This window comes from Eurosta solidaginis, chromosome 3, assembly GCF_040869045.1.
Source record: "Eurosta solidaginis isolate ZX-2024a chromosome 3, ASM4086904v1, whole genome shotgun sequence".
Taxonomy (NCBI): domain Eukaryota; kingdom Metazoa; phylum Arthropoda; class Insecta; order Diptera; family Tephritidae; genus Eurosta; species Eurosta solidaginis.
Window position 1 is genome coordinate 16,138,186 of NC_090321.1, and position 144,179 is coordinate 16,282,364.

Sequence of the window (144,179 nt, forward strand, 5' to 3'; positions counted from 1 at the left end):
AATATCAAAAATTAAATTGGAAAAAGTTGATGTTTCTATAAGCATACATGCAAAATGGTCAATGGCAACAGTGCTTATCTGTAAACAATACACACACAAATATGTTATGTACATGTACACAGACGCATACATTGATTCCTACGGGCTTGAGAGTTCGGTCAAACGTGCTTCGTACGACAAACGTCCTTACGTACGGCACACGTTGGTGGGTAACTGCCGCATATAGCATTGCCAGTGCAATTCAAACACAAAGTATCACGTTTTTGTTAACGTTTTTAACGTTAACGAAAGCTGTTCGTTTCGGTTAAAAACGAGTTACAATTTATCTTAATAATTTCCTTATCGATAATATTTCGAAGTGTTTCAACGGAACCGGTGGAAATTTTTTGATAAACGATTAGCTTAACGTTAAGGTGCATCCCTGCTTAAACCTTTAAAAATACGCAACGGATTTTGATGCGTTTTTTTTAATAGATAAATAGTGATTGAAGAGGAAGTAACGGATGAACATATTTGGCTGAAAATTGGTGGAGGGGTAGCTTAGAACCAGGAGACAGACATATGCTAATTTTTATCCCATTCTGGATAGGGTCTTGAGATCAAAACGTGGTCCTGGGTAATCCTGGGATATGTTTGTACAATATGGGTATCGAATGTAAGCTGTTTATGAGTACTTTGATGCAGGGTATTTTTCGTACCCGCGTGTAACTAGGGTCTCGAGATATAAGCGAAAACGTGGACGCGGGTACCCCTAGAATGTGTTTATAGAATATGGATAAGGAATGAAAGCTGTTGATGAGTGCTTTAGTACAGGGTAGTTTTCATACCTATTGGTGACTAGGGTCTCGAGATTGAGGCCAAAACGTGGACCCGGGTACCCCGAGAAAGCGTTTATACAATATGGATAACAAATGAAAGCTGTTGATGAGTGCTTTAGTACAGGGTAGTTTTCATACTTATTTGTCAAGGGTCTCGAGAAATAGGCCAAAACGTGCATCAGGGTAACACTAGGATGTGTTTTTACATTATGGGTATCAAATTGAAGCTGTTGATCAGTGCTTTAGTACAAAGTAATTTTTATACCGCTGGGTGACTAGGGTCTCAAGATATGTGCAAAACCTGGACCCGGATACCCCTAGAATGTGTGTGTAATATGGATATCAAATGAAAGTTGTTGCTGAGAGCTTTAAAGTAATTTTCATTGTGATATTCGATTTAGTTGCATTAACCTGGCAAAACTGATAAATGTGCATGCGAAGCCGAAATAAAGACATGAATTAATAATACCCACATAACTATTTACAGACGTCCTATTCGATTGGCCTGGTAATTAGGGATGAAGAAAAATGGGAAAAACTTTAGAGAAGAGAAAAGAGGGAAGGAGAAGGAGACTGAGAAAGAGATAGGGTGAGACGAAAATAGAGATAGATGAAGCGAAAAGACGGAGGGAGGAGTGAATAAAAGGATTAAGAAAAAGTGTGAAGGGGGGGGGGGGGGGGCGGGGCAGAGTTAGACGGAAAAAGTTTATTAAAATGTATGGAGATAGACCAAATTTAGGGCAGAATAACGTCTGACGGGTCTGCTAGTATAAATTAAAAAAGAGATACAACAATTTAAATTTTCGTCATATTTTGTAAGATTTCCCTAACATCCCCAAGAATAAATTAAAAGTTTATACACTGCTGAAAGCACAAAATGCCCTCTTTCTGACAACATATAAGTTTTGTTCGTTGGTTTAACAGAAATAAAGTTATAGTCCAATATAGTGATGGTCGATACAGCGATTTTGAACTATCAGTGAAAATAGTGATGTCGATTTTTAAATCGCGGCTGTTTTTTACAGCTATAGCGATCGCTTTAATTTATTTTTAACAAGCGACTATATACAGAATATTGTTAGCTTAATGTGAAAATGTGTTAAGTCACTTTTTTTGAAAAACTGTATTTTAAGCAGTTTTAAACTGAACACAAAAAATTTTTTTAATTTTTCATTTTTACGTGCTGTTTGCAATGATGTGTAAATGTGCTAAGTCGTCAGCTGTTAAAAAAATGTGCGAAGTCAACCAGTCAGTAATATCAATCTGAATTACTAGTAATTTCTTTGTGCGCGCATTTTATTTACTTGTTTAAATCATTCAGTCTAAAGGTACATGCTTTGTTGTTGTTGCATTAACGATGAAGACACTCCCCGAAGGCTTTGATGGCCCTTTCCCGGATATAAATCCGGTACGTTCCGGTAACAAAGCACTATTAAGGTACTACTCTGACCAGGTCGGGAACGATTTATATGACCACATTAAACCTTCTAGGTCATTCCGTCCTCCCCACCCCCTAGCTCCATGAGGAACTTGGGGTCGCCAGAGCCTCGGCTGTCAATGGAACAGGATTCGCCACGGGTAGGTGAGGTTGACAATTGGGTTGGAGAAGCTATATATTGCGCTGGGAACCCCTTGAGAGGGTTGCCTACACAACTCGTTGAAATTGGATTCACCCAATTCACATGCCTTTTGTGTTTGATAAATTCTTTGCGGTGGCCATAATCTACTTCAATTCTTACATGGCGATGACTACATGCTTTGTTACAGACTAGTTAAAAATAGAAAACAATTCAAGCTTAAACTTATATAAGCTGTTATTAAAATTAAGAAAACTACTGAATCGATTTGCAAGTTGTATTGTCCTAGTTATAGGTTCATTCATAGCATAATTCGTTTTATGAGTTATTTCGATAAATAATTTATTATGCCGAAGATCACGCAGTGGAATATATGGAATGAACAAATTAGATAAATCAGAGCAATTCGTGCCAAAGTTTATTACATTATAGGCAAGCATGAGTGAGATAAAAGTTCTTCTGCATGCAAAGCCTGAAGACCAAGAAATTTGTGCCTGCTGGCATATGATGGGAAGCCGTCTGGCCAGTGAAGCATACGTAAAGCAATTTTTTTTTAAATTATTGAACTTTCTCAATTTTATAGGAGTTAGATTCATAGAAAGGATTCCATATTATTGAGCAATATTCAAGACCACTTCTGACCAAGGATGTATAAAGTGCCTTCAACGTCATAGGGTCCTTAAAGTCACTGGTGTTACGTCTACTGAACCCAACCATTGCAACAAATTTTGAAACAACGAAGTCAATGGTACTAGAAAAAGAGAGTTTGGAGTTAGAAATTACACCCAAGTCCTTACTCTCCTTACAACGATTAAGAGATTTAGTATTTAGTTTATAGATAAAGTATGTGGCAGTTGTCTTTTTGGAATAAGATACAATACAGCATTTGTTTGAATTTAAATATAAATTATTGTCTGCGCACCATCCGACAAAAGAGTCCAGTTCAGAACCGTTAGAAATAGTTTGACAAATAAATAGTATTTTTTTGTGAAATATATAGTTTTAGTGTTTTATTTCAATCATTAAATGTGAGGAGTGATGGGAAAACATATTGAGTAAAAAGTGCTAAGTCAGGAGAAAAAATTTGTTTTGAGTGCGGAAATTGTGCAAGTCATAAAATAGCTGCTGGGTTGGCATACATGATATTTATTTATCTTTTTCAAAGCTTCTACACTCAAAAGCATTGCAATTAAGGTATCCTCATTCACAGTTTTGAAAAAAGAAGGGTATTTCAAAAATTATTCGGTTTTTTTCGTCTCCTGTAAAATTCGTAAAAGTTAACTTAGCACATTTTCACATTAAGCTAACGATATATGAACTAAAATTGCAAAAAAAAGAAAAAAATGTAAATTTTGGGTTACATCTGTTTACAATAAAGCGTGAAATATATGTATATATTTCTATAATTCTTTTATTTTTCCGTCAAAAACATAAATTTTATAAAACTGTAACTTAGGAATTACACCGGCGACCAATCTTAAACCAAGTCTAAAGACCATGGTTTATTTGGTGTCACATAATTGCCGTCTTTCAGTGAGTTTTACAGCTCCGGCTCACGCTCAATTCTCACGGGAATGCTCTGGATCATTGAGAGACTTGAGAAGCAGATGTGAAATTTTCGCACACGTGAAATGTGATAGGCAGATGTCGCCGCTGTTTTTCATTTAAAGCCGGAGTCATTGGTGCCGTATGTCGTATCGCTGTATCCGTATCCCTAACGTTATCAGCTGTTTATCGTTACGACGGTAAACCAAAACCCAATTGGTTGGCTATGATACGGTTACGACCTTAGCGGCACCAATAATCGATTGCGTTGATTCTCATAAGGTTGGTCGAATCAGCTGTTATAAGATTACCGATACGGTTACCGATAAAGCACCAATGTCTCCAGCTTAACTCATACGGCGAAAGGCTAAGCAGCGACAACTATTTTGAAAAGTAGGTATATTAAAGGCCGCGTTGCCAACCTAAAAAGAAGTAATTAAAAAATTATCTGGCTCACAAATTGAACCAGACTTCTATCTGGCTCAAATCGTTGTTGTTGCATTTACATGCAAAATTATTTATCTGGCTCGGGATTTTGCCACCGGATGATAGCTAATGTAATTAAAAACAAAAAAATTCAGTCATTTAATCTCTTTTATACACTTCGTGAAATATTTATATTATTATTTATATTATGAAATATTTATATGGACTTTTACAATTATCACCGGGCTTTGCGTGCGTTTCATTTAAAAAAAAATAAAAAATAAAAAAAGGGCTTATAAAATTGCCACATTCACTTCTTTGTTTAATATAATTTGCTGTAATCTTTCACTCGGTATTAAAACGGATTTTTAATAAATTAATACAACCCAATTCAATCACTGATATATTTGGATAGCAATAGCTAACTATTAGCGATTTTTCATTCGCGGCGATGCAATCACCTATAGTGAAATATCGTTCATCACTAGTAAAATATATGGATGAACTAATGGAAGAGAGGTAATGGACTTGACAAATTTTAGACACCAATAAAAGTCTAGACAAAATTTTATTAAAGGCAAAAAATAAAGTAGTATAAAGTATGAATGTTGGAGATTTCGAGTTTAATACTCAGCTCCCAAGAACCTACCTGATGAAGAAGTAAAATTCAGAAACATGTCCTAGTAACCATCGCCGTTTGTAAACTTTGAAATTTTTCTCTAATATCAATAACAAAGGCAAAAATATAGATCTGCGTAACAATAAAAAGAAAGGACGTTATAATTAGTTAGTAAAACATCCAAATTTGCAAAACCGATGAAGCCTTTTTTGAAATCATGTTTCTCAGTCCAGGATGAGGGGAAAGAATAAACTTTTTAATTTCCACATCATACACATATTTGACCAATAATCCCAAATGATGGAAATAAAGTCTGACCATTTTTGATTTTCGGTTCGTGATGGACTTTTTTTGGGACTTTCCCACATATAAATAAACAAACAATTGCAAAGAAAATTTGTTTTGAAAAAGTATAGCAAAATGCGTCATTTCATTTCGCTAATAGATTAATAATAAATATGTTTGATTTGTTATATTGATAGAGCAAAATCTGTTTGTTTAGCTAATTTAAAAAAAAAACAAAAAACAAGTAACGGTGTCTAAGTTTGGGTGTAAAATATTATATACTCAGCGTGAGTTCATTTCATATAAATTACTTTTTCGAATTTTGTTGCGAGGGATTTGTTTTTTGTTTTTTGTTTTTTTTTATAATGCTCGATCGGAATATGGGCGTGGCACCGCGCATTAAAAAAATTTCGCCTAATTTCCTCTTACAATAAAACTTTATAAGTGAAATATCATTGCTACAAAACTATTTTTCGCTAAGTTATAGCTTATTATTCTAGTCTACGACCCTTTTAAAAATCATTTTAACCAATCCATTCCGATGTAAGATGAGCGCCAAGGAACCCATATACCAAATTTCAATATTTTATTCTCAATATTTACTCAAGTTATCGTGTGCACCGACAGATGGACGAGCGGATTGACGGACATGGCTAAATCAATACCTTCTGTCATCCTCAGCATTTTTATATATGGACGTCTATATTTATCTCGATTCGTTTATGCCCGTTATGTTACCAAAGTGAATATACTCTGTGTGCAAAGCACGTGACGTTGAGCAACACCATCAGCTCAGTCAGAATTGGGAAGGACCTCTCCGAGCCGTTGGAAACTAAACGAGGTTTCAGACAGTGTGACCCCTATCGTGCGGTTTCTTTAATTTGATGCTGGAGAAAATTATACTAGCTGCAGAACTTAACCGCACTGGAACAATATACTATAAAAGCGTGCAATTACTGGCATATGCTGATGACATTGATATCATCGGCCTAAACACCCGCGCTGTTAGTTCTGCTTACTCCAAACTGGAAAAAGAAGCGGTAAAGATGGGTACGATGGTGAATGAGTCAAAACGAAGTACCTGCAGTCATCGAGCAAAGAGTCAGCGCATACGCGCCTTGGCAACCACGCTACTGTTGGCAGCCATAATTTCGAAATAGTAAAAGACACCGTTTATTTGGGAACCAGCATCAACACTAGCAACAACATCAGCACTGAAATCCAGCGAAGAATCAATCTTGCCAATAAATGCTACTTTGGACTAGGTAGGCAATTGAAAATTAAAGTCCTCTCTCGGCAAACGAAAATCATACTCTACCAGTCACTTATCGTAACCGTCCTGCTATATGGGGCAGAAGCATGGACCATGACAACAGTAGATGAAGCGGCTTTGGGAGTGTTCGAGAGAAAAGTTCTTCGAAAGATTTATGGACCTCTACGCGTTGGCGATGGCGAGTACCGAAAAAGATTTAATGATGATCTGTACGAGCTATACGCAGACATCAACATAGTCCAGCGAATTAAAACGCAGCGGCTGCGCTGGCTAGACCATGTTATGCGAATGAAAGATGATGCTCCGGCCAACAAAGTGTTTCTATCGGAACCCGCCTATGGAAGCAGAGGTAGAGAGCGGCCCCCACTCCGTTGGAAGGACCAGGTGGAAAACGATTTAAACTCCCTTGGTGTGACCCATTGGCGCCGGTTGGCGGAGCGAAGGAGCGACTGGTGCGCCTTGTTGGACGGCCATAACCCTTTAGACGGTTAAGCGCCAATTAAGTAAGTAACTAATTGTTCTTTTCATTAACAATAAATTCATTGTACTACTGTCAACTTAATAACACACTTTGCAAATACGAATGGGCAATTCCTTGGTAACGGAAACGACATTCGAACGCATTTCAACGTGCATAAAAGAGAACATGAGTAGCGGACTGAGGGGATATTACAATATTTGAAGCAACAATTGTGGGTACCTCAAAAATATAAGTACATATATATGACCATATACAGGGCCGACGAGAGGGGACGGGGGAATGGGGGATCCCCCACCCCCGGACCCGGGGTTTCTGGATGGGCCCGCGGTTTAGAGGTACTAAGAAATTTTTTCAATTCAGGAGAGTCTTTAGTTGTTCCATGTGCAATTTTTAAGCCGAATTTCAAAAGCAACAATATCTGCATTTCGTTTTAATATTATAGTGAAGTGAGAAAAACATTTTGAAAAGTCCTTTTCCTTAAAATTTAAGAATAAATATTTCATTTGGCAGCTGGCTCAGAACGCTGTTTATAAATTTGTTCAAAAAACGGGAAAGAAAGCCAAGTAGTTTGCTATTATCGGTGATCCTATGCCTGATGCTAGTCACGTTGAACAGACTACGTTCATTTTGCGCTACCTCCATTTCAATTCGAAAGCAACAAATTTTTAAAATTCAAGAACGGTTTTTGGCTTTCGTGGATTGTAACTAGAGCTTCACAAGCGAGATTTTCGAGACCCGAGAAATCGAGAACTCGACTTCTCGCGAGATTCTCATGTCTCTAAGTACTCGTAAATTTCGCGAGTTCCTCGACATAAACTTAATCGCTGTATGGACAGTATTTATACACTTGATTTTTTTTACTTGTGATTTCTTACTTGCTTTTATTGCTTTCCCAATGACACTTAACTCAAAACATATTTATTATACATATAATCATGGTATAAAAAAGAAGGTAGTTCCACTCAAATTTGGGGATTTTTGAAGTTTCATAATCTTCATAATGTAATGATAGGTGGCGGAAGATTTGACAGCTGTCATATTGACCGCACTTAGCTCCAGGTTGTATTGTGGAAGTAAAAGAGAATGGAGGCATAAAAGAAGGCCCCTTTTTGAAATAGTACTTGCTGACAATTATTGTATTCGTGCTAATGTCGATTTTGGTCCTCTTGAGTTTGTTAGTGTCGATGATTGTGATGTCGTTCAATCCATTCTTTCTGTAAAGTCTAATGCTATGGGGTTTGATGGTAAATGTCCGAAATTTTTTAAAATAATTCTTCCTAAAATCCTTCCTCACTTAACCTACTTGGTTAACTCTGTGCTGACGTTCTGTGTATTTGCCAAATGTTGAAAAGCTGCTAAGGTAATCCCAATTCCCAAGAAAAACAAGGAGTATAGACCTATAGCTATTCTGCCTTTCCTCTCCAAGGTCGTCGAACGAATTTTGCACTGCCAGATAAATACTTATGTGCAGGATAATAAACTGCTCACAGATTCACAGTCTGGATTCAGGTCAAATCGTAGCTGTAAAACGGCACTCCTATCGGCGATAGAGGATATTCGAGAACAAGTTGACAAAAATTTTACTGCTTTCCTAACTCTTCTCGATCATTCAAAAGCGTTTGACTCGGTCGACCACACCGTCCTCTGCAAGAAGCTGGACAACCTATTTAAATTATCCAACTGTGCAACAGCCCTCATCAGATCGTATTGTAACGAATTTGCTGCAAATCCTCTTATTTGCAATCCTCTGCTAAGTTCGAATCACTAAACTGTTGAATAAATAACTCCAATACTGAATGATAGAAAAATGGCCTTTATTAAAGTACTTCACAATAACACTTATACTTTGCTACTCGCTGGCTTAATAACCAAACTGATTAATAACTCAAATGAAACTCTACTATTGGCCGCCAGATCGCGTGCTTAAGCAAACTGATTGATAGCTCAACTCAAACTGAATTCCTTGTTACTCGCTTGCCCCGCTTTTATAGTTTACGCTGCATACTTCTAGGCTCTTCGATTTCCAGAACTTACTAGTTGTTTCGGCTACAAAATCGCCAGCCACAACTACGTGCACAAATTATTGCCCTCTCTTGTGACCACTGAGATAAGATATATGCATGTGTTTGTGCATTGCCGCTCCGCTGCTCGTATACGTACATATGTGTAGACGCAATTATTTATTCGTTTATGTAGATACATAAAGATTGAATTATTGATGTGAATGTTTGTAGTTTACAGTCTCTCGCGCGCACATAGCCGTATAAGTAAATGCATCTGTGTGTGACATCTCTCTGGGCTGCCTTATATATGTGTATACTTGATTTGATTATTAACGTAAATACTGCTTGGCATGGCCTTAGCATCGCCTTAGTGATGGGATAACTTAGTGATGGTAATATCCGTGACAGTATTTGGCAGGCAGGCAGTAAGTGTTGGTAGCAGAAAGTCTGACTTCGTCAGTGTTTTAAGAGGCGTCCCACAAGGCTCAATCCCTGGTCCCCTGCTATTTGTTTTGTACATAAACGATTTGCCTGGTGTTCTCAAGCATTGTAATATTCACATTTATGCTGACGACGTACAATTGTATATGTGCTGTCCTAGTGATCGTACCAGTTCGTGTATTAATAACTTAAATTACGATTTGTGTCAAATTGGTACGTGGGCTTCTATGAACGGCTTATGTCTTAACCCTAAGAAGTCGAAATGTATAGTAGAAAGTCACTAGATAAAAGTGGAATGTAAAATTTAATTTTAGACAACACTATTATAGAATACGTTGACACGGCTAAAAATCTAGGTGTAGTTTTTAACAAAACCTTGACATGGAAAGATCACATTTTCCGCACAGTGGGAAAAGTGTATGGGATGCTTCGTACACTCTGGCTTACAAAATATTTTACTCCGTTACATATTCGTCTACTAATAGCAAAAGCGTACTTAATACCTGCGCTCCTTTATGGTTGTGAGATTTACTCTAATTGTGACTATGAATGCAATATGAAACTTAATGTTTTTTATAACAACATTGCTAGATACGTCTATGGGTTGAAAAGACTTGACCACGTCTCTCATCATGCTGACAGGTTGCTAAACATTTCTTTCGATAACCTTATTAAACTTAAAACGCTCACTACGCTACATAAATTAATATATATGAAGGAACCTGACTATCTGTACCGGAGGCTAAATTTTCTCCAGTCGTCTAGATCTGTTCTCCTTACCCACTTCAGACATCGTATGCTAATACCTGATCGCCAGTTCTTCATTACTTCCATACGTCTTTGACACTCACTCCCTTCTAGACTTAGGCTTATAAGCAATGCTCTGCTCTTCTATAAAGAATTAACAAGTTTCTATAATAACCTAGCCATTCAAAACACTGATTTCTGACTAAGTAAATGTACTCTATCATTCGTTTATTTATTTATTTATTATTTATTAAATAGATTATTTATTGTAACCTTTTCTTAGTCATAGTCATTAGCTTTAAGTTTCAAGTTTAAATTGTTCCTATTTTGTGCCTTTTACCGACTAGCACTATAAAATAATTTTTGCCAAATTGTTGTGCTAGGATGAATTCCTAATAAATACAAATACTTAAATTAATACTTTTTAAATAATGATATAATATATATGTAGCTTGATTTTAATGCAATTTTATGATAAAAACTATGAAATTAATTTTGCTTTATTCATTTTTGAAACGTTTTCAGCTTATAACTTTTGCTGGTAATATTCTAGGACAGAGGTCGACTGCTAATATGCTGGCAAGAATGTCAAAAAAAGGTTTCAAAAGACGTGTTTTGATATCAATAACCTCAAAGTAAAGACTTTACTAATGTCAAAAGATGTTTGCAAAAAAAAGCTATTTAAATTTATGCTGAAAGGGGTTCTGCGACAAAAGACTACGGATCGTACTCCTGGTATTTAAATACCGACCCCAAAACGTGTCTTTCGAACACGCTCCTGACAGTTTTCAACGGGTATTAGCAGTCTATCCCTGACCTGTAGTATAACTTACTTAATTGACGCTTAACCGTTTAAATGGTTATGGCCGTCCAACAAGGTGCGCCAGCCTCTTATCCGCTCTACCAACTGGCGCCAAATGGTAACACCAAGGGAGTTTAAATCGTTTTCCACCTGATCCTTCCAGCGGAGTGGTGGAAGAATTTAACAACATACAATATTAGGTGTATAAATTACGTTGGATAAAAGTGGATGTTCTGAATTTGAATCTTTATCACGTAAACCTGAGAAGTTTCCGCTGTGAGAAGATTCATTGTTGGTCACCCACCATTACAATTCGACGCTCATATCAACTGTAGGCAGGGGTTCGGAGCCAAAGGCATAATGTTATAAAAGAAGGTGGAGCAAGATTTGAAAGCTGGCATATCGACCGCCCTTAGCTCCAGGTTGTAATTTGGAAGTACAAGAGAACGAGGGCACAAAAGAGGGCCCCTTTGTAAAATAGTACATAGTTTCATACTTTTTCAAAACGTGGTATAAGTGCAATTTTATGGTGTAAATAATTAACTTACTTATCCTTAAGTAACTCTTTTAATTTTTGCAGCAAATCAATTTCTTTTGGAAGCATTCATTTACCTTTCTAGTCTAAAATTAATATAATAACGTCCCCCAAAAAGTTATATCCGTTCCGAATTATACAACCTAATTGGGTATATATTGTTGTTGACTAAAATACCAACTAATATTGCATGTTAGTTGACGTTGCAAATCGAGGGTTGCTCTATGCTTAATGCCTCAAAGCAATCTGAAATAAGTTCTTAAATAATTAAATATTTTTGAAAAAAAATTAAACAACACAACAACAGGCTATTAACTCAGGCCATAGTTTGAAGTATTAATCCAGTAAACTTGTAGGAAAATCGATCTTTGGCCCACATTCCTAGAAATTCGACACTGAAGGCTACTTTATAGGATCGTCACACGGTGATAAATTGGCTACAAGTCCACATTTTTTATTTATTGTATAATTCAAGCGTAGCGCTTGAGGAGGGAATTGCACTTCAAAACACTTGGAAGGTCATTAATGAACAACAGGAACAAAACTGGACCAAAACTGTGGAACACCAGAAGTTACGTTTATGAACCGAGACCAGCAATTATTAAATATAACTGTTTGTTTTCTTTCCTTCAAATAAGAGGAAAACCCAAGATCGGAACAATGGAGGAAATCCTAACCGATTAAGTTTGATTAAAAGTATGGAATGAGAAACTTTATCAAATACTTTACTAAAATCCTAAATAAATAACATCAACTTCACAATTAGTCTTAAAACTGTTGGATACAAAGGTTGTTAAACTCAAGCAAGTTCGACCAAAGAGGATAGATATATATCTATCCTCTTTGACTGTAGCTAGTGCAAAACCTTCCTTCAGCGTAATTGCAAGAATCAAAAACTTTTAGAGATCGTGTTCATCTCAAAAACGAGTTTCAGGACTTGCCACGCTTTGTGTTGAATCCGTTTTGGCAAGACAGTTAAATTTTGATATTATTATAAAAAAATTTTGCAGCAAAAAAAGCAAGAAAAGCCGCTCTTTGATATCCGAACCTTCTATATTGAATAATTAAAATTTATAATCATCATTATATTTATCAGAAATGTACTAAAATGTTACCAAATAACTAGAAAAGATTATTTAAAACAATACGTGGCTGTTAAAAGAGAATTTTATTTCTACGTTACAATAAATCAGTATAAATAGTAAATATTCTGTGTTAATTTTATTTTCAGCTCATAGTCCAAAAATCATTGATCTTCCAATTTTTTTTTTTAATGTAATTCATCAATAATGATTCATGAATGAGACGTCATTAATTCAAATTAATCAAATGTATTAGTGGATTTTTTATAGGTTGCCCGTAAATTGTTTAGTCCCGGGCCCGGATTTTCTCTCTACGGCCCTGACCATATATGATAAGTTTTTTAATGCTTGTGAAAGTATACAAAACATAACGAATCGAAGGGAAGAACAGAAGGTGAAATAGAGACCCAATGCCCATATATTTTCGAAATCTGCAATATCTTTTTAAAACGATTAAGCAAGGTTACGGACGCATCGGACCACAAATACGATTTTTTGAAATATATCGATCCATGCGCCACCTATCGGAGTTTTTTTCCTTATTATTACATTGTATCGAGTTCTGAACTATACTCCAAGTTTCAAGCTTTTAGCTTTTCGGGAAGTTAATTAAATTTTAATTACAAAATTTGTTCACAACGGCCAGCCGCTACATAGAGTCAAGCTAAACAAAAACTTTAAACTCGTTTTGCTCGAAAATTTGTTTTCGCACAATAGAGTCGTTTCATGATTCCAGGTCGCATATATATATGTATATTCTAGCCAGGCGCGTATTCAGGGGGGGTGTGGTTTGGAGGAAAATTTTAAGGAAAATTTAATAACTCACAGGCTTTTTGCAATAAATCTATAAAATTTAGTTTGAGAGTAGGCAAATGTTTTGTCTACAAAAAGAATATACAGGCGAGTTATTAACTTTTCACTAAAATGTTCCATTAACAAAAAAATGTTTTCTTGCAAACGAAGAGGAGTCTCGAAAAGTGTAATTTTGTATCGACATGACCTATACATTTTTGCTTCGTTGTTGAAATTCTAGAGATCAATTAAAAAAACATGTGCGGTTTTGACGCGGCTTTACCCACCTCTCAATAAAAATGCAATGAAAGAAATCTCTCATCAGTAAATCAAATGAAAATATGATCAAGAATATTTTTTTGTATTACACCATAATAAAAAACATAGCAAAACTTTTTCAGGCATTGTTTGACAATCCCAAAGGAGGAGCGACCAAGACCCATGCGGGTTAGGGGATCAGAATATACCCGCAGTAGGTATGCTTGTCGTAAGAGGCGACTAAAATACCAGATTCAAGGAGCTGTGTAGGGCAACCCTTCAGGTTGCCAGCGCAATATATAGCTTCTCCAAACCCAATTGTCAACCTCACCTATCCGCGGCGTATCCTGTTTCACTAACAGACGAGGCTTTGGCGACCCCAAGCTCCTCATGGAATTGGGAGTGGGGAGGGAGGGAATGGCCTGAAGGTTTAATGTGGCTATGTAAATCGTTCCCGAGATGGTCGGGCTAACACCTTAATGGTATTGTAGTACCGGAGCGTACCGGATCTATATCCGGCAAAGGACCATCACATCTATAAATCGCCCCAAATACTTCGGAGAGCAACCTTATCGCTACAACAACAACAACAACAGGAGCGGCCAAGCACGTTCATTGATGTATTAAATAATTGTTCCGTGTATTTTTTCCCTACGGTACATCGATATATAAAAATTGCTGCAACGCTTCCAGTTTCCATTGCTCCTAGCGAACGCTCTTTCTCTTCCCTTCGAAGGTAAAAAACTCATCTAAGAAATGTAATGGGCCAGGAGGGCATGAATGGACTAGCGTAATAAAGATTCATTAGAACTTTTGATAGAGAAATTCCCAGTAATCGTTGAAAGTTTGCTTCATGAGGAAGATGAAGTCAGCCGCACAGTATTGCATTTAGTAGCTTGGCGGAATAAAGATTCCTTAGAACTCTTGATAGAAAGATTTCCTGAAATCATTGAAAGTTTGATTAAAGTGAAATTTTTAGTGTACTGCAGAGCTTGAAAACTGTGAATTAAAAGGCCCATTTTTACTTTAAAATTGCAAATCATATGTTAGGGTCTGCTGCTACGGTCTACGGTTACGGTCCACTTGGGAGGGTATTCGCGCGAACACACCTAGTGATGGGGCGAAAGTTGCGATAAAAAGTATCGAAAAACAAGGAAAAAAACAGACCGGCCATCACTAGCGAAAAAAGCCATGAGTTTCCGGCAAGAAAAAAAGGAGGAAGGTTGGTAAATTGCTTGAGCAAAATTTTTGGCGGCCCTGCAATTATATATAAGGGGTCATATAACACTTAGGGACACAACTTCAACAGCAAAGGCGTCAAACTCAGTTAATATACTGCTTCAGTAACTTTATTGCTCACTTCTACTGCGCCTCCCCAACGATACTCAACTAATCACAAAACACCCTCGCCGGCTGTGCGCGTAAACAGGTAAATGCCCAGAAACTAGGAAGGAGTCGATAGCGCAAAGTACCGAAACCGTTCATTCCGACAAACCTCGCTTCTACGCGTCTAACTTTGGGTGGTAATAAACCTTACACCGGTTGTGTTGTGTTGACCCAAGATCCAGTTGAAGTAGGTCGGCGTTCACAGTCACACCTAGTGAGATAAACCCCTTCCTCTACGTTTACGAAGAACACTACCACCTGCGGAAAAGCGTCCGACACCACCTCCGCCTCCAGGGCCAGCAGTACGCTGCCGCGTAATACAACTAACGTCAAATTGGCCAAGTCATCCGGCTCGTAAAGGCCAGCACGAAGCCTTATCGCCACCCGGGTCATTCGGTTACCTCGGACCAAAGCGCCAACCACCACCAACGGCGCCTACTATTACCACGGGCATCACCATCGGTAGTACCTCTCCCAACCCCTTCATTAGCGCCAGCCACGGGCGCAACAACCACCAGACGTACCGCCACCACCAGTTGCAACGCACGTAGCGGGGCCGCGACCATAGGCCTGCGGCCACTAATGTTAACACCAACAGCAGGCGGTACCACCGACAACAATACTAGCCGCAACCTTATCAGCTACGACCATACCGGCTACAACAATACTAGCCGCAACATTATCAGCTACGACCATACCGGCTACAACAATACTAGCCGCAACCTTATCAGCTTCGACCATACCGGCTACAACAATACTAGCCGCAACCTTATCAGCCACGACCATTCAGGCTACAACGATACCAGTGTAACAATACCAGCTACAACAACAACTGCAGGGCAGCGAACCTAGGCCTGCGGCCATCCCGATTACGACAACGAATATCAGCGGTTAAAGCGGTGAGTTCGTTCCGATACTGACTAAATATACGTATTTGTAGCCTCAACCTTGTTCTTTCATTTTTTTTATGACTCAGCAACAACATATAGTATTAATATACAAACATATTCAAATTTAAAGCTATAACCCTAGTATAGAATCTTAACATGTAATACATACATACATGCATATACCTAAGTTAAAGAGAGCAAGCAGCATCCACTTGTAGTAAAGTTAAAAAAGTAGACGTAACGTAATGTTAAGTTAAAGAGGTTTAATTAACTTAGAAGCAAGAAAAAAAAAAAAAACAATACCAGCACTGACTGGTAAATGCAAAAACAGTTTACGTTTTACTTGAACATGTAAAACGATTTCGTTAATTTTACTATAAATTTAAAAGTTCACGTTTTACTCGAATATGTAAAACGATTTCGTTGACGAGTATGATTTACTATGAATTTAAAGGTTTACGTTTTACTTGAATATGTGAAACGATTTCTTCGAGGAGTATGATTTACCCCAAATTTAATCTTAATTGCTTTTATAACAAATTTTCTTAGTACATATTACATATTAGTGTCATTATACTATGCGTTATACCAATTTGATATTTTGTTAAACTCAAAATAAGTTCTACTACAACGATATAATAATTTTGTAAGGGGCCCCAATTATCGGAATTTGTATCCAAACTTTATAGCCCTAAAATATGTTTTGTGAATAACAAGAAAAAAAGGGCATTAAACCAAATTTTTACTTTGTGTGTAGTATATTTACTATCCATAAGCACATTTAATTACATTTTTTTTTCCTCACACCAAGCGTTTATAACCCTTATCAAAAAAAAAAGGGGGTGACATAAATATAGGTATAGCTTGAAATATTACGAGCAAAAGTAAGAGAAAAGAAAGGAACCCCCAACAGGACAAACTTAGCCAGACTTAAATATTCATATTAGATTTCGTTTTCAATTTCGGCCCAATAAAGTGGGAAACTGTTGGATCATTTTTTTTTCTCTCCCTTTATATGCTACACGCACTTACATACATTTTCATAGCGTAAATAGCTGCTCGTAGTTCAACATTTTTTTTTTTTTGTTCTGAATTTGTCTTGGGACGATGCTATAAGCAGCCTTGTTTTGGCTTTGGAGCCTAGGCGGTAGCCCTGGTTAAGAAACCTGTACTACCGTAAAATTTTTGTGTTGTAGCATGCATACGTTAATAATAATGAAATTTGAATAAACTTTGTAATTAAATGGGAATGCTGGTGTTCTGGCTCATTTAGAAGGCACGTAGGGTTACCAGGTAAGGGGCCACCGAAAGATTAGGTGCGTCGGTGGCCATGGATTTTGAGGGTGGGTATATGCACCGGGCGTCGCAACAACACCCGCGGCGCCCCCAAGTTATATTCGGCCATTTTTGTTTATATCCTTTTGTATTTATTTTCAGAGTTTAGTAACCGGTCGTTTCCGGTTCGGTTAGTTTCGGTAAATTTTTTTTTTTTGCGTCAGATTTCTTTTTGGAGTTTTTTTGAATTTGAATTTTTTGAATGTTAACGGTCTGTCCGGTTTGGCCGGATGTTGTTTTATTTTGAATTATAAGCGTTTTGAGTCGTCTCTGCGCTTTTGACAGCTAGTTTTGATAGGCATTTTTTTCTGTTTATGGCGCAGGAACAGTAAGGTTGGCAAGGACCCGCCCCAGCCGACAATGACTAGCCACTGTGCACCACCACATCATGCCGACCGCCTTCCTTACTGCTTCCATCGTAGATGCGATTCCATAACACATATGTCAAGTCTATCTTACCATCAACTTCCTTTGCTATATTATAAATGCGAGCTACAATTAAACACAACAATATGACATAAATCGATTTTATGATTTGTTTATTGTTTATAAGAAAAAATTTAACAATCTTAATAAGTCTTTATATGCTAAGTACGTCAGAAATTGTGTGGTAAACATCGAGAGCAATCCGAAGAACTTTTGGAATTACATTAACTCCATGAAGAGCGTACCTAGCATACCGAAATCAGTAAGCTACAATAATATTACTGCCAACTCTGTTAATGAGGCTGCTAATCTCTTTGCTGACTTCTTCTCGGCGAACTTTATCACAGATAATGATTTAACTGTGGAAGATACAGATAACATACACAAGTTAATTAAGTCTCCCTCCGCTAATAATTTTGGGTCACTTACTCTCACTGAGGCAGACATAGTTGAGGGGATTAAAAAACTTAAAAATTCCTCCAGAACTGATGTTGACAATCTTTCAGTTATTCTATTGAAAAATTGTCCTTCGCTAGTACGACCGTAAATGATTATATTCAATAAATCATTGGCATCGGGTATTTTTATTGATGACTGGAAACAAGCATCCGTCACTCCCATTTTTAAGTCTGGCAACAAAAGTAACTGTTCTAATTACAGGCCTATTTCCAAATTGTCTACAACTTCGAAGCTTTTCGAATGTGTTGTCAATGACAAGCTTTACTTTAGTATTAAACACCTGATTTGCGCCAATCAACATGGTTTTGTCCCGGCCAGATACACATTAACGAACCTCGCTGTGTTTTCTGAGGATTGCTACGCGGCATTTAGGCGGGGTTTTCAGGTTGATACAATATACCTAGACTTCTCCAAGGCATTCGATAAAATTTCTCATAAAATTTTTATTGCGAAATTAGCTTGTTATGGGTTCCACTCTACGTTCCTACAGTGGATTAAATCTTACCTGCACAACAGAAGTAATGTTGTAAATATTGACGGCGTTTATTCGAAACCATTTTGGGCCACCTCTGGAGTGCCCCAGGGCAGTATTCTGGGGCCTTTATTATTTATCTTGTTCATTAATGACATTAGCTCTTGCTTCTCATCTACCAAATTTCTGCTTTATGCTGATGATCTCAAGATCTATTCTGAGATCAGTTGTTATAATGATGTCGTTGTTCTTCAATCTGAGATTAATAAGCTTTATATCTGGTGTGTTAAGAACCGTCTTTTCCTTAATACAAGTAAGTGCCACACTGTGACGTACGGTAAACTGCTGAGGCCACTTCATACCTCCTATCATATTGCAGAAACCTTTCTTAGTACGACTCTTGAAGTTAAAGACTTGGGGGTTTACTTCGACTCAAAGTTTAATTTCAACACCCACGTCAGCTTCACAATTTCTAAGGCGCTTTCAATGCTTGCTTTTGTCAGACGCCATTCCGCAAACTTCTCTGACCCCTACACACTCACAGTTTTATATACGTCCTTTGTGCGGTCCAAACTTGAGTATGCGGTTTTCATTTGGCGGCCCTACCACGCAGTTCACATCAACCGCCTGGAGCGGATTCAAAAAATCTTTATGCGCTTCGCGCTTATTTCATTACGTTTCTCTGAACCGATCCCGTCTTATGAGTCTCGATGCCAACTAATATCCTTACTATCCCTAAACAGCCGCAGAATTCTTTTGGCCTCGTTGTTCATTTTCGATCTCTTCACGGGCAAAATTGACTGCGCGCTGCTTCTTGAAAGATTATGCTTAAATACTCCCTGTAGAAACCTCCGCCACTTTGAAATCTTTTTCATAGGGCTGAGTAGAACTGTTTATAACTCAAAAGCGCCTATTAACAGAGCCCTATCAGAAGTTAATTGCTTCTCAAGTGTTTTGGATATTGATTTCTCCGACTCAAAATACGCTTTTCAACTTAAACTAAAAAATTACTTAATATGTAATAATTTTAATTCGTTTTGCTAGTGTTCTCCATAGCTTATTATAAGCTGGTCTCTGCAATTTAGTCATAAGTGTCTGTAATAAACATTTGTTACTAGACTAAATAAATAAATAAATAAATGCGCATAGAGTGAAATACGAGGCACGCACTTTTAATCTAGACAGGCTCTGCTCAACATCTACTCTACTATTGAAGTAATTCATGAAGAAATGCTAAACAAAATGGCAAAACAAACAAGAAAAATAAATATTGTTTTGTAGAAAGAAAGAAAAATTTCAAATAAATAAAAGTATAAATATGTAATATGTAAAAATATAAATATGTGTATATTTACAGGTAATTATTATTTACTGACACTTTGGCCAAGCCCCTCCCCCCCGAAATTTTTTTCTGGCTACGCGCCTGATTCTAGCAGATAAGATTCACAAGAAAAATTCAAGCTAGTTTGTACTGTTTTCTGTTGTGTCTTCATATGAAATTGTTTGATACGCCAATAAAACCTACATTAATCTTTAAAATTCATATCTTGTTGAAATCAGAATTGATTTTAGATTTACCTTAGATAATCCTTTGTATATATAAATTAAAAAAGAGATACAACAATTTAAATGTTCGTCATATTTTGTAAGATTTCTCTAACATCTCCAAGAGTCAATTAACAGTTTATACACTGCTGGAAGCGCAAAATGCCCTCTGAAATGCTCTCTGAAAGATTTTTTAAATTCAAGTCGACGTTTGCTTACTAGGAAAATACTAAGGATAAGGGCAGGATCAATTTACAAAACCTCCGTTTTCCAAAGATTTTTAATGCTAAATTAAAGTCTACACAAAATTTTATTAAAAACAAAAAAATACAGTAGCATAAAGTATGAATGTTGGATATTTCGATAGCTGATCAAAAAGTGAAATCTAGAAACATATCCTAGTAACCGTCGCCGTTTGTAAACTTTGAAATATTTCTCTTATATCAATAACTAAAGCAAAAATATATGTAGATCTGGGTTTAACAGCGCAACAATATAAATAAAGGACGTTATATTTGGTTAGTAAAACATCCAAATTTGCAAAACCGATGAAGCCTTTCTTAGAAATCATGTTTCTGAGTCCAGGATGAGGGGAAGAATAAACTATTTAATTTCCACATCATACACGTATTTGATCATTAATCCCAAATGATGGAAATAAAGTCTGGCCACTTTTGATTTTCAGTTCGCGATGGACCTTATTTGGGATTCGTCCACGTATAAATAAACAAACAATTGCAAAGAAATTTTGTTTTGAAATATAGCAAAATGCGTCAATTTATTTCGCTAGAATACATGCGATTCGCCCACGTATAAATAAATAAACAATTGCAAAGAAATTTTGTTGGGTATAACCGAATATTATATACTCAGCGTGAGTTTGAATTGTACAGTGCATTTCAGATAAATTACTTTTTCGAATTTTGTTATGCGGGATTTATTTTTTGTTGGTTTTGTAATGCTTGAGCGGAATAGGGGCGTGGCACCGCCTATTAAAAAAATGTCGCCTGATTTCCTCTTACAATAAAACTTGATAAGTGAAATATCATTGATACAAAACAATTTTTTGCTAAGTTATAGCTTATTATTCTAGTCTACAACCCTTTTACACATCTTTTATATAAAAGTAGGCGTGGTTTTTAACTGATCCCGTCCATTTTTTCCAGAAATATTTCCTGCTATAAGGAAAATATGTGTACTCAATCTTATTACGATCCTTTATTTTTTTCGAGTTATGGCTCCCGAAACATAGAAAGTTCTTTGGTCATGCCACGCCCATTTTCAAAAATTAAAATTTTTTCATTTTTCTTGTTATAAATTCACTAGGAAAATGATACACCATTTATGTATATAAAGCTCTTTTTTGCAAAGATATAGCTGATTTTATTCGTTCACGACCCTTTTAAAAGTCTTTTATATAAAAATAGGCGTCGTCCTTCACCGATTTCGTTAATTTTTCTTCGAAGCATTCTTCATAGTAAAGACAACCTCTCTGTCGAATTTTGTTATGATAGATTTAACGGTTTTTGATTTATGATTAATAATATGTATAAAATTGATTTTATCATAAGTGGGCGGTGCCACGCCCATTTTTAAAATAATCAAAAGTTTTAATATCAGTTCACACATCAAATAATAATATTCTATTTACTAAATAATCAGGTTTCATGTGTTTTCCAAAATGTTATACATATATGTAAAAAGTGGGCGTGGTTATCATCCGATTTCCCTCATTTTTAATAGCCATGGGAGATGAGCGCCAAGGAACCCATATACCAAATTGTAATATTTTACTCTCAATATTTACTCAAGTTATCGTATGCACCGGCAGATGGACGGACGGATCGACGGACTTGGCTAAATCAATTCCTTTTTTCATCCTCAGCATTTTTATATATGGACGTCTATATTTATCTCGATTCGTTTATGCCCGTTATGTTACCAAAGTAATACACTCTGTGGACAAAGCACGCTGAGTATAACAAAATTGGCCTTGTGTAGCTTTAACTTAAATTGAGATGTTTGTTTTTAAATTCCGGAAATCTTATTTTTATTTACACAGCTTAATTAGGTATAAATAGCGCCCACAAAATTAATATAATTTCATACTTAAAAAACTGGTAGAAGTATTAAATAAAAATGTATCTACGAAATAATTTAGCGCTGGTGTTCGTCCTGGTTATGTGCCATTCAAGCTTTACGAATGCGGACTTTCGCATTCTAGGTGGCGAAGAAATAGATATAACACAAAGCCCACATACCGTGGCAATATTTGAGGTTAGCAGATATAAATGTGTTGGTTCCATAGTCAGCGCTAAATCGGTGGTTACATTGGCGGTTTGCGTTTTTCTAGTGCCTCGTCTTGATTTGTCCGTTAAAGCTAGTGTAACCCGTCTAAACGAGGAAGGGGATACACGTCCGGTGACGAAAGTACATGTTCATCCTCAATATTATTCTCAGATAGATTATATGAATATTGCTGTAGTTGAAGTGACTGGATGCTATGAAGAGAGTCCTGTAGTGCATATAATAAAACTTTGCAATGATGAATTAAGCATGCTCAAAACTTTGGAAGTTAGTGGATGGGGTGCCACAGAAATTGGATCAACGTCTCCTTCTCCTACTCTCAAACGTACGACCGTGAAAATAGCGCAGTGTAGAAATTCTCGTTTTGATATTTTACCAATATTATCAGTATTACGGGAAACAACCTTGTATGCTGGAAGATATCAAAGAGATTTGATGGCTTTGGATTTCGGAGCCCCGGGTGTTCACAATGAAAGACTTTGCGCGGTGGCAATGGGCCCTATTAAACTCCGTGGTGTTCCATATCAATATATAGATGTATCAAGTCCAGAAATTCAAGAATTTATAACATCAAAGATGGCGAATTGAGTCATTTTTAAATAAAACAAATAAAAATAAAAAATTATTCAGCATTTTTATTTTTCTGATTGATGAATAACAAGTTAACGTTATTCACATATATGGTTATTCAAAATATTTTGAGTGATGATAATCGGTCATTCTTATTTTGGTAAGTTTTAAGAAAAATGTTGACTTATTATTCATTATTTAACAAATATGGAACAACATTAAAATTTCAAGTTTTATTCAGTTATTCAAAAATAAAAAAATAAACCCTCGAAATGCCCTGAAAATATACCCATATGCGTAACCAGTTCGCGTGCAGTTCAGAAGCTTCTTATGGTAATATTGAGATGATTTTGGGAGTATTCGCGGGGTTTTTTGGGGGAATTTCTGGGACACCCTGGAGATTCTCCAGTGGTCTTTTGAGGTGAATTTTTGGGGCATTTCGAGGACTCCCTCGGGCTCCTCCCGGAGTCCTTTGGGGATAATTTCCGGAGGGTTTTGTGGACTCCCCTGTGGTAATTTGGGGGTAATTCCGGGATTATTTTGGGGACCCTCTCGAGGTTATTTGGGCGTAATTTCGGGATGGTTTTGGGACTCCCTCGGGGTCCGCCCGGGTCATTTGGGTCGTGCCGGAATGTTTTTGGGCACTCCCTCTGGATCATTTGAAGATCGTTCCGGAATGTTTTTGGGCAATCCCTCGGGGTCATTTGGGGTCGTTCTTTAGGGGTAATTTCGGTATGGCTCTTCATCCTGATCATTTCGGTATACTTATTGGTGGGGCTATCTATTTTCCTTTAAGGACTTACATTTTGAGATTCGTGACAAAATTAATATACCATTTCATTTTCATGAAAGGATAACATGGAAATTAGATACTTTCATTTCAAAGTTTTTCAAGTGTGGATCACAAAAAAGAAAAAAAAAAACTTCTTGAGCGTTTTCTTATGATCTGGATACTAGAGGTTCACGCCGATCGCCTTGTCGGCGCGCCGGTATATAATAGAGCCTAAGCCGACGCCTGAATGGCTGAATTTCAGAACTACTAATGAATATGGAAACATACTGGCGACGTAAATGGTATGTTTGACGACCTAGAACAATATCGTAAAGTTGCGGATGACTCTCTGGGAGGCTTGTAATACGAAAATTAAAAAAAATATTTGTAAGGAATTCGCCGTTTCGGCCATTTTGGAAAGATCAGGGGGGTTTGCCTCAAAATCTCGCGGATCGTTCACAAAATTTCAGGAGTAGCTCCTTGCGGAGGGAGTAATACTGAAAATGGTCACACTTTTGTAGCGTAATTTTACCGAAGGAGATTTTCTGGGCTAACTCAAATACTCGTTGTTGGCACGATTTCTTTAAAGCAATTGAGGCTCCATGCTGGTCACGCACAAAGGCGAATAACGGTTGCTATCAATTATCTACTAATAGTCATGACTCTGGTGGAATAGTTTTAACGATTAGCATCAATTATGGCTTATTGCTGATCGCGCCAAAGGGCGCCTTCAGTTTTTTCGACTGTTTCTAAGACCTAAAATTCCCGACGTTGGAACAGTAGCAATTCCGACCACCAGTCGGCACCACGCCTCCTGGCTCTCAAACCATATGCCAGCACAGAAGCTATAGGACTGCGACTTCGAACTCATATCTTTGTCGACGTCACATTCCTAGAAGCTCTAGGTGTGTAGCTCCGCAGACTTTCTGACGGATGCTTTTGTCGCGCTGTGCTTCCGAGGTACATCAAAAAAACACCTTGAAACGTTAGGGAGTAACTATTCGGACAAGGATGCCGCTCTCGAAATCATAAGCAGTCTAAGTGGATATCATTGCGTAACCCATGGGTGAAAATCGTATAATCCTTGGCGCATCTACATAATTTAAACTTTACAAGGACCGTGGAAAAAAATTTTAAAATGTAGACCAAAATTTGTAGACGTTTGTGTTCGACACATTGACTTCAATAGTCTTCGTTTCCGGCATTATGATATAACAGCTCATTATGGATGACCGCCTTCAGTTTTCAGACTAATTCGACTATCCCTTACGTTAGGCTAGTAGAACACCCGGTCATTTGTTCGACTGTCTTGAGAAAGCTTTTGCTTCACCACTTTCGAGTGTTCTTGCGAAGGACAAAGCCTAACTTCGTTAAAAAATGTGCCTACCAATTCACAGATGTACCAGGAGACGTATCGTGAAGGTGATATTTAAACTTGGTTGATAGGCTATATCCAATGTGATTCACTCCAAGGGACTAGTTAGGGACAGGGCCGCCATCTTTAGGAAATGCCGAACTGGGAGACTTGGGTGTTGAATGATGAAGTGTGAAAATCAAAATTAAGATTTCAGACGCTATTTTATGGTTAAGCAAATAAAGTGATTTTTCAAACTCTTCTCATACGTGTTGAAGATATATACCACTGGAGCCTACTAAAGGATTTTGCATCACTGATTTCGCTTATCTTTTGACTTGACATTTTTCTGCATGGCGAATTGGTTGAATTCGCTTTACCACCCCCTGGTATGTATTCGCCTTGACTCGTATTTAAATTTTTTTTTTTTTTTGAAATTTTAAGAACGCCGTGTTTATATCAAGGCGAATTCATTACAGGTGGTGTTATCCCATCAGCTGATTGCTTCGTCTTGATAATTTTCCATACAAAGCCTTGTACAACAAAATGTCAGTTAATCGAAATCTATGAAATTTTTCTTTTGACTTGACATTCATCTGCACGTCGAATTGATTGAATTCGCTTTGACACCACCTGGTATAGATTCGCCTTGGCTTATATGATAACATTCAGCCAGGTAACGTGGTGAGTTACCTATCGCCAGCCTGACACCCTTCGTTTGCTGTTCGTTAGTTATTCTCTATAGATTTACGCCTCCTTTACACACGCGTTGCCTGTCCAAAACACGGTGGTAAACAGATGACGGTAGACAATCCTTATTTCGTACTACCCAAAACCTTCGGGAAGTGTCTTTACCGTAAATACAACAACAACAACACAAATTATTTTATTTCTAATCCCTCTTTGAAATTTAGATTTAGCTTATTTCGTGCTCCTCCATATCATCTAGTTTAGTTATATAACACTGATATGTAAAACAAATTTTTGAATAGCTAATTTTTAAACAAACATTTATTTTAAAAACTGCTTTATTTAAATACATACATACAAAGATGACATATTATTTAAACAAATTGTAGACTAAAGTAAAATATGTTAAAATTATTGTTAATAAAAAAATAAAAACGTTAGTATTTATAATACTTCTAAACACTGTAATGGATTCGATTAAGCACAATGTTTAGATTTTACAAAAATACAGTTTAATTTACCTTTTTCCAGACTTCAATTTTAATAATTATATACATACAATTCTTTTACTTTCTATTCACCCCAATTAGTAATCTAAAAATTTATATAATTTTAAACGCATTCCAAAACATTGGTCATAAGTTACTGAGTTTTATGCTTCCAGTACGAAATAGACTACTAATAAATGCAGCCGATATTTTCTATTATTACTTATGCTAATACATATGGGAAATATCAGAAATGTTTACGTAGCTAAGTTATAAAGCTTGTTAAGCTCATTTTCTTTTTTCAGTTCAGTTCAATTTTATGCACTTAACAAGTGCTTTACTCAAAGTTTAATCTGTCATAAACACTCTGCATTTGAGCTTTTTTCATTTGCAACATTTTCTTATTCATAGCATACAATTAACGACAATTTTAGTTCATATGTATTATTTGTGATTTTTTTTATTACTACTTCAGCCATTGCACAATTAACCTGTATGACGTTTTGTTATTTATTTTAAGTAAAAAAAAGATTAAAATTGGCAGTGATGTGATATTTAAACTATACTGCAAAGATTTAAGAAAATTCAAGTAAAAAAATTATATATAAAGGAGTTCAAAGTGCTGGAAAGTTATTTCAGTGAAATAATTTATTGGCCAATATGCATAAAACAAACAATACTTCCGTTTTTCCAACATACAACTTAAAATGCTAAATTTCAAATAAGCTAGTTAATGTTATCATTCATAGTAATCATCTAAACGGGTTGCCCTGCCCCTTAATTGGCATATTTTCAGTTTTCTTTGAATCAACTTATACACGCATTTGAAAATTAATTTAACTATAAAACAGTCTAAACCAGTTATAATATTAATCGTAAAGAATTTAAGCATATTCTAACACTAATTTAACTCACATTTTACACAGTTTACATATGCCCAAAGTTTATGTACATAAGCCAAGATCAAGGCAACATTCAAATAAAAATAGCTTTAGAAAAAACATGTATGTATGTACATAGATATCGACTGTTAAATGGAAGATCACAATATGTCTCAAAAACGTCATATATCAGAATTGATTTCAAAAACCCCTATCTGTGCAGAAAATATGTATCGTCGCTGCGCTAATGTTATACGTTTTTTCAGTAAAGCACTCATATACCTTTTTAGCGAACGTGAGTATTTTAGTTTGTTTCATATCTTTGAAATTATTCCGGTTTTTATACTTGTTCATAATCAAATTATGGGGAAATAATATATCTTTCGAGGTTGTATATTCTAAAGCAATGTAAAACAATGAATATAAATTTTGCAAGCTATCACTGCAATCTGTGTGTAAGCAATTGACAGCGGCGCATGAACGTGCAAAGATATTCAGACAGAATACTTTCCTTTTGCGTAAATATCAGAATTTCACAAAGAGGTGTGTGGAGAGATTACTTAACTGTTCAAGAAAACAAAAAAATTACTTTTTTCAGATCGTTTAGGGTATGTACTTTGAGCACACAATAAACTTTGATTACTTCTAAATATAAGTGGATAAAAAACGAAAATAAAATAACATAAATGTAATATGCAAACAAAAAAATTACAAAATTTACCAACATTAACTATATTTGGTTGCGCAGAGACGTTATTTTGCATAATTATTAAGATAAAACATTGTTAAACAAGGCGCCTTATTCTGTAACTCGATTCGCATGGAAATGCTATTCGAAAGCTATAAAATTGCATACATTTTTTTCGAATCCGTAAGAAATGTCTTTTGAATCGAGTTACATAATAGCGCTCAAGGTCTGAGAAAGGCCATTTTTCAACCAAATTCTGAGATAGCGCGTATTCGAACGGGTAGTTGTTCTGCCACCCAACATAGTCAAAGTAATGTCACATTAATCTGAGATGGGTTGAGTAATTTGATCATCATCTTTCAATGTTGCTGGTGTAGATAATGGAGGTTGTGGCGTTGTTGTAACTGACAATGTTGAATTTTGATTTGATACTACATTAGCATCACCCCATTCAATCAAATATTGCGTCTGAGCATTGGCCAACTGCCGCTTGGCTCGAATGCAAAAGTGTTCGCCAGATTCGATACGATTTAATACTCCCCCAAAATATTCTTTTACAGATTGCTTTAGATTTTGTATACTGGTACCATCTGTATTTATATTGTTTTGACTTGGATTGTTGTTTTTATGTAATGCTTGCTGTTGTTGCAATGTAGCTAATGTTATATTGCTAGATGAATTGTTGGATGATGCTGTGCTAGCACTTGATATTGAACTTCGGCGGCTATTTGCGACAGAATTCTTTTGTGGGCGCTGCCTTAAACGTCGCCCATGTGACGGTTTGATAATTGGTACAACCTCGGCATGCAAATTAACGCTCGATGCTACTGATCGAGGTGGTGATGATGACGCCGATGATGCTGACAGCGATGAGAGGCATGTTGATGCAGTTGGGTGATTTTGCAATGTTGATTGTTTTAGTTTTTGTTGTTTACTAGATGAAGGCAAAATTCTGTTTGATGCATTTAACTGAGTATGTTTGTACAAATCTTTGGCATGTATGGGAAAAAAATTAGTTGGAATGGGATTGAATGTTGTTGTACTAATAACCTGTAATTATAAAACAAGGATGTGGCTTTACACCTATTTATGTATTATACGGAATGTTTACCTCCACGTTTGAGGAGAGACGACGAGTTCGACGTCTGCGCACTTCTTGATTTGGGCCGATTGTTATATCTTTGGCACTCAGTCTTCGCTTCACCGTACGTACTGTTCTGGGCTGCCCAGCAGCTTTTACTAAATTACTTGTACTTAGGTTTGGAAATATTCCAGCGCTTTTCAACGCTGCTAATTTGGAACTAAAGTCCAAAGCAGTTGTATTAAAAATGCTATTCTTAATCATTGTACCACTGCGGCTAAAACTAAATAAGCTCTGAACGCAACCGCCAGATATTCCAGGAGGTGTACTCTTTTTCGGTGTTACCATTCGAAAGGGATTATTAAGGCCTAGGAAATTCTTTGGCGCCGGTATGATTACATCCAAAGATGTACCACGGCTACTTGAAGAGTTTTCGTCAGATGAAGAGTCGCAAATTCGGCTACTGTCATATTGCTTCGAAGCTGCTTCAGCAGCTACTTTCTTATATGTATTTGATAGAGTAAATGCTTTACGTTTACGACTTGTGCGCTCTGTGGATATAGACGGTGCTTTGTCTATGTAAACAGATTCAGTTATATTCGACTCAACAGTGCTAATAGCTACAATAGGAGGTTGATGATCAGACCCACTTTCATCATCTTCTATGTTTGTTGGACATTGCGACACCACTGACGACGGAACATTCGGCAAAATATCTTGTAGTTTTACATTTTCTTTCTTAGGCATCTGAATAACTTTATTCGCGCTCTTTGCATCATTTGCATTCTCGTCATCTAAATCCAACATTTTGTCAGACATCATTCGTTCAGAGCTGATCTGTTTTTTAGTTGATTTCAGCCTCACACTATTACTAGTATTCATTTCTGCCAAGTCACGAACTTTTCGCGCCTTTTCTATAATGTGTTTAATCGGGATTTCATCATCTGATGTAAATATTTCGTTATCAGTATGGAATTCGTAAACATCCAAAGAAGTTTTAGGTTTAGATGATAGGGGTGAGCTCTTCACAATATCTCCATAGCTCTTGTAACTGCTATGAGTAAATTCAATTTATTACTTGTGCAATATATACATATATCTATAGGATTTATACTTACTTGTTGCAAGACGTAAATAGTTTACCGATTATTTGACTGTCCGTGTTAGGTGTTGGAGTTTTCATAGGTTTATTACATCTAAATGTTTAATATTTTTTTTAAATAAATACAATAAATTTTAAAGGATTAGATATGTACTACATATGGAAGCTTACCTTATACACCACCATACGCCACTACCTGGTAACGTTTCCCTAGTACAGCTGCGGTGATATCCACGACGACAGTCTTCACATATTTCAACCACGTCCTCTAATTGAGTGCGCTTACAAGCTACACACATGTGTGAATTTCCATTGCCACTACCTCTTCCCAATCGTCTCATTTGATCAACACCACACCATAACTCTGAATTATCATCAAAACGTATCAAATACTGTAATTTATTTATGCCATTTCTTTCGGTACCAGCGCTACTACCGATTACTGTACCAAGGTACTGACGGTCATCGTCTTTGCGTATAAAAACATCTTCACCCATAGAAAAAGTAAACTCAGCCGCTGCCGTGCTTTCGGTTGTAGCTTTATTTGTTGAACATTCTTGGGTTTCCTCTACTGGGGATGTTGTTGGTGTTAGTAAAGTAACTGATGAGGCTGTTTCATTTGAACACATTTGCACTATTTTTGTGATGTTGGGGGATTTTGGAGAATGGGTCGTAAATATAGAACCATTGTCATCGCGTGATTCGAGCATCCCAGGATGGCCTTGCTTATCTTTTACTGTATTTTGAGTGTCCAATTCACATGACTTAGTATCATTTTTCGTGCGCACTGTCGCTGGCGTCAAAATCTCCACGTCATCATCTTCTATTTCCATGACGCTATCATCATTTGCGTCATTTGGGGTAATTGCTGTAGGAGCGCCTTTATCATTACCATAGTCGCACTCCTCGTCATCATCAAGCAGGTCAATACTTTGGGTTATCGCTGTAAGTGCATGACCAGCTGTACTGGTTTCGGTTTGGTAGGCCTCTTGGTTTCCCAACGTTTTAATTGAATGTATACTAATTGCTTGTGGTGTTACATAGAATTCTTTATCATTTGTTACTTTATCTTCCGTTATTATTTGTGCTATCATTGCTTGTGGCGTTGCTATAGTTCTAGTAGTGGTCAAATTTGTTTGACATGGTGGTGGTGAACTATTTTCTGGAGTAGTAGGTGGTGTGTGCGGAGTCGCTGTTGTCGAATCTGGTTCATCGACTACCAAAGTGGCACCGTTACTGATGTAAGAATCGGCTTGAATTACACTACTGGCAGCTGGATCCAGTACTAATTTATGATGAATAGCGGGTATTATTGGTGAAGGCTGCTGTGGCGCATGAGTAGCTGATGAAAACGCATGAGCAGCAGAGGGAATTGCAGGGTTTGCAATTATAGCATTTGAATCTAAAGCTGTTGGTGGCAAGCTATTGTTCGTTGCTAAGGAATCACTATAATGATTATTTATACAGATATTTATGCGATCTAATACGAGAGTAGAGTTTGATGTTGTTGTCGGAGCTGGTGAGGAAACCATTGTTGATGTAGTAGTTATTGCATCAGTAACAGCTGCACCCTCATTAACAGTATTAGACAATATTTTCGCTGCACTACTAACAGGGTCATTTGCCATTGGCATGAAAAATTGATGTTGTGATTGTACATCATCATGAGTTATCTGAATTTGGCCTGTTGCTCCTGATGAAGCAGCAAAATGTTGTGTGAAATGAGTCGGTAATATTGTTGATAACTGCTGTGTATAGGAAGAGGTTTGATGTGGTGCATGGTAAAATTGAGGAAGTTGTATAATATCATCTTGATTAGTAGGATCAACCTCCTTTGTAAGATTATATAAGTGTTGCTGTGGATTTTGATGATGGTGTATCGTATCTGGGATTGCTGTAACTATTCGAATATTATTGGATGCAGCATTATTGTATCCACTGGTAGCTGTTGTTACTGTTGGTGAACCGCTACTTACAACGTTTGTTGATGTACCTGGTTGAATTTGTGCAGACGCAATTGATGCATGATTTGCTGGTGCTCCATACTGATGTGCAGCAAAATTATTTGTTATTAATATGGTGTTAGCTTGTTGATGATTGTGATGATGTTGGTGTGGAACTTGTTGAACTGGCGTTGTTGACATTGAAGGAGGGACATTCGCTCCAACGGTGCTGTAATATCTCGGTGTAGATGATTGTAAACCAGCAATGGCTGTACTGTAAAAAGTTTTTTCCAAAGCGCTAGTCAATTGCACTTCTTTTGGATCGTAAAACGCTGAAACTCCGGACGCGGAGATTGGGGAAGGATTCGTATCACCATCTGTGCCACTGTTTCCACATGTTCTGATCGTCTGAAGTTGAAGTTGCGCAGGTTGCTGATGCGCAGACAACGGGACTGTTGAAGTATGTGGATTGAAGAAACTACTTATAGTTGGGGTCATTGTAGTATTATGTGATGGATTTCCTGAGTGTCTAGGTTGTGCATGGTTTTGAACAGACGTATTGTCTGTATGGACATTCACCCCGTAAGGAGAGTTGTTATTCATTTCTTTAATAAGGCTATTGTTCCCCAACTTTATCTGAAAGTCACAAAAAGTTAAAATTAAACATACCTAAATATGTTGAAAACACAATAGATAGATAGAGATAATTAATTGAGGGTCGCACTGCGACCATTGGTATATTGTGCCCTCAGCTGCTTCACAACACCTCATCCAAGCCATCTCTGATGAACCCTAGCAGATCACCTGGCTTAAGGGATTTGATGTGTGAATGCTCTGGCCATGGTGAGACCATAAACTTAGCCCTACGTCTTGGGATTGCATCAGACTCCAGAAGGATATGGTCCGCCGTCTCCGCTGATCGATCACAAAATCGGCATGTGTTGTTCGATATTATACCCAGCTTTTGCATGTGGCTGTTCAGTCTACAGTGGCCTGTAAGAATAGCTCTTAGGATTCTTAGGTTATCTTTCGAGGGGCCTATTAATGCGCTGTATCGAGTTGTGCAGTAACCCGCTAACAGTAGCTTAGATGATCTCAGGCATGGCATATTACGACTGTGTTCTTCCCTCTTTTCCCTTTCTTCTACTAATAGATGCCCCGCTAAATTCCTGCGGGCCTACTGGCAGGAATGGCGCAGGACCAATAGTTCGTATCGTTGCTGCCTCTCTTCCCAAGCTGTCCGCCTGCTCATTATCCTCAACTCCCCTGTGGCCAGGAACCCAGGCCAACAGTAGTTCGTTGTGTGCTGCTAGTTGATTGAGCTTTTCCACGCACTCAAGGACCAGTGCTGATTTCATTTCAAATGCCGAGAACGCATTGAGGGCGGCCTGACTCTCACTGAGTATGGCATTGTTCCATTGGAGTATTTTCGCTGAGGGTTCAGCTCCGCGGACTGAAATAGTCTAGTTGAGGGGTCGACTGCTAATACACGTCAAAAAGTATCGAGAAGTGTCAAAAGACGCGTATTATTCTCGAGAGCAATAATCCGAAGGCGGAAAAGAAAAATGTTGTCTCTGTCCGGAGATATTTGCAGTTAAGTTGACGAATTTCATGTGGTTGTTGTTGTGTTAGTACCCCCAAAAAAATTTGTGCATCACCGTGGCGGTAGCCACGGTTATACCACACACCCGGACTTGGCATGGCGTAGCCCAGGGTTTTTTTTTATAAGCGCGGCCGAAGGCCGCCAACGCTGAAAGGAGTTCTGCGCAAAAATACTATGGATCCCCGGTTTCGGAGGTACCCGCGGGTCTTTTTTCGGTTTTTCGTTAATATCTTTTGAACGAGTTAAAACTTTTATTTACCGCCTGCGGATTATTAATACTGATGTCAAGACGCGTCGTTTGACACCTCTTTGGTAGCGTATTAGCAGTCGACCCCTCAACTAGACTATTACCGAAATTTGCTAAATTTGCAAACTTTACCAACAAATAACTTTTAAATTATAAGTTTGCGCACTTTAAAATATATATATTTGTGATCGGGACAACTCCCCCTTTCATTTAATACCAAGTTTTAGCCGGAACTCGGGGGTGCTATTCTAAAATTTTCCCCTTCAAATTATAGCACAAGGATGTTTTTGTTTAAAGTTCCCGTCACAAAATTTTATACAGAGCTGGCAATTCTCATATCCATTGCCGGCAAGTGGCTACACGAAGAGACAAATCAATGTAAATTTTTTGTTCCCATGACTGGAAGTTCCTCATAGCACATGAATATACACATTAAATTGTACAAATTTGAGTCACATATATAATTATTTCAAATATAAATTATAATTCTATCGTTGTGTTGACTGTTAACGCCTATTAAATAATGAAAATATGTGTTAAAAACGTTTATATATCGTCCACCAACCAGACGTTTTGTCACATTAGATGGTCATCCATTTTTATACGAACTTGCATATACAACAAAACGAAACTCACCAGTTAATGAACATTCACTTAAAATTTCATTAAAAATTAAAGAGCTAAGCACGTTTGACGACCCAACTATAATTTGTTATTTTATATTAATAATTATTCGATTAAACTTAAATATTTGCACCCGAAATTGTAGTTAAATCCGTCAGACATTTTCCACAACACGAATTGATTTTTTGCATTTCCTCAAATTTTCTTATTCGTTTTTAGCGCTTCTTCAATTTCCAGTCTAGAAGTGATTTTTGACATCCCACAGGGTTGCATTGTATTCAGCACATATTAAGCGCGTTTCCTACACGCCACTTTTGAGATACCAACCTAATAAAAACTCAGGCCCCTATTATGAGCATTATTCGATCTTCGCTCTTCGCTGGCTATCGAACATCGAAAATCGAATATGAAATTGATATTTTAACACCTCATCTCTGTCGAAATTTTCGTTTTGTATCTAATTTTCAAGCGAATAGAAATTTGTTGTCGACGCTGTATTGAATAGAAAAATAATTATTTAAAATATAAGTTTTTTGTATTTATATTCTACTTTCTTACTACCTAGTGGTAAGTTTACACTATTTGAATTAATTTTATATAGGTCCAAGGTCGTGAGTACAAAACAACAGCTTGAAAGACTAGTTTCAATTACGGAACAAAATCCCCATATAGCAAAAAGAACTTGCACCTTATAGAAATGCAACTCTGCAGATTTACATGGAGCGATATGTTGCTTGTTGACGTTTGTGATATGTAAAGTGGGCTAAAAAATTTTATGACAAAAGTAGAGAAAGAGCACACGGTTATCTTTTCAGTGGATACGAATTTAATTTTTATCCCACACCATTGGTGAACCGGCTAAGGTAATTCATTATAAGCGCGGCCTAAAGCCGCCAAAGGTGTTCTACCCAAAAGTATTATGAACCTCACGGCTACGGAGGGTTTTTCGTTAATATTTTTTAGCCGACTCAAAAATTTTTATGGTAGTTCTATATGACAGCATGACACTCTGAATACGAGTCCAAATATATCGAGAGGGATGTAAAAAGACGCAATAAGTCTGTTGTACTCAGGAAAGAATTGCGTTCTGCGGTATTTTGCGTCGATTTTATTTATTATTTATTTTATTTATTACCAGGAGTTGACCGGATAGGATTGTTTTTATAAGCGTATTCAAAAGCTGCCAATGCAGAAAGGTGTTCTGTGCAAAAGTACTATGGGTCCCACCCCAATTTTAAATTTTAATGCAATTCTTGTGTATATTGTTTTGCTGAATGGGCGCTGAATGTAAAAGTCTTATGTCAGCGAGAAAATATTCATCAAACGCCATGACAAAAAAAATGTCATTCTGCAACACTGGCTGCCAAGAAAACTCACGAAGTTTTTAACAGTAATTTTTTTTGTTCACAGTTTTGCTTTACAGAATCAGAATTTCACAGCTTACACAATTTCTTGTGTACACTTTAAAAATCACAGTTAGCGAATGGAGCCCCTGTTTTTTAAAAGTATCTTGTGACAGGAAAAAATATCAATTTCCGTTTTCGGATTCACGATCCTGGGGCCCAGTTCAGTAACTGTGAGTTTTAAAATGTACACTTTTTCTTCATATAAATTGTATGAAAGGAAAATCTACATTTTAAAACTCATAGTTACTGAATAGGGCCCCTGGGTCCAAAACGCCCCGTTTGACATCCTTCACGACATTTTTGGAGGCATATTAGCAGTTGACTGCTGCTGCAAATTACATTTATATTATGTGTAACGCAACGAGTAATATTTTCTCGTCTGACCGAGAATTCGTATGATATAAGAGTATTCATTAATCACAGTGAGTGACAGTGAAATGACTGTAACACAAAGTTTCACGGCGTATACATAATCTGGCCCTAAATAACAAAATATCAATGTGTCGATATGTTGTGTACATTAGTGATGGACGATATGACTATTCTGAGCTAACGGTGAAAATAGATATGGCTATTTTTGAATCACGGCTATTTTTTATAGCTATAACGATCGCTTTATCTTAACAAGCGATTCTATACAGAAGATATGATGGGCGATTCAGCGATTTTGAGCTATCAGTGAATAATATGGCTATTTTTTACAACTATGGCAATCGCTTTCATTTATCTTTGATAAGCGAATCTGCAATTATTTGTATACTTGGATATAAAAATTGAATGTTTAAGTTTGTTTACCGGAGTAGATTGAATGTTCTACATTAATTGAATTTAGTATACAGAATATATGAACCCAAATTTTGTAAATAAAATATATGAACCAAAATTGGAATAAAAAGACGAAAATATATACCTTTTATCGTAAACTGCTGTAATGTGAAATTCTAATATGTTCAGTCTCGTATTACACTCAATGAAATGAAACTAGCTGAAATAGATGTCAATGCATCTTTGTTTTATAAATTTTGCTAATTGAAAATGCTTTGATTTTTAAATGTAAGATAAATCAACCCGAAATAAATCTGTATATGTAACACCATGAAAACATGATTTATTTACTATATTATACTACACCGATGTATTCAGAAATACTCCGTATGAATTTATTCTGAAAGTTGTATTTGGCTGCATAATATTTGTATAGTAAAGTGAATCAATTTTTAATGAAGAATACAGAGGAAAAATATAGCAAATTCTTCAAACTATTATAAAAATATTCTTTAGCAGAAAAATAGCCACCCACTTCAGTGCCCTAGAAATTAGCCGTAGAATTCAACCATATACAAACCATATGACGAAGCTTGAATTGCATTCTCCCAAAAAACTTAAATTTTGAGTTAATTTGATTACAATAAGACGAGTGATATATGTTTCTATAATTCTTTTATTTTTCCATCAAAAACACAAATTTTATAAAACTGTTAACGGCTACAGCCTAGAAGTATTGACTTATGAATAACACATACATTAGTTTCATGTCCGAATCAGTTTTAGCAAGCGTAAAATATGCTATTGTTTCTTTGTTTAGGCCAACGTCCCATCCTAATTCTATACCCTCCTGTGTTTGCGATTCTTTTAAATTTTTATCGTATTCTGTTTCTAGGCGCACAAGTGGACCAAAAACTTTCTCGTATTGATAACCATATTCATAACGCAATGGCACTTGTGATGGTTCAGTGTCTATACCTGGCTTCTCTAAATCCTGAAATGTTGCATCGATATTTTCCTTCCATAATTCCTCTAATTTGTTTATTTGTGCTGCTGATATTTGTCGTGCACGCCACTGCTCTTGCTCGGTAAGCACCGTAACCAACCACGGCAAAAACGAACGATCAGTTATAAGTGGCTTCCATTGTTCTTGACCCCAATTCATATACATTATGTACGCCACACGAGTAACATTTTAGTACTGTTTCTCGAAGTGGACCTTCAGAATGTAGGGTGACTTCCCTATGTTTAGCCCTCACCAAAAGATTAACAATTTGGGATCCAGATGTGCTTCCACGCCCATTGCAAAACCATTTTTTGCAATTATTGCACATCACTTCGTCGTCGAAATTGTTGTTGCACAAGTTTGCCTTGTTCCGTTCGCCATTTCCACAATTTCTCTGCACAAAAAGCACACTTTTTTCGCCCTTATTTACCACTATCTGTTGACGAGAAATTTTTTTCGTTGTGCAGTTCTTAAGACAACTATCCCCATTTTTCGATAATAGCTGGAAAACTTTTGTAAAAGTATATTTTTTCCAATTTTCGAGAAAATTATTCCTTTTTGTAGCCAATAAACTTTTTTAAGCTGTAGTCATTGGTGCAGTTTGTAGTATCGCTGTAGTCGTATCCCTAACGTAATCAGCTGTTTATCGTTACGACGGTAAAGCTGCAGACATTGGTGCTTTATCGGTAATATCGGTAACCTTATAACAGCTGATTCGACCAACCTTATGAGAATCAATGCAATCGATTATTGGTGCCGCTAAAGCGCCAAATACACGACACGAACATTTCCGCGAACATTCCACAATCTTGTTCGCAGCTTTGGCCATACACCATACGAACTTTTGGCCGAACATTAGTTCTCTTTCAGACAGCGATGAATACGGACAACAATTGTGCTGCAGCAATATTGCTCGCAATACAATAATCTTTGCTTTTTACTTGCCACAATGATGGCAAAGAATTATACATTTCAATAAATTCACTCAGAAATTTTTTATTGTCCATTTTACTTTTCCGCGCACGTCTGTTCCGTTCAGAAATTACTACGATTATGAGCTATTTCGCCATACACGCACGAAAATTAAAATATTTTGATTTTTGGCGACCATTTGCGCGAACTTGCAAAAACCACCATACACGGCAGAAAAGGTCGCAGAAACATGACATAACGGGAATGTTCGCGGAAATGTTCGTGTCGTGTATTTGGCGCTTAAGGTCGTAACCATATCGTAGCCAACCAATTGGGTTTTGGTAAACCGTCGTAACGATAATCAGCTGATTACGTTAGGGATACGGATACAGCGATACGACATACGGCACCAATGACTCCAGCTTTACTCAGTCGGAAAGTAAAGCACACAGATGAGTAGTGATGAACGATATTTCACTACCGATGATTGCATCCCCGCTATCACTATTAGGCAAGGTGCACACGAGGCTACGCGTCATAGACGCTGCAGGCGAAATTTGTACACTTTCCTCGTGTTCCAATGACACATGAACCAGATACGGATAGAGATTTAACATGCAAATGCAACACATGTACTTGAATGGAGAGCTGCATACGAGGCGTCAGCTGAATGAAAGCGGCAAAGCATGAAATTTTCGTGTAGCTAAGCGTACAGCAATGTTGTTTGGTTTCGGGGACGGATATAGCTGAAGAAATTGAATTTTTTATTTTTTTCAATAATTGTTTGCTTTTTGTAGCGACGCTCGAAAGTAGCTTCATGTGCAGATCTTGAGGCGTAGAGAAATTGTAGCTATATGAAATATCTTGTACGCGTCTATGACGCGTAGCCTCGTGTGCACCTTGCCTTAGTATTAGAATTTCATGCTGAAGGAAAATCGCCAATCGCTATTGGCGATATTCTGCCAGAGGTGATTGTCATTCAAAAGAATCGAATGAAGGAAAATCGCCAATCACTGTTATATTTGGATTGCAATAGCTATAGCTTTTAGCGATTTGTCCGTGGCGGAACGATACAAGGTGGCAGCATGGGACAGCTGATTATAAACTTTTTTTATTGGATTTGATACATCAACTTCCGGCGCAGTACGATTTTGACTTTTGTCCATCGAATTTACAAAAACAAAGTACATAGAATTTTTATATATGTTTGTAGGTATGTAACCATGCTGCCACCTTGTATCGTTGCACCCTGGATTTGTCAATAACGGCGATGCAATCACCAATAGCGAAATATCGTTCCATCTCTAGTGTACATCCGCAATTTCATTACATATAAAAGTGCGTGATTGAACCGAACATATTTCAGTACTGCTGAGTTGAGTTTCTTCAAAAAAGAAGTGAAAAAATTGAAAATTGTAATTTAAAACAATAAAAACTGTTAAGCAATTGTGTTCATGAGTACATATTACGTTTTTGCTTGAAAAATCTAAGAATTTCCTTATCAATTATTAAGTACAATCTTGAAAATTTTCCCTTGCCTAATTTACTTCGTGGTTTATATTCGTGTTGGTTGCTCTTCGTGCCATTCCTCAGCTTTATTGCCGTTTACGTTTTGCTACTTTGTTTTTCTCTTTGATCTTTATTGCATTATCTCCATATTTTTTCATGTCAATTACCTTCTGTGTTTTTTTTTTTTTTAACTTAAGTTTCGTCCAATTTACCCAGCAACAAAAATTTAAGAAAGTGAACAAAGCGAAAGAAGGAATATCCAAAAAGAACACAAACAAAACTTGAAAGTAGTGTAAAGGCTGATAATAATTTTATTCCATCAAAATTTAAATACAGAGGAATTAGCCCTCTATATGGCAAATACGCGTAGTAATTTTGACGGAAAAGTGAAGCATCGGCAAATTAAAAACCTATTTTATGACGTCGAACAGGTGTGGTGAAATTCATTTTGCTCCAGATATATGTCTCACATATATATATATATATTTATGTGGCCATGTGCCTACATACCTATGGTCACGAAAAACAATCGCGCAAGTCCTATAAATGGGTAGACTATACATTATGGAACCTTGGGTAGGGGGTTGGGGGCGGTGACTCCCCTTGCTAAAAACACAACCCCCACCAGCCGGAGGCATATAGTTTGATTACAATTTAATATTAAAGTTACCAAAAAAATGCAAGAAAACGCAGTGAATTGAGGAAAAATGGTGCTATCAGACTTTATATTATGTATTAAGAGAAAACTACTCAATTTATTAAAAAAAAAAAAGCGCCGCAGGCGAAAATTTGGAATAAAAAATTGTTAAATTTGCGTAGTCTTTGCCGTCATCCAGTAAGTTTCAAAGCTCCGGCTCACGCTCAATTCTCACGGTAATGCTCTGGAGCATAGAGAGACACGAGAAGCAGATGTCGTGATATTTTCGCACACGTGAAATGCGATAGGCAGATGTCGCCGCTGTTTTTCATTTAACTCATACGAAGAAAGGCTAAGCAGCGAAATCTATTTTTGAAAAAGTAGGTTTATTAAAGGCAGCGTTGCCAAACGAAAGACAAGTAATTAACAAATTATCTGGCTCACAAATTGAACCAGACTTCCATCTGGATTTATCTGGCACAAATCGTTGTTGTTGCACTTACATGAAATTATTTATCTGGCTCAGGATCTTGCCACCGGATAATGGCTATTGTAAAATTTTAATATTTTATTTAATTTATTTGCGAACACAAGCATACAGCCATTTTATCTAATTCACTGCTTGGTGGGTGCTAAAATGATGCTATAAATTATACCGACGATTGAAAAGTGTTCTTAATAGTTCAACTCCATTTATTTTAAGAAAAATAAAAAAATAGAAATTTTCGCCTGCGACGCTTTTTATTTTTTTAATTATTTTACGTATATTTTATAAAAATTGAAAATTTGCAATAAAAGTAAAAAAAAGCTTGGAGTAAAATTCTAGTTGAGGGGTGACTGCTAATACGCGTCAAAAAATATCGAGAGAGGTATCAAAAGACGCGTATTAATCTCGAGAACAATAATCCGAAGCCGGAAAAGAAAAAATTGTATCTCTGTCCGGAGATATTTGCAGTTGAAGTTGGCGATTTTCATGTGGTTGCTGTAATGTTTTGTCGCACCCACAAAAAAAAATTGTGAACATACACATATAAACAAAAGTGTTCGTCATTCAACGTATGTGCATTTTAATAATATGCCACGCCCATAAATTATTGAAATATTTTAAATTCAAATCTTATTAGTTATTACAATGTATTAGCTTTATCATAGTACTGAAAAGCTTTTAATGAGCGCTGCAATATTTTAAATAAATACGATTAAGTAAAATAGGTACTAAATTATGTGGACAAAAGTATTCGTCACCTTGAATTAATTAATAAAAATAATGAAATATACTAGTTTCTGATATTTGGTTTGTCTTCCTTTGGACTTTAAAGCTTCTTGAAGCCGATTAGGCATTGAGTGTACCAATTTTTTTGTAACATCAGGACCAATTTTTCCAAATTCTTCCTTTATAAACCCTTTAGTAAGCTTTTGATGTTGACAAGCTAATACATTGTAATAATTAAAAAGATTTGAATTAAAAATATTTCAATAAATTTATGGGCGTGGCATATTATTAACGTGCACATACGTTAAATCACGAACACTTTTGTCTATATGTGTTTTGCGCGGATATAGTTTTGGTCTCCAAACCGGTGTTGGACCCACCCAGGGTAATTTTTTATAAGCGCGGCCGAAGGCCGCCAACACAGAATGGTATTCTGCGCAAAAATTCTATGGATACCACACCGGTTTCGGAGGTACCCGCGGGCCTTTTTTCAGTTGTTCGTTAATATCTTTTGAACGAGTTATTTTTCGTTTTCCGCCTTCGGATTATTAATACTGATGTCAAGACGCGTCGTTTGATATCTCTCTCGAAATTTTTGGTAACGTATTAGCAGTCGACTCCTCAACTAGGCTTTTACCATTTTCGCCTGCGTCGCTTTTTATTTTTTAAATAATTTATGTATGTTTTATTAAAAATTGAAAATTTGGAATAGTAATAGTCTAGTTGAGGGGTCGACTGCTAATACTCTACCAAAAAATCGAGAGAGGTGTCAAACGACGCGTCTTGACATCAGTATTAATAATCCGAAGGCGGAAAATAAAAATATTAAATCATTCAAAAGATCTGTGGCAACAAATCATAACAACTTAAGTCGAGTTAAGAAATTATACCAGTTGAAATTTCCTCCAGCGATTTTTTAAAAGTAAACTGCTTCATAACTTAGCCAAACGTAATAGATTTAATGGTCTAGAAACCAAATAATATAAAACCGATAAAAGTTCTACAAAACTAAGCTTTTTTGTTACTAAAAACCGGCAGAAGAAATTCTGATTGGTCTAATTTCTTAACTCGATTTAAGTTGTTATTATTTGTTGCCACAGAGATATTAACGAAAAACCGAAAAAAGACACGCGGGTACTGCCGAAACCGGGGATGGGATCCATAGTATTTTTGCGCAGAACACCTTTCAGCGTTGGCGGCCTTCGCCGCGCTTATAAAAAATAACCCGGGGCTACGCCATGCCAAGTCCGGGTGTGTGGTATAAACGTGGCTACCGCCACGGTGATGCACAATTTTTTTTGTGCGTACAACACAACAACAACCACATGAAAATCGCCAACTTCAACTGCAAATATACGCGTCGTTTGATACCTCTCTCGAAATTTTTAGTAGCATATTAGCAGTCGACCCCTCAACTGGACTATTACCGTGGTTTTATAAACATTATAAAGTGTACTTATGTATAAGGTTCTTGTGAAAGTGTTCTTATGTTGATAAAAAGTGATAGTTTTACCATGGTAACTTTAACAACTAAATACTAGTAAATTGTTGATAACTATTAAAAATTACTCACTGACTCTCGTTGGGGAACTCCCTGAGAACCTATGTGCCAAATTTCAAAGTTCATTCCCTTTTGGTTTACGAATGAAACCAATTGGTCCCTTAGTGTATAGCCGACCCCCATAATTTTATATGGGCCTTAGGCGATTATTGCTTATGACCACAGAAAATACCCAATATCGAGCTATAATATCCACAATATATAGGTAGAGATGGGAAAGGGGTAAATACCCAAATGGTAAATACCCGGTAAATTGGTTATATATAATGTAAAAATGGGTAAATACCCAACTATTTACCCAAAAGAAGGGTAAAAATAATCTTTTGGAAAATATGGGAACAAACACACAAATTCAATCCAAAATGTACCCAATTTGTCCTATATTGGTGGGTAGTTATCCATTACTCTATCGGTTGAATAGTTTTAATCTGTAATTCAACGTTTTTCAAAAATATTTAGTCAATAATGCATGCCGTTGCAAAGAATTAAGTTTGCCCAGTAAACATTTTAAGTCAAAAAAGAGTCGAAAAAATATCTAAATTGGAGCGTTTACAGTCGGTATGTGCTCATTTAGGAGGCCGAAACCAATGTATTTCCTTCTTGCAATGGTCGCCCTATATGAGCCTGTTAACGTATATCATTTGAGCCTAATTAAGAGTCCGACATAAGTGTTAAAAGGCGTTTAAATAGCTCATATTATACTCTACTGTAACTTTCTGGCGTCATTTTTAACTCTAATAAACTGATTATCTGACACATATATGGCCTATTTATTAGGCATCGTCAGCGCTTATTGGGGTCATATATAGTTCGACACACCTGGACAGAGCGTGGCAGCTTTGCGGTCACATTCAAAATGTCGAGAAGCGTTCATGAGCGGAAAAACGTCGATGGTTATACAAAAAAAGAATAGCAAGTGTAATAATAATGTACAAATGTAATTCATTTTGTATTAAAATGAAAAATTGTAACAAATTTTCAAAATTTGTTCCAAACTCGCTGTGACGAACATAAATAGTTGATAAATGATAATTTTTAAATAAATAAAAGGCAAAAATTAAAATTTCTTTTACCCTCCTACGCGTTTTGACGCTTTTTTGATTCCTACATTGGCCACTTATTTTGGACGCGTTTCGGATTCTTAAATTATGAGCGATGTGAGCATGTTTGAGGTGTAAATACATACATACATACATACATATGGGTCCGAAAAATATCAGCTTCAAAAATGCTATCACCTTAGGGCCTTTTATGACTCCAATTTGATGAAATTATGAACAAAGGAAAAATATTAAAATCAGTAAACTAGGCAGCTCCGGAATAAAAACTCATAAAATTTTCTGCCACAATTCGTTCTAAATAAATAATTAATTCAACCAATACTTATTTCATTTCTATCTTAACCTCATGGGAGTTTTATCACAACAATTTTCTCCCCTATGTTTTCCGCTTCGGATATATGGCAAAAATTCTTCCTAAAAGCCCTGAAGTAGTGTCATTAAAAGACTCAAAATTAGCAGTATATGACGCCAATAAGGCTCATGTATGATATCGGAAGGAGGCCTGTATTAGACTTATGTTAGAGGCAAAATATGAGCATATGAAATTCGCTTCAGGCTCCTAAATGACTTCATAACGAGTGTAAACGATCCAAATTTTGGACTCCTTTCAGACTAATTGTTGACTCCGAGTGTTTGCTGGGTTGTTTGTTTAAAATCAAAACGAAATTTTTTTAATTTTAAATGACGTATAAATTTAATTTCTGAATTGTAATTCCAAGCAGCCTCGATTCAAATGATTTTTAAATACCCAAAAAAATGTATTTTCCTGGTATTTACCCATAAAAATGGTAAATACCCGGTAGAATCCCAACTCTATATATAGGCTATTCTTTACATTAGTTCAGAAGTACTAAAATGCGTTTCAAAAGACGCGCTTTGGGAAACTGAAAATTTTATTTTTGTCCAGAAATATTTACAAAAAAACATTAAAAATTTGCATGTGGTTGTTATAATTTTGATGATTTTGTTGTAGCGGCTTTGAGCTAAAATAAAGACTAACCGGAATACATATTGTAACGAATTTACTTGCAAATCCTCTTATTTGCCCTTTTGCTCTGTTCCAATCACTAAACTGTTGATTAGATAACTCCAATATTGAATAATGGAAAAATGGCCTTTATTACAGTACTTCACAATAACACTTATACTTTGCATCTAGCTGGCTTAATAACCAAACTGACTGATAGCTTAAATGAAAACTCTTTCAGAATAATACTGCTATTGCTCGCTAGATAGCGTCTTAATCGAAATTGACCATAGCGCCTCTACCGCTGATGCTTTTATACTCTGTGATTTCCTCGTGGCATCTTCTTGGCGCTTCCAGAATTTTACTTAGTTAGAGCCTTCCGCGATTTACAACCAGATTGACTGAATTTTGTGTGTGTTAGTGCAGTCGGGTGGCTTCGTGACACGTATTTGTTGTCGGCTACACGTTGATGAAAATCAAAAATTTTTGATTTTTTCATTTGACGCTAGCTTATTTGATAGTCGCGGGGTGTGATTGACAAAACGCAGTGTTGTATTTAGTTTGTGTCGACATTCAAAATGAACAAGTGCGCGGAAGAACAGCAAATCATATTAAAATTTATTGAAAATTATCAATGTTTAGCAGCTTTATGGAATGTAAAGCTTTTATTATTATTTAATAAAATGTTTATTAATTTTTTTATTATTTAATAAAACTGCTGTATTTGCAAGTAAAAAAAAGTCATCATCCGATGACGGCATATTCACGTCCGAACGCTACGGTTTCTCAATGCAAGTGTTGATTGATGACTTTTTATTTCATAGTCGCGGGGCAAGCGTCAAATACCCGACACGCACACATACAAAAATTCAGTCAATCTGGTTGTAAATCGCAGAAGGCTTTTAGTTATAAATTTCTCAGCTACAACTACAGATGTATAATTTCTCATTTGAGTAATATTTGCACAAATTATTGTCCTCTCTTGTGGCAACTCAGATAAGATATATACATGTGTTTGTGCATTGTTTCTCCGCTGCTCGTATACGTACATATGTGTAGACGCAATTATTGATTCGTTTATGTAGTAGATACATAATGATTGATCTATGGATGTGCATGATATCACTGTTTAGCATCGGCATAGAGTTGGCAGAGTTTGCTAATATTCGTAACAATATGTAAATTAGCTATATGCGTTGATATTTTTATGTATGTAAATTGCAAAAGGATTTCTTTTTATATATGCCTTAGTAACAGCAAAACATAATTTGAACCATTTGAAGTGTGTTTTAAATACTAAAGAATACTGAATAATCAACATCTATAGGAAGGCAAAACTTCAGAACCGACAACATCATCCAAAGTTAGGATACGTTTTAATAAAAGAAACGAAATTGCTGACCTATTAGAAACCCATCAAATTAAACAAGAACCAACAACAAAAGAGCCAATGCATACATTCAGTGAAACTGGTGCCGGTGTACCAGCCTTCCTAGCTAAGCTTTGGCGATTGGTGGATGATCCCGATACAAATTCTCTAATATGTTGGAGCAAGGTAAGTCTTATACACGATTCTCTTGTTTTCACAACCACAATTCAACACAAATCGCATGCAAAACAACCAAAACAGAAATTTGGCAACAACGCTATTTACCTATTTCACAACTTGCAAGTAAACAAGTAAAGAAGGCTAAGTTCGGGTGTAACCGAGCATTACATACTCATCTGAGAGCTTTGGAGACAAAATAAGGGAAAATCACCACTTAGGAAAATGAACCTCGGATAACCCTGGAATGTGTTTGTATGGCATGGGTATCAAATGGAAGGTAAAAGGGAGTGGGCCATAGTTCTATAGGTGGACGCCTTTTCGAGATTTATTTATTTATTTATTAGTCTACAAATTTAACAATTAATCAGACTAAAAAAAGTATAGTATAAAAAACAAACAAAAGGCTTGGCAACTTAAATATATGATAATTAGAAAAACATACTATATACTTATGTATTAAATCATTCAAATGCAAAGAACACAGAGGTATAGGGGGTTACACCTTACATATTTAAGGTAGTAAGTAGGTACTTTTTAATCCTGAAAATCGGATCGGATGTACCATAAAGGTGGACCAGGGGTCTAGAATGTGTTTGTACGATATGGGAATCAAATGAAAGGTGGTAATGAGTATTTTAAAAGGGAGTGGGCCTTAGTTCTATAGGTGGACGCCTTTTTGAGATATCGCCATAAAGGTGGACCAGGGGTCTAGAATGTGTTTGTACGATATGGGAAACAAATGAAAAGTGTTAATGAGGGTTTTAAAAGGCTGTGGCCCTTAGTTGTATATGTGAAGGCGTTTTCGAGATATCGACCAAAATGTGGACCAGGGTGACCCAGAACATTATCTGTCGGGTACCGCTAATTTATTTATATATGTAATACCACGAACAGTATTGCTGCCATAATTCTAAGGGCTTTTGATTTGGCCCTGCAGAACTTTTTCATTTTATTCTACTTAATATGGAAGGTGTCACAACCATTTTACAAAGTTTTTTTAAAGTTATATTTTGCGTCAATAAACCAATCCAATTACAAAATCCCTTTTTTCATATTTGGTATAGAATTAAGGCATTTTTTTTTTCATTTTTCGTAATTTTCTATATCGAAAAAGTGGGTGTGGTCATAGTCGGATTTCGGCCATTTTTTATACCAAGTAAAGTGAGTTCAGATAAGTACGTGAACTAATTTCAGTAAAGATATATCGATTTTTGCTTAAGTTATCGTGTTAAAGGCCGAGCGGAAGGACAGACGGTCGACTGTGTATAAAAACTGGGCGTGGCTTCAACCGATTTCGCCCATTTTCACAGAAAACAGTTATTGTCATAGAATCTATGCCCCTACCAATTTCACAAGGATTGGTTAATTTTTGTTCGACTTATGGCATTAAAAGTATTCTAGAAAAATTAAATTAAAAAGGGCGAAGCCACGCCCATTCAGAAATTTTCTTTTATTTATGTACTAGCAGGGTACCCGACGTTGTTCGGGATGCGTATTTATATTAAAGTGGCCCTTATTTTTTTTTTATATCGATATCTTGGGTCTTTAACTTAACAAATTTTAAAACATTTCTGCTAACCTAAATCACGAAACCAGTTGCAGGCTCCGTTTATATAAAACAATATTTATTTTCCCACATTATCCCTCCTCCCCTTTTATTGCTTGGTCCATCCCACTTACTTTACTGTGTGCTTTTTTCTGGCGATCCCATTCTTCTTATCTCGCGCTCAACCTCTTTTCGGTATTTACTTCACTCTTCCCCCACATTTCTATTACCATATCTTATTTTCAGTTCTTTTGTCTAAGCTTACCCATAAAGCATGCAATAAAATCAGTAGATATTGCTTCAATCGGTTAAAAGTTATAAGCCGTAACTTACATACATATATGGATATACATACACATTCAAAATATAAAACAGAAAATACTTACAGATCCTGTTGATATACCAGAGAATAAAAGAAAGTTTTTTTTATATATGGGTACATACATGTTTATTTCGCTTGCAAAATCGTTGAGTTTGACAAAAAAAACTACGTACACATTTTTAAAATTGTTAGTTTTTACAAATTAGGTTGGAAAAAATAATACTTTTTTGTTGAGTGAATAATTTTAAAAGAATTCATTTTGATAGCTTTTTACGACTTTCTAATTTTTAATTGTTGCATACATTAAGGCGAATTATATAAATTTGTTATAGAATAACTTATGCGCATACATAGACATATATAGCATTATGATTGTTATAAAAGTGAATGCTTACATACTTAGCACACATAAAACAAAATTATTCCTAGCTTTTCAGTGTGAATGTATGTGTATGTGTGGAAAGTTAACTTGTAATACAAAATTTAACATTTTTAATGCTTATTTAAAAAAAATAATTGTTTTATAATGTTTCCTTATCCTGATGTGGAAGAGTTAGGAACATAGACGATTAATTTGTCTGCTGCACTAACACGTGAGAGCGCCACGTAAAGCTGGCCATGAGAAAAGCAACTCACAGTCAGATCAGCGCCCACAACACTCATCGTCTGGCCTTGTGCTTTGTTGATTGTCATAGCATAGCAAAGGCTCACCGGGAATTGAACACGTTTAAATCTAAAAGGAAAGTTGTTTGGTATAAGGGGGATACGTGGTATAAAGACTCTCTATCCTCTGCCACTGCCTGTCAAAATTTCTGCTTCAATTATATTTTGTTTTAGAGAAACAACTTTGAGCCTCGTTCCATTGCACAATTTTGGTGGGCTTAGGTTACGCAACAGAATAATTGGTGCGCCGATTTTCAAAATAATTTTATGGGATGAAAGTCCAGGTGCACTAAGGCTATTTAAAAACTCCACAGGGAAATTTGTTGAGTCATCTTGCTCCAAAACTCTGTTGATAGAAAAGTATTCGACCTCCTCTCCCTGAATATCGTTGAGTATATACGAATTGATTTTCAAAACCTGGTCATTTCGTGGCGTCAAGATAGCCCTCTCGCAAAGCCAAAAGTTATCATGACATACTCCTAGATCATTATAAACAGTAGAAATTAGTTCTTGCAAAGAATGTACGGTACGGCACAAATTATCGGGCAGTGTAATTTTGCCCTCTTCTTCGGGGTTCTGCGCATTTACGTTGCCTCCGATTCGAGCACTATAAATATGAGCTCTTCAAACACGCTCGTATTTCATCCGCTCTTGTACCGCGTGGTATGATCGGTAGTATCTGCCGAAAATCTCCACAAAAGAGAAAAGTAACACCACCCATAACTTGGTCATTTTGACGGATATAGCATCATCCCATCGTCAAGCAAGTGGCGTTCTCGGCAAGCATCGCGGAAAGTGGGATATTCAACTCCCAAAAAAGTGCGCGGGTCCGAAAAGGAAGTAGGTCCTCGTACTATAATGAACAACCTCAAGTAAAAACACTCGGCATTGTTAGGATGAACCATATATACACGTCCAATGACATGTTCCTTAAAAATGCCGGTCTCCCCATCTACAGATCTGCCCCGTTTCCTGCGGTTAAAAACACCTCTTTGCTTATCATACGTGTAATAAGAGGGAACCTCCTCATACATTAATGTCCTCGCAAACCTGTCTCTTTCGCAAAGCCGAAAGTATGCCAGTAAAGTGGTTTGCCTCGGTTTTTCTACTCGATCTGTCACGTTTTCGCAATTGAAGTATATCCTTTGCCCTCCTTCTAAATGAACCTCCAAATGCACTACGGGGGGATATCGCTCATGAATGGGAAAGCTTAATATTCTCCAAACGGCCTCTGAAGAGCTTATATAACGCCCTGATTGAAATCTAGTTATTTCGTCATTCTCATTCCTTAACGCAAATGTTGCCTGGTCACTGCCCTTACTTATATACCTGCATATATATTTAATGGATGATACACTACTGCACACATCCTCGTTGATGTGGGCCTGAAACGTTTTGGAGAGTACAGGTGAATATGGTACGACCCATCTATTGTCCAAAATTATATCTTCACCACGTAATCTTAAAGTGGCAGTAAACCCACCTTTTTCTGGGGACCGTCGCCGATAAGAGGGATATCCATCCTCTCCCGTTATGGTGTGTTCTATAAGTGCCCGTGGATAATCTTTCGAGCATCGGCCGCCCTGCATGCATGGAGAGGTGCTATTTAATATCCCGCAAGGACCATGGACCATGTGTGTTCTTACTATGTCAAATAGTGTGGCATCTGTGTTGCTGTCTGGAAATTCGGCACTTATCACATTATCAATATCGTTAGGGCGTATTTTGTCTTCAAACCAGAGAAGTGCATGTGCATGTGGTAGACCTCGTTTTTGCCACTCAACGCTGTACATAAAGCACAAAGCTGACCCAAACAGATTCTCCTTTGTACTTAGGCGTATTAGAGCTTTATGTGTTCTACACACTCTATTATGTCGTGCCGATCGTATGCATTTTGAAGAGGCAAAAGTTGCTGTGTAATTTCAGCCCACTTCGGATTTTTTGTCATCGTTATAAAGAGATCAGGCTTTCCATATTTTCTAACGTAGCAAAAAGTATCCTGTGTACGTTCGTGCATGTATCGTGGACCTCCCAAAAAACTGGACGGAAGTATTACTAATCTGCCCAAATTTTCTGTACCTCCATCTTGTTGCATAGCATCACGTAAGTGCACATACTCCTCAGCACGCAACCGTCTTTGATTAGTCCGTATGTAAACCAAACGCTCGGTTTCAATTTTAGCATACATATCGACGATAAACTGATTAAATAGTCCACGAAATCTTTGCAAGTATACAAAACTGTTTGCTCTTATCTGTAGCATGTATGCATAAAATTGTTGTGACGACAACTTTTTATGTGGGTTTGGCAATCTAGTAGTAGGGTTAATTTGATGTAATTCAAAGTTATATCCATCTTCCCCGTGACAAAAAATTAATGGGTATTGAAGCGCATCGTATGATCGATGTGTCTCGTATATACGATGAAGACGATCGTCATGAGTGCGCAAAACAATATCGCGCCTTTCACACTCTTGGTCAACTAAAACAACTGCAATTTCATTTGTAGTAGGAGGATTGTACCTTCTTGTATGTTCTGTTGCGGGCCTTTTATCAGCACATATTACAAATTTATAATTATTATTTTGCTCTTTGGGAACGAAATCAATGGCATTTTTAAAATCGCGAACGTATGGATTTACATCATGTAGCATATTTTGCAGAATAGATATCAGACTTCGCTTAAGTTGTGGAAAGTTTTCGTTTCTAATAGCCGCCTGATCTTCTAAGGTGATAAACCTGCCCTTGGACTTTGAAGGTATGCATAAAAGGTCCTTGTGTCACTTGTTTTGCTCCAAAAGATGTCATTTGAAATGCACTGTTATACGCACGAATGTTTTCTAAAAAAGTGCTTTGACTGCGAGTGGTCACCGTTGAGCAGAGCTTTCAAAACTTCAGGTGGTTTTAGGAAAATTTCGTAACTGACCTTTCCATTGGAACAACACATTCCAACCGTTTCTTTTTGGAATTTAAGGGCTTCACAAAATCTGCATTTCAAATTCATTTCACCAATTAATGAGTATTTAGCATAATCTACTAAAGTGTTATATGCAAAGGCACTTTTTGTCTTAGTAATCCAGGAGAGTAAGCCGTTACCTACATCAATATTTGGGGGAAGCTCTTCAGAGTCATTTTGTTCCCTATTTAGCGTATGTCGCACGCGGTCAACATGCAGGCGAATTTGGCGATTTTCCTCTGCCTCCAACTGCCGTATTCCGCGTATTCTTTCCCTCTCGTTGGTCCTGTATGTTTCTTGATCTTCACGTAGGCGTTCGTAATTTTCTGCAGTCATAACTATACTGCTGCGTTGTTGGTTGCTACTTTCCAGCATTCTAGTAATGTTATGGCGATGTCGATCATTTATCAAACGTTCCCCACGATGCTAAAACGTTTCGGATGTCCTATGCTCACAATCGGCGTTCAACATATCGACCCTTTCATTACTTGTTTGGCATAACCTTGGACATGCTGAGCGGATGCGCTGCTCATTTAACCCGGACTCCCTTTCGACAACAGGTTCAGAACCTCGAGACAATATGTGGCGCTCTCGGTCATTGCTGAGTCGTATATGTTGTTCTTCTTCATTTTCAAAAAATCGATTTAAATTTGTCCTAATTTGCTGCGTACTTAAACGAATTTCTCTCTCAGGGGAGGTTTCTAATTCGCGCGACAGCGCGTGACATTCACGATCAGCCAATTGCCTTTTGGCCCTTTGGTCACTTGTTTCCTGTGACCTTAAGTTTGCTGAGCGGATACACTGATCATTTAGCCGGGACTCTCGACAACAGGTTCAGAACTTCGAGACAATACATGGTGATCTCGGTCAGTGCTGAGTCGTGTATGTCGACCTTCACTGCTTTCAAAAAATTGATTTAAATTAGTCCTAACTTGCTGCAAACTAAGACGAATTTCTCTTTCGTGCGGTGCTTCCAATTCGCGCGACAGAGCATGGCGTTCCCTATCAATATGTCGGCGCGCATCACCTTCGGAAGGAGTTTCCATAGACCTGATAAATGCTATACGTTCCCTATTTGCCGACAGCCTAGTTTCATAATTTTCACTCGATTCTTGTGATCGCATTAGTCTTAACCTCTTAGCAGCTTTAGTGCGTTTAGATAAATTTGAACGCTTTTTGGGCATAGTGTTTCTAAAAATAACGCAATGAAAATTAAATGGGCACATAACAAATAACCTTTCCGACATTTGGCATTACAGCATTTACGAAAATTTTATTTAGTGTATGTGTACGACAACCAATCGCACACCTACCAAGGCATCGCAGTACACACGAAAACTTTGCGCCACCTGTCAGCGAATAGATAAATCGAATTGCACCAAAAGGTAATTGCCTGGTTGTTTTGTTTAAAAGATATAAGCAAAATACAGGTTGCAATTTTTGCTAACAGATGTTCACACATCAAACCTCATGAGTACTTGCTACTCACGTCTGTTTTTTCAGTTTGTTGAGCTCTCACTAAAACAAAGGAAAAAAAATAATAATAGCTGGCAAAACCTAAAAGAAAATTTGGGCAATTTTTTACGACAGAACGTAACTGGAAATACCCGTTCAGATATATCGGGAGAATTATCAAAAGACGCGTTTAGACCTAGGTATCAGATCTTAAAAAAGGAAGCGAATTTATCTATCGCTACCTTAATTCACCATGGCCCTATCTGCAATGCAATTCCTATGTAGAGAGGGCCTTGTGAATTAAGTTTCTCTTTAGTAAACACTCAAATTTAATTTTATGAAAAACAATTTTTCGATTTTACTGTAATGCTGTTATGTCGGAAAGCATTGGCAAACTCGCCCGAATACCAGCTGGTAATGTCAATACCTTAGAGCCCAATTACATACAACTTTGAGAACTTTGACAGAAGTTGCGCTCCCATTGCTATCACACGGTCCTTACAAAAAAAGTTTGTGGAACGTAAGGTTGAGAAAAATTTTGAGCCATGAGCAAAAAACGAAGCGCTCATCTGTCAAAGTTGCACAAAGTTATATGTATTTCGGCCACAACACGTAAAACTTCGAAGGATCCACTTTTATACAAAGTTGCTTTACGTTCCACGAACTTTGTATCAAAATGACAACTCCAAAGTTTTATGTAATTGAGCCATTAGTTACTGGTAAAATTGCTTGGGGTTCAAAAATACGTTTCTTCAGGTGAGGCTACCAAAATTGAACTACATCATCCGAATGCACCTCCCAAATAGCAATAGGTTGAGTTTACCAATATGTAATTAAAAATATTCAGGGTATTCGTTTAAAGTCGTGTATGCCTCGAAAAGCTCGTATAATAGTGTAAACCTCGCATTTATTTCTGTGGCAACAAATCATAACAACTTAAGTCGAGTTAAGAAATTATACCAGTTGAAATTTCCTCCAGCGATTTTTTAAAAGTAAACTGCTTCATAACTTAGCCAAACGTAATAGATTTAATGGTCTAGAAACCAAATAATATAAAACCGATAAAAGTTCTACAAAGCTAAGCTTTTTTGTTACTAAAAACCGGCAGAAGAAATTCTGATTGGTCTAATTTCTTAACTCGATTTAAGTTGTTATGATTTGTTGCCACAGATTTATTTATTTAAACGAATACATTAATTGATTAACAATAAAAATTAAAGGAAAAACACATTGTATTCACCAGTTTAAAATTCACTTACAACAATATAAGTGCACAACACAAAATACAACTGCACAACTGAACTTCTTCAAACAACTAAAATTTATGTCCAGCTAAAATTTATAAAACCTCAAAAAATCAAAGAAGAAAATCACAGCTACTTTGATGAAATTTTTTTCATGAAAACTGGTAATAACGCTTGTCAACAGAACTTTGCGCCACCTGTCAGCGAATAGATAAATCGAATTGCACCAAAAGGTTTAAGTCCCTGGTTAAGGCGCGTAAAAGGTTTAAAATCTTAGCTAAAAGTATTTCATATTGTAGGTAAATTTATAGATTTTGGAGCAAATACATTTTGACCGACAACTCAGTTATCGATTAATTTATCGAAATATCACCAAATTCAAATGAAACCTGTGACCTATTGTTTGATGCCCATATTGTACGCATATTTAGAGGTTTTAGGTAACCTCATTTTAACCGATTATCGTAATATGGCAGCGTGAAATAATTTTTTTTTGTACACCACTGTATCTATTCATGAATTTGATTTTTAATTTATATGAAATTGAAAAAAATTTTGCAAAGGCATTCTTTGATATTTGTTTGGAAACTCTGTGCATTTTCCTTCGTGTTTCAAAAAAAAAAATCCTTAAAAGTAGCTTAATTATAGCTTAAATAACTATATCTTTTTTGTTTCTCACGCGATTTTAATGAAATAAGCTCTAGATTCCCTTCTAGATTACAGGCTATCCATCTGTGAAAGTCTCATAAAAATCCATTCGTTAGTTTCCGAGATTATCGATATCATACAGACAAACAGACAAACAGAAAAAATTGGTGCCGATGGATTCTACGACACTCCAAACGTCAAGTACACTCATTTTTTTTTTAGAAATCTTGGATGTACAGACACGATTTTCTAGAGATTTATTATAGTATAGATTTTATTGCACCATATCATTACTGGAGTTGAATGTTAACATAATTTACTTATATGTATACTGTAAAAATATTCAATTTTTTAATCGGGGATTGCCCGTATTGCTTTTTTAAATGTATGAAAACATTTATTTGAGGCAATTTTTAATTTTATAATTTATTTAATAATTTGGGATAAATTGTCCGTCCTGATGTCACGTTGTTTAAATTTTTCCCAAATTATTAAATTAAATTTTTTGTTATAATTTGACTTAAAAAAAATTTTTTTTTAAAAAGTGGGCGTGTTCGTCATCCGATTTTGCTAATTTTTATTTAGCACACATATAGGAATAGGAGTAACGCTCTTGCCAAATTTCATCATGATATCTTCAACGACTGCCAAATTAGGGCTTGCAAATCTTTCAAATTACCTTCTTTCAAAAGTGGGCGGTGCCACGCCCATTGTACAAAATTTTACTAATTTTCTATTCTACGTCATAAGGTCAACCCACCTACCAAGTTTCATAGCTTTATCCGTCTTTGGCAATGAATTATCGCACTTTTTGGGTTTTTCGAAATTTTCGATATCGAAAAAGTGAGCGTGGTTATAGTCCGATTTCGTTCATTTTAAATAGCAATTTGAGATGAGTGCCCAGGAACCTGCATACCTAATTTCATCAAGATACCTCAAAATTTACTCAAGTTATCGTGTTCTCGGACGGACGTACAGACGGACATGGCTCAGAAAAAATGTTTTTTCGATACTGATGATTTTGATATATGGAAGTCTATATCTATCTCGATTCCTTTGTACCTGTACAACCAACCGTTATCCAATCAAAGTTAATATACTCTGTGTGCAAAGCACGCTGAGTATAAAAAAGGTATTCCTACAAATGGAGGTGTGTCGTGTCAATTTATTAAGCAGCAATCATATATTTCACTGCGTTCACACTCCAGGCTAGGCAGTTTCTGCAAAAAAGCAGCACAGCAGGTGCAATTTCATCAATTAAATAATTAGGTATCTCTAAACCAACTTTCTACTTTGCCAATTTCGTAGAAAAGCACAGCGCCCATGTAAGTAACAATTGTGTGTCGTTGTATATACCTTTCGGTCTGGAACATCATAATTCGTTCGCTTGATGTGGGCTAATCTGCTTTAACTCTCAACACTATATTCATAAATGCATAAGAAAGAACTATAAATATATGGGGATGGTTCCTAAGATATTTGTACATAGGCACATACTCTATGCCTGGTATTTTTTTCTTGCAAATACAATAACATTGAAAATTGAGCGTCAAAGTGGCAATCACATATTATTTCACAAATTAGTTGGGGTTACACTGAAATGAAAGTCCACAGATCGATGAGCTTTGCAACAGAATAAACGGCTACCTCCCTGATCTCTCCAGTTTTTGGCCTGGCGAAACCTGGCATTATCACCGACTAAATCCTCCGCGACCTTATTTACAACATGGACGTCCCAAATGTCGACCATTTTGAACATCCAGGTCGATGACACTACGCTGCCGACTGTCCTACACCCCAAAATCTTGGGTATGACGTTTGATCAGGATCTACATTTTGGTGAGCATGCAGCCGCAATTGTACCGAAAATCCAGAGCCGTAACAAAATCCTCAAATCACTTGCTGGCAGTAATTGGGGAAAAGACAAAGAAAGGCTCATTACCACTTACAAAGCAATTGGCCAGCCGATTACAAGCTACGCGTCCCCTATATGGTCGCCACACTTAAAGACTACTCACTGTTCCGCCCAGGGGCTTAAGGAGTCATCTCCGTAAGCATTATGAGGAAATACGGCACCTGAGAACTCAGCCGTATGAAGCAAAAAAACACAAGCAGGTCCTCAGTGAACTCCACAAGTAGGCGTCGGACCTTTATGTCAGGAATTGCTCGGTGAATCCAGTACTCAAAGAACAGTACCCAAAACTTGCGGAAGAGGAACGCATACTCCCCAGGGAAACGCGAGTCACTCTAGCTCAACTTCGATCTGGATACAGTAACAGGTTAAACTCTTACCATCCAGAATCAGCCCCGACATACAAAATGTATGCCCCGATTGCGATGTGTCCCCACATGACACCAACCATCTCTTCAATTGTAATGTGGAACCAACGCCTCTAACACCCCTCTCATTATGGTTCACCCCTGTTGAAACAGCAAGTTTCCTTGGACTCCCTTTAGAGGATATTGATGACAATTTGTGATCGGTCCAACCTATTGGATGGGGCGAAGCACTGCTACAACAACAACAACAACAACATTATTTCACATACCTTATAACTTAATACTACTGCAATCGGGACTAAGTAAGAAGTAGATGTGAAAGAGTTATTGGAAATTAAACGCAAAAGGTCAGGGAGGTATAAGATTATGGACTGGGAATGAGATAGGAATAAAATGAGAAGAGGGATATAGTGAATGAGAATGTAGCAAGGGGAAGAAAGAGAGGCCAACATTTTTCATTCCGTGAAACGAAAGTTTTTTGGCAGAACAAAGTTTGCCGCATCCGCTTTTATTTATATCAGTTGCTGGAGTAAATAAATTCTTTTTATTTTATTTTAGGATGGTCGCAGTTTCATAATACAAAACCAGGCACAATTCGCTCGAGAGCTGTTGCCTCTTAACTATAAACACAACAATATGGCAAGTTTTATACGACAGTTGAATATGTGTAAGTGCTATAAATATAGAAACATACATGCAAATGCCCTCACATAGTCCACTTTTTTTGTAATTGAACATTAGATGGTTTCCATAAGATAACTTCCATTGACAATGGTGGTTTGAAATTCGATAAAGATGAAATGGAATTTTCACATCCTTGTTTTAAACGGAACTGTCCCTTTTTGTTGGAGCATATTAAGAGAAAAATTGCCAATACAAAAAGTTTAGATGATAAATCTGGTTTGAAACCGGAAGCTGTCACAAAAGTACTACAAGATGTTAAGGCAATGCGTGGGCGACAGGATTCGCTTGATTCGCGTTTTTCGGTTATGAAACAGGAAAATGAAGCCTTGTGGCGAGAAATAGCTACATTACGTCAAAAACATGCAAAACAACAGCAAATTGTAAATAAGGTGCGTTAAAATTAACTAATTCCGCTTTAATTTTATTGTTACTAATTTTGACTCGGCTTTTAGCTCATACAATTTTTAATTACAATTGTACAACCATCACGTAACATGACCAGTGTAAAGCGACATATGCAGCTGATGATACATGACACACCGGAGAATGCAAAGCTTCATAAAAAGAGTGAATCGCAATCTGAAAGTGGTCCAGTTATTCATGAACTCGGTGAAGAGTTGTTAGACGAGGTCAACGATTCTGATATCGATTTTATGTAATGAAGTCACTCCTTTTTTTTACATATGTATGTTTGAAGGTTCATTTATCTAATTTTGTCTTTTTGCACATTGTAGTGAGGCAGCAAGTCCATACGGAAAATTGACCCCTTGTCATGATGCAGAAAGTATTGACTCTCCCTTAAATATTGAACGTCCTCATTCAAGCATCAGTCAAGTATCTCAACATTATGACTATTCGAATCAGAGTGCAGAAGATACAGTGAACGCAGTGATGGCATCGTCTTTCGGTAATGATGGTGGTATAAATTTAACTGGAAGTGATGCCGCTAACTTTATGGGTGCACAGAAACTTATTTCAAGTTCTGATTCATCAGTTATCAAGTCAGTAAATCCGGACGGATCACACATCTTTTATCACGTTACTGAGGTGCCCGATGTAATGGAAGCGCATCAAAATGAAATTGTTCAGGTCACTTCACCAATTTACACCGATGAAAACGTATTAACAACACCTATGGTACGTGAGCAAATGGCACGTTCACAAAAACTTAAACAAAGGAATAAGAGGCGACGCAAGCAAAATGATGACGAGGAAGCAAGTGAAGTTAATTCTTCAACATTAGTTGGTGAAAATCGGCAAACTCCACCCATGATTAAATCCGAAAAAAAACCTATGATTGATCCAATGTCGTTTTTAAACATTTTACCACAGGATCATATAATACAATCCGAGACTGAAAGTAATTCACCAAATCTCAAAGATGCATCTCTTTCATCAAATTCAAATGGCTCTGGTTTATTAACCGCCATAAATACGATTAATCCTTCAGTATCTCCTGTTAGTGCAGCTAGTGGCGATACATTACTTGCAATTGGATCACAATCGACAAACTTCTTTGATTCAAATGAATTTGTAACCCCCGATATGCCTACAGATATATTTGATGTAAGTTTATTCGTACCACAGTTTTGTTACATTTTAAAAATAAATATCATCAATATTATAAATTGTGCAATTAAAGGACTCGGCAATATCTGCAGAAGCAGGTAATTTTAAGGAACAGCACCAACAGCAAATTCAATATGGAATTTCAACTGCAAACAATGGCAAATTCTCTTCTTTTGTAGCTCGAAATAATAACAATGGTAATGACACACCAACCACTTCTACCGCTGCTGCAGCAGCATCTGCCAATAAGTTTTCCAATGGTAACAAGCCGGGTAATAACTGCAATGTTATAGTTTCCTCAACACAGGAGAAAAATACTCAAAACGAAAACAACATGTCTTTAACTAAATACAAAAGTGTAATTCCTGGCAATGGAAACATTATGCGGTTGAGTACTGCGTTAGTAACTGAGATGAATCATCTTAGTTACAAAAAAGAATGCATGAAAATAATTTATATTTTTTGTTTTACTTCAACAGCGACGAAGTCAGTAATCATTTGGATAATGTACAAGATGAACTGGAGTCACTCAAAGATTTGTTACGCAGTGATAGTTATTCATTAGATGTCAATGCACTTTTGGGAGTAAGTAAGAACATATTTAAAACATCATCATTATGATCAGACCAATTTGAAATTATTCTAAATTTCTAGCTCTCATTTTGCATGAAATAAATTCCATTGGGTAATTACACCTTTTCCAGTTTGAGTTCAGAAATTTACAACTCAAGTTCAGAAAATTGCAATACAAATTCAGAAAATTACAATTCAAGTTCAGAATTTCCAATTTAAATACTTAAAATTACAATTCAAGTTCATAAATTTGCAATTCAAGTTCAGAAATTTCAATTTAAGTTCAGAAAATTTCAATTCAAGTTCAGAAATTCTAATTTAAATTCAGAAAATTATAATTCAAGTTCAGAATTTTCATTTCAAGTTCAGAAAATTACGATTCAAGTTCAGAAAATTGCATTTCAAGTTCAGAAAATTACAATTCAAATACAGAAAATTATAAGTAGGGTCTTATTTTTCAATACTACGTTATATGTTATTTGCGGAATTGTTGATCATTTGTTGACAACGGTGGCTTGGATATACTGTACCCAAAGTTTTCTACAACGCGGGTACATCCCGAGCTAAGGAATGAAACGGAGGATAACTCTTTGCAACAAGTGCATGAGGACGCTCCGGCCATGAAAGTACTTCAGTCGACACCGCACTTTGGAAGGAATGGAAGGGGAGACCTCCACAGAGTTGCCAGAGGCAGGTGGAGGAAGATTGTTCTATGCACACAGTGCTTATACGTGTCTTGCGGGATTGTGAACGCTCCGTTGATTTCGTCATCACTGCTGTCATACTCAATGCAAATCAATGCTTGTGACCTTTAGAATATAGCTGGATGTCCTTGTAACTGACCTCTTATGAGAGAAGGAGAGAGAAGAGAGGCAACGTCCAAGTGAGTTAAGAAGTCCAATGCTTCCTTGACCGATAGTAGGCCTTCATATCCTTGTATCAAATTATTAGCGCTAACATTTACCATCTTACATACATACTTTTATTTCCGTCGCCTGAACGAAAAAATTCTTGACAATCTTTCTGAACTTGAATTGTAATTTTCTGAACTTGAATTTTAATTTTCTGAACTTGAATTGTAATTTTCTGAACTTGAAATGAAATTTCCGAACTTGAATTGTAATTTTCTGAACTTGAGTTGGAAATTCCGAACTTTAATTGTACATTTCTGAACTTGAATTGTAAATTTCTGAATTTAAAATGGAAATTCTGAACTTGAATTGGAAAAGGTGTAATAATTAACCAGTTATCTGTTTCCTAGGATAAAAAAAAAATATGGAACTACAACGTTTTTCAAAAGGTTGAAATTATTTTCTAAATTATGAGGTGCTCGACAGTGAAGTTTAAAACTTAGTTTCATCATTTGGTTTTACCATATATATGTATATGTTTTTATTTTTACCAAAGAGGTTTGCTACGAGTGGCGCGTAACTCGCTGGAAATCAAAAAATGTATGCCGAATGTGTTCTGTGAGAGAGTTTTTTGGATTGCCTCCCATTTATCCATGCGTTGTAGGCACCTTGTGAAATTGTGATTTTTGGAAAGAGAATTAATTAATTATTTTAATACAATCGTTAAAATAAACACAAATACCCCACGAAAATGTGTAGAAACCATTTTATGCACATCTCGCCAAAAAAAAAAAACAGCGACTACCTCATAGAAAACATCGAGCAATTGGCTACGAGTAGCAGGCTGACGTCTCTTGTTTAGGGTTGGGACTATCCGCATATTCGAATATCCGGATATTCGTTGACACGGATAAAATCCGGACGGCATGGATATCCGGTTAATATTCGTTTGTGAAACTATCCGGATATCCGGATTTATGAAGATCCGACTAATAACCGTATTTTTGGATATCCAGTTAAAGCAACAAATTGTTGTACCATATATGTTTATTTAACATTAATAACAATAAATTCGTGGGCATTTAAATCAATAAACAGCGTTTTTTCACAATATAAACAAATGGCGCTGTTCTTATTTTCACTTGTTTGTAAAATTGAAGCTTTTTAATTTTTGACGTTAATTTAATAATCTACAAACATATCTTGTGAATAAATTTTAGATGTTTGCTTCGTTCAGTTCTGATATGCAGATATTCATAATCCGGACATACGGATATCCGGATTTTCCGTTTACGTATCCGGATAGCCGAACAGCGGATATCCGGATTTCCCATATGTGAATCCGGATATCCGGATAGCCGGATTTTTTGCTTAGCTATCCGGTTATTCGAATTTCCGGTTTATCCGGATAGTTGAAAAATCCGGATACCGTTCACAGCCCTACTCTTGTTTTAATTTATCCTCTTTGTTTTTACTTGTTCCCTTGGGATAATAACTTATATACAACTGTGTTCGACATAATAGCAGTTGCCTATGCAAATTTTAGTCATATTTGTTTTACACTATTACAATAAGTTAATGATAACAGTTGTCATTCATGAAGTCCCGATACCTTTTGTGCTACGCAGTTGCTTTTTACTTCGATTAAAACCAGCAGTGCAATCGAAGTAGTCCTTCTTTTTGAAGTGATTGGAATGAAGCGTGAAATTTTTAATTAATTTCAGGGGACTATAATTTTTAAGAACTGGCTGTGCTAAACACTGTTCTAAAGAAAAGTGAGAACTCATCAAAAAGTTATTTATTTATTTATTTACTATATTAAAGTCAACACAGACACAAAGAGGTCGACTACTGCATACAAGATACAGTACAAAGAATAAGAAAAAACATAAGTGCAAAAACAAAATTTAAAATAAAAAACAAAATTATAAACAATAAAATTAATTAAGTTAAATTTTAATTTTAATAAATCTAAATATCGAAATCTAAAAATCTTAATCAAAATTAATATTGAAATAAAAATTGACATCTTATTAAAAATCTTTGAAAAATATCATGCCAGACGTGAGAGTATTTCATTTCATTATAGCGCGAGCACCAATTGCGAAGAGGGCCAAATTTGGCAAAATTTCGCCGGAGAATGGGGTAAATGGGTAAATGAAAGAGAGCATAGTGTCTCGAAGTTCTCGCAGGAACAAAAAAATTTAGTCTGCTCACAAGGTCAATGGTTCTATTCTCAAGTTGGCAAACTAATGAGAAGAAGTATATTTCTATAAGGCGGGAGATGAGAATTTGATTCCCAATTAAGACCATGTAATACGAAGATTAGAAATGGCTTCTGTACCGATTCAATTCGATCTATATGATTTTTATATCCCGGAGACCAAATACAGGAGCAATACTCTAGTATTGGGCGTACCAATGATGTGGTCTTGGTTAGATAAGGATCGTCAAATTCTTTAGCCCATCTTTTAATAAGTCCAAGTACACCCGATGCTGTGTTTATGATTGATGAAATAGGCATGTTAAAGCTCAGTTTCGCATCAAAAAGAACACCTAGGTCACATACTACAGATATACGTTCCAAGGGAGCACCATCTAGCATATAGGACTTTAAAACTGGGTGGACTCTATGAAATGTCATTCTTTTACATTTGCAACAGTTCAAAACTAGTAGATTTACTGTACACCATAGCAGAGTACAGTTTATCGATGGACACCAAATTTCGAAAATGGAGAGCAAACGGAAGCTCTTTCGCGGGAAAAGTTGAGAAAAGTTGTGGCTTTAGCCCGTGATATGCCTTTTTATACCTAAAAAAAAAATTAAGGATGACTTAAATCGTAATGTTAACTCGTCCACAATCAGAAGAGAAGTTGATCGCAGCTAAACTTTTTGGCAGACTCTCAAGATGGGTGCCTCCACTTCAAACCCGGCATGTGCAAGCAGAATGAAATTTGCCGAAAGGCACCTGTACTGGTCAGTCGAAAAATATCGCTACATTCTATGGTCCGATGAAACTAAAATCATGGAGGTGGCAAAATCAATTTGCGGGTATGCTTCTCTTACTATGGCACAGGGCCGCTATTTTGGGTTAAAGTAGAATATGGATGCCAAATTGTACGTAGAAATAATGGATTCGAATATGCCACCACACGCAGAATAGAATTGCCGCTGAAATGGGTTTATCAACAAGACAACGACCCTAAGCATACCAGAAAGTTGGCAAAAAATTGGTTCGTTTCAAATGCAGTTGACGTCCTGGACTGGTTGGTTACCTTAACCCCACTGAGAATCTTTGAGCAGAGGTCAAGGAAGGAGAATTCTCCAAATAAGAAACAGCTCTGGAGTGTTGTGAAGAAGACGGGGAAAGTAATTCCTCGCGAAAAATGCAAGCGTTTGGTTCCGAGGAAATGCACAGCTGTATTGTCCAACAATGGTCATACGACAAAGTATTAAAAATTTCAGCAATTTATTGTAACATTATGATAAATTAATTGGGAGTGCCCCTAAATCCCAAAAAAAAAAAAAAATCCCCAAACAGAATCCCCAGGTAAAAAAAAATCCCAAATACATAATCCCCAAATTTAAAATCCCATAACCAATATCCCCAACACAAAATCCTCGCACTTTTTTGGGGCTAAATCCCCAAACCGTTTTTGAGGAAATATCAAAAAACCTCGAACACAAAATCACAAAAATTTTAATTAAATCATAAGGTAAAGTTCTGACGCGTATAAACATAATTACGCATTTATATATATGTAAGTATGACTATAAGCACAAAGTAAAATGATGGGGAATAACCTAACGGTACACGTTCTATTTGCATTGTTTTTTTCATACCTTCTTTCTGTTCTAACCATATCAATGTTATATTGGGAATTTGACAACAACTTCTTTTGTACATCAGTGGCACAGAGGCTTAGGTCTTCAACTACCGTGCAAAAGTCGTCGGTTCAATGCCAGATCACGGATTTAAATTTCATTTTCTATTTATTTAATTTTGGTTTATTTAATTTTATTTAATATTAATTTATTAATTAATTTATTATTAAAAATACTGTGAAAAAATATTAAAAAATTTAAATGAAAAACCTAGATCTGGTAGTGAACCGACGATGAGAAAATATCGGAAAATTAGCATATTATCATTAATATAGCTATTGAATAGAAGGAAACTACGAAAGCAAACTGCAAAAGTTCTCAAAACAATTGAAAAAAGTAAAATTCAAAACGTTACAGATCTCCATCGCCTAAATATCTTCTTGGAGAAAAAATTCCGCTAAAGTATAAGTTTTGTTTGCCGCATGAATTTATATCGCCTTATTAACTGCAAAATGTATCGAATTAGTTACTTTTTGGCGATAGACGATAAAATTACCAGAAAACTGCTGGCAGGGTTTTGTAACGTAATTTATACATAAAAATATATGTATGTACATATGTATTTATAATTTGTAAAAACAAAAAAATGTTTCGGTGTTTATCTGCAATGCAATGAATTTTGAATTTTTTTGTTATGTAAATACTGTATTAATTGTATTTATAAGTTATTGCGTTGCACTGTATTTTCTTTAATGTGCCCATTAAATATTTGTGAAATCATCAATATTGAAGTGTTAATTTGGAAATAGAATAAAAATAACTATCCTTTTTCTGTGTGAAAAACATTCAAATTAGGCTTAAAATCGCCGCTATTTTAAACCTAATTTGAATGTTTTTCACACAGAAAATGGGGATTTCGTGTTGGGGATTTTGATTATGGGATTTTGATTTTGGTGATTTTGATTCGGGGATTTAGATTTTGGGGATAAAGGGGGTAACCCGAATTAATTAACCAACGTTGTAATAGTCAGTTTACAGTATAAAAAAATATTTACTCACTGCCTTGAACTTGTAACTGTTTCAAAATTAACATGTTAAACTAAGTCTGTTACCAGCTCCAGTTACTTTGGGCGGGTGGCTTGAAATCGCGCCCTTTACAACCTCCCACACATCGCAGCCCTATTCATTGTGTGTTAAATATACATCAGCTGGTCAAAATCACGTCCATTCCGACAGCACTAATAATCAATTCCGTTGTTAGGCATCACAGTCCATTCCGAAAACTGATTTAATAATATACGGTTACTCACAAAAGTAAGTACACACGTGGCTAATGCTGAAAAAAACTCAAATGCAGTGGCTCACAGCTTAATTGATAATTTTCATCTAAAATATCGCAAATTCCCTAACAGAAACCGCATTCAAAAAAATGTCAAAGGTTATTCAAAGGTAAGGAAAATTAATTAAAATTTCAAAAATAACCATCAAAATTTTCAAATTTGTTTTCAGAATTTCTAGAAAATTTTTGAGTATGCAGTTGTAGCCCAACACATTTTAGTATTTTCAGAATTTTTTTCGGCGAGGGTGCTGAGCAATTTCGCATATACAAAATGCATTTTTGTCCATACGATGTATGTGGGAAATTGCTCAACACCCTCGGCGAAAAAAATCTGAAAATTCAAGAAAAATTTTGAGCTATTTCTAACTTGCACATTATTATACTAAAATTTATTGGGCTACAAAACTGCATACTCAAAAATTTTCTAGAAATTCTGAAAAAAAAATTTGAAAATTTTGATGGTCATTTTTGAAATTTTAATTAATTCTCCTTACCTTTGGATAACCTTTGACATTTTTTTGAATGTGGTTTCTGTTAGGGAATTTGCGATATTTTACACGAAAATTATCAATTGAGCTGTGAGCTACTGCATTTGAGTTTTTTCAGCATTAGCCACGTGTGTACTTACTTTTGTGAATAACTGTATATATGTACATATTTTATAATATAATTTTACTCGCTATGTATGCTTCTGTAATTTATTCTGTAATCCGTAATTATATTTAGTCTGATTAATTGTAAAATTTGTAGACTAATAAATAAATACTACTATTTATAATCACAACATAAACTCTTAAGCCCGGTTTTTCAGTGCGAGTTTAAACTACAGTAAGAATTGACTAGAGTTCAAGCCTATCACTCTGGACGCTTAAGCTGAGGTGAGCAGCAAAATTGTATGTTATCGAACAAAGTGGCAAGGAAAAACTCTAGTCAACTTTAACTGGAGTTTAAACTCGCACTGAAAAACCGGATATTAATTTGACAAATTTTTATTAATCTAAAAAACCTTAATTTTATTTATAAATTTAACCAAACTCCTTGGAAGCTTGAAAAATGAGTAAATTAAACTAAATAAAGAATAAAACCAAAGAGAGTAGATTAATAAGTGGGAGCATTGTAGAGTCGTTCATTCGCCACAAAGTGGGACGGCTGCGACAGGAATTCACCATACTGTAACGAATTTACTTCAATTCGGCTTATTTCAAATCTACTAAGGTTCGAATCATTACACTATTGAATAAATAACACCACTATTCAATAATGCAAAATGGCCTTTATTAAAGTACTTCACAATAACACTTTCCCGACAGATTGAGTGCTTAATCAAAACTGATTGATAGCTTCAATGAAACTAAAACTCTCGCGCCTCTACTGTCGCCTTTTTATACTGTCTGATTTCCTCGTTGCATACTTCTAAGCTTTTCCTTTCCAGAACTTACTAGTCAGTTATCAGCTACAAAATCACCAGCCACAACTATGTTTATTGCTTCTCATATGCGCATGAGTAATACTTGCACAAATTATTGCCCTCTCTTGTGAGCACTTCAGATAAGATAAAGGCATGTGTTTGTGCGTTGCTTCTCCCTGCGTGTACGCACATATATGTAGACATAATTTGTTGATTCGTTTGTGTAGATACATAATGATTGATTTATGGATGTGCATGCAAGTCACTTTTTAGCATCGGCTTAGAGATGGCAGTACCCCTTAGTGTTGCTAATATTCGTAACACTGGCCTCCACCTAAGTCTGATCGTCCCGATCAGAAAAATCTCTCGATCTAAACGCTGCTAGCATCTCCAAATGAACCACCCTTCTACTTCGTTGTTTGTATGCGGTAGATGACATCACTGATCCTCTTCACAACTCTGTACGGGCCTTCCCATCTGCACCGAACTTTGGATAGAACACCTTTCCGCGGTGAGGGTCGTATAACAGTACCAAATCTCCCGCCATGAAACCTTCCGAATTATTATTCTCATCGTACCTGTGTTTCATCGTACTACTCATTACCCTGGTTCGTTCCCTCACACTCTGTTGTTTGGCCAATGAACTACTTCGTAGAGCTTGCGCTTGACGGATTTGCTTTGCATAATCAGTATCTTTCCGACGCTTCACAACAGTAGTGTGCTCTGGCTTGAAACCACCCTTGCATTCTTTCTGCGAAATGCTTTCCTTCTTTTTAGTACTTCCGTTAGGGCTTTTCAATGCCAGTGTTTCTCTCACAGGTACCTTCGGTTTTGATTTGTTTGGCCCATTTGTTCCATCAACCTTTGTTCGATCTACTTTCCTTGACTTTCGTGGTCTCTGTCTAATTTTCTCCACCAGCACTCGCTTACTGCTGAACCCTTTTTCCATACTAAAGTTAAGTGGTATATCCTGGTTCTCATAACGCATCACCCTTCTCTGCATGTCGATCTTGATGTCATGGTCAACCAAGAAGTCCACTCCCAATATGACTTCATCAACGATCTCGGCCACAACGAATTTGTGTAGAACCATGACCTTTCCAATTAATACCTCACATACCACTTCTCCTTGGACTTGGTTACACTCGCCAGTGACCGTACGCAACCTTGCTCCAGGTAACGGTTTTACTCTCCTGTTGGCCAAGTCAGATCGGATTAAGGAATGAGATGCGCCCGTATCTACAGTCAGTACACGCTCCTTGCCATCCAGCTTTCCTTCGACGGCAAGACTGCTCGATTTTCTTCCAATTTGCGACACAGATATCACAGGACATTCAATAGCTGGGGCAAGTTTTCGTTCTTTACATCTGACACGTTCTTGCTCATCTCCTCCAGCTTTGCGGAACTATTAGGACCAATATCGCAATGACGTGCAATGTGACAGGGCTTCTCGCATTTGAAGCATTTGATAACTCTTCCACTCCGCTTTCGCGATCCTTTCAGCACCTTCAATATTGCGTCTACCCACTCTGGCTTTGCCATTTGTAAAACTCTGGATTTTTACCCTCTCGGTGTACTCCACGGGTGGTCCGCATTTGCGAGATGAGCCAATCTTTCAACATCCGAAGCAAACTCCGGCAAAGTCTCATTCGCTCTTTGGTGACGGTTTTGCAATTCAATTTGGAATATCTGTTTTTTATGCTCGCTTCCGTTCCGTCGTTCTACAGCAGCCATCAATGCGTCATAACTGTTCCGTTCGTACTCTGGAATAGTCTGTAAGATTTCGGCAGCTGGTCCATTCAATGCTACGTGCAGCAACTTAATCTTCAGCATTCCAGTTGTTCACTGCTGCGGTCTTCTCAAACTGTAGCTTAAAGACCTGGAAAGGAACAGAACCGTCAAAGGATGGTGTTTTTACCTTTAGATTGCTTGCTGAAACAGCTGGGCGATTTAATTGCAACTCCTGTATACGACCTCTCAAAGCATCCACCTCTGCATCGAATTTTTCTTCAAACTGCATTTTTTTTTTCGTCCATGCGCGCTTCGAGTTTTGATGATACACGCGCCTCTTGTGCTTCTAGTTGTACTGTTATGCGTGTCTCTTGTTCTTTCAGTTGGGTTGCCATATATGTCTTTTGTTCTTCCAGCTGTGATGACATATTTGTGGATATTTGTGATGACATTTCGGTTATACGTGCCTCCTGTAGTTCCAATTGTGATGCCATATATGTCTTCTGTTCTTCCAGTTGAGATGATATTTGCGACGACATTGATGTTACTGTCGATGTTTGTGCAGATATTGCAACCAATATCATGTTCAAGTCTGTGCTGGTAACTGTCTGCGATGTTTCGTTTTTCTCTTCAATGTTTGTTGTCTCCTCACCATCAAGAGGAAAGACATACTCTTCCACGTTAATTCCCTCTAATTCCATTGCCTCTCGTAGTCGTGCTTGAAGTTCGAGTTTATTGCCGGTTGTATTCAATCCACGGCTGTCCAACTCCTTCAGTTGCAGGATCTTCAATTCACTGAACTTTGCCATGTCCTTGCTGTCCTCTGGAATTTATCCAACAATTCCTCTTCTGACGCCAATTGTAACGAATTTACTGCAAATCCGCTTATTTCAAATCTTCTACTAAGGTTCGAATCACTAAACTGTTGAATAAATAACACAACTATTCAATAATGTAAAATGGCCTTTATTAAAGTACTTCACAATAAATAACTACTATTGCCCGACAGATTGAGTGCTTAATCAAAACTGATTGATAGCTTCAATGAAACTAAAACTCTCGCGCCTCTACTGTCGCCTTTTTAAGATTTCCTCATTGCATACGTTTAGGCTTTTCCTTTCCAGAACTTACTAGTTAGTTATCAGCTACAAAATCACCAGCCACAACTATGTTTATTGCTTCTCATATGCGCATGAGTAATATTTGCACAAATTATTGCTATCTCTTGTGAGCACTTCAGATAAGATAAATGCATGTGTTTGTGCGTTGCTTCTCCCTGCGTGTACGTACATACATATGTGTAGACATAATTTATTGATTCGTTTGTGTAGATACATAATGATTGGTTTATGGATGTGCATGCAAGTCACTGTTTAGCATCGGCTTAGAGATGGCAGTCCCCTTAGTGTTGCTAATATTCGTAACAATACGTTTTTCCCCTACTTCGTTTTCACCTTCTGGATTAAAAAAGTCATAAGCCTGGGCATTCGCGCAATTTTAGTTATGTAGATTGCATAGCGCCAGCGCCAATGCCGGTGCCAGCTCAATGGTAGCTCATTGACGCAATGATTCCAAGCGAATTTTTGACGCTACTCAGTAGTGAGTGCGTAGTACATTTCACTTGCGCTATTGAGTGAAACGATTTTTGTGTGTCAGGCACGAGTTTGGTGTTATTGGCGCTACTGGCAATGATGACACTGAGCTGATGATGGTAGCGCTGGTAGTTCCCGTTTGAATCAGAGAAAGAATTGATGCCCCATGTAAATTATTATGGCTTTGGCTATTATTGGCTGTGACTTTGAACCAAATAAATGCTGCGGACATAACAACCGGAGTAATTTTTTAGTTTTATATTTTAGATTTAATGCACAATTAATATGGGTGTGTTTGAGCAGTCAAAGTGCTCCTTAGTTGATGGAATGTCGCTAATTTCCTAGCGATGATCAATAGATTGTCAACATTTCGTTCAACGAACGCGCGAAATTGCCACATCTGCTCAAATTTTTCTGAAGAACGTGGCAAAATAAATTACAGAGTTATACAGCCTTAAAAAATCAGGCGGACAGCATAGCAAAAGGTATGGTGAATTCCTCTTACAGCCGTCCTACAATTTCTTATATTTAAAGAGTCTTTGATAAAACTGAAAATGAACTACAACGCCTTTTTTCTTCGTTTGAAATCCCGCTTACTTGCCACTGCTAATATTTCGAACACAGTTGTATATCACTATATCTAACTACTTTCAGTAAATATTTTTCTCTCTTTCTAACATCAAATACACTGAAATCACAAAAATTAAAAAAAACTGCAAAATATTTTGTCTAAAATAAAATGCATCCCACTTTCAAACAACATCTACACGTATAAATATCTGATGGATTTCTACAATCATGATCAAATCTAGAATGCAGATGCTACAACTAATCGTATTTCTCTCTCACCCCAGTTCGATGGAGAGTTTCTCACGAAGGTCAGCCAATAATTCGCCTTTTAATATTGTTTTTTCCAACTCTGAGCAATTAACGACTGCAAATTATGATAAATGATGTTTTGTTTTATGAAAACATCAACTGATAGTCTTATAAATGTAACGCAAAATATTATAAAAAGCAAGAAAACAAAAACTGAATAATCTAAAAAATAAATCCCCTTATTTATAAAGAGTACAAATGGTTCAATCATTAGAGGTTTGCTCGGTGGACACAATATTTGACTATTGCTGCCAAAACGAAATCACTCATAACTACTAACTGTGTTGTTTCTTGGCAATTTTATGAATAATAATAGTTGTAGAAATAAGAGGTAAACAATTTCCAATTACCGGCTAAGTACGGAATTTATGCCGTAGTATTATTTTTCTAATTATACCTTTCATGAAATTAAATGGTATATTAACTTTGGCACGAATCTCAAAATTGTAAGTCCTTAAAGGAAAATAGATAGACCCACCACGAAATAATCAGGATGAAGAGCTGAGTTGATTTAGCCATGTCCGTCTGTCCGTCTATCTTTGTGTATGCAAACTAGTCCCTCAATATTTGAGATATCTTGATAAAATTTGGTGAGCGGGTAAACTTAGGTGTCCGATTAGACATTTGTCGGAACCGGCGGGATCGGACCTTTATAGTATAATACCCCCATCCAACCGATTTTTCAGAAAAGAGGATTTTTCTCATATCTTCCTCAATTTATCAGATTGAAGCTTCAAACATCACCATACGCTTTCGTATATTGCACATATTGTTGTCTGAAAAAATGGATGAGATCGGTCTATATATAGTATATATCCCCCACAACCGATTGTTCAGATAAGAAACTTTTCGTAATTGCTGCCCCATTTTAAGAGCTAGAGGCTTCAAATTTCAACGAATGTTTACGTATATAGCATATATTGTTGTCTGAAAAAATCATAGAGATCGGTGGTATATATAGTATATATATTGTATTGTATTGTATTGTATTTATTTCAATATATATCAGTACAATAAGATTCTTAAATCTTTTATAGCACAACAGCATTCATAAACAAATTCACATTAAAATAAAGCTTGCGATTTATAAAAATCAAAAAGTAAGAGTTAGAGTTAAAATAATGAATAGTAATAAAATAAAATTTTAAACTACAAGTGACGGTTTCAACAAAAAGAGATAGCTGGCCATTCTTCTATGTTCCTGGAGTAAGGCTACTGAAATATGCATAAAGCGTTTGTTTAAAGTTGCTTTTGTTTAACTTATTCCTTACACTTGACGGAATGGAGTTCCAAAGACGAATAGTGTTGACGAAAAAAAGTCTTGCTGATGTTACCGAGTTAAATTGTGGTACAATTAAGTCACTTAGACGAGCTGACCTAGTAAAAACTAATTTTGTATGCAAATAGTTCGGCACGGCCGGCATCATGAGTTTAAATAAAGATATGCAATTCCTTGCCTTCAAATAATTTAAGATGCCACAACCAAGGCGACGGCGTCTCCAGGGGGAAAATATGATCGAACCTGGGCACATCAAATACATAACGCGTGATGTTATTAAACAGGACTTCAACCTAATGCGCGGAGTGGGAATCCAGCTTACTATATATCAGCTCAGAAGACGTTATTATAGGCAAAAGGAGTTGCAAAGCAAGTTGACGCCTTGTGCTAGTAGGGGTATATAGACTAGAATGCCGCAGATTGCGGAGGGTTAGATACACCTTGCTGACAACCGAATTTATATGGTCTTTGCACGAAAGCTTAGAATTTATTATAAATCCTAGGTTCTTGATTTTATCAACAACTTGGAGGTTCACATTATTTATATGTACTCGTATGTCAAGTGACCCAAGATTTTTGCTGATAGGTAGCACAAAGGACTTATCACAGTTTAGTAACAAACCATTTTCAGTCGCCCATTTGTCAACTTGCTTTAACGAGTCAGATAAATAGAGCTGGATATCATCCGCATACGCATGAAGTCTCTCATATTGACACACTCCAAAAATATCATCAGCCACACAATACATCAGCCAAATATCATTAAGAAAGAAGCTGAAAATTAGAGGGCCAAGAATGGATCCCTGGGGTACTCCCATAGTCAGCTCTTTCAGTTGTAACATCTCAAAACCAATTCGAACGCGCTGGTATCTGATGTTAAGTAGATATTCATTAAGCTCAGAGCATGATTACTAAATCCAAAGTAAAATTTCAGCTTGCTGGATAAGAGCGTATGATTGACCGAATCAAATGCCTTGGAGAAATCAAGCAGACATAACAACGTTAAATGATTATCGTCAAAAGGAGTTCTCAGATCATCCAAGATCTTAAGCATTGCAGTTGGACAGCTATGATTTTTTCTAAAGCCTGACTGGAAGGGGGAAAGTAGATTATGCTCATTAATATGTCTAGAAATCTGACCATGCATTATTGTTTCAAAAACCTTCGAAAGGGCTGGCAGGACACTAATCGGACGAAAATTAGACGGAGAGCTAGCACCACTTTTTTTTTTAGCTATAGGTAAAACAGTTGCCACTTTCCACAGACTAGGAAATCAAGAGGTGGTAATGGCATGATTTATGATGTGGGTAAGGGTTCCAACAATATATGGTAAAACCAGTTTAATGAACCTGATCGGCAGCCCATCCTCGCCTACGGCATTGGAGTGTATTTTGAATACACACCCTCCCACATCATATTCAGAGACTGTGGAAAATTCAAACTGCGGTCCTTGGAAACAACTAGCTTCACTGGGTACAAGCGGAGGAATTGCAACACATGACGTGCTACTTGAAAGGAACGTATTGTTTACCACATCAGGGGAGTAAGCACACCACCTTTTCCTTGATATAAACTTGTAACTTTTTAATATTGCGCCACAGGACGCTAGTAGGGAGTGCTGTATTCAGCTTGAAACCATAATACTTTCGTTTCTCTAGCCTTGTTATATATGTAGCCCTATTTCTAGAAAATTTGAAGACGCCAATTTTCCTGCGTAGGTCTTCTTCTCCACGTAGAATGCAACCTATTTCTCGCTTTGATAGCAATTTGAACATTCTTCGTAAACCAGGGGCAAGACGAGCACTTAACAGAGACTTCACGTACAGGCAAATATTTGTCAAAAACAGATTTAAGGACACTTACAAGAAAATCAAGTTTTTCGTCAATAGTTTCAAGAATCCAGCATAAGCTCCAGTCAATAATACTAAGATCAGAAAAAAGGGCAGTTTCGTTTACGTTGCGGAAGCCACGATAGGTAAAGGACCAGCTTAGATGACTACGATCTCTGTTTATATCTAAGCAGCAAAAAATTAGATCATGGTCAGTTATAAAGGATATCAAACTTGATAACACTGGACAAATCACAAACAATATATATACTATATATATATACTTTTTTGCAATTTTAGCCTCATTTTAACAGCTAGAAGCTTCAAATTTCACCAAATGCTTACGTGTATAGCATATATTGTCTGAAAAAATCGTAGAGATCGGTGGTATATATATTATATACCCCATATAAACTGTAATTTTTGCCCCTTTTTTACGGATGGAAGCTTCAAATTTCATCAAATACTTACGTCTACGTCATATATTGTTGAAATACGTGACTCGTAGTCATAGTTTTTACATGCAGACCACAAAAAACGTGAAACTTTGCATCCTCACACAAAGTACCTACCTATTTTTTATTTTATATATATCTTAAAAATCGTTTAGGTATGTACATCTGTTCACTATATATTTCTTATCTTATACAGCCGATTATTTGGAGATCACGTATGGGATTAAATTATAGTTCAGCCCCATTCATGAAAGGTATGAAGTCTTCGGCACAGCCGAAGACAGTCCCGTCCTTACTTGTTTTATTTATAATTTTTCAAATTCATAACATATACCAGGATCTACTGGTCTTCTAGAGTGCTTGCAAAAGGAAATTTTGTGAAGACTGCGGACCAAGGAATCGTGCACTCTCTACTGACAAATTAGTGCAGACCAAAGCTGAATTGTTTTTACGTTGTTGTTATTGTTGTAGCGATTTGGGGGAGTGTGATCGGTGCTGATGGTCCTTTCCCTGCTAAATATGTGTTTGATACATTCATTTCTAACAGGTTAACAATTTGTTTGCGGATGCGGTGAAGCGCTTAAAGTGTGAATTACGGTTATCAACCCCTTGAATCGCATTGTGTTAACGCCATAGAATTTTACGTATACCTACGAAACCTAAACCAAAATTATTAAGCAACCGTTGGTTTAACTCCTAAAATTGGACCAGAAAATGGACTCATGAAAAAAAACATTAGAAATAGTAGTGATCCTATAAGAAAATGTGGTAATTGTTGTTGTAGCAGTGCTTCGCCCCATCCAATAGGTGCGACCGATCACTAATTGTCATCAATATCCTCTAACGGGAGTCCAAGAAAACTTGCTGTTTCAACAGGGGTAATCTGGTAATTCTTGAGCGTGTTTACCTTTTCATTCGCGACATACTTTTCCTGTTGTTGTTTTTGTTGTTGTAGGTATAAGGCCACTCCCCGAAGGTTGTGGGGAGTGTTATCGATGTTGGTAGTCCTTTGCCGGATATAGATCCAATACGTTCTGGTAACAAGCACCATTAAGGTACTAGCCCGACCATCTCGGGAATGATTTAGTATGATCACGTGGAACCCTCTAGGATTTGTCACGGGTAGGTGATGTTGACAATTGGGTTGGAGAAGCTATAAATTGTGCTGGCAACCCCTTGAAATTGTTGTGCTAAACAACCACAATGAATCGGCGTTTGGCAAAATATTCACTTTCACAACTTATTGTATCAGTTTTAAAGAAAAGATGACCTTTTTGCACTGTTTAGCGTTCAAAAAAAATTCTTTGTAACAAGGCTACACTTAGCTGTATATTGAATTCTTCTGCTCAAGTGAAAGTCTCCATTTAAAGCTCGCAGTAAATTTGCCGTTTCTCTTTTGCAAAAGACAAAAACAATATAACTCATTATCGTTTCACGAAATATTAAGTAAAAAATTAAAAATTTTACCGAACACCAACTGGGACTACAAATATGCTATTAAATGTGCAACCATACTTCGCGAAAGCAATCCGTCTTGATTTTTTATCTCGGGATTGTCGTAGCTCTGCTGTCGTTAGAGAACAAACCTCTAGTAATTGAATCATGCAAATGACGTAAAAAACTTTATTATAAAATGACAAAATTTATTGTTTCAAAATTTGTAAAGATTTGCACAAAAAAAAACATATTTAACATACACGTCGTCGGAAAAAGTTTGGAAACTCATGTACTGTGTAGATTTAGATAATTAAACACAAATTGTTGCTTGTTTTTTAGCTTTTCAATGATTCCGATGTCTTGGGACCCTACGGCTTGAGTTTGGAAGGTGATAAAAAGGGTAAGTATATATATTGATTTTAAATCTCAACAAGTTCTGTTGCTATTTACTTATGTATAATACTTATATTTTTTCAAAGAGTGATATTCAAGTGCTTGGACATCCTCAGAAAATATAAAAAAAAAATTCTTTAGCAGAGGGGGCCAAGAGAGTTGAGTTTTTTTCCAAAATATATATAAATAGCAGACCCGTCAGACGTTGTTCTGCCCTAAATTTGGCATACAATTTAATAAGCTTTTTCCGTCTACCTCTGCTCTCCGCCCTGTTCACTTTTTCTTAATCTTTTTATTCACTCCTCCCTCCGTCTTTTCCGCTTCATCTATCTCTATCGTCGTCTCTATCTCTTTCTCAGTCTCCTTCCCTCTTTTCTCTTCTCTCAAGTTTTTCCCCTTCTTCTTCATCCCTTTTTGCCAGTCCCAGAGTGTGGTATGTATTTTGTTCCAGTCTCATTCCGACTCCCACTCCGAGTCTCAGTCCTAGTCCTAATCCCAGTCCCAGTCCGTCTCTGGTCTACTTCCCGGTTCGTAATACTAATATAGGCAAATTTATATACTAAATTTCTGGGAAATCGAATGGGACGTATGTAAATAGGTACATATGTGGGTATTATTAATTCATGTTTATTTCGGCTTCGCATGCATATTTATCAGTTCTGCCAGGTTGATTAGACTAAATCGAATATCACAATGAAAATTACTTTAAAGCTCTCAGCAACAGCTTTCATTTGATATCCATATTACACACACATTCTAGGGGTATCCGGGTCCACGTTTTGGCCTATATATCGAGACCCCAGTCACCCAGCGGTATAAATTACTCTGTACTGAAACACACATCAACAGCTTCAATTTGATACCCATAATGTAAAAACACATCCTTGTGTTACCCTGATCCACGTTTTGGCCTATATCTCGAGACCCTAGTTACAAATAGATATGAAAACTACCTTGTACTAAAGCACTCATCAACAGCTTTCAATTGTTATCCATATTGTATAAACACTTTCTAGGGGTACCTGGGTCCACGTTTTGGCCTCAATCTCGAGACCCTACTCACCAAAAGGTATGAAAACTACCCTTTACTAAAGCACTCATCAACAGCTTTCATTTGTTATCTATATTCTATAAACACATTCTGGTCTGGTGGGTTGGTATGTGGTCCCGCGTCCACGTTTTCGTCTATATCTCGAGACTCTAGTCACCCGCGGGTACGAAAAATACCCCGTATCAAAGTACATAAACAGCTTCTATTTGATATCCATATTGTACAAACATATGCCAGGATTACCCAGGTCCACGTTTTGATCTCAAGACCCTGGCCAGAACGGGATAAAAATTATCCTATGTCTGTCTCCTGGTTCATATGTTCATCCGTTCCTTCCTCTTCAATCACTCTTTATCTATTAAAAAAAAGCGCATGAAAATTTGTTGCGTAATTTTAAAGGTTTAAGCATTCAAAGGGACATAGTGACAGAAAAGGCGACTTTGTTTTATACTATGTAGTGATGTACATTAGGGTGGGTCGATTTAAAAATCGCTCATTGCTCTGTGAAAATCGTATTCTAGGGATCCAAATAAGAAACTTTGCCGAAGGAACCATATCTCTAAAACGAATTCTGATGTCCCCCAATTTGGGTCGAACTTTTGGGTAGGGGCAAATTTTTGAAAAATCCCACGTTGACCCATTTAAAGTGCTCCAATCGAGTCCAAATGTATGACCCCCACTAACTTTGAAGGCCCGACCCACCGATGCCAGTGGCACACCCCTGAAACCCCCCTGGGGGTTCACCATACAAACATTTAAAAAAATCGCCGGTTTTGCACTTTACATGAAAAAATCAGCGAAATGCCTATGTTTTTTCTTTTTGGAGTTTATTTTTCTCTTTAGAAATTTATTTAGTCAGAACATATGTAAATGAAAAAATGAATTTAACTTAGTAATAGAAAAGAAATTAAAAAAAATTATTAGAAATTAGCGTTTTTACAACCCTTTTAAAACCAAGGCAACACTGTGATGCATTTGCATGTCGTAAACATAGTTGTGTGGGTTTTTTATTCAACCGTTTTAAAAAATGAAGGTATCACTGTGACACAATTTCAGATCGTAAAATTGCTTGTGCTGTTTTTTTTAAGCCACCACAAGACACAGCAGGTAGAATTGAAATTACCATTTCATTCTTATTACCTCGTCTCGTAGACCATATATAACGCAACAGTTTTTGTGTATGCATTAAGTCGTTGTGAAGAAATCAAAGTGTGAAGTGCTAATTTCAGACAAAAAAATATTTAAAAAATAATAATAAGTGAAGTGACCATTCCAAATCAAAAAGTTTACAATGAATCCACCATCCTCTACACCGCAAGATGAAGCAACTACATAAACAACTATCGGAACCCAATGAGTCATATACCCAAGCATGATGTTACTGTTTTGGGTGTGTCTACTGATTTAACTGATCTTAATTTACCAACCCATCTGGATATCTTGAGATATTATTTTTACTGAAGCGAAGGTGCTAAAACAGAACAAAAAAAGTTTTCCCATAAATCATTCACTATTCAAGTACAAGATAAGTTGATTGGAATTTGGGAAAAACTTTGTATGGAAATAATACAGAAAAAAAGTGTATTTAATAAATTGAATAAATTGCTTGACAAGTATCAAGAGCAAATCAAGAGAAGAAACAACACCCAACAATTTACAGAGTATGTAAAATCTCTGGAAACAATTTTTTACATTGGAACATGTAAATACGATTTGAAGGCAGCTTCATGTGCATGCGGCTGGGTTCACGAACGCCTCAAAGAGTTCATGCACGATCAACATAATCAGAGAAGACTAACAATGGATGCATTTATGATGGAAACTGAAGCGCAAGGAGCAACGTCTATGTCATTAATGCCAACATACCAAGATCCCGATGATTCAACATACGCACCGCCACCGGTTCAAGAAGATATGGATAGAAGCACAAGTTCACAATACACAGAGAGATACGATTGTTTTAACTTTGCCTTGGTATTTGACAGATTTGGTGTGCCTGACAGAGTAGCATCAGCATTGGGAACCGCTCTTTTGCAAGATTTTAAAATTAAAGATAAGCATGGGAAACCTCTCATCATGGATAAATCGAAAGTTCGCAGAGAAAAAGCGAAATGCAGACAAGAAGTGCTCCGCAAACGGTTAGATGATACCAATTTGTTAGCGTTTTCATTCGATGACAGAAAAGATGATATTTTAACGATAGATAAAATTGATGAGAAGTATCATACTAGGATGGCAAAAGAACCATCTTGTTATTTTGAGGGAGCCCAATTCTGAATTGATTGGTTACGTAAGACTGGAACATGAAACCGCTGAATACAAAACAACCAAATTAAATGGTTTTTTCAACGATAAAAATATATCACTGGATGCATTAATTGGAATATGCACTGACGGTGAGCCAACAAACACTGGCCCACACGGTGGAATTATACGACGATTCGAATTGCTGTTAAAAAGACCATTGCATTGGTTCGTTTGCCTTCTACACTTCAACGAACTTCCGTTTCGGCATTTGTTTGAAGCAATTTTACGATCTGCAATTGTGTCACAGTGATACATTAATTTTTTAAAACGGTTGAATAAAAAACCCACACAACTATGTTTACGACATGCAAATGCATCACAGTGATGCCTTGGTTAGTGGGGGTCGGTCATACATTTGGACTCGATTGGAGCACTCTAAATGGGTCAAAGTGGGATTTTTCAAAATTTGCCCCTACCCAAAAGTTCGACCCAAATTGGGGGACATCAGAATTCGTTTTAGAGGTATGGTTCTTTCGGCAAAGATTCTTATTTTGATCCCTAGAATATGATTTTCACAGAGCAATGGGCGATTTTTTTGCCTCCCCACAAATCGACCCGGCCTAATGTACATTCATCCATACATACCTATAAACCTACGCCCGAAGTTAAATAACGCAGCGAATACTATATGTGTACGTATGTCTCATCATGCCTCACTCAAAAGCAATTTGCGCGCACAGTTGACACCGAACAACCACACACACGCATTTTTTTGGTAAAAATGTTACTTTTGTTTAAACAATTTGGCTGATATAAGAAAGGAATGAAGTATTTTTTTTTTGATGCAGAACGAAGGTAAATATTTCAAAGTTTTACTGAAAAGTTGAATTTTTTAAATCCATCCATCCGTTTATTAGTTATAGCCGCGTAAACAAAAATTTTATGATTTTTTACTACATTTTGGCAATTTGCCCTATAATACACACCTTCAAATTTCAAATGCAAAAACCCGTTTTAAAATCGGAGCATTCTGTGTGAACTTATGTGCGTACATGGCATTTAGCGACTTTATTGTATAAGATTTATAGATATAGATATAGATGATACATTTACTTTTTTATCTTTCTCTCTTACTTTTTCAAATACATATGTATGTTTATTATTTGCAAATTCCTCTTTTTCTTTATTATTTTCAATTCCACATTACGTAGCGCTAAGTGCGTTAATCCTAACGATCAGTGAAAATGAGTATCTGAGTACTGACAACGAATGTCTCAAGACCATTTTAAGCCTTGTCAGCAACAGTCATACAGGTTTGCAGCTTTGCCACATAAATGCACGTAGTCTTAATTTACAGAAACTTGATTACATGAACCAAATTTTGCAAAATACAAAAATTGACATACTTTGTGCGACTGATACTTGGTTTAGAGAGGATATTGAGGATGAATTTTATAAACTACACGATTACACATTGGCGCGGAATGATAGGAAAACCGGGGCAAGAGGTGGAGGTGTTGCCATATATTGTAAAACATCGCTGAGGCATCAGGTTATCTTCAAACAAGTAAAGGTGTCTAAGTTCGGTGTAACCGAACATTATATACTCAGCGTGAGCTTCAATTGCACATTTCATTTCAGATAAATTATTACATAACACGGGGCACCGCCCGTTTAAAAAAAATTTCTCCCAATTTCCTCTTACAATAAAACTTGATAAGTGAAATATCATTGATTCAAAACTATTTTTTGCTTAATTATAGCTTATAATTCTAGTCTACGACCCCTTTAAACTTGTTTTATATCTAAGTTGCCGTGGTCTTTAACCGATCCCGTCCATTTTTAATAGAAATATTTTCTGCTATAAGGAAAATATGTGTACACAATTTCATTACGATATGTTAATTTTTCTTCGAGTTATGGCTCCCGAAACATAGAAAATTGCTTAGTCATAAAAGGGGCGGTGCCACATCCATTTTCAAAAATTTTAGTGTTTTCCAATTTAGTGTTATAATTCAATTTAGAAAGTAAAATTTTATTGATACAAAGCTCTTTTTCGTCTACGCCCCTTTTAAAAATCTTTTATATAAAAGTGGGCGTGGTCTTTAAGCGATCTCGTAAATTTTTACTAGAAATATTTTCTGCTATAAGGAAAATTTGTGTACCCAATTTTATTACGATCCGTTAATTTTTCTTCGAGTTATGGCTCCCGAAACATAGAAAATTGCTTAGCCATAAAAGGGGCGGTGCCACGCCCATTTCTTAAAATTTGAAGTTTTTCCTATTTATTGTTATAAATCCACTTGGGAAATGAAATACCATTGATATACAGCTCTTTTTTGCAGGGACGGAAAATAATATTTTTTTTTTTTTCGGAGTCGAAAAAGTCCTGGTCGAAAAATTTTCCTAGGTGAAAATGTTTGAGTTCGCAGGTATTCCTATAGCAATATCATGTCGAATCATGCATCCTTTTTATTTTTCGAACTTTTTCCATAAAAGTCCACATATAAAAGTAAAATCTGTATTTTTATTTTTTAAGTCCGATAGAACTAGGTAAACTCGGACTTTTAAAAATAAAAGTCCCGAAAAAAGGACTTATATTTTTTAAGGCCGAAATAAAAGTCCCGCTTGATAACAAAGAAACGGCTTATCCGAATTAAAAAAATTTGGTACCAATCGATTCTCCTGGATTCCTAAAATTTAAAACCTTATGGACTTTTTAAAATTTCTGTTAATAATACTAGAAATTTATCATAAACAAACTAGATCGAAAATCTCGTAGTATAAATGGTGAACTTGCAGTGGATTTTTGCAATAAATTTCGTTCCAATACAACTATTAGAGTGAAAATTGGTAAACCGCAGTCTGCTATGATAGGAAAGCTTTCCAAAAAAAGAAATGGTCGTAATCGGTCAGTAGCCACGCCTCTTTCTGTATATAGAAATTTCCGCACACAACATGCAATATTTGAATATCTAAAGAAGCCACGTTATTTAAATTTGGCACGTAAATTACTGACATTGCATGTAGTTGATCCACATAATTTTTTTGGACAATGGGCGTGGCACCAACTACTTTCGAAATAAAATTTTTTGGACTTTCAAGTGCGATAACTCGTACATACTTTGAGCAATATTTTTGCAAATTGGTAAGCGAACTTCATATTTGTATTTGTACATGCCGACGGAAAAAGTTTTAAAATCGAATTAAAGTCACACCCACTTGTATATAAAAATATCAAAACTGGCAACTTGAATTCATTGCTAAGTACGTGAATATGTCGGAGTTATTTCGGGACTATTGCGGGATCATTTGGGGATCCTTCCGGTATCATTCCTGGATGACTTTCGGGATCCCGTCAGGGTCATTTCGGATTATGGAGGGAACACTTCTCTGCTCTCCTAAATGGAGGCAGCAATTCACCGCGCAGAGATGAAGAACCCGATCCCGCAATCGATGATGATGGAATATATGTCCCCCCGCCCGATTATGACGAAGTTAGAATAGCAATAACCAGATTGAAAAACAACAAGGCCGTGGGCGCTGATGGATTGCCTGCGGAGCTATTCAAGTTCGGCGGCGAGGAGTTGGTAAGGCGCATGCAGCAGCTTCTTAGCAAAATATGGGCGGACGAAAGCATGCCCGACGGTTGGAATCTAAGTGTTCTTTGCCCAGTCCACAAGAAGGGGGATACTGCAAAATGCACCAACTATCGTGGAATCAGCCTTCTTAATATCGCATATAAGGTCCTTTCAAGTGTATTGTGCGAAAGATTGAAGCCCACCGTGAACCGGCTGATTGGACCTTATCAGTGCGGCTTCAGACCTGGTAAATCTACCATCGACCAGATTTTCACAATGCGCCAAATCTTGGAAAAAACCCGTGAAAAGAGAATCGACACACATCACCTCTTCGTCGACTTTAAAGCCGCCTTCGACAGCACGAAAAGGAGCTGCCTATATGCCGCTATGTCTGAATTTGGTTTCCCCGCAAAACTTATACGGCTGTGCAAAATGACGTTGAGCAACACCATCAGCTCAGTCAGAATTGGGAAGGACCTCTCCGAGCCGTTCGAAACTAAACGAGGTTTCAGACAGGGTGACCCCCTATCGTGCGATTTCTTTAATTTGATGCTGGAGAAAATTATACTAGCTGCAGAACTTAACCGCACTGGAACAATATACTATAAAAGCGTGCAATTACTGGCATATGCTGATGACATTGATATCATCGGCCTAAACACCCGCGCTGTTAGTTCTGCTTACTCCAAGCTGGAAAAAGAAGCGGTAAAGATGGGTTTGATGGTGAATGAGGACAAAACGAAGTACCTGCTGTCATCGAGCAAAGAGTCAGCGCATATGCGCCTTGGCAACCACGCTACTGTTGGCAGCCATAATTTCGAAATAGTAAAAGACTTCGTTTATTTGGGAACCAGCATCAACACTAGCAACAACATCAGCACTGAAATCCAGCGAAGAATCAATCTTGCCAATAAATGCTACTTTGGACTAGGTAGGCAATTGAAAAGTAAAGTCCTCTCTCGGCGAACGAAAATCGTACTCTACAAGTCACTTATCGTACCCGTCCTGCTATATGGGGCAGAAGCATGGACCATGACAACAGCAGAGGAAGCGGCTTTGGGAGTGTTCGAGAGAAAAGTTCTTCGAAAGATTTATGGACCTCTACGCGTTGGCGATGGCGAGTACCGAAGAAGATTTAATGATGAGCTGTACGAGCTATACGCAGACATCAACATAGTCCAGCGAATTAAAGCGCAGCGGCTGCGCTGGCTAGGCCATGTTATGCGAATGAAAGATGATGCTCCGGCCAAGAAAGTGTTTCTATCGGAACCCGCCTATGGAAGCAGAGGTAGAGGGCGGCCCCCACTCCGTTGGAAGGACCAGGTGGAAAACGATTTAAACTCCCTTGGTGTGACCAATTGGCGCCGGTTGGCGGTGCGAAGGAGCGACTGGCGCGCTTTGTTGGACGGCCATAACCGTTTAGACGGTTAAGCGCCAATTAAGTAAGTAAGTAAGTAAGATAGAGTGATGAAACTTGGTAGGTGGGTTGACCTTATGACGCAGAATAGAAAATTAGAAAAATTTTGGCGTGGCTCGGCCCTTTTTCATTTAATTTGTCTAGATTACTTTTAATACCATAAGTTGAACAAAAATTTACCAATCCATGTGAAATTTGGTAAGGGCATTGCTTCTATGGTGATAACTGTTTTCTGTGAAAACGACCGAAATCGGTTGAAGCCACGCCCAGTTTTTATACACAGTCGACCGCCTGTCCTTCCGCTCGGCCGTTAACACGATAACTTGAACAAAAATCGATATATCTTTACTAAACTTAGTTCACGTACTTATCTCAACTTATCTCGGTATTAAAAATGGGCGAACTCCGACTATGACCACGCCCACTTTTTCGATATCGAAAATTTCGAAAAAGAAAAAAAAAAAATGCCATAATTCTATACCAAATACGAAAGGAGGGATGAAACATGGTGATTGGATTGATTTTTTTGCGCAAAGTATATATAACATTAGAAAAAACTTTGTAAAATGGGTGTGACACCTACCATATTAAGTAAAAGAAAATGAAAATGTTCTGCAGGGCGAAATCAAAAGCCCTTGGAATCATGGCAGGAATACTGTTCGTGCTATTGCATTTATAAATAAATTAGCGGCACCCGACAGATGATGTTCTGGGTCACCCTGTCCCACATTTTGGTCGATATCTCGAAAACGTCTTCACATATACGACTAGGGGTCACTCCCTTTTAAAACCCCCATTAATACCTTGAATTTGATACCCATATCGTACACGCCAGTGAGCTGCAATTATTCATGCTTTAAGGTTATTAGTGGACTAACCAAAAAATTAGTACTAGTGCGTACACAAACAAAGAATATCAAGCACTTATATCCACTAAAATACATTTATATAGTCATGCTTCGTAAAATGATTAAGCGCTCATAAGCCACGAAGCAGTTCAGTACTCAATTGTCTTATTGAGCAAGAAAGTCAACTGTGTTATACGAAAGCACTAATTTGAATCAGTATGACTAACAGTACAATAAGATGAATATAGTCATATCAGTCTTCTGACTTTATTTCTCTTCTGTTGAAATGACTAAACTAATTTCTTCGCTTAACAAAGAACTCGGTCGAATAAACCATAATTCGATCAATTTCACTGAATCTCCGTTAAGTCAAGAACAACAGAACCGATTTGTTGATTATACTAGCACCATTTCTTTCAGTGTATACATAACTCCTACATAATATTAAAAAAAATGTGTTCTTCTTTCTCTCATTCTTTTAAGGATCAGAAATGATGTCTTATCAACCAATGTATGACCTATCAGATATCATAGATATTAATGATAAAAACGAATCAGAAGGTAATTTTTTCTTTAATTTCTCTGCCGAATAAAAATAATTTAATTTTCTTAAGCTGTTGATCAGACAAGTAGGACTGTAATTTCGCGTCAATTGCCATTGCTACAACAGCAACAAAAGGATCCGTCAAGTGCTCTCAATACACCATACAATGATTATTTTGCTAATACGTCAGAACCGTCTATTACGCAAAGGAGGAATGAGCTAGCAGCATACAAAAGACCATAACTAAAAATATACAGTTATCGGACCGACAATATTTAAGCTCATAATCAACCATAGTTTTATATTGCTAATTATTTTTTTCCGATAGCTAGAATACACTATTCAGAAATAGAATCAGTGCTCTTGTTTTGTTTTAACCTATATATGTGACCCGGCCTATGCAAAGGTGGCTTATGACTAAAAAAAACAACAGCGGTTTCTCGCAATTTCTTTTTTTGAGTCATAAGCCACCTTTTCATAGGCCGGGTCACATATCATGACAAACCACTAACCTAGTTTGGTTGTCAAGTAAACATGTTTCTTTTCATAATTTACATTTTCCCCCAAGTATCTTGAATATGTTATTGTATATCGAAAAATGTCGACGAATATGATTGAATAAGCAGTATATCAATGTATGTATATATCTTTTTATTGGCTTTTTTACAATGCACGTTTATTATTGTTATACTATTGAATTGATCATTTGATATTCTTTACATAATTTTTATTTAAATCTTAAATATTGAACGTAATTTTTTTTTTGGAAATTAAACAAATAACAATCCGCTTTACGCTGTATTTTCGAATTATTAGTTTAGGTGTGCAATTGTGAGCTAATTAATGCCCAAAGGGTTTGTTTGTATTTCATTGCTCTTTTTCATATTGGTCGAGAACGCAGAGCAAACATTGGGTAGTTTCAAAGGCGCGCTAGGGATTGTAAAATTATAAGCAAGAAATCCCTTAGTAGGTTTTTTTTTTTTAAACTGAACTCTTAGTAGTGATCTACACCTTTTCCAGTTCAAGTTCAGAAAATTTCAATTCAAGTTCAGAATTTCCAATTTAAATTCAGAAATTTACAATTTAAGTTCAGAAATTTACAATTAAAGTTCAGAATTTTCAATTCAGGTTCAGTAAATTACAATTCCAGTTCAGAAATTCCAATTTAAATTCAGAAATTTCCAATTGAAGTTCAGAAATTTCTAATTCAAGTTCAGAAAATTACAATTTAAATTCAGAAGATTGCAATTCAAGTTCAGAAAATTACAATTCAAGTTCAGAATTTCCAATTTAAATTCAGAAATTTACAATTTAAGTTCAGAAATTTACAATTCAAGTTCAGAATTTTCAATTCAGGTTCAGTAAATTACAATTCCAATTTAAATTCAGAAATTTCCAATTGAAGTTCAGAAATTTCCAATTCAAGTTCAGAAAATTACAATTTAAATTCAGAAGATTGCAATTCAAGTTCAGAAAATTACAATTCAAGTTCAGAATTTTCAATTCAAGTTCAGAAAATTTGTCGGGTATTTTTTTTTTCATCCAATGGAAATAAATGTATGTAAGATGGTATCTATGTGTTAAGGAGGCATTGGACATCTTAACTCGTTTAAATCAATTTTTCGAAATAGCGAAGAAAAAACTCTCGCTCATCATCATTCATCATGAATTGGCACTTAATCGCGATTTTGGAAATTTCGTAACAAATCATGCCAGCTTTCCCTGTTTCGCGGTAACTGACGGCGATTGGGAGCACCATGAGAGGTCAAGTCTTCCTCCACCTTCGCAAGTGTGTGGAGGTCTCTCCATTCCATTGCTTCCAAACTGCTGTTTCGACTGAAGTAATTTCTTGGCCGTACCGTCATCATGCACTTGTTGCAAAGAATTATCCTCCATTTGATTTCAAGGTTCCGGATGTACACACCTTGAAGAAAACTTGGGGTACACTATACCCAAGCCACAATTGTGGCATCATAATCAACGAAGCATCAACATTTCCGCAAGTAACATATAAGTACAAAATTAATTAATTAAAATAACTTTTGAAAATTAACACCCTACTTATAAATTTCTCAATTCGAACTGTAATTTTCTGAACTTGAAATGTAATTTTCTGAACTTGAATTGTAATTTTCTGAACTTGAATAGTAATTTTCTGAACTTGAATTGTAGTTTTCGGTATTTTTAATTGGAATTTCTGAACTTGAATTGCAAATTTCTGAATTTAAATTGGAAATTCTGAACTTGAATTGTAATTTTCTTTACTTGAGTTGCAATTTTCTGAATTTCAAATGTAAATTTCTGAACTTAAACTGGAAAAGGTGTAGAAGAATACAAAAAATTAAACTACGCAATTTTTCTTTTGATTTGTGTCATCTTGTATAGACTCAAAATTATATTTACTTTTCTTTACAGTTAGAATATAAATTGTAAACCAGTAAAAAGATATGGTACATATTATGTGTTTTGCTGTAGTTCCTTAAGATTTTAATTGCCCTTTGGTTTGGGTAGACAGTAATTTGGAATTAATTTTTTATAATTTTTCGTTTATTATTTAAAACAGCCGTAAAACGGTTGTGTTGCGCAGATCGTTTGCAGTATAAGTTACATTGAACAATTTGCACGTTTAATATCATATACATACATACATACAGATTAAGAAATCAATTTTTTTTTTTTTTTTATTTTATGATATACTTATGGTATACTTAAACAACCGATTGACGAGATTATGCAATGGAATACTCAAATTGATGCTCTCATTTTTTGGAATCGGTTGGGGTTTGTTTATACTGCTCAGGCATTATCAAAAAATTTGCACATCTTTTAGTAGCAATACACTTAACAACTAGGAACCGGTTTCTTTTCTTTGATGCGACTTCGTTACGAATTTGTCGAAACGAAATCGTTAGTTAAAAAAATAAAATAAAAATAAATGGTTTCTTCTGATTTCAAAGCTGCGCGTACACACCCACACTGTATGGTACAACGCAGTACAAAAAAGCTGTATTCATGCGTAATGTAGGTCCTGCATGTGGTGTGCCTTCATATGAAACAAACCATTTGTTTAACGGCAATGTGCAACCCACAGCAGCAACTTCTTTACTGTACAGCGCGACTATAACTGCTAGTTGGTTTGAACTTGCGTTAGAGAACTTTGAGTACAATCTCTGAAGTGTTAACCCATTAATAACAAATCATACGCAAAGAGAGTTTTTTTTTTTTTAAATTCGCCGAAAAACGAAAAATCTTTTTGTATTTGCTGTATGCTGAGATAAATAAAGGTTGATTTGTTGTTGTCGGTGCAAAGCATGGTTACATCTACGCGCAAGATTCGAAATTTACTTCAACGCCGGCTTCTTTGCGGACTTTTTCAAATCAAATTACTCTATTGAGATATCGTGTTATTCAATCAGAGCTCCATTTATATCTTCAGAAGATGTATAATCTTATTTAAAAACTTTAAAAAGTATCATACACTGAAACAAAAAGACTGGTAAAATCAACCGAAATACTGGTCAATTCAACCGAAATTTTTGTCAATTTTTATCGATTAAAGCTTATCAATCTTCCAACTCTTGCTAGTCGAAGGGAAATGCTTGGTGTAATATTTATGACAAAACTTTTAAATGGATCAATTTCGAGCCCATTCCTTCTGAACGAAGTGAACTTCTGCGTTCCCTCTCGGGCATCCAGACACTTCAAACCTCTTCTACTGAAACAATGTAGAACGAATTACGAACAAAATGCACCTTTTCGGCGTTTATGCCAAGATTATAACTGTCACTCAAACACCTCTGGTCTCACCACTCTTAATAATTAATGTATAATACGTTTGCTTCTGTTCTCTTTAAGTATTACGCTTGGCTGATGAAATCTCTTCTGCAGCTGAGCAGTCTCAGATCGCGACGCTTGACAAACCGCTACCCATCAAAGACTCGGCAAAAACAAAAAAACAAAAAAAAAAAAGTATATATATATATGGGAAATTCTTTGTCAAATCAGCCACCCCTGCCCATATCAATTTTGGGAAACATTTTTTTTGAGCACACGAAAAAATTCGTCAAGAAGTGTAGTTTTTTATGCCGTTAGGTGTTTTTTAACCTGAAAAAAAAAAACTCAAGTAGGCATCTCGCAAAAAGAATGCCATTCTTTAGTCAAAAATGATCGAAAAAATTATAATTCCTCAATAATAATGACCAAATTACTTATTAGAAGTATTGTGGGGGTCGCTAAACAAGAATCCGATGTCAAATTTCAAATTCAAGATGGCGGATCCAAGATGGCGGACAGTGTTTTTCTTATGTTGACCCATTTCTAGTAAATTCTGTATGTTGGGCGCCATCTTGAATTTGAAATTCGACATCGGATTCTTATTTAGCGACCCCCACAATATTTCTAGAAAGTAATTTGGCCATTATTATTAAGGAATTATGGCTGATTTGACAAAGAATTCGCCATATATATAAATCGATCGCGTGAACAGGATTAGCCTGGTTTCATTGAGCCACTTGGGGGCAGCGCGCTGCCACAACATCCATTAAAAAAATCCTATACGAATTTGACTGTGTAATTGGTCGATTGGTTCTTCAGTTTTCGTTTCGTACTAAAACTTGTATATCGGTCAGGTAAACTTTTTAGTTAAAAAAAAAGTATATTTGCTTTTATACCCGCTAACATTTGAAGTTAATATATTTTAAGAGATTGAGTCATAAGTAATTTTAGCCACCAAAACATATATCTTCTTTCGAAGTTCCAAATCGGAACCTTCTTTCGTTATTTGTGGTATACATATTTTTCTTTTCCAGTTTTTTTTTGTAAACTTAAGTTAAAAAAAGTTATGATATATTTTGGAAGTTATTTTCGAAAAACGGTGCAATTACTTTTTTTTTACTTATGACTCCATCTCTTCAAAAATAAGTTGGAGCAATATCCAGAAAAAATAAATATTGTCGTAAAGCGTTATAAATTCATTTGATTGTTTTTAATAATGCTTTGCATTTATTTTATATTATTTTAATACCATTGATATATTGACTTTAAGGGTTAAAAAGTGAGAAGATAATTTCTTGAGTGGTGTAATTTTTCATAATGTATGTATGTAAATGCCTTTAATTAATTTTAGAAAATATTGCCTCTTTGTATATGTATTAAGTGTAACTCTGCTCAACAGCATAAATCGCATTTTTTATATTTATTTTTTGATGAAATGTTACAAATATTTTAAAAATATTAACAAACATACGCTAGATACAAAATATTCACACTAGAGCGTATGGAAATTGAAAATGTGCGCCATGGGATTGAACTCTAACCTTGGGACAGAGTTTTTAAGGAATGCATTCCATTTGGAATAATTATTCCTCTGATTGCAGCCCCAGAAGATTTTTCGAAATTCCGGAATAATTACTAAAAAAATGTTGGGTCATTATTCCTTTTTGTTATTCCGAACTAAATATTTTCTATTCCCTTCTTTTTATTCGCTGGATTGCAATGGTGAGAAATGCATTCCGTAATCCTATGCATGACTGCATTGATCTGTGTCTTGTTCAATACTAAAATGACATTTAATTCGAAAAATTACTTAACAACGGTTATTTATGTTTCTTCATTCTAATGGATAGTTTTTTTGAAAGTACTGTCAACTAATATGCAAGACCGTTATAACGATTGTTTACTATATAGTTTGGCAGCTTATTTTGAGGTTATGTTGCGAATAGAGTGGAAGGAAGTGGACTAAGCAGTCGAATGACATATAATGAAGGAATGGTGTTCGGAGTTTTTTCATAGTTAAAAAAAAATGATAAAAGCTTTAATAAAAATAAAAATATTGTTTTAATAACAACAAAAACGCCTTATATATTCTATATACATAAATTCGTAAGGAGTATCTCACTTTAAAATTTGAGCTAAATAATCTAAAGTTTTTTTGAAACTGAGTCGAGAACTGTGCGCGTGAATGTGCGAATTTTCACCGATCAGCTGTTAGTTGCGCTACTTGGTAAAATTTACAATGGTTATAATTTTATGCAACTTAAAGCCCAGTCACATAAGCAGTTTTTCATATAGATGCGTTTTACTCAATCTTATGCAGTATGAGTAGATAGAACGTATTTTTATGGGGAACGGTAGATTGAGCGACGCTGGCACCATCTGACATGAAAAAGTAGCCAACTTGCAAACTTTTGTTGCAAGCAAAGCATAAGAAGAAGAATTTTACATTGTTTTGGATAAGGGTGCTGGCGCAATTTGCAAGTGAAATTATTTTTCCCACTCGTTGGTAACTTTTCTAACATTTTTCGCAATTTAAAACTACAATATAACAAATGAAGAATTTGACATTGTTTTGGATAAGGGTGCTGGCACACTTTGCAAGTGAAATTATTTTTCCCAATCGTTGGTATCTTTTCTAACATTTTTCGCAATTAAAAACTGCAATATAACAAATGAATACGATACAAAATATGTTAGCAAGTATTTTTGTTGTATGGGGAGAATGTTTATACCAGTGCTTCGCGAAATTTTGAATTTGAATGGGCAAAACGAAATAAACTTTAATTGCCAAGTCTGAAGTTCCTTCATATTTATAAATGCTGTGATTGGCTTTCCATAATTCGATAGTCGACGCTCGTTAGCTCGATACTTTAATTCGATATCGAACGCTCAACGACACAGTTTTGGTTTACGTATTTCAATTTGAGTACATTTTTCCCGTGTATCAAAAAGTGTTTCGAAAGTATATTGGAATCATCAAAATAATTTCAATAGGGAAAAGCGTTTGTTTGCTGACTCCTTAGCTTAAAATTATTCCTTAAATAATCGCAAAAGCATTAAAAACTCTAGCTTACGAAAAGCAATTCGACACCTAATTTGGTATCGAACAGTTTGTATCGAACGTTCAATACGACGCGACGAGATATTGTGTTACGGAACGCAAAAACGATTATTTGATACTCGTTTTTGTTCGATATCGAATTACGGAAAGCCACCCCAGTATCTTCGTTGATTGTGGCGATGTTACTGGAATGCATAAGCTTGTGTTAAACACATCTATGTGAAAAATTTGATTTCATTTCTTTTTCTTATGATTTGCTTGCAACAAAATTTGGGAGTTGGATACTTTTCAATATCAGATGGCGCCAGTGTCGGAGCTATTACCAGCAAAGGGGCGGAGAAAAGCTAAGATAAATTATGTCTGTGGCTTAAACTAACACTGATAAACTGCACCTTTTAGTGTAATCATTTACCCTTTTGTTTGCAAAGGTTAAAGGGCTAATTAATGGTGACTTATAACCATAAAACCATAACCAGATCGAACCTACCTTATGGAAATCAATGTAATCGATTAATGGTGCCATACCATAACGCTAACGCCATAACCATACCATAGCCAACCAATTGGTTTTTCGCCATATCCATAATCTAAAAATATTTGAGTTGGTGAATTTTTTAACTTTTTGTGTATTTTATTTATTGTTTTGAGTAGACTTATTTTTTGTGGAATATGTTTGTAATTTTTTGCGTTTCCTTCATTTTTATGAAATTTTCGCTATTTTTAGGTTAAGGCACCATTAATCGATCACATTGGAGATGGTTATGGATATGGGTATGGTTACGACTATGGCGTTAGGGCTAAAGTGTGAATTAAACTTCCTTAACTCTAACGCCATAGTCGTAACCATGCCCATATCCATAACCATCTCCAATGTGATCGATTAATGGTGCCTTAACCTAAAAGTCGTGAAAATTTCTTAAAAATTACGAAAACGCAAAAAATTAAAAACATATTCCACAAAAAATAAGTCTCTTAGTCATAACGTATCCAAAACGATAAATAAAATCTACAAAAAGTTATTAAATTCACCAACTCAAATATTTTTAGGTTATGGATATGGCGAGAAACCAAAAACCAATTGGTTGGATATGGTATGGTTATGACGTTAGCGTTATGGTATGGCACCATTAATCGATTACATTCATTTCCCTAAGGTAGGTTCGATCAGCTGTTTTATCTGGTTATGGCTTTATGGTTATAAGTCACCATTAATTTGCCCTTAAGGAAGTTTAATTTGGCCTTAAAGTATGGCCATTCAACATGAAACAATGTGAAATAACCGATTTTAAGGAAATTGTTCACTAGAGAAATACTTTTAAATTTTGTTATTTCAAAAGAGGAATGCTTTTCAAATTGGTTCATACCACTTGAGGGATGCATAAAGGAATACCTAAGTATTTTGGAATAGCAAAAAGGAATAATGACTAAAAAAATTTATTCATTACTTCAAAAAAACAAAAAAAAAAGAGAAAGGCTGCAATCCAAAAATGTTATTCCATGAATGGGAATGCATGGATTGTATTCCTTAAAAACTCTGCCTTGGAAAAACATCAAGGAAGTGGGGAAAACATTTTTTCGCATTGAAACTAGTTCTCTATTTGATCTTCTCGATCTTCTTCTTCTTTAGCTAGCAGCCAAATGAACATTTTGTATAAATGTACATCTATCTTTTTGATAATATCTTAAGTGCATAATTTTTCATGGGCTCATAATTATAATATCGTCAAATTTCAATTCAGGGTATGTTTTCAGGAAAATACACGCAAGTAAGTTTGGCGTTTTAAGTTAAGTTGCTAGCAACGAAATGTGCCTTAGGTTAATACCCTCACAAATATATAACTAACGCCCAGCAAAGTCGTGCGTGAAATAAAGAAATTTTGGCAAAAATCAGTATCACTATTCACACAAGTAAATTGTTCAATTCATCGCGGAACATTTTTAAATTTTTGTATAATACGCTCTAATGCACACCCCATAGACAAAATAGGGCTGATCACATTCACGACGGCGGTGTAGCCGCCACATCTGTCTTATTATTTTTACACATGTTCTTATGAGTGTCGTTATTTTCGGCGCAACAGAGCGGCACGACAATCAATCACGAAAGTCGTTGTATCCAGATTAAACCTAATTCTATTTCTGGGAAGCGACAGTGAGTGGTGTCCTTTTTTTTGTCAATAAAAACTAAAATAGAAGTAAATAACAGACAATAAAAGCTAAAATCATTCTTTTGGGCGTTTTTTTAAACATAATTAATATTTTTTTCTAAATTTTTCGCTACTGGTGGCTGTAATTTATATTGATGGCTGCCGCTTTTAAAGTAATTACGAAGCCAATGCTTTGCTACGGTTTTCGTCAAGCTTCGCTTTATGTTGGTTGTGGTCTGTAGACGCCGTGTTGAATGTAATCATCCCTAATATCATATAATATACGGGGTCTGGTACGAAATGTCGAAAAAAAATAAAAATAATAAAAATGTCGAAATAAAATTCATACAAATACATTATTTCGATATTTGTTTTCAATTGTTATATACATATATTATCGTAGACGCATTTTGATTCCGTTATCAATAATACGAAGACGGAAGATTAATATTTTTCTTCTGTCGAAAGATGTTCACAAGAAACCAAAAAATTACCTCCAGCTGACCTAAAATCTGAGCCGAGCAATAGTTTTGTCCACAAAACCTCTATGCGTAGGTGGCCTTCAACCCCGCTCTAAACAATAGCCCGTCTAAGTCCAGCGCCTTTTTTGCATAATTGTGTTTGCTTACAACCAATTCATGGAAAATACAAGAACACATGGAAATGTGCAACCTTGCTTTGCAAGCAAAAAAAATATACCAGATATCTGCCGCCATCAGGTGGCAAAATCCTGAGCCAGCTAAATAATTTTATATATAAATGCAACAACAGCCAGATAAATCCAGATAGAAATCTGGTTCAATTTGTGAGCCAGATAATTTGTTAATTACTTTTTAGTCTGGCAACGCTGCCTTTAATAAACCTACTTTTTCAAAAATAGATGTCTCTGCTTGGCCTTTCGCCGTATGAGTTAAATGAAAAACAGCGGCGACATCTGCCTATCACATTTCACGTGTGCGAATTTTTCTCAATGATCCAGACCATTCCCGTGAGAATTGAGCGTCAGCCGGAGCTGTAAAACTCACTGGATGACGGCAATCATCATGATACAAAAAAGAAGGTAGTTCCACTCAAATTTTTTTGATGTATTTGGCGATTTTTGAAATTTCATAATGTTTGTTGTTTTGCCAGAAGCGTTGCCATACCGTTACTGTTTAAGGCGAAATTGTGGTTTTTCGAGATGGAAATTTCCTTTAGGATGAAAACGCAATGGTCATTTGAGACAATAATAATATGCTTTAGCACGATTTATGTGCATATATATCGATTGAGAATACAGTACAACATGCAATTTTATTGAAAAATACTGGATAATGACTCGTACATTGGTTAATAACTCATATCTTTATGGCAGCTTGACCCCTAGACAGAAAAAAAATACACGAAAAATCCTGTTGTTCTAGCATGGCCCTATTATTATAAGGACCTCCTTTAAGCAAGCAATTGACAAACGTGTATGTTTTGTCAAAATGTTCTGCTGAGCAAGCGTACGAACACTTAAGAAGGCTGTATTCCCTTGCTTTGCATAAGTACTTCGATCCAGTTTCTTCCACCAAAAACAAAAAAACTTTGTTTTCTAGGCTGATATTTCGTACTATCATATTTTTTCCTTTTTTATTTAAAATAACTATGAAAGTAATTTAGTCGTATTCGTTAATATGAAATCCATGAAAATTAGAAAAATTCGTAACACTTTTCAATCTGATAGTTTTTTTTTTTTGTGAAATTGTCATTGTCCCCGCAAAAGTCGAGTGGCTAATGTCACACGAAATGGAACTACCTCCATTTTTTGTATCATGGACATCATGATGAAATAATAAAGGTGATGTCAACAACATAACCTCACTTTTTGCCAGTATTTACTTGTACTACAAAAGTACTAATTTTTATTGCTAAATTATTCCTACAAATATCCTCAAAAAATTAAGTTTTCTGCGAAATTGTGTCTATAATATCTATAAAATTCTGGTAGCGGCTTACATAGTTATTATATTTCTAAACGTATAGTAAAATCTACTCCGATCGTAGTAGAGTTCAAAGGCAGTAATGTATGATAGACAACCCTCTAAATTATGCATGCCGGACTTGTCAGAATAAGGAAAAACGGGATGAAAACACCTGAATATTCATTTCATCATGATGTCGATATTTTGAAAATTTTTAAATTCGTCATCTCTGTTTCAAACATTTTTATTTTCGTCTTTCCAACGGATCCCCGTAACATTTTTAAGTTTTTGTATAATACGCTGTAATGCACACACATCTATAGGCAAAACTAACTAACAGAGCGATTTTTTTTCACCAATATTTTTCAGCTAAAAATAGTTCATGATTTATTATTCACTATATCGACTTCTGAGTGAAATGTCAACCTATCTCGGCTGCTTCTTTTTTTGTTGTTCATAAACGCCCCAATTAATGTCAAAATGTATTGAATTTGAGCTCAGGGCGTTCTTCAATGGAATTCTGAGAGCGGGCGTTTTTGAAAGAAATTCCGAAATAGGGCGTTATTTAAAAGATTTCTCAGATAAGGCGTTTTCGAAACGGCAGCCGAGATTTCACTCAGCAATCGATATAAAACATACATATATATAGCAATAAATAATACAACATACATATGTATATGTATATAAGCATATTTATTATAACTTCAATTGGATTATACATCTGTAAAAATAAAACTCCATTTTGAAGATGTTCAAATAAATCCAAAAATAAAAGTATTGTCTTTATTTATTTTTTAGGGGTTAAATCCTGAAACACGTTGTTATGAGCTGCTCCTTTGTAAAATTTTATTGGCAGCTCTGATGAAGATTGGTTTACTAGATTTTCAAGCCAAAACGCAATAATTGACTTATAACAAGTTTTTAGATAAATGAGAAAAAGCGCCCAGTCTTAAATGGAGGCACATTTTCAAATTACACTTATGATATTATTGCAGTTATGAAAAAATCACATTTATGGGACAGAAAGTAGATTTGAAGTTAAGCCATATAGTTGTTTGTGATAATTGCGTTTTGGTCTGAAAAATTGTATTATTGCGTTTTGGTTCGAAATCTTTTCGATTACAAGCACTTGGTGTGAATATTATTTTTTATTTATAGGATACTAGCTTATGCCCGTGGGTTTTACCCCACGTTTCTATAAATATATGCGGGCTACGCGTAACTGGCCATGGGTAAAACATGAGTGTATGATATATTCATATTTGTAACAGGATTCCCATCGCGTAGGTGAGGTTGACAATTGAGTTGCAGAAGCTATGAAGCTATAAAGGTTTGTATTGCGCTCATCAATCCCTTCGCAGCTAAGGATTGTAACGAACTTCTCCCGAATGCTGCCGTTTTACTACTGAAAAAGGGTCAGGCGCATGCTTCCGAGACGGGTCTGCATACCTTGCTATGCTACGGTCTGGTTCAGGGAAATGGGAGTGGGCTTGTCTCGGTCACATACAGCGAAATTCGTACGAAACAAAAATCTGTATGCAGGGTATTTAACACTATTTACCTCATGAACGGAGATAAAAATACAACACAAAAAAAAAAAAAAAACCAGCGAAACTCAAGCAGCGAAACAAAAAAAATTTATAACAAAAGCGGAATGGAAAGATGAAATTTTCCCTCCTCGTCTTTACCCACCCAACCTGTTAATGTACCTTGACTTTATGTACATTAACCCAAGAAAAATACTTAAACCTGGTATACTAACCTTTCCCTACATTTCGTCATCCAAATGAAAGAATTAGAAATCCATTTCTCTTTTATACTACAATGATTTCATACATTTATTGAAAAATAGGTAATAACTAACTCTATTTGATCAGCTAGATTGTATTTAAGAATATAACAAAAAAATAAATCCATCGGATTCTCAGTTTTTAGAAATTTTTTTTTTTTGTTTACAGTTTATTCAAAAGCCCATTTAATACTACCACTAAAAGATATCTAATTAATCCATATAAGTATTTATTATTCTGATATACGAGTTCTCTATGGTTTGGTCCGTTTATTGTAGTAGCTTTATACTTAATTATATAAATATTAATTTCGAACATTCGTAAGCTTACTTGGGAAATCCCATTATTCGCAAATCCCCTCAATATATGGGCTTTGTTTTGAGTTATCAACTCAGGAAAAATATGCAAACGAAATGACTAAAGCCACGAACTTGTTCTCGGTAATGAAACAGGTTGTGAGTGTGTTAGCTATTATGTTCAAACGCAATCAAACTTAGATTTCAAATCGCGGTTCAAAATGTAAAGACAAAAGGAATATTTTTCACCTAATAATTACCAATAAAATGAAAAATATTTTCCAAATCTAACACGTCGACAAATGTTTCTACTGAAAAAATACAATATGTACGCAATTGAAGTATATTTTTTTGTTTTCTACTTACTTGATCTCCATCGATGCGACGGTGAGCTCAGCGACGATGACGGCAATGTTGCAAGTTCGATGTATTATGTCTAGCGACCTTGTCTGCCAGTGCTACAATTATTTTTGAAAATACACTGGCAACATGTTAGAATGCATAATTGGACATCACTAGTAAATCGAATGGTGTTAATTATACAAAAAAAGGTATTAACGAGCTTAAGAGGGCGAGCTCATTTTCGGTATTACTTACGAGATCAACTCTTAAAATTTTATACCGAAAATGCGAGTTTTTGAACTTTGTCGGAATTCTAAACCATATAATTAAACCAAAATTACGGGAAGCTTAAATCGTCGATATTATTACCTTAACTCCCTGTTTTATGGTACACAAATTTTCTTTTTAAATTATCATAATTACAATATGAAACTATCACTGAGTGATCGTAAGAAAGACCAAGAAACTAGTTACATTTGTTTATTTATGCAACCAATCTAACTAGCTTATTTTCCTAAGAAAATTTGGAAACAAAAAAAATCTATAACTTATTTAACTATAGAGATCAATTTCCGGGAATCCGCTAAGTCGACAGCGTCGACGTTTGTTGGGAAATTTCGGCGCCTGAGTATGGACCAAGGCAGGCATGCTTAACGAACGAAACGATATCATTTCGTTACGATAATCAACGTTAATAAACGACACGAAGTCACTTCGTTTCGTTTATTAACGTTAAGATCGTCAAATTAACGTTAATTTCGCGTTCTTAACGTTAATAAACGAAACGAAATGACTTCGTTTCGTTTATTAACGTTGATTATCGTAACGAAATGATATTGTTTCGTTCGTTAAGCATGCCTGGACCAAGGTTACAGCTACTCCTTCACTTGCGTGATGATTTTTCTTTTCTTATTTTTCGTTGACATTTCTGAAGTTAGTTGGGCACATTGGCCTCTTTAAACATTTTCATTTGTTGAATCACGGTTTTAGTGGCCGTAATTTCCATTACTCCTACTAACTTTTCACCGTTCTTCTCGGGTCAAGCAAGTAGATTTTATTTTCTTATTGCGTTTAGAACTTCAAAATGGCCACAATAGTTAGATTTGTTCATCTGGCTTACAACTGGCTCAGAGTTGGTTGTAGTTTTTAATATTTATTAATAGGCTTAGGTAATTTCTTTGTGGTTTAGTTCTACTTCGAGATCACTGCAATTTGCCTGCTACTTCTAACATCGTTGTGGGATCGTAAAGTCCAGCTCCCGTCATAACAGTACAATTCTTATGGCGCCATACGTGATATGCTATCAAGGGTATGTTCATGCACAATGAAAACCATTCGCCACATAATAGAACAATAAGTTAAGAAAAAATATGTAGAGGGTCAAATTTATTAAAATTTTTGTTAGCAATTGCCGAATTTTCGGATTGTAGGAGAGTTTCAGTTTGATAGACAGTTCTGTATTTCATCTATTGAAAATTATTCTGTTGGGAAACTCGCTCTGAAAGCTTTTCGCTACTTTAATAGTTATTCCACTTTATTGCACAATGCACTTTACAGCGTTTTATTAGCTACTACTCGATTTCACTTTATCAGATATTTTGTAAACTTTGAGGTTAGCCAACGCAATTCTCATTTTTAAGGCTATGTATATAAATTTTCTCTTGATTAATTTTGTCAGTCATTATCTTAACGCTCTGTAAAAGCTTGTTTGGATCATTATTTATTAGACATTTATTCATATTCCCAATTTAACCGTCCACGAAACAAAATGTACTTGATTCTACGCCATGTTTTCAGCAACTTTAGGCAATTAACTTTAGAAATTGTTTAGAACAGCCGGGGATTTTTGTCCCAAGGCACGCGGGTTTGGGTCCGACGATTTTAATTTTTGCCCGGACATTCCGATGTCTCCTCATAAACTCTTGGTAAATTGAAATAAACTCCAAAAATCGTTTGGATTTCACCTTTATATTTTTAACGCACTTATAATTACCAGCTATTCGGAAATTTAATGATTTTTTTTTTCTTTTTTATTAGTATGGAGTATTCAATGTAACACTTTGTGCGCACACGGGTGTTCGGGTGGTTCTCGCCCACCGTGGAGGTCTTGCCGGTGTCTTCATCAAAACTGATTTTATTAATCTTTGGCCTACGCCTTCAAAGCCTTTGCTTCTACCGGGAGTTTTCCATATCTTCTCTCCTTAGGTATAAGTCAAACGGCATCATCGTCTGATCTTCCCGTTAGACAGTGTTCTTATTTTCTTTTCATCTTATTAAACTTTTGTACAGTCAGATCAGACAATGACTTCCTTACTCGTATCGAGAGATGAGAAATAACGTTATAGATCACGCCATCCAAATTTGCTGGACAAAAAAAAAACAGGAATGTACCAGCATAAATTCGTACTGGTTCAAAAAAAAAAAAATGATTGAAATTGCGTAAACCCTAAATAACTCATCTACGTAACTGTCGATCGTTGAATAGCAAACAACCAAAGCTAAAATTTTATATTTCCCCATATTCTCCTCTTAGGGTTCGAACTTGGTACTTTTCCCTATTGGGTACTTCGCCATCTTGCTCTGGCGCAGCTAGGCTATTTCACCTTATATAAGGACAGAGATGGTTCTTGGTAATCCGATCCGGTTTGTGACTGTTTTTATATGATCGAAATCTACTATACCTCGAATACAGCAAAAAAAATCTACCAGTTTCTTGTAAAAAAAAACAACAAAAAAAGGGTAGATGAAGACTAGTTTGGCATAGCATTCATACTGGTTGTGCGATAGCTTGCATCAGTGGATTTTCTGCATGGTATGTATGTATGATTTGTGCCTTACCCTGCAAAAATCGCGAGTACTCCATGCATGCATGTATGGAGTACTCGCTATGGACCAAGCGAGCGCTCCAAAATTAACCACAATTCATACAAAAAATATGGTCCAATTAACATTGCGATGTCCTAGGACGTGACCATATACTCCAGCTCCGCATTACATCAGAGTAATCCATGGAGTACCCACAGTCCAATAAACATCGTGTAGTGATTACAATCGTTAAAAACGAGCAATGATCGGCTTACAACATGTTCGTGTAGAAACGTGAGTTGGTCCATCGCTGCATTACAGTGGAGTAGAATGGTAAGTACTCCAGTGGACCATATGGTCCAACGATTTTTGCAGGGTAACATCATCTAGTAGTTCTCTGTTCCACTAGTTGAGCGCCATCTTCGTTATGCGCATGTGCGGGTTTTCCAAGTATTAGTGCATGCTCACTAATTCCAATCTACATATATATACCTATATGTGTACCTACAATTGTACAATATCAAGTGGGTGTGTTGGTGATTGCCTTACCTGGGCTTTTAAGTTACGCTCGCCCGCTCACAAGCATATCACTCTGTTGGTTCGTCAGAGCACATCGACGCTAAGTATATTTTTATGTTGTTGCACTGGGCATTGGTCGTGTCGAACTGTTCGAACCAGTGTTCGGTACAATACAACAAATATGTTGATCTGCAATACTCAATTATTATGGATGTTGTGATAATGATATCGCCCTGTGATGGTCGCATATTACGTCAAGAGGCAAATATCATTGTGATGCTCGTGATAAATTCCCCCCAACCAGACAGAAGCTAACCGATGCTAGTCGGTACCTAGCGGCTGCAACTTTCATCATTTTGTTATTGTTGATCTCTTTGCCACTCGGTTAATTATTCGTAATAATTATGAAAGAAAATCAGTTAATTGTTGCTGATGTTGTGACTTTTCATTACCAGATGTCCTTAGTGTGGTATGTTCCTTTATGATTGTTCCCTATGTCTTCTAACAAGTAATACGCGTTTCCAACCTTTTTTATCACTTTGACTTTAACACCTTGTGGGGCAAGTTTAGCATTGAAATGTTTTCCTAAATTACTTTGCACAAAATTTCTACGTATCACGATTTGTCCTGGGGTAAACTCCCGCATTCGCGCGCATAGGTTGTATGTGCGTGTGTTTTTCTCATACGCAAGTTTCATTTTGGAGTTACCTGATTCGTGAATGATGGCGAATTGATCCTCCCTACTAAGTCGAGCACTACGCTCCGACATCAATCCTAGAGTATTCAAGAGTCCGTCACCGTAGTCTTTCCCTTGTGTTACCATGTTTTGTCCGAAAACAACGAAATATGGCGACTGACTTATTGTGCTGTGTACACCATTTCGTAAAGAACAGTTAATACTAATTACGTAAGCATCGCAGTTCCGATGATCCTTGCGTACAAAGGATCTCAAAGCCTCATTAATTGAGCGATTTACGCGTTCCGAGGCGTTGGGTTGAGGTGAATATACCGCTGTCCGAACATGGCTAATTCCATATTTGTCAATAAAATTATGGAACTCCTTGCTGACAAATTGGCTTCCATTATCGGATACTATTGTCGGAGGAACACCAAAGCAATCAAAAATTGCAGTTTTAAGAAAATCTATAATTAAGTTGGTTGTGAACTTTCTTAGTGGTTGCAAAAAAGTGAATTTCGAAATCTCGTCGAGGACAATAAATATACCTATGTTTCCTCTTTTTGATCTCGGAAAAGGTCCAATGAGATCGATATACAATCGTTGGAAAGGTCGCTCTGACTCGGCTTGCTGTCGCATCGGAGGGCGAAGCGAGTACGACGGCGTCTTCGAGGTTTTGCAAAGGTCACAGGATAGCACATAATTTTTTATGTCGTTTGCCATACCGGGCCAATATAAATGCCTTTTTGCCAGCTCAATTGTTTTGGCTATACCACCGTATGCTGAACTAGGCGAATTATGAGCCGAGTAAATAACGCTTTGCCTTAATTCAGTCGGCACAAACAGTTTCCATACGTCTTCTTCAAGGGGCGTGTTGGTCTTAAAATTATTCCTATAGTAAATGAATTGTCTATTACTTTGTAGTCTGGCATATCACTGTTGGAAAATTTTCCCGTAGTTCTCGGTATTCATCGGATTCGAAGTGCGACGATTCTAAATCTATTTCTGGCAAAATCTAACTCCATCTCCTCCACATTTCCGGTTTCGTCAAAAGCGCGAGACAACGCGTCAGCGACTTTATTATCGCTTCCTTTTCTGTGCTCGATAGAAAAGTTATAATCTTGTAGTTTTAGAGGGCCCACCGCGCTAGCCTTCCGCTTAAGTCTTTTTGGTGCATTAGCCATTTCAGACTCACGTGGTCGGTTACGACTTTAAAGTCGTGCCCTTCGATATATGGCCTGAACTTCTTTATTGCCATAACCACTGCGAGACATTCCAGTTCAGTGACGGTATAATTTCTCTGCGCTCTGTTCAGTTTGTGGGACATAAAGGCAATAGGCCTTTCGTCGCCATTTTCATCAGCTTGAGCTAACAGACCACCAACACCGTACTGGCATGCATCACATTGGACAATGAACTGTTTCGAATAATCAGGGTGAATCAATAAGGGGGCCGTTGTAAGTTTTTTTTAAGCTGCTGAAAGGCATCTTCAGCTGCTGTATTCCAAGCAAACTTGGTTTGGGACGAGTCTCCTTAGACAAACTTATTTGCCAGAAGGCATCCTTCAGGTCAATTTTCGATATGCAATATACAGGCGGTAGTCGGGCTATCAGTCCATCTATATTCGGAACAGGATACGCGTCTTTCACAGTTACTTCATTAGGCTTTCTCGAGTCTAAACAAAATCTCACCTTTCCAGGTTTTACTATAAGCACTCCTGGAGAGGACCATGCGGAGCTCTCAGCCTTTTCTATTACTCCTAACTCAATCATACGATGTATCTCTTCACACAATAGCTTTTCCATTGCAGGCGAGATTGGATAATAACGCTGCTTTATTGAGGTAGCCGTGCCAGTGTCTATGACGTGCTCAACTAACTTCGTGGTTCCAAGGCCTTCTTTCTCGTAAGCAGGGAATGCAGAAATAGCTATCTCAAGTTGGTGTTTCTGTAATGAGGTCAGCGGAATCACATCGGGGTCTTCTCCTTCGTCCGTAAGTTGATCTATGCATGGTTCAGCTTGCACTTGCAGACCAAATTTCTGCCAAAAGTCCATTCCGCATATAACGTTGCTGGCAACAGACGGTACTAAAAGAAACTCAATCGTTTCTCTACGATTGTTGAAATCTATCGTAAGCTCTATGACTCCAGCCACGCTCTGCTTTTTCCCATCTGCTGTTTTTACAGAACCTAAAAGATTCTGTTAATCTCTCTCGGGACTTTCAATAATTAGATTTGCTAATTCAGATCCTATGCAGCTCTTATTTGCTCCACTATCTAATAAAAATAAATATGGTTTATCTAATATCTTTATATTTGCGTATGGTCGAATGTCAGAATTATTGTAAACTATGGAGGAAATAACAGAATTAAGCAATGCTTTCTTACGCTTCTAATAGACTGATATGCGCTTACTGGAACGGGTTGGAGTACGGTTGTTCTCTATGTCCGAGAATATTCTTTTCCTCGCACTATTGTACTCCGTCAAACGAACGTGATAGGGTTTTCTAGATAACGTCTCACTCAAATCTGTAGAAAATTTTACAGTTGTATTGTTCATCGGGTTATTATTAGTTTTTGTACTATCTGGTGAAAGTATCTGAATGTTTTCGGTAGTGTCGTCATTTGAATGGTTTGTTTCACCATAACCGTGTTTGGTGTTTAATTTCGAGGGCGATACGATGGATGCTCGTCTGGGATTCGACGGACATCCTTCTTCGAGTTTTCCGATGCAACGGTGCATTTAGGACATGTGGGTTTATACATGTTTTCAGCGCTACAGCCGTAGCAGAAGATTTTCCTGGGCTTGAGACAGTCATGATATCTATGTCCCGTCTCTTGACAATTCCAACATTTTAGCAACAGCTTCTACATTGCCGAGTTCTTCGTCTTGGTTTGTGTTGGTAACATCCGAATTAACTAGTTCATTGATTTGGTGACGTCCAGTGGTTTGCCGGGATGAGCCACTGTGAATATCGTTAAAGAACTTTCCATGTTTTCTGCTGCTTTCCGCAAACTAGCAATATCCGTTATTTCGAGGTGTAAAATTTCGTGGCGCAAGTCGGACTTCAAACTGCGTAAATCTCGACTAGCTCTGTCTCATTCATTTGGGTTCTCAACTTGTCGGACATTTGCATTACAACTTCAAGGAAATCATCAAAGGCTCAGCATATTTTTGTTTTCTTCTTCGAATGTCATTGCGTATTTCGGCGTCTGTCGAAAAATCCTTAAATTGGCGTCGTATGGCCTCGCAACAATCAAACCAATCCAGATCATTCGTGCGTTGCCGGTAACGCCAGAACCATTGCAAAGCTTTGCCTTCAAACAATGAGTGTAGATGTTGGCAAAGTACTGTAAAACTTCCGTTCAGGTGTAGGGCAGTTAACGTGTTTACTCGATAAATAAATTGGTCTACAGATATGCCATCTTTCAACCCGCTAAAACGAACCTACCAATTTCGAACTAGATTTGACAGTTTTTCGTTTGCCACAGACAATCGGCTAACGCCTAATGACTCTGGTCGTCTCTCATACCGAACATTGTCATTAATAAGTCGCTCCGGATACGGTGCGTCGCGTGGCCATTCCACCTGCTCTTCTCGCCGAGAAACAGCTGGAGATGGTCTAGTATTTCTATCCATATTTAAGTTTTGCAACATATTCTGAATATCCATGGTCATTACTTCACGAAAGTTTTGCATTGATTCAGCAACTAATTGCTGCAATCGCTGTTCAGTAATTCCGCTTTGGTGTGGATTAGTCGCGCGTTGGTATCGTGGACTATTCGTTTGACCGTGTCGACGGTCAGCTGACGGATAAGTTTGGAATTGGGGAATAGTTTGCGCGTAAAGCCGCGTATTCGGTCGTTCTCGAGGAATAGTACCGGTTGGCATACTCAGTTTTTCTTTTTCCAAGATTTTTAGGTCTTTTGCGAAACAGGGACTTCTACAGATTGGACAAGTGTCATTATTATCTAACCAGGTATGGATGCAAGTTAAGTGGAAACAATGATGGCACACCGTTTCTCCCCTATATTGACTATTTAACAAGGTTTCAGTGCATATGGCACAGGACTGGTTGTTCAACTGAGCACCATCAGTTCCACCAGAGGCATTATCAGGACTACGTGTGACCGGCATCATAGCACTCAACTAATAAAAAAAAATCGTGTGTTAATGTTTAGGTATCTACCGAAATTCGTTAGGAATGGAAACAATCAATTGATCGCGTTTTTAAATCAACTAATTAATAAAATATAATATGATTACTACTCTGTAGGGAAGTTTAATAATTTAGACTTAATAATTCGCGGTTGCATAACTCCTTAATGTGTACATGTATGCTGGATAAAAATGAGGTTAGTGGCTAATCTTATACTTTGGTAAATCGCCGCAACGTTGCAACAGATCAAAATCCAAAAGTAAATGCTTGACCGTTTGGTTGAAATATGGAACGTATTTGATTTTGTGGCTGTGGATCAAGGTCAGATATAAGTATAGAAATATTTATTTTCTGCAAATCCATTGACTCCAACAGTCCTACAAATGAAAAAAAAATTTGTATTTGCGAGGACAGAATACATAATAAATACGTCAATCTGTAATCCATCTCAAATCTTTAGATATCATGCTTATGATACTAATTCAGTGAAAAAAGTCAGCGGTCAGAGTCCGAATTAATCCAAACTTTGTAAATCCTGCTTTCTTTTATTCACTGCGAAAAAGGTTATTTAATAAGTGAAATTTGGGAGCCTTGACAAGATGATCAGTTTTATAAGCTTAATTTTTATTTGGTTTGCTATCCACTACTAGTCGTAATGGAAAAAAAAAACAACTCGTCGTACCACACGTAGGTTTATTTCGGTAACGATGAAAAGACCTAGGGGTTTATCGCATTTAGGCCCCACGTTGGGCGCCATTTATTTCTGTAACGAACTTCTCCCGAATGCTGCCGTTTTACTACTGAAGAAGGGTCAGACGCATGCTTCCGAGACGGGTCTGCATACCTTACTATGCTACGGTCTGGCTCAAGGAAATGGGAGTGGGCTTGTCTCGGTCACATACAGCGAAATCTGTATGCAGGGTATTTAACACTATATCCCTGCTAGCGATGTAGGAAATTTAATTCGCCATTACAAAGCTAACCCATTTTTGTTCTCTAAAGAGCTGAAAACAGAACTGAATTTAAACTGAATAAGCCGAATGATTATGTACAAATTGGCGGATGCCAAACATTCAATCAGAAATCCTGGATTGGGACTTGTACTGAGCCTTATAAACAAAAACCAATAGACTTGCTCGTACCGGAATACATCTTTTTCGCTAAAGTTGAAGATTATGTTCAAAATGTGTTTATTAGCGCTCTATCATCTGCTTCAATTCAGGACTTTCAGACCGCAGCACATTTTTCCAAGTTTTGACGGCAAGGATGTATTCTTGTAAAAAAAAAAAGTCTATTGGTTTTTGTTTATTATAGGGCTCAGTAGAAGTGCCATGCTAGGATTTCTGACTGAAAGTTTGGCATTCGCCGATTTGTGCATAATCGTTCGGCTTATTTAAATTAAATTAAGTTCTGTTTTCGGCTCTTTAGAGGACGAAAGAGTGTAACGTAGCAATAGCATCACCTCCTGTATTTCCTTATTCACTTAAACCTGAACCTCCCTGTACTTATTTTTCTATAGCATAGCCAACAACCACTATGGTAAATAAGTAATTCCGCTACCAACGACTGATAGCAAACTAATAGCTATCATCCGGTGGCAAAATCCTGAGCCAGATAAATAATTTTGCATGTAAATGCAACAACAACCATTTGAGCCAGATAAATCCAGATAGAGGTCTGGTTCAATTTGTGAGCCAGATAATTTGTTAATTACTTCTTTTTAGGTTGGCAACGCGGCCTTTAATATACCTTCTTTTTCAAAAATAGATGTCGCTGCTTAGCCTTTCGCCGTATGAGTTAACGTGTGCGAAAATTTCACCACATCTGCTTCTAAAGTCTCTCAATGATCCAGAGCATTCCCGTGAGAATTGAGCGTGAGCCGGAGCTGTAAAACTCACTGAAAGACGGCAAATGGTGTGTTCCGTCAACACAAGAAAATCACAACAATGGTGTATTGGTTTCTCAACCAATTTGCGGCACCACCCATATATGTAAATAGCGAATTTGCATTTTTGCAATTCAGTCCTCGCAGGTGAGCCAGCGGGAGTGGTTGTTTTTTTAAAGACAAAATTTCCACTCCGGCTAGCTAGCTGAGTGGAAGGGGCGCTGTCATGGCGCGGGTCACCCTCCACCTGGGCTGGACGGCACGAGTGGTGTCTTCGGACTATCTCCCTTCGTCGTCCACCTAGGTGTTGGGGGGCACGAATCCCTAATGACTAAATCGCCCCTCCCCCCAGCTCGCACTGATAGGAAGGGGGCGATGGTATGGCGCGAGTCACCCTTCACCTGGGCTGGACGACGTGAGTGGTGTCTTCGGACTTTCCCCCTCCGTCGCCCACCCAGGTGTCGAGTGGCGCGACGCCGAACGACCAAGCGTCCCCTGCCCCCCTCAGCTCTTGTATAATAAGCTGGCCGGAGCGGGTTTAACCACTCCCACTAGCGAGCTGGGGAGAAGAGGGTGCAGCCGTGGGAGAAGAGGGTGCAGCCGTGGCGCGGGTCACTCCCTTGCTACGCCCTACGCCCAGACGACGAGAGTGGTGTCTTCGGACTATCTCCCTCCGTCGCCCTGGCCAGGCAGGGGATGGCTTGCCGCCCGCACGACCCCCTCTCCACATCTCTGGTTTCGGCCGTGGGCCGATTCGTGTGCACAGGGGCTACCGCTGTGCCGTTAAGGTGCACTTCCCCTCCGCGCACGGATCGATCCACGGTGTATCGGCTGGTACATCCCCTCTCCCCTTACGCACCTTCTATTAGCGTGCAATTAGGGAGGCGGGGGTGTCCAGCGGTGAAACCAGCACTAACCCGAGTCCTCGCAGTCTCTTCCGCAGGTGACCGACCCCGCGGACTACAGATCAATCCGATGCCGATGCCGTCAACCGACCCCGCCCGGAACGAGCCGCCGCTGTCCAGGTAAACACAATCGCTAGCCTACTTTCCCTCTCACCACGGCCCTGGTACGCGCTCCGTAGCCCACCGCCGCTGCCGTCGCAACGTCACCCTTCTGGTGCCGCCACCGCTTCCATCCATCCTATAGCCATTCAGCCGCAGCTGCTACGACGACCGTTGGCCGTTTGCCGTTAAGCCGCTGCGCCTGTTCCGCCGCTGCTACGACGACCATTGGCCTTCCGCCATCCTACCGCCGTTAAGCTGCTGCATCCTTCACGCCGCTGCTACGACGACTGTTGGCCGTCTGCCATCCTACCGCCGTTAAGCCGCAGCATCCGCCCCGCCGCTGCTATACCAGCCACTGGCCGCTTGCCATCCTACCGCCGTTAAACCTATGTTTCTATCCAGCCGCTGCTTCCGTACCACCGTGCCAATCCATCCGATACCCGACCGTTCAACCGCCCTACCGAACCTCCTCTACTCCAACGACCGTTAACCGCCGCTCCGCCCCCTCGCCATCTTGCGACGGAAAGCTGATGCCCGCCTAATATCTCCAGCCGTGTGTGCGTGTGTTCGTAACACATAAATATTGTGTATTTATTCAGTAGGGGTTTTTGGAACCTTTACTCGACTCTGGATTGACTGAGCATTACCCCAGCCTTAGACAAAACCGCCTCATAACAGGGTTAGCTTTGCAATGGCGAATTAAATTTCTTTCATCGCCAGTAGAGATTTTTTTGATTTTTACTTCGTGTTTTTCTTTTTTTTCCGCTATGGGGAAGTGACCACTACCTTTTTGAAACAGTTCACCATATCTGATATCTTACTCATCTCACTGTCTTTTTTCCTTTTTTGAACAGTGTTTAATTCGGTTTATATAATTATATTTTATGGTTCAATAACCTATATTATTACTAGCTTTACCCGGCGTACGTTGTAACGCCCGAGATCGAATGGATGTTGCGTTATTTTTTCTGTTTTGTTTTCTGATAATTTAATTTTTTTGTTCTGTAAATTGAATTGAATTTTGTACGCATATTTGGTGAAATTTTCTGTTAAAACAATTTATTCTTGTATCATATTGTAATGCATGTGGGTACACAATAGTTTTGATTTATTCGTTCGGTGCAAAGATGCACAAATTGTTTGGTGTTCCAACTCTAGAGCAAGCAACATATAGCTTGCCATGGGAAAAACACGGACTCTCTAAATTTAAGCCTGCAACAGTAAGCGATTGTCCTTGTGCTTTGTTGATTGTAATTGGAAAAGCAAGGCGTACAGGAAACTGTAAGCGCTTAAAATTGAATGGCAAATCTGTAGGAATCATTGGGATTCGTGGTATGAGCACATCTTCACATTTGCTTTTACCGCTGATGATTGTTGCTTTGATTACATTGGGCATTAATTTCTAAACGCAGTCTGGTTCCATTGCACAATTTTGTTGGGTTTAAATTCCGAAGAAGCATGTTTGGTGAGCCAACTTTTAAAGTTGATATATGCGCAGGCATTCCTTTTGGTTCTAAGGAGTATAGAAATTCATTTGGATAATTCACAATTTTATAGATTTAATTTAAGATAGTTCGTTCGCATAGCCAAAAAACAAAAACATTTAAATTTAAAATTCTTAATTCTGAAATATGAGAAACTGTCGTCTTGATCGAAGGAACCAGAGCCAAAATTTGGTGATGATCGAAGTATGGCAAACACGTTTTCATAGGGAACACACACAGAATTTGATTTTTATAGAAGATGTAGATAGACTGAAGCTAAACAATTTTTTTAACAGCGACAGATTACTAAACGTCCAAAAGGCATAACAGCCAAACTCAACAATGCAGTCAAACTTTAGGTGTTAAAATATCTTAAGTTTGTACGGCAGCCATAGTTTTTTCCCATTCCACATTTTACTGGAGGTGTTAGGACTTAACGTCACATAGCTCCTTACCAATTTTCATTATCCTACCATTACGACATCCAGATATATCCAGTATAATATATTCCATTTGTATGGGAGGTGCCACGACCCCTTTTTCCCAATTCCATATTTTCTTGGTGGTGTTAGGGATTGACCTCAATATTCTGGCATGTATACCTTCAAAGTTATGCGGTACCAATGATTCCATTTGTATGGGAGGTGCCACGCCCCTTTTATATGTCGGAATTATTTTTAGCCTAAAACTTTCCCGTTGATCGAAGGAACACATAACCAAAATTTGGTAATGATTGAAGTGTGGGAAATAGGTTTCCATAGCGAACACACACACAGAATTTGATTTTTATATATATAAATTTTAATTTACTTACATAATGCATTAAATACATTATAAGGAGCTTCAAACACGAACTTTTTACCATTTAAAGTGCAAAAATATTTACAAAAATTTGTTGTCCCTATTTATTTTTCCAGGCTAAACCTGGAATGGTTCAGTTTTTCGCAAATAAGACAAACTGACGGAATACAATTTATTGCAAAATAATAACCTTTAACTGTTATTGTTATAGGATGCACAATGCTATGAAACACATTGAAGCACTGCTGATATAATGGATTTGATATTTGTCCCTATTATTTTTTCCATCACTGTATATAGATAATCCTCGTGTTCCAATGAAACATGATCCATATGGTTCACATTGTTGTTGCATTTGCATGTTAAATCTCTATCCGTATCTGATTCACGTTTCATTGGAACACGAGGAATATAAATATATGGGCGCATAATCATAGTCAAAATAAAATAGGCTTTAAATTTAGTTTCACCTTTTTTGACAGATAGCTCATAGAAAATTATGTCAAAAAGCTACAACTAAATTTAAAATCTATTTTATTTTGACTATGATTATGCACCAGTTAGTTTAAAAAAAACTATAAAACACGCAAATATGGTGCCGTTTTAGTGTCTACAAACCACTTAGATATTTGATGTTGATAGTAGCACAGAGGTTCGTGTCTCCGCTATTAAGCACAACTCGTTCTGTAGCGAGTCTTCAATAATTGCCGCTAGATGGGTCTAACTCTCCTTTGCGCGCATAGCCTGGAGAGTTAAAAACAAGCAGACATACAACAAGCTAATATAAACGTGTTAAAAAGGACTGCTGCACGTGGCCTAGACATCGCCACGTAATGAACGTTGGCTAATTATGAATCCAACAGTTTTTATCGAACATTGGGTTCGACGCGTCGTCATTTTGTGTTATGGAAAGCGGAAACGATCGTTTGATACTTGTTCTTGTTCGATACCAAATTACGGAAAGCCATTCTTGCATTTTCCATCCCATAAAGATTATAACATAGGTTTTAGAAAGTGAAGTTAAATCCCATCCATTTCTCAAGAAAACTAAGGGTGCACTTATTGCGCTTTGGTTTGGAACTCATCATATACGATGGACATATCGGCCCGTCTTCGTTAACCACGTATATTTAACTAGGAAAGTGTCAGGAAATCGAAGAGAACTTGTTCAACAACTTACGTTTTGCATACAGAAAATGTAGATATGTTAAAGCGAAGGAGCTTTAAACCATGACAGTAATATATTTTGACAAAGTGACTATCGCCTGATCTCTGTGGATATCTATTCGAGTTTTTTACCATATAACGGGTTTTCTCAAAAGTTGTAGTTACGTGGTTAACGAATAAAGGTAACGGTATAACATAATTGTTATTCGTATTGTGACGAATATTAGCATCACTAAGCTGCTACTAAATAAATGCACAACAACAATAAAGCAGCCACTCTTGTGTATAAGGCGACGAAGAGATATCTCTCACATACAAATATGTAGTCATCAGCCGAAGTAGATACTCACACATACACACGCATATGGCTACAAACTACAAACACACATGTATATAGCTGGTAAGCAAGCATGAAGTTACCGAAATTACTAGACCTTAGGAGAAATGGGTGAACGATGAAACCGAGAGTATAAAAGCAGAGCAAGCTGAGTAATAACGGAGCAGTTTGATTCAAATACGCTATCAGTTGCGAAGTGAAGTATAATTGTACTACTATCAAAGTAGTCTAATAAAGACCATTTTGTAATATAGAATATTGGAGTGATTTATTCAACAGTTTAGCGATTCGAACGTAAGCAGAAAGGTTTCAAATAAGCGGAATTTTCCAAAATTCGTTATAGTATTGTTGTCGTATATGTGTATGTGTTACTGAAGGATTTGGAGAACACGAAATAACAGTCGTTTGTTGTATATGAATCCGGGTACTTGGTTGTCGTGCGAACGATTTGATTTGAACATGTCGATCCTTCTAGGTGCTCGCGCCTTGCTTAATTGTGAAGGCTTACACTTTACAACACTTTTTTTGAAGAAACAAGATATTAGAATTCGAATTTCGAAATGCCTATTCTTTTAGTCGCCGTATGTGCTATGCTTTAATCAATTTTGTATTGGAAACCATAGAGACAACTCAAATCTTAAATTTTTACATGAATAGGACACTCTTGTGAATTGCCCAATGGTGTTTGGAAAACTAAAAAAGCAAACTGTGGGCGTGGTGCATGATGAAATGAATATTGATGTGCTCTCATCCCGTGTTGTTGTTGTTGTATTAACTATAAAGACACTCCCCGAAATCTTTGGGAATATAGATCCGATACGTTCCCGTAACAAAGCACCATTAAGGTACTAGCCTCACTTAATTGGCGCTTAACCATTTAAACGGTTACGGCCGTCCAACAAGGCGCGCCAGTCGCTCTCTCTCTCTGTCAACCGGCGCAAATTAGTCATAACAAGGGAGTTTAAATCGTTTTCCACCTGGTCCTTCCAACGGAGTGGGGACCGCCCTCTACCTCTGCTCTCCGATAGAAACACTTTCTTGGCCGGAGCGTCATCTTTCATTCGCATAACGTGGCTTAGCCAGCGCAGCCGCTGCGTTTTAATTCGCTGGACTGTATTGATGTCTGCGTATAGCTCGTACAGCTCATCGTTAAATCTTCTTCGGTACTCGCCATCGCCAACGCTTAGAGATCCATAGATCTTTCGAAGAACTTTTCTCTCGAACACTCCCAGAGCCGTTTCATCTGATGTTGTCATGGTCCATGCTTCTGCACCACATAGCAGGACGGGAACGATAAGTGACTTGTAGAGTATGATTTTCGTTTGCCGAGAGAGGTCTTTACTTTTCAATTGCCTACCTAGCCCAAAGTAGCATTTATTGGCAAGAGTGATTATTCGCTGGATTTGATATGTTGTTGCTAGTGTTGATGATGATTCCCAAATAAACGAAGCCTATTTCCAAATTATGGCTGCCAACCGTAGCATAGTTGCCAAGGCGCATATGCGCTGACTCTTTACGATTTTTCCAGACAACCATCTATGCCCAATACGTAAGCTTGTGGTAAAATTTGATGTTGCTAGCTTTTAAAATGAGGCAGAAATGGCGAAAACCCTCTTATTGAACAATCGGTTGTATGGGAGGTATATGCTATAGTGGTCCGATCCGGTCGATTCCGACAAATGTCAAATCCCCCATCAAAATATGCCTGCTTACCAAATTTCATCAAGATATCTTAAAAATTGAGGGACTAGTTTGCGTTCAAACAAACGGAGAGACGGACAGACGGACAGACGGACGGACGGACGGACAGACGGACATGGCTAAATCAACTTAGCTCGTCCCTTGATCATTTTGGTATACTTATTGGTGGGTCTAACGGAAACATATATCTACATAAAAAATGATTTGGAGCCTTGAAAATGAAAAAAATCGATTTCGACCAAAACAGGTCCCAAAAACCAAAAAAAAACAATTTTTTTTTAAACTGTTAATGCCAACGTTTTTATCGCATAATTTTAAGTGGGATAGGAACTATGAGACAAATTCATTTTCATCGGCAACACTTTTGCACGTTTCTGAAGAAACCCTTCAAAAAAAATGGCGAAAAAATAAATTTTTTCACCAAAACACTCCTCAAAACCCAAAAAATATTTTTTTTTTTCAAAAAACTGTTTTCGCCAAAGTTTTTAGCGGACAATTTTAATAAATACAAAAAATCGGGCCAAATACAATTGCATTATGGTAGCCGCATAAGTGTAACAAGAAAAAATTAAAATGTAGATACATTCGATGATTGAATACAAAAACGAAATCATTTAAACAGCAATATATCGGCGCTCTGATGTTTGTGTGTGTGCCCAGCCTGTAGTAGCAATGCAGAAGTATTACATATTTCTGTGACAATTTGAAAAAACAATCTAATTTGAGTTAGGATAAAAGTGATATTCTGGCTAAATAACAGAAATCCGTTACAGATCTCCCTGTGTTACTTACTCATAGCCCTAGCGCTAAATAAGACAATTATAATTCAGAGATTTTCTCGAATAATTATGTCGTGTATAGGCGCGATCGCGTGTCTAGAGCGGGTGGTGTTCTTATAGCCGTGGACTCTATCCTACCGTCGGAATTAGTGTTGTTGGACAACGGCTTTGATATTGAATTTATAGCAGTAAAGATCTCTCTACGTGGCTTCAATCTATTTATTTGCTGCTGCTATATACCGCCTCGTTCGGATATGCATCTTTATACTCAATATAGTTTATCTATATGTAGTGTTTACTCTCAGTTGCGAGATAGAGACTGCCTGGTGGTGCTTGGTGACTTCAATTTGCCTACAGTAAATTAGATTAGTAACAGCGAATTAAACTTTTTGACGTCCCCTACTCAGCACGATTTTTGTAAAAGCCTGCTTGATTCACATTTACTAAAATTAAACAATATACTAAATTGCAAAAATAAAATGCTGGATTTGGTATTTGCGGATGACCCTGTGAGTATTGCCCTCAAACGAATTCCTCCTTTATCACTTCCAGAGGATCCACTACATCCTAGACTTGAGATAATGCTCGATTATGCTCAGCCTGTGTTGTTTGATGCAGCAAAAGAAAAATCTAGTTTTCGGTTAAGATGTTTTTATAAGGCAAATTTTAATATGCTGAATTATCTTATTTCTAACCATGACTGGTCGGATCTTTACGCTTGTAATGATATGGAGTCAGCAACTTCTATTTTTTACAGTTCTCTCGGTGGCTTCTTCAATTGCTGTGTGCCTCTTCGCCATAGCAGTGCTGAAACGGGCAAACCGCCGTAGTTCTCAAGATCTTGTGAGACTATACAAACGATTTAAAATATCAGGATCATGCTCCGATTTTTCTAAATACTTGGTTGCTAAATCAAACTTTCATTGTCTTAATCAACAGTGCTATAAATTTTACTTAAACCGGTGTAAGCTTAAATTTTTTAACAACCCGAAACAATTCTATAGTTTTGTCAATTCGAAGAGAAACTCTTCAGGATTTCCATCTGCTTTTGCCTATGGATGTAAGGATGCAAGCTCTGATGATGATGTCGCCAACTTATTTGCTGAATTTTTTAAGTCGACCTATTCATCTGAACTTTTTCAATCAGATCTCTATCCGTACACCTTAGATAGTTCTAATTGTATTCTAGATCCTTTCATAGATATAGATATTGTTCTCAAGAGTCTTCTGGAGTTGAAACCGAATTTTTCTCCGGGTCCAGATGGTGTCCCTAGTTGGTGCTAAAGTTCTGCGCTGTCAATTTATCCAAGCCGATCCTTAAATTATTTACACTATCTCTGGAATCCTATCTATTCCCTTCAATTTGGAAGCAATCATTTATTATTCCCTTACATAAAAAAGTTAGTAGGTCCAATATTGAGAACTACATGGGGATAGCAAAACTTTCGGCTATTCCAAAAATGTTTGAAAAGATCATCACCTGCCAAATTCAATATATATGAAGTTCTTTATTATCACCCAGCCAACTTGTTTGAGTTCACTTCTCTAGTTATGGATGGATTCTTGTCCAATAAGCAAACCGATGTTATTTATACTGACTTCAGCAAAGCATTTGACTCTGTTAATCATGAGCTTTTAACTCATAAACTTGACTTACTGGGTTTTCCGAAGAATTTATTACTTTGGCTTCGCAGCTATCTTGTAAATAGAACTCAGCGAGTTATGTTCAAAAACAGTCTCTCTGAGTTGATAGAAGTAACTTCCTGGTGTGCTTCAGGGTAGTCATTTGGGTCCATTACTTTTTACACTCTTCATAAATGACTTAATAAAAAAAAAAAAAAAAAAAAAATGTAAGGCGCGATAACCTCCGAAGAGATCTAAGGCCGAGCTTCTCTTCCAATTTGCGTCGTGCTCCTCTTGATTTTTCCCTACAAATTGGCCGGACGGGACCTACATGTTTTATGCCGACTCCGAACGGCATCTGCAAGGCAGATGAGTTTTCACTGAGAGCTTTTCATGGCAGAAATACAATCGGAGCGCTTGCCAGACACTGCCGAGGGGCGACCCCGCTTAGAAAATTTTTCTTCTAATTGAAAAATCTTATTTCTAAAATTTTGATGTTGCTTTGCCCGGGAGTTGAACCCAGGGCATACGGTGTGATAGGCGGAGCACGCTACCATCACACCACGGTGGCCGCCATTATGACTTACCTAAGGTTATTTCGTATTACCGAGCACTAATGTATGCAGATGATGTAAAACTATGCTATACATACTTGCCCTCCGACTCTTCTCGTTTGGATCTACTTCAGGCCGATTTAGACTCATTTCAATTATGGTGTACAGTAAATCTACTAGTTTTGAACTGTTGCAAATGTAAAGTAATGACATTTCATAGAGTCCACCCAGTTTTAAAGTCCTATGTGCTAGATGGTGCTCCCTTGGAGCGTATATCTGTAGTATGTTCTTTTTGATGCGAAACTGAGCTTTAACATGCATATTTCATCTATCATAAACAAAACATCGGGTTTACTTGGATTTATTAAAATATGGGCTAAAGAATTTGACGATACTTATCTAACTAAGACACATCATTGGTACGCCCAATACTAGAGTATTGCCCCTGTATTTGGTCTCCGGGATATAAAAATCATATAGATCGAATTGAATCGGTACAGAAGCAGTTTCTAATCTTCGCATTACGTTGTCTTAACTGGGAATCAAATTCTCATCTCCCCCTTATAGAAATGGACTTATTCTCAATAGTTTGCCAACTTTAGAGAATAGAAGAACATTACTCGGGTAATGTTCCTTCATAAACTGATTATCGGAGAGATAGACTCCACTGACCTTGTGAGCAGACTAAATTTTTCTGTTCCTGCGAGAACTTCGAGACACTATGCTCTCTTCTATTTACCCATTCTCTCTATTTGCACTGTATCTTGTATCCAGTAGTCGACCGCTTTGTGTCTGTGTTGACTTTAATATAGTAAATAAATAAATAAATAAATAAATGGCTGCTACAAAATATAGGAAGTTACAATGGTAAATTGTGGCTAGCTTTTCAGATAAAGGTCTATGTATCGCCATTATCCTAACTCTAATTAGGTTGTTTTTTCAAATTGCCACAGATATGCTCCCCATATAAACTATGACGAAATATTTTTTCTATATTTGATTACTTTGCACCATTAAAATTATTTATTTGCAATGATATAATATGACTAATACAAAGCATGTTCTAGCATACAATTTAAATATAATTTTTAATTGAACCTTAACTTATGTTCATATTAGGGCTGTGAACTGCATCCGGATAGCTAAGCAAAAAATCTGGCTATCCGGATATCCGGATTCATAAATGGGAAATCCGGATATCCGCTGTTAGGCTATCCGGATACGTAAACGGAAAATCCGGATATCCGTATGTCCGGATACTGGAATATAAATGTTGAATATCTGCATATCAGGATTGAACGAAGCAAACATCGAAAAATTATTCACAAAATATGTTTGTAGATTATTAAATTAACGTCAAAAATTAAAAAGCTACAATTTTACAAACAAGTGAAAATAAGAACAGTGCCATTTGTTTATATTGTGAAAAAACGCTGTTAATTTATTTAAATGCCCTACGAATTTATTGTTATTAATGTTAAATAAACATATATGGTACATCAATTTGTTGCTTTAACTGGATATCCAAAAATACGGTTATTAACCGGATATTCATAAATCCGGATATCCGGATAGTATCAAAAACGAATATTAACCGGATATCCATGCCACCCGGATTTTATCCGTGTCAACGGATATCCGTATGGATATCCGGATATTCGAATATGCGGATAGTCCCAGCCCTAGTACATATACATACATATGTGGATATATTTGAGTATTGTGCGATTGCGAGTTGTGCATTTCAGCCGGCCTGTAAAAAGATGGGTCATATGCGACGATTCCCCTCGCGCAGCTAGATACTAATTTGATCTAGTCTTTTGCAGTATCGAACGTGTTGCTTTGCCAAACTTAAGATGTATCTATTGTATTATTACAGTAAAATATATAAATATGAGATAAATCTTGTAGTAAATACATATGTTTAATCTTAAAATCTATAAACGCGTGCAACAGCGTTCCTTGGACTCAACCATCAAATAATTTGTTCAATACGCTTTTTTATTAACTAACTTTGATCCTTATACTTGGCATCTTTAAGTATCTTAGCAAATTCGAATTTAACTCGCTCTCGCTCTGAGCGCGGCATATTACGGAAGCTGTCGACTAATGAGAGACAATACATTTCGATTGGATCATTAATTGGTGTCAAAACTGGAAAAGGTGCTGGCATAGACTTCCGTTTCGTAGCATTTGAAATAATTTCCTTTGATGACAACGCTGATTGTTTCGACGTAGGTTTCATAGTTACCTCACCGTTTGGGACAAATTCATCATCATTGCCCATAACGACAATTGGTGGTGTTATGAAAGGAGAAGAATTACTCGAAGCATTCGATGGTACAGGTGAGGGTGGACCCATTGCCGAGTGAATTTGTGCAATGCCATTATCAGGAGTTGTTCGCCGCTTTTTATTTGTCGTTAAATTATGTTTCTGTTCCATTTTTACATTTGTTTTGGGCTCTTCTGTTTTTACAGTTTTATTTTTGGGGACAACGAATTCTGTTTGCAATTGATTGTCATCATAGCATTCACTATTCGTTTCTAAAGGAAATGATGTATTCTCTTGCATTTGTGGTGTATCCATGGCAACATTATAATCTTCAACACCATAGTCCAAAGGTGTAGCATCATTATCGCTATTATCGATTTCAACAATTTCATAGGCATTCGGATTTTGTGTGTCTCCATACAAGTAACTGTTACTATCGTTATCACTGTTGAAAATTAAAAAAAAAAACATCGATTGATTAACACAAAAAGGTATATACAGCTCTTCGAAAAAGAAATTGTTAAATAAGAAGTGCAGCCATTGTTGTATCGACCCAGTTAAGTAAGTGGAAGACCTTTGAGTAATATCTACCATATTGTGACGAATATTAGTAACACTAAGTGATACTCACATCACTAATCTGATACTAAGTAAATAAAGCCCCAACAACAATAAAGCAAGCTGTCACACTTGTATGTACGTAAACAAATTACCCAACAAACACTGAAAACAAAAATCTCAATCTCAAAACTTTACAACAACTAAGGCATGACGTAGCTGAATGCTACCGTAGGAGTGCGGGTTCGACTCCCACTCCCGGGAGAAAAGGCTTTGAAGAGATTTACAAGGTATAATCGAAACAGCTGTCGCCTTGTCCGTCCTGATGTCACGTTGTTTAAATTTTTCCCAAATTATTAAATAAATTATAAAATTGAAAAATTGCTTCAAATAAATGTTTTCATACATTTAAAAAAGCAATACGGGCAATCCCCGATTAAATCATACAAACAGACAAAATTGGTTAATTCGTTGTAGTTCTATAAATAGAACAAAAACAGCAACAAAACCAAAGTTTCTTTGAAAACCACCGTACCAAACATAGCTTTAACACATAATTGCATACGAAGTATGCAATGTGTAAAAGATTAAAATATGCAAAAAAGAAGGCAATTAGGAAAAACTTTACAACAACTAAGGCATGACGTAGCTGAATGCGTTTGTAACCATTTCAACTATCGTAGGAGTGCGGGTTCGACTCCCACTCCCGGGAGAAAAGGCTTTGAAGAGATTTACAAGGTATAATCGAAACAGCTGTCGCCTTGTCCGTCCTGATGTCACGTTGTTTAAATTTTTCCCAAATTATTAAATAAATTATAAAATCTCAAATATTTGAGAAAAACATTGATTTTCAGTTTGATATTCAACATTATTTATCATTTGAAACAAAATATTTTCTCAACTTTTTCTCAAACGTTGTTCTTCAACTTGAGAATGGTTTGAGATATACTTGCTTTTCGTTCCATTCTGGTTGAAAAACATCGATATCATATATTATTATCGTTAATAATAATGTGAATACTTTTTGCGCCACAATGTCTAAATTTTAAAGTACATAATAAATAAAATAAAACATAGTACATGCTTATTTTACATCAATGCTATCGACAGTGTCATCGATAGTGCCGTTGATAATTCGTCGATCTCTAATTTGCATACTTTAGCGATTTTATTGAGTGAAGTTGGACATAAAGTGAACCAATAAGGAAGTATTTATACATTTTAATAATAATCAGTGATATTGTACTACATTATGCATAAATCTAAACGAAAAGTGAAGTGAGGCAAATAATAAATTTCCTTACCGAAAGTGGTACAACAGTGGATTCCATTTCGTTCCGCTTTATTCTCGTTTGAGAAAAATTTGAGAATCCAAAAATTCTCAATTTGAAAATAAAGAAAAATTTCATATTAAAAATGTGCCTTTTAGCTTGAGTATGCTATCAACGGTTATTTGAAATGCATTTGAAAACCAAACTGTTGAAATGTGAGAAATGGACTGATTCTCAAATGTATCTCAAACTGAGAATTGACAAAAATGTTTACGGGGTCATCATCGTGTACATACATACATACAAGCAGCAGAGAGATACTCACAAACGCATGTCATCATCAGCTACTACTTCGCTCACATATACACCCGCATATGGTTACACACTACAAATACACGCGCGTATGGCTAGTGACCAGGTAGAGGATTCTAGAAGAAGAAACGTGTAGACATTTGGGCAGAGAGTATAAAAGCAGTAGAAGCTGAGTAGTCCGTAACGGTTTGATTTAAGCACGCTGTTGGTTGTGAAGTGTTATTGTGAAGTACTTTCAAGTAGTCTAATAAAGACCATTTTTGCATTATTGAATATTGGAGTTATTTATTCAACAGTTTAGCGATTCGAACGTTAGCAGAAGATTTGGAATAAGCGGAATTTCACTAAACTCTTTACAATATAAATAAAAGTTAATGTGTCTGTGTGTTTCATAGGCGTCCAAAGTTCTCAATAGTCTTGACGAAATTTTCGCACTAGGTTCATGTAATCACTCTCAGCCCAATTCTAAACAAAATTTCAGTGCGAGTTTTTCCCTTCTCCCATTCCTCGTATTCTGAATAAAAATTCCGTGTGAGTTTTTTCACTTCACCTTTCCTCCCATTCTGAACAATGTTCGAAAAAGCGGAAACCGGTTATGGGAGAAAAGTAGGTATTATGAATGTGAGTGAGAGGGAGATTTCTCTGCCATTTCTTAGGAGTTTTTTCACTTGTTAAATTAACGGGAATGCATCAAAAATAGTTAAAGGAAATTTATTCTTTTAAGAAATAATACTTATTTATACAAATTTGTGCTAAAATATGTATGTACATTCTACCAAAATATTCTCACTGTTAATACAACAACAACAACCACAATATTCTTTATTTTAAGTCAAATACTTTTCATAACGGAAGAGTTCTTGGTTTATTTGATACAGCCATCCAGAAATTGCGCAAGGATTTTTTAAAAAGGCTTAAATAGATTTTGGCATATGGCGAAAGGCGAACTCAACTCGACTTGGACGCCAGAAAATTGCTTTGCAGAATGAAAGCAGGCAACTCCGGCGGATTTGTGTTATGCCGCCGTCTTATTCTTCTTATGCTCTTCTGTTGATGTTGCTGTGGCACCAATTCGTTACTCATTTCAGTGAATACCACACGAAATGCAATAATGTTCATTGTTTATATTTTAGTTCTTAATTTCAAACAAATTCGCAACAATAATTAAACTTTTCAATTTTGTGAACAAAATAAGAAATGCGCAACGAAATTTCAATTGGCAAAACAACTGACTTCAAAAATTCGAAATTCCTATTCCCCAATTATTCTTCTCCCTAGGAGAAAAGAATTGGAGGAGTTTTTCCGCGAGAATAAAAAATCGTCGGGAACAAAATTCCGCGAGAATATTTAGAATTGGTCTGTCTTACTTTTACACACTACTTGATTGGCTTTCAGCAAAGAGGATACAATTAAATAATTGAAATTATGTACAATATGTAGGTATGGATCGAGTTGTGTACTAAACGGCTCGACCGATCACAACTTAATTTGAAACACGCACTAGAAACCCTCCAACGATAGATAGATAATTAATTGAGGATCGCACTGCGACCATTGGTCTATTGTGCCCTCAGCTGCTTCACAGCACCTCATTCAAGCCGACATCTTTGATGAATCCTAGAAGTTCACCTGGCTTGAGGGATTTGATGTGAGAATGCTCTGGCCATGGTGAGCCCATAAACTTAGCCCTAGGTCTTGAGATTGCGTCACACTCCAGGAGTACACGGTCCGCCGTCTCCGAGTTGTGTTGTAACCCACTAACAGTAACTCAGATTGTCTCAGGCCTGGCATTTTACGCCAGTGTTCTTCCCTGTTGTTGTTGTTGTAGCGATAAGGTTGCTCCCCGAAGGCTTTGGGGAGTGTTATCGATGTAATGGTGTTCTTTCCTCGTTTCCCTTTCTTCTACTAATAGATGCCCTATACTTTCCTGCGGGCCAACTGCTAGGAACGGCTCAGGACCAATAGGTCGTATCGTTGCTGCCTGTTGTTGTTGTTGTAGCGATAAGGTTGCTCCCCGAAGGCTCTGGGGGGTGTTATCGATGTGATGGTCCTTTACCGGATACAGATCCGGTACGCTCCGGTAACACAGCACCATTAAGGTGCTAGCCCGACCATCTCGGGAACGATTTGTATGGCCACATTAAACCTACAGGCCATCCCTCCCTCCCCACCCCCCAAGTTCCATGAGGAGCTTGGGGTCGCCAGAGCCTCGTCTGTTAGTGTGACAGGATTCGCCGCGGATAGGTGAGGTTGGCAATTGGGTTTGGAGAAGCTGTATATTGCGCTGGCAACCTGAAGGATTGCGCTACAAAGCCCCTTGAATCTGGTATTTTAGTCGCCTCTTACGACAGGCATACCCACCGCGGGTATATTCTGACCCCCTAGCCCGTCGCTGCCTCTCAGTCCAGGCTGTCTGCCTGCTCATTACCCTCAACTTCCCTGTGGCTAGGAACCTAGGCCAACAGTAGATCGTTGTGTACTCCTAGTTGATTTAGCTTTTCAACGCACTCAAGGACCAGTGCTGATTTTATTTCAGACGCCGAGATCACCTTGAGGGCGGCCTGACTGTCAATGAGTATGGCAATTGTTTCATTGGAGTATTCGCGCTCAAGGTTCAGGTCAGCACACTGGCTTATGGCGAATACTTCCGCTTGAAAAATGCTCGGGTATGCTCCCAGGGGCGTTGATATCTTGGCTCTGTGTCCAACAACTCCAGATCCAATCCCCTCTGGCGTCTTCGAGCCACCGGTATACCATACTATTCTATTTAGCTGATGAATGTTCTCAATTCTGCTTTCCTCCCACGTACCCTTGTCTCCCAGTTCTACTTTATACCTTTTCTAATAAACTATCTGCCTGAGGATATCATCCCTCGGGAGTTGAGGAAGTATTCATGCTAAAACATTGAAATTCAGTAAAGAGTTATATGAGGTCAACTTTGTATCCTCTTTGGGTGTAGAAATTTTATATATAGTAGTAATACATACACCTCTTTGTAAACATGAACGTGCAGCTGTGGTGAGTTATAAAATATACGCAAATGCAAAGTATTCTATTTGAATTATTTCGTACGTTCACACACTGCTGTTGAATGAGCCATTTCCAACAAAATCTGGGATTCAGTTCGAAGTTTGCTGTTATAAATTCGAAATTTCGATATTCACATCCGGTGGAATTGCGTACGCACACTAAGGCATTGAATACCAAAAATCTTTTGCAATCCCGGGATCACGGAACTTTCCGGAATCATACAGAATCGAATTTTGATTCAAAAAAATAATGCATATGAGTTAAAAATATTCCAATAATTCGATTAGTCGATAATTCGATTTTTGATTTTTGTATGGTTATTAATCGAATTTCACTCTATTCGAATATATGATTTCTTTCGAATATTCGAAAAATCGCAACTCAACGATTATTCGATTTTCAAAATTGAAGTTCAATTTTTATGAGGTGGTCATACAAAAAAAAATTACGTATACGCCATGCATGTACCACATATTTCTTCTTTGTTGAACAAACTTTAATTAGATCGATTGGTTGATATTGAACTCTTAGATGGTATATGTATATCGAAAATGGTGTCTCCAAGTAAAATTATCCAAACTTTCCGATTCTTGTGAGGAAAACATAAGTAAGCGTACAAAACTTTCGGAAAAAATCTATCTTTTTGTAAAAATTTCAAAAATTTTTACATTTTTGGGAACCTATCGCAAATATCTTTAGCTTCAAAAATAAAAAGGACGTTTGCACTTTTCCAATGTGTCATACCTAATCTTCCTTCTATGAAAAGTGCGCTCAACCGAGATGTGAAGAGTGACAATCGGCTGGCATCAGAGCTTTTTAGAAACTCAAAAAAGAATATCTCATATTTTGTTCGTGAGCAAAGTACATATTTAAATGCAATTTTCGACCACTCTTCATATAGCTTAAAACATTAAATTTAAATCGTCCTAATTAATCGCAAAAATGCAGACGGGTTTTACGAATACATACTATAGTGACATGAATCTAAATATGCCTCGGGATGTGCAGTTTTAGAGCTGGAACTTTTTGGAATTACATATTAAGGGATTACATAAAGGACTATTAAATAACAGAAATGTTCGGCTTTTTTTATAATTATTATTACGGTATTATTCTGGCGGACCGTGGTGTGATGGTAGCGTGCTCCGCCTACCACACCGTATACCCTGGGTTCACACCCCGGGCAAAGCAACATCAAAATTTTAGAAATAAGGTTTTTCAATTAGAAGAAAATTTTTCTAAGCGGGGTCGCCCCTCGGCAGTGTTTGGCAAGCAATCCGAGTGTATTTCTGCCATGAAAAGCTCTCAGTGAAAACTCATCTGCCTCGCAGATGCCGTTCGGAGTCGGCATAAATCAAGTAGGTCCCGTCCCGCCAATTTGTAGGAAAAATAAAAAAGCAGCACAACGCAAATTGGAAGAGAAGTTCGGCCCAAAATCTCTTCGCAGGTTATCGCGCCTTACATATATTTATTTATTATTCTAAACAGTTTTGATAAGTTCGGATAAGTTCAGCTCAGCTAAGACTTAAATATTTCTAGAAATAGTCCTGGCCTACCGTTAAATAATAACGAAAATAGTGGCAAGATAAGCCGGGACGTCAGTGCATCAGTCATGTATGCAGCATTACAGCGACAGTGTTTTGTAAGAGACAGCATAATTTCCACCTCATTCATATTTTGGCTGTTTTTACTTCTTATTTTTTCTACTGATCCGGCTCTGAATACTAATAGAGCATAAAACAGAGCCGTAGTTTAAAATGTGATAGCAACGCTGCTCTACTATGAGCTTTCGTTATGATATTGGGGACTTTTTTGGGGCCATTTATTAATAATTTGAAATAAACCAAAATATCATCCCTGAAATGATGCCCAAACTACGCTCGAATGAACTCGAAATTACCTGAAAGTACCCAAAAAAAAAGTTCCCAAGATCATCACGAAACGACCACAAATTGATCCCTAAATAACTGCGGAGGCCCCAAAAGAGCCTACGACGGCATCCCGATATTACCCCGAAGTGAACCCTAAATGATCTCGGGAAAATTTTGAAATAGGTCTTAAAATCATCAAAAAAAAAACCACATATTGACCTCGTAATGACCAGGGAGAGCCACGAAATAGTCTCGAAATAGTACTAAAATGATCTTGAAACAGCCCCAAGACCATCCCGAATTTAGCGGACCTGATACCTAAATGACCCCTGGGGAACCCCGAAATAGTCTTCATGATCACCAGAAAATTACCACAAATGAACCTCGAAATTATCTCGGATGAACCACCAACTAGTCAGAAAATAGAAATGGTCAGAAAATAGCTACATAACTATCCCAAAATAACATAGAAATAGTGCCTAAAAGCTTTCAGGAGTGACCAAAATGACCAACAACAACAACAACCAAAATGATCCCGAAATGACCAAGGAATAGAACGCCCCACTTACCCCACAGCTCAGGTCCAAAAGCATATCGTTCGTAGCTATTATTATGCTATTTTCTGCGTTCTAAAACACGACATAGCTCATATAGCTCGTATTTTTCGCTGCTCTGGAGTACCAAATAAAAATACTGATTTAAAATGGTTGCTAGGAAATAATTTCTGTGGTTTGATATTCGTAAGTTCTTTATTCATTTCACATCAGCGGGTTAGGGGGTTTAGAATATATTAAGAAGCTCCTAAAATACCAAATTGATTCAAGGGGTTGCGCAGGGCAACCCTTTGAAGGGGGTCTGGCGACCCAATTTCCCATGGATTTAGGAGGTGAGGGCGGGATGGCCTAGAAGGTTTTGTGGTCAGTCCAAAGCGTTCCGATATAGTTGGGCTAGTACCTTAAATCACTTGTTGTTGCTGTTGTATTAACGATAAAGATACTACCCGATGATTTTGGGAAGTGTCATCGATGTTGATGGTCCTTTGCCGGCTATAGGTCTGGTACGTTCTGGAAACAAAAAACATTAAGGTACTAGTCCTAGTACATTCTAATCGGGTTAGCCGCCAACGTGTTAAAGACTAATCCAAATTCTTTTAAGTATTGTACGTAAAACAAAGTTCGGGCGGGCAGCTTTTGCAGAATCTGATAGTATACCTATAGCATAATATTAAATTTAATCGTATTTTTTCGAGGCCGTGGGAGTACGAAACCGTGTACAGACCGTAAGTGAATATTCACGTCCCGTATAAATACGTCTAGTTCAAATAGCAACTGCCTTTAACTTACGCACTGTTGTATGAGGTGTTCATTTGCATTATTTTACTGTAAGATTGTGCGGTATTAAGTAGGAACGATAAATCTTCTGTGCATCGTCGCTTGCGAATGTGAGCATTTGGAATTCCAGTTTCCAAACTTTTCACTTCCTGCAAATAGTTATATCTTATGTTCTTCCATTTTGTTTGAAGAAATTTCGCTGGAAAATAAAAGCAATAGTTTAGTAAAGCATTAGGATTAGCTTACAGATAGGTACATAAATATTATCTTGTATATGCATACGTGTGTTCGTTAGTAAGAACCATTAATACTTACATGAGACACGCAACTCGGCAGCAATGCGTTCCCAGATGGCGACCCTAATTTGATAACGTCTGTAGTGTTCATGATTTACATCGTAAATAGCCGGATTATCACGCACCAATCGTATTAGTTTATCATCTGAAAGTCATTTAAAACACTCAAATATTAAAAATTTTCGTTTAATTAACGGAACTAAAGAGGAGCGCAATAGTCGATTGCATTTTGCGAAAACTTACCAAAATCTGGGCCAAACGATTCACGCATTTTATAAGAAATATATTAATTAGTATAATATATGCACTACCACAGTATTATTTTCCAAAACGAGCTTTTAATGTTTGCTGCTGCGGCCTTTTTAATTGCATTAATTTGTTGTTTAATATACGCGCATGTCCTGCATCCCTTATGGGAAAACTTCAACCACTTTGCAGTTGCATTGCATGGATATAAATCCGTCAGATGTCGCGCACATCAATTATCCTTGTATTATATTCATTTAGCATATTCTGGTATTCTGTTTCAAATGCGAATTTTCAAATATTAATCAATATCCGAGCTAGCGTACAGCTTCAGTTTCTAAATCTGCAAAGGATTATAAAAAAGCTACAACGTATGCCCGTTCACATTTTTTCTTTTCCTCTATAAAGCTCTTATAAATTGACTAATGCCTAACCACAACTAACTTTTTTATCTCGATGTGTTTAACGCAATCGTAAGGGCCAATTAATGGTGACATAACCATAAAACCATAACCACATAAAACAGCAGATCGAACCTACCTTATGGAAATCAATGTAATCGATGGTGCCATACCATAACGCCAACTCCATAAAACATACCACAGGCAACCAATTGGTTTTTGGTTTTTCGTCATATCCATAAACTAAAAATATTTCAGTTGGCGAATTTATTAACCTTTTGTATATTTTATTTATTGTTTTGGATACGTTTTGACTAAGAATTATTTTTTGTGGAATATGTTTGTAATTTTTTTCGTTTTCTTCATTTTTATGAAATTTTCACGATTTTTAGGTTAAGGCACCATTAATCGATCACATTGAAGATGGTTATGGATATGGGTATGGTTACGACTATGGCGTTAGGGTTAAGGAAGTTTAATTTGGCCTTTATGCATGCCAGTAGTATCGCCATAATCACGCAGGATGTTGCGTTGTAAATAGAAAGGAACTTCAGACTTAGCAATTGACCTTTATCTCGCCTTTCCCATTTACATACAAAACTTCACAAAGCACTGTTATAAACATTCTCAATATAGAAGAAAAATACTTGCTAACATATTTTGTGTTGTTGTTGTTGTTGTAGCGATAAGGTTGCTCCCGTGGGCTTTGGGGAGTGTTATCGATGTGATGGCTCTTTGCCGGATACAGATCTGGTACGCTCCGGTAACACAGCACCATTAAGGTGCTAGCCCGACCATCTCGGGAACGACAAATTTTGTGTCCTTTTCATTTCTTAAACTGCAGTTTTTAAATGAAAACTGTCAGAAAAGAACCATCGAGGGGGAAAAAGAATTTCACTTTCAAAGTATAAAAGCATCCTTATCCAAAGCAAATATCGAATTCTACCTCTTATGCTGTGCTTGCAACAAAAGTTGGATGTTCGCTACTTGTTCATGTCAGATGGCGCCAGTGTCGCTCTGTCTGCCGTTCCCCATAAAAATACGTGCAATTTACTCATAATGCATAGGAATGACCTAAATGCATTAATATAAAAAACTGCTTGTGTGACGGGGCTTTGAGTAATCGAATCGAGATTGACGTGGTAGATACAAATAACTTAACACATTTCCCTATTGAATATGTTTGGCCAAAAGCTGACGATACATAAACGACTTTAATTACATACAATAAACATTGCAAAATACTAAATCAGAAAAGACCGTACAGTAAGCGGGCTGTAATTGAAAATATCTAATTGAATGTTGTTATGTTATTATGCGACTAATAGCGGCCACCGTGGTGTGATGGTAGCGTGCTCCGCCTATCACACCGTATGCCCTGGGTTCAACTCCCGGGCAAAGAAACATCAAAATTTTAGAAATAAGATTTTTCAATTAGAAGAAAATTTTTCTAAGCGGGGTCGCCCCTCGGCAGTGTTTGGCAAGCACTCCGGGTGTATTTCTGCCATGAAAAGCTCTCAGTGAAAACTCATCTGCTTTGCAGATGCCGTCCGGAGTCGGCATAAAACATGTAGGTCCCGTCCGGCCAATTTGTAGGGAAAATCAAGAGGAGCACGACGCAAATTGGAAGAGAAGCTCGGCCTTAGATCTCTTCGGAGGTTATCGCGCCTTACATTTATTTTTTTTTTATTTTAATAGCCGAGTTTTTTTTTACAAGCGTATACGTTTACGTTTGCGCGTAAAAAAACGCTTATCCTCGCTTAGATATTACTTAGGAGACACATCTAGCGGCAGTGGTTAAATAACTAACTACAGAACAGGGTGTACCTACAATCGGAGACACCGACCTCTGGTGGCCTAATGTATAATATATAGCTGAATCAGTTGCGATGAATAGTGGACACGCACCATTTTAAGAGGTGATACATAGAATTAGTGTAGAGGTGAAACATAGACACATATTTCCGTTACATCTGAGTATAATGCGTGTTGAAATTTAGTAGTACAATTTTTATGCGCAGCAATTTCAGAGGTTTTTTAAAGTTTGACGCTTAGCAGTGCATATAAAGTTTAAGCGTAAACGTCTATGGATGTAAAAAAAAGGTTATTTCCGGTTTTCCAGTGCAAGTTTAAACTCCAGTTTAACCTTGCCACTATGTTCGATAACACACAATTTTGCTGCTCATCTCGGCTTAAGCGGCCAAAGTGGCAGGGTTAAACTCTTGTCAACTTTAACTCGTTCTGAAAAACGGGGCTTTAAACGTTCATGCACATTATACGACGCGACATGTAGCTACACGTTCCGACAAATATTTGCAGCATTTTTGTCTAGTATGATATGGCACCATTAATCGATTACATTGATTTTCATAAAGCGCCAAATACACGACACGAACAATTCCGCGAACATTCCCGTTATGTCATGTTTCTGCGACCTTTTCTGTCGTGTATGGCGGTGTTTGCCAGTTCGCGCAAATGTTCGCCAAAGATCAAAATATTTTAATTTTTGGCGAACATTTGCGCGAACTGTTCATGCGTGTATGGCGAAATAGCTCATAATCGTAGTAATTTCTGAACGGAACAGACGTGCGCGGAAAAGTAAAATGGACAATAAAAAATTTCTGAGTGAATTTATTGAAATGTATAAATCTTTGCCATCATTGTGGCAAGTAAAAAGTAAAGATTATTGTAATAGAATTAAAAAAATTGCCACAGCGAGCAATATTGCTGCAGCACAATTGTGGTCCGTATTCATCGCTGTCTGAAAGAGAACTAATGTTCGGCCAAAAGTTCGTATGGTGTATGGCCAAAGCTGCGAACAAGATTGCGGAATGTTCGCGGAAATGTTCGTGTCGTGTATTTGGCGCTTAAGGTAGGTTCGATCAGCTGTTTTATCTGATTATGGTTATATGGTTATAAGTCACCATTAATTGGCCCTGTAAGTGTTTTGAAATTATGTATGTATGCACGTATGTATGTACGTATGTATTTATTTGAAAATTTGTTCCTAGCACAACAATTTTGACAAATTATTTAACAGTGCTAGTCATGAATAGCATGAGCTATAAAAATTGAACATTTATAATAATAATAAATTAGATTAATCAAATTAAAATAAATATAACGGATAATAGTGAAATATTTATGTATGTAAATGTAAATCTTAAAACTAAAGAAAAGTAATTAATAAATATTAAAAGACAGCAGTAGTGATGATAACCTTTGGCTGGTTATAGATCGAATAGTATTTAACAAATAAAGAGAGAAGACACAGAGAAAGGAAAAGGACTTAGAAATGAACATTTTAACAACAACAATTTGAGATCCAGTTTAAGAGTCGTTAAAAAATGATGTTAACTCTTTTTTGAAGTTCGGAGCATTACTTAAGAGTCGAAGACTTGTAGGTAGGGAATTATAAAAATTTTAAGGTGTCCTTTAAGTTATGAAAAACGGCAGCACTGCTTTCTCGTTGCTTGCATGGTTCAATTATAATTGAACCATGGTTGCTTGGGCACATGCCGGTTGTCATTCAAGCACGCAAATGACATTCCATATGTCATATTAACAAGGGAAATTAATTTTTACGCAATCGTATTTGCTTAAACAAAGTGTGCGCGTATCAAAACAATTGTGAAAAAATTCAATATTTGGTTTCGAAGATAAAAGTTGAGAAAGTATAAAATTGCATTTAATGGCCAGCCCCGCATTTGGGACCTTTGGTCCATTGATTGGAGTAATATACGTGAGCGGTAGTCAATGCCGTTTTCTTGTAAGGAATGAAACAACCAACAATATTAAAGTACCTAATTAGGAAACAAAATTAATGTTTTTCAGATTTATTCAACAAAAAATGCGGAAGTTTTAACTTTTCATGATCGAAAAATGCGACAAATTGTACATAATGCTGGTTGGTTGGAATACGATCCCGCAGAAATTTGGAATAACGCCCAAGAATGTATTGAGGTAACTTGCTTTTAGTTCATTTTTGTTTTTGCCTTATAAATTTATAATTCTTTCAGACTGCGTTTAAGAACTTAGTAATATTGGAAATCAATCCGTATGATTTAATAGCTATAGGTATTTGTAGCCATCGTGGAACGACGATTTTATGGGATAAGGAAACGGGCAACCCTCTGTATAATGCTATTGGTAACTCATTCACAGTGAAGTTATGTCATTCTATTGATTATTCATCTATTTAAATTCGTATATTAACAGGCTGGAACGATTGTCGAACAGCTCCGCTGCTAAAGACAATGCTTGATAACGTGAACTATGATGTGAATTACTTGCGCCATAAGTCAGGATTGCCTTTAAGCACATGTTTTAGCGCTTTTAAAATAAAATGGCTTCAAGAAAATGTACCTGGAGTGTCTACGGCAATTGAAAAGGGTACGTGTCTTTTTGGCACAATTGACACATGGATTTTATGGGTAGATATGCTTAATAAAAACGATTTTTTAAAACAATATATATTTACTTCTTACAATCATGAGCTAACAGAATCTCACTGGTGCCAACATAAGTGGTGTGCACTCAACAGATGTCACCAATGCAGGCTACACAAGTCTAATGAATGTACACACACTACAATGGGACACGAAACTTTGTAAATTTTTCCGTATTCCTATGCAAATACTCCCACGTATACGCTCAAACTCGGAAATATATGGCTACGTTATTGGAGGCGTCTTAAATGGACTACCGATAGCAGGGGTAAAATTTGTTGCATACAATTCATGTTTCTTTTTAATAAAAATGTATGACATACATAGTGCATTGGGGAACAATCAGCCGCTTTGTTAGGCCAGCTACAAACAAAAGCAGGTCAAAATGCTTGTATTATCGATGACAGTTGCTTTGTTTTAGTAAATACAGGAGAAGCATTAATAGAATCCTCGAATGGATTGCTTTCGTTGGTAGCATATAAGTTGGGCCCAAAATCGCCTACCTGTTATTCCTTAGAGGGTGCTATTTCTAATGCCGGTTCCACAGTTAATTGGCTAAAGCAAGGCCTACGCATAAGTACAGAAATTAATTCCAATGACAACGTTGTTGAGGTGTTAAACACATTTCTGGGAGAAACTTCTATGATATCATCCTGTTCTTCGGGAATGTTGAATGCGGAATTTGGCTTGGCAGCAAAGCGTTCAGAGATTACATTTGTACCTGCATTTCATGGATTATATGCACCATATTGGCGCTATGATACACGGGGGTGAGATATAAAATAATTAATAAAGAAAAACATTAAATTTTGTATGTTGAATACAAACTATGTTTAATTTCTTTATCTTTAGAGTTTTGTTGGGATTGACTAGCCAAACAACTGCGGAAAATGTTACACAAGCTGCCTATGAATCAACCGGTTTTCAAATCTATGAGGTGCTGGACGCAATGAAACGCGATACACCCACATGGAATCGCCAAAATAATAAAGAGCGTTTAATATTTAGTGGCGAATATGCCGAAAACAATGCATTCGTGCAATTTATTGCAGATATTGTTGGTTGCTTGCTGGAAAGGCCACAGACAACATCACCAGCAGGATTAGGCACAATGATATGTGCTGGTATTACTATGAATGTTGTATCATTGTTGCAGGCAAAAGTTATGTACCCACCTCCAGTGGATGCATTTAGCCCAACAACTACAGTATCTCGTAAGAATATATAATTAAAAACGTTTAGAACATTTTTGCTTATCTTTCTTGATTTCGTATAGGACGAGAGCAGCTTTATAAACGATGGAATTATGCGGTCAAAAAGTGCTTAAATTGGAATAATTACGCAACGTATGAAGAAGACTTAGAATTATTTGCCCAACGTGACAATGACCCAAATCTTCCAATACGCCGATCTATACCTGGTAGCATATATATAACAACTTCCTTCTTACTTTTGCTTGTCGCTAATTTTTTGCGTGGCCGTCAAGTTTCATAAATGGTGAAGGTGTGTCTTGTTGTAACCGAAATAAACTAGTCGTAGATTTAATGGATTGTTGCGATATGGCCAGTTCTCTTCCGAATATGAATGAGCTAGGATCCGACGCTAGTCCGACTGTCGCAGGTGTGATATAAAGATGGTAAAGAATGGTTGTGCTAGAACTGTACAGCAGCCGGTTATGCCAAAGCAGGCGCCATAGAATATCATCTCTCAAACCACTTTGTATGAGAGCCGCAGGTGTGGAGTTCTGGCTTTAGTTTAGATTAGTTAATTAACTTTTTAGTGAGATTCTTAATTGTATAAGTTTGCTTAAATTGTGTTGAAGTTTAACTGATGAACGTTTAAGTGTGTGTGTCTAGTCAGATAATTTTCTGAATACGCTTCCTATTAACACATGTAAGTTATTTTGTTAAAAGCGCTGAACAATATACACTTTTCTTACATCGGACAACCATTTATATGGCTTGCATTTATTTAGATCATATATTATTGTGATTTGTAAAAGTTAATCTGTAATGTCATGCCTATTTAGTATTAAGTATTTTAATAAGCTAAATTGTGAACTTTCGATAAAAAAAAAGTAAATGTGCAAAGTAGTAGACATTATATGTTAAACTGTAATTGCGATGTTTCAGTTAGGTATATTTATTTTATCTACTTCAATATTTTGTATAATTTTTCATACAAAACCAATGGAAATAGTCATAAACTTAAATATGATTTTAAACAAATTTTTTGAAATTAAAAGCAGTTTTTAAATAAACTCCATAGAGAATAGAACAAATAAAAGGCTGTTAAAATAATATGAGAAATATATTACGTCACTAAACATATAAAATAAAAACGATATATAATACATACTTGAAGTATGCGTAAGTCACGATTTTAGCTTTCAACTTATATAAAATTGCTATCTTGCGTTATGCTAATCATTTCATGTACATTTATACTCTAATCATCATCATCATCGTCGTCGTCTTCGGATGGCACGAAAAGATCGTTTTCTTCTAAAAAGTTAGCAACGCTTTTGCTTATAGCTGCTCCAAGGAATAAGCCTGGTAAGACTGCGCAAAACACAAAAATCATTCCAAATGGTGTTTGGTGAGGTTTAGGTTTTAATGCACCGCTGCGAAAATGTGTGCCGTGTGTTATGTATTCCAATTTGGTATTCTCCTCCACAGTTTGGCCAATTGTTCTGCGAGCCATTAATATTGGCCGTATAAGGCGAGAAAAGAGCATTGTTTCAGATTGGTTGGCCCAAAAAGCGTCTACGATAATCCCAATAAATTATAAATAAACAATTTTGCAATGATCGAGAAATCTATATTTTCCGTGATTTTTAGCAACTTACGAATGTCAAATTTTTATTTTGCGAACTTTGTTGTTATTAAATCAGCTGTTACTCGAATGCATGGTTGCTATAAAAGGTTCGTAGGTAAGAATTTGTAAAAATAAAAACTAGGGGGTTGCACAATTCACGGGAAGATTCTTCCTGGCAGGGTGCCAATTGAGAGGTTTTTATTAATTCTAATTAAGATTTTAAATTCTGTTGCAGCTTTTTGACATAAATTTCTATGAGCTATCTGTTATAAAAGCTGCCATTGATTTCCATAATGTAGGTGTGAATGCAAACGCTGATATACTGTCTTGTGTAAATCTTGAAGACCACAGAATATCCGATCACGAAACTATTTCATTTGCTATAAAAGTAAGTAATTCAAACCCGTTACGAAGAGTCCTTTCATCAACATCCTGGGAGAATTATTCGGCCGATAACTTGACGACTCTACTGAGGAATTGCGATCTCAGTTTAATAAGAAGCATGAATGTCAACGACATGGTCAACTATATAAATACTTGTTTACTAGATTGTATGGGAGTACTAACGTTTGAAAAAAACAGTATGGTAAAGTTAAGAAATAAATGGTATGACAAAGAATTGACAGAATTGAATAAACTAAAATACCGGTTGCACTCACAATCTAGAGCAACGGGTGACTATACCGAATATAACATGGTCGCGAAGTACTACAAAAAACTAATCAAATTTAAAAAGATTAAATACATGGAGAATAATATTGATATCAATTGCTCAGATAGCAGGCTAATGTGGAAGTATCTTAAGCATGCTGTAAACTTAACGGGGCCAAAAGAAAAGATCTTGACGGTGATCGTAAAAGGTGTGACATATGATACACCCCGCGGTATTGCTGAAGCATTGAACTCCTTCTTTATAGATGGCATTGTTGATATAAACAGGGAAATTGAAGTTGTTCAGAGTCAGAACGACTTCCAATGTACAACTAGGTCATGTTTAAAATTCGAATAAATTACGGTTGAGGATGTTATACGTATAGCAAAAAGATTCAAAAATAAAACTGAGGGGAAAAATTTACTTTCAGAAGGCGTAATTAAAGATTCGGTATCGTACATGGGTTTCTTCTATGCAACCGCTATAAACAAATCCATGTCTACTGGAATAGTGCCAGACATGTGGAAAATTTCGACAATAGTACCAATTAGGAAAGTAAAAGATTCAATAATGGCAGAAGAACTAAGGCCGATAAATGCATTGCCGAACATAGAAAAAATTCTGGAAATTGTAATAAAAAATCAACTGCTTAATTACTTAGAAAATAATAAAATCCGTATAAAGGAACAATCCGGTTTCCGAGAAAGGCACTCTTGCGAGACGGCGTTAAATAACGTCATATCTAGCTGGAAGGAAGAGCTGAGCCTAAAAAAACATATAGTAGCAATTTTCATTGACCTGAAAAGAGCGTTCGAAACAATTGATAGGAATATAATGCTCGATAAACTACAAAAAATTGGTATTAGGGAAAATGAATTGCAGTGGTTTAGTAGCTTCTTATCAGACCGGAAACAAAGAACAACCATCGAGTCAGTAGTTTCATCCGAGGCACAAGTGGACATAAGTTTACCACAAGGGTCGGTATTAGCACCAATCCTGTTCAACATTTACATAAACGACATATCATCAGCACTGAAATATAGTAGTCAGGTTGAAGGCCATCAATACTTCCCGAGATGGCCCGGTATCGGAAAGGCTCCGTTCGAATACAGCCGAATTTATCCCCTGGCTGCAAATCGTCCAATAGGCACGGTCCGCATAACACCCTGGATTAGGGGGTTGGCAGTTCTTGGTCACCGACATCCCGCTGCCCTCCTATGAGGCAAAACGGCGTAGATGCCAGTCCTAAACAGCTCCGCCTCATAGTCGGGCGCTATGGAGATCGGCTAAGCCCTCACACCAACGACAAGGTGCCTACCCTAGTGAGGGCAAGTCTAAAGAAAAATTTCATTGATTTCGATTAACTGACATGTTGCAGTACAAAGCGTTGTATGGAAAATTATCAAGAAGAAGAAATCAGCTGTTGGGATAACAACACCTGGTACTGAATTCGCCTTGCCACCACCTGGTAAAGACTCGCCTTGTTTGATTTGAAGAAAAACTGATCAAATTAGAAGGAACAGAAAGCACAAGGAACGCCAACAGAGTTGAATTCAAGAATGGTATGATGTAAAACGGGCCTAAGCGGCTAAGTGGTAAAGTTAACATTAACTGTAGATTAAACTTACATTGAACAAGTACATACAAGTAGCTATGGTGACAACATAAAGGAAAATAACCATGTAGGAAAATGAACCGAGGGAAAGGCATTAAAGAGTATTTTATGAGGGAGTGGGCCATAGTTCTATAGGTGGACGCCATAAAGGTGGATCAGGGTTGACTCATGACACCAACCCCACATGACACCAACCATCTCTTTAATTGTAATGTGGAACCAACGCCTCTAACACCTCTTTCCCTATGGTCCACCCCCGTTGAAACGGCAAGTTTCCTTGGACTCCCGTTAGAGGATATTGATGACAATTTGTGATCGGTCGCGGCTATTAGGTAGGGCTAGCATTGCTACAACAACAACAGGGTTGATTCTAGAATTTTTTTGTACGATATGGGTATCAAATGAAAGGTGCTAATGAGTATTTTAAAAGGGAGTAATCCTTAGTTCCATAGATGGACGCCGTTTCGAGATATCTCCATAAAGGTGGAACAGGAGTACCCTAGAATTTGTTTGTACAATATGGGTATCAAAAGAAAGGTGTTAATGAGTATTTTAAAAGGGAGTGATCCTTAGTTCCATAGGTGGATGCCGTTTCGATATATCGCCATAAAGGTGGACCAGGGGTGACCCTAGAATATGTTTGTAAGATATGGGTATCAAATTAAAGGTATTAATGAGGGTTTTAAAAGGGATGAATGGTGGTAGTTGTATAGGTGGTCGCCTTTTCGAGATATCGCCATAAAGGTGGACCAGGGGTGACTCTAGTATGCGTTTGTACAATATGGGTATCAAACGAAAGGTTTTAATGAGTATTTTAAAAGGGAGTGGGCCTTAGTCCTATAGGTGGAAGCCGTTTCGAAATATCGCCATATAGGTGGACCAGGGGTGACTCTAGAATACGTTTGTACAATATGGGTATCAAACGAAAGGTGTTAATGAGTATTTTAAAAAGGAGTGGGCCTTAGTTCTATAGGTGGACGCCTTTTCGAGGTGTCGTAATAAAGGTGGACCAGGGGTGACTCTAGACTTTGTTCGTACGATATGGGTATCAAATGAAAGGTGTTAATGAGTATTTTTAAAGGGAGTGGGCCTTCGTTCTTTAGGTGGACGCCTTTTCGAGATATCGCCATAAAGGTGGACCAGGGGTGACTCTAGACTTTGTTTGTACGATATTGGTATCAAATTAAAGGTATTAATTAGAGTTTTAAAAGGGAGTGGTGGTAGTTGTATATGTGAAGGCGTTTTCCAGATATCGACCAAAATGTGGACCAGGGTGACCCAGAACATCATCTGTCGGGTACCGCTAATTTATTTATATATGTAATACCACGAACAGTTATCCTTCCAAGATTCCAAGGGCTTTTGATTTCGCCCTGCAAACCTTTTTCACTTTCTTCTACTTAATATGGTAGGTGTCACACCCATTTTACAAAGTTTTTTTCTAACGTTATATTTTGCGTCAATAGACCAATCCAATTACCATGTTTCATCCCTTTTTTCGTATTTGGTATATTATTATGGCATTTTTTCATTTTTAATAATTTTCGATATCGAAAAAGTGGGCGTGGTCATAGTCGGATTTCGTCCATTTTTTACACCAATATTAAGTGAGTTCAGATTAGTACGTGAACTAAGTTTAGTAAAGATATATCGATTTTTGCTCAAGTTATCATCTTAACGGCCGAGCGGAAGGACAGACGGTCGACTGTGTATAAAAACTGCGCGTGGCTTCAACCGATTTGGCCCTTTTTCGCAGAAAACAGTTATCGTCCTAGAATCTAAGCCTCTACCAAATTTCACAAGGATTTGTAATGTTTTGTTCGACATATGGCATTAAAAGTATCCTAGACAAATTAAATGAAAAAGGGCGGAGCAACGCCCATTTTGAAAATTTCTTTTATTTTTGTATTTTGTTGCACCATTAAAATTTGACTGAAAAAAAAAATTTTTTTTTAAAGTGGGCGTGGTCGTTCTCCGATTTTGCTAATTTTTATTAAGCATACATATAGTAATAAGAGTAACGTTTCTGCCAAATTTAATCATGATATCTTCAACGGCTGCCAAATTACAGCTTGCAAAACTTCTAAATTACCATCTTTTAAAAGTGGGCGTTGCCCCGCCCATTGTCCAAAATTTTACTAGTTTTCCATTTTGCGTCATGAGTTCAACCCACCTACCAAGTTTCATCGCTTTATCCGTATTTAGTAATTGATTATCGCACTTTTTCGATTTTTCGAAATTTTCGATATCGAGAAAGTGGGCGTGGTTATAGTCCGATATCGTTCATTTTAAATAGCAATCGGAGATGAGTGCCCGGCAACCTACATACCAAATTTCATCAAGATATCTCAATATTTACTCAAGTTATCGTGTTAACGGACAGACGGACGGACGGACATGGCTCAATCGAATTTTTTTTCGATACTGA

At 36.8% G+C, this 144,179-nt stretch overlaps 5 protein-coding genes across 23 annotated transcripts; 2 read left to right on the top strand and 3 right to left on the bottom strand.

The window, feature by feature from the left end:
* Window positions 1-26,198: 26,198 nt before the first annotated feature.
* Window positions 26,199-34,770, bottom strand: Pcl (polycomb protein Pcl). 2 transcript variants are annotated; one of them, XM_067771081.1, is made up of 5 exons: window positions 34,560-34,770; window positions 30,302-32,709; window positions 30,147-30,224; window positions 29,059-30,079; window positions 26,199-28,997 (listed from the first exon to the last, which is right to left on the bottom strand). In XM_067771081.1, the coding sequence occupies exons 2-5, from the start codon at window positions 32,674-32,676 to the stop codon at window positions 28,269-28,271; spliced, it is 4,203 nt and encodes a 1,400-aa protein (XP_067627182.1). In that variant the 5' UTR covers window positions 32,677-32,709; window positions 34,560-34,770; the 3' UTR covers window positions 26,199-28,268. The 2 variants fall into 2 exon arrangements, with proteins under 2 accessions (XP_067627182.1, XP_067627181.1); XM_067771080.1 differs by having other exon boundaries at window positions 29,059-30,082; window positions 34,560-34,769.
* A 5,182-nt stretch (window positions 34,771-39,952) lies between these two features.
* Window positions 39,953-95,092, top strand: Hsf (Heat shock factor). 18 transcript variants are annotated; one of them, XM_067771091.1, is made up of 14 exons: window positions 39,958-40,051; window positions 40,343-40,576; window positions 46,912-47,139; window positions 58,805-58,913; window positions 58,988-59,319; window positions 59,383-59,585; window positions 59,665-60,496; window positions 60,573-60,597; window positions 60,679-60,886; window positions 60,979-61,084; window positions 72,632-72,697; window positions 78,038-78,098; window positions 87,719-87,796; window positions 87,850-95,092. In XM_067771091.1, exons 2-14 carry the CDS (start codon window positions 40,499-40,501, stop codon window positions 88,020-88,022), a joined length of 2,499 nt encoding a protein of 832 aa, XP_067627192.1. In that variant the 5' UTR covers window positions 39,958-40,051; window positions 40,343-40,498; the 3' UTR covers window positions 88,023-95,092. The 18 variants fall into 18 exon arrangements, 16 of the variants coding, with proteins under 16 accessions (XP_067627194.1, XP_067627192.1, XP_067627183.1 ...); XM_067771082.1 differs by having other exon boundaries at window positions 60,573-60,886; XM_067771092.1 differs by having other exon boundaries at window positions 60,573-60,886; window positions 87,861-87,998.
* A 26,544-nt stretch (window positions 95,093-121,636) lies between these two features.
* Window positions 121,637-132,241, bottom strand: Dlip3 (Dorsal interacting protein 3). The gene is made up of 4 exons (XM_067771101.1): window positions 131,816-132,241; window positions 131,592-131,717; window positions 131,289-131,475; window positions 121,637-123,348 (listed from the first exon to the last, which is right to left on the bottom strand). The coding sequence occupies exons 1-4, from the start codon at window positions 131,841-131,843 to the stop codon at window positions 122,640-122,642; spliced, it is 1,050 nt and encodes a 349-aa protein (XP_067627202.1). The 5' UTR covers window positions 131,844-132,241; the 3' UTR covers window positions 121,637-122,639.
* Window positions 132,242-135,729: 3,488 nt separating this feature from the next.
* Window positions 135,730-139,008, top strand: LOC137243370 (glycerol kinase 3). Its single transcript, XM_067771102.1, has 8 exons — window positions 135,730-135,988; window positions 136,054-136,182; window positions 136,239-136,368; window positions 136,438-136,652; window positions 136,723-136,935; window positions 136,995-137,437; window positions 137,520-137,881; window positions 137,944-139,008. The coding sequence occupies exons 1-8, from the start codon at window positions 135,911-135,913 to the stop codon at window positions 138,159-138,161; spliced, it is 1,788 nt and encodes a 595-aa protein (XP_067627203.1). The 5' UTR covers window positions 135,730-135,910; the 3' UTR covers window positions 138,162-139,008.
* Window positions 138,786-139,630, bottom strand: EMRE (Essential MCU regulator). The gene is made up of 2 exons (XM_067771103.1): window positions 139,516-139,630; window positions 138,786-139,432 (listed from the first exon to the last, which is right to left on the bottom strand). Exon 2 carries the CDS (start codon window positions 139,401-139,403, stop codon window positions 139,116-139,118), a length of 288 nt encoding a protein of 95 aa, XP_067627204.1. The 5' UTR covers window positions 139,404-139,432; window positions 139,516-139,630; the 3' UTR covers window positions 138,786-139,115.
* Between the last annotated feature and the right edge of the window lie 4,549 nt (window positions 139,631-144,179).

Excerpts from the sequence above, each read along its gene's own strand:
- Pcl (XM_067771080.1), bottom strand. The coding sequence starts at position 32,676 with ATGAATAACAACTCTCCTTACGGGGTGAATGTCCATACAGACAATACG. Across the intron at positions 30,225-30,301 it reads GGCGTATGGTGGTGTATAAG|ATGTAATAAACCTATGAAAA; the intron begins GTAAGCTTCCAT and ends TTAAACATTTAG. Across the intron at positions 28,998-29,058 it reads GTCTCTCCTCAAACGTGGAG|GTTATTAGTACAACAACATT; the intron begins GTAAACATTCCG and ends TTATAATTACAG.
- Hsf (XM_067771082.1), top strand. The coding sequence starts at position 40,499 with ATGGCAAATACGCGTAGTAATTTTGACGGAAAAGTGAAGCATCGGCAA. Across the intron at positions 58,914-58,987 it reads TATACGACAGTTGAATATGT|ATGGTTTCCATAAGATAACT; the intron begins GTAAGTGCTATA and ends ATTGAACATTAG. Across the intron at positions 61,085-72,631 it reads ATGTCAATGCACTTTTGGGA|AATGCAGATGCTACAACTAA; the intron begins GTAAGTAAGAAC and ends GATCAAATCTAG.
- Dlip3 (XM_067771101.1), bottom strand. The coding sequence starts at position 131,843 with ATGCGTGAATCGTTTGGCCCAGATTTTG. Across the intron at positions 131,718-131,815 it reads ATCGTTTGGCCCAGATTTTG|ATGATAAACTAATACGATTG; the intron begins GTAAGTTTTCGC and ends AATGACTTTCAG. Across the intron at positions 131,476-131,591 it reads TGCCGAGTTGCGTGTCTCAT|CGAAATTTCTTCAAACAAAA; the intron begins GTAAGTATTAAT and ends TTTATTTTCCAG.
- LOC137243370 (XM_067771102.1), top strand. The coding sequence starts at position 135,911 with ATGGCCAGCCCCGCATTTGGGACCTTTGGTCCATTGATTGGAGTAATA. Across the intron at positions 136,936-136,994 it reads ATGGACTACCGATAGCAGGG|TGCATTGGGGAACAATCAGC; the intron begins GTAAAATTTGTT and ends TGACATACATAG. Across the intron at positions 137,438-137,519 it reads TGGCGCTATGATACACGGGG|AGTTTTGTTGGGATTGACTA; the intron begins GTGAGATATAAA and ends CTTTATCTTTAG.
- EMRE (XM_067771103.1), bottom strand. The coding sequence starts at position 139,403 with ATGCTCTTTTCTCGCCTTATACGGCCAATATTAATGGCTCGCAGAACA.